This window comes from Megalops cyprinoides, chromosome 7, assembly GCF_013368585.1.
Source record: "Megalops cyprinoides isolate fMegCyp1 chromosome 7, fMegCyp1.pri, whole genome shotgun sequence".
NCBI lineage: Eukaryota > Metazoa > Chordata > Actinopteri > Elopiformes > Megalopidae > Megalops > Megalops cyprinoides.
The window spans coordinates 17,830,796-17,974,974 of NC_050589.1; the positions used below are offsets into that span (position 1 = coordinate 17,830,796).

General features: G+C 40.3%; 7 protein-coding genes across 17 annotated transcripts; 3 read left to right on the plus strand and 4 right to left on the minus strand.

Moving 5' to 3' along the window:
• Positions 1–8,887: 8,887 nt before the first annotated feature.
• zgc:113278 (uncharacterized protein LOC541528 homolog) lies at positions 8,888–18,115 on the minus strand. The gene is made up of 11 exons (XM_036533437.1): positions 17,811–18,115; positions 16,696–16,756; positions 16,355–16,473; positions 15,316–15,432; positions 15,142–15,200; positions 14,104–14,188; positions 13,168–13,238; positions 11,476–11,580; positions 10,864–11,007; positions 10,200–10,360; positions 8,888–9,846 (listed from the first exon to the last, which is right to left on the minus strand). The coding sequence occupies exons 1-11, from the start codon at positions 17,928–17,930 to the stop codon at positions 9,773–9,775; spliced, it is 1,116 nt and encodes a 371-aa protein (XP_036389330.1). The 5' UTR covers positions 17,931–18,115; the 3' UTR covers positions 8,888–9,772.
• A 109-nt stretch (positions 18,116–18,224) lies between these two features.
• Positions 18,225–40,037, plus strand: LOC118780216 (protein kinase C-binding protein 1-like). Of its 10 annotated transcripts, none has more exons than XM_036532612.1 (22): positions 18,225–18,270; positions 21,044–21,272; positions 27,928–27,998; positions 28,571–28,725; positions 29,348–29,566; positions 30,447–30,560; positions 31,699–31,761; positions 31,972–32,064; positions 32,198–32,285; positions 32,381–32,436; positions 32,611–32,688; positions 32,840–32,955; positions 33,181–33,659; positions 33,857–33,997; positions 34,156–34,308; positions 34,448–34,969; positions 35,235–35,702; positions 35,969–36,159; positions 36,275–36,355; positions 36,460–36,538; positions 36,674–36,913; positions 37,162–40,037. In XM_036532612.1, exons 2-22 carry the CDS (start codon positions 21,259–21,261, stop codon positions 37,332–37,334), a joined length of 3,594 nt encoding a protein of 1,197 aa, XP_036388505.1. In that variant the 5' UTR covers positions 18,225–18,270; positions 21,044–21,258; the 3' UTR covers positions 37,335–40,037. The 10 variants fall into 10 exon arrangements, with proteins under 10 accessions (XP_036388505.1, XP_036388510.1, XP_036388514.1 ...); XM_036532613.1 differs by lacking the exon at positions 18,225–18,270 and adding an exon at positions 18,377–18,482; XM_036532617.1 differs by lacking the exon at positions 31,699–31,761.
• A 1,469-nt stretch (positions 40,038–41,506) lies between these two features.
• LOC118780360 (death-inducer obliterator 1-like) lies at positions 41,507–65,770 on the plus strand. Its single transcript, XM_036532808.1, has 16 exons — positions 41,507–41,580; positions 48,718–48,815; positions 49,230–50,040; positions 50,206–50,530; positions 51,034–51,240; positions 51,769–51,976; positions 56,554–57,046; positions 57,355–57,514; positions 57,721–57,837; positions 57,954–58,061; positions 58,555–58,708; positions 58,838–59,321; positions 59,578–59,737; positions 59,882–59,971; positions 60,071–60,266; positions 62,366–65,770. Exons 2-16 carry the CDS (start codon positions 48,734–48,736, stop codon positions 65,596–65,598), a joined length of 6,828 nt encoding a protein of 2,275 aa, XP_036388701.1. The 5' UTR covers positions 41,507–41,580; positions 48,718–48,733; the 3' UTR covers positions 65,599–65,770.
• Positions 65,771–69,035: 3,265 nt separating this feature from the next.
• On the minus strand, positions 69,036–91,759 carry col9a3 (collagen, type IX, alpha 3). The gene is made up of 32 exons (XM_036533634.1): positions 91,570–91,759; positions 90,134–90,202; positions 88,672–88,707; positions 88,409–88,480; positions 87,847–87,900; positions 85,292–85,327; positions 84,953–84,976; positions 84,415–84,468; positions 83,699–83,752; positions 82,212–82,253; positions 81,683–81,739; positions 81,479–81,532; positions 81,104–81,157; positions 80,610–80,663; positions 80,100–80,153; positions 79,395–79,448; positions 79,143–79,196; positions 78,998–79,051; positions 78,841–78,894; positions 78,511–78,555; positions 77,216–77,269; positions 76,684–76,737; positions 75,499–75,552; positions 74,923–74,994; positions 73,090–73,125; positions 72,776–72,820; positions 72,219–72,251; positions 71,247–71,393; positions 71,002–71,056; positions 70,623–70,805; positions 69,703–69,780; positions 69,036–69,608 (listed from the first exon to the last, which is right to left on the minus strand). The coding sequence occupies exons 1-32, from the start codon at positions 91,633–91,635 to the stop codon at positions 69,424–69,426; spliced, it is 2,037 nt and encodes a 678-aa protein (XP_036389527.1). The 5' UTR covers positions 91,636–91,759; the 3' UTR covers positions 69,036–69,423.
• A 1,966-nt stretch (positions 91,760–93,725) lies between these two features.
• Positions 93,726–98,466, minus strand: ogfr (opioid growth factor receptor). The gene is made up of 7 exons (XM_036534056.1): positions 98,207–98,466; positions 96,299–96,367; positions 96,079–96,160; positions 95,901–95,979; positions 95,729–95,795; positions 95,493–95,641; positions 93,726–95,234 (listed from the first exon to the last, which is right to left on the minus strand). The coding sequence occupies exons 1-7, from the start codon at positions 98,432–98,434 to the stop codon at positions 94,094–94,096; spliced, it is 1,815 nt and encodes a 604-aa protein (XP_036389949.1). The 5' UTR covers positions 98,435–98,466; the 3' UTR covers positions 93,726–94,093.
• A 25,482-nt stretch (positions 98,467–123,948) lies between these two features.
• kcnk15 (potassium channel, subfamily K, member 15) lies at positions 123,949–125,730 on the plus strand. The gene is made up of 2 exons (XM_036534018.1): positions 123,949–124,295; positions 124,804–125,730. The coding sequence occupies exons 1-2, from the start codon at positions 124,013–124,015 to the stop codon at positions 125,721–125,723; spliced, it is 1,203 nt and encodes a 400-aa protein (XP_036389911.1). The 5' UTR covers positions 123,949–124,012; the 3' UTR covers positions 125,724–125,730.
• Positions 125,731–130,500: 4,770 nt separating this feature from the next.
• On the minus strand, positions 130,501–138,606 carry LOC118781191 (TLD domain-containing protein 2-like). 2 transcript variants are annotated; one of them, XM_036534114.1, is made up of 6 exons: positions 138,530–138,606; positions 135,398–135,544; positions 133,449–133,601; positions 132,154–132,249; positions 131,656–131,729; positions 130,501–131,320 (listed from the first exon to the last, which is right to left on the minus strand). In XM_036534114.1, exons 1-6 carry the CDS (start codon positions 138,575–138,577, stop codon positions 131,185–131,187), a joined length of 654 nt encoding a protein of 217 aa, XP_036390007.1. In that variant the 5' UTR covers positions 138,578–138,606; the 3' UTR covers positions 130,501–131,184. The 2 variants fall into 2 exon arrangements, with proteins under 2 accessions (XP_036390007.1, XP_036390005.1); XM_036534112.1 differs by having other exon boundaries at positions 135,320–135,544.
• Positions 138,607–144,179: the final 5,573 nt, after the last annotated feature.

Sequence of the window (144,179 nt, forward strand, 5' to 3'; positions counted from 1 at the left end):
TGACAACATTACCTTATAAGTCCCTCATTTAAGTTTGGGGAAAATTAAATATGCACTGCCTGTTGTCTTAAGCATGACATCATATGAAAGGTCCATATGGAAGTGTTTCCTGTGTCAATGTGGCAGTCATGTCAATGCTGAGTATCCTGGTGCTTGGGACACTACTGGCACCTGCCTTATTTCCAACAGGAGCAGTGGTAGATAGCACCAAACTGGTCTCCATGGTGATCTCAGGCACACCAGTGTAGGATTTCAACTGATCTAGGGAGGGATACAGTGCTAAAGAGGGAGGGAGGGGGAAGGGGAGAAGAGTGGTTGGACAGAAGATAACAGCACTTGGTAATCAGCCCTTGCAGCCCCTTGCCTGGGAGTATTATACCACAATTACCATATACATATACACATGTACACATATGATCAATAACAGGACAAAGACCTGCAGAAGACCAAAGACACTTATGTATAATAAAGGCAATATTTTTACATGTCCTCAACTAGATATTTAGCCTGCTGACAGCGCTGTGGAAGAGGTGAAAGCTGTGATGTTCATTGCTTCAGCAGTGTTGTGTGTCAGCAGGAGCTTAGCAACACATATCTCAACATGTCTTTACTGCTGTAGGACAAACAGCTCATTCTAATTATGCATTTGAAAATGTGCCCCATATTTTCAGTCATATTTTTAAACCCATCTCTGCACAACTAGTTGAGGGATTCCGGGACGCTTACGCCGTTTCATGGAAAGGTGCATTCTCTCACAAGAAATCTTGCAAAATAAGCCCGTTTTCTGTAGAAGCCTGCTTGTAATTAGCTGGATCACATTCAACCAACTGACATGTACTATAGGACATGTATGTGTCACTGACAAATTTGTTAATTGATCATTGATGCATTTTTTTTTTACAGACAAGGTATTTGCCACTACAGGCTGGTGACCATGAGTGATTTAAAATGAATCAATTTGCATTGATTCCACTTGATCAAAAGTCTACCAGAGCAGTATTGTTTACATTCCATGGAGATACGCCAGGGCCACAGTCCTCTGTTTGTTCCCCTTCCCCCACTACACACAATGCAAAGCAGCTCCTGACTGCCCACTCTTGATAAGTGTGAGTGCTTTTGTCTATCCCTTTGCTTGGAGACTAAGAAATAATCCCCTGCTCCACTGTATCTATGTAGCAGATAGCTCTACCTGCAGGAAAAAAAAACAACAGTCTCATCTGCCCACCCCACACCCTCTGGCCAAACCCCCTACCCCACCCCCACAATGCAATGGTGTTCACCAGAGATCTGTACACAAAACATTCTGCCTTACAGTGTCAGGTTACCAGGTGAGCAGTAATTGGTCTGAACAAGCAAATTCAATGACATTCTACAATGGATGACTCTCTTTTTTAAAGCAAGAGAGTTTTAACAGGAAATAATTATAGTGTTGTTGAGAAGATTATCAGTATTTCTTCCCTTCGCTATTAATTATTAATGTTGTTCTGTTTAGGACACAACAGTCAATGTAACAAGGCATTGAATGGAAGAGGTTCTATATCAGGTTACAAACAAATAAAATGTGTACACAGGATCAACATGGCTATCTCTGACAGTGATATGAAGTTAGAAGTACTGAAAATAAGCCATTTACCATAAGACCAATTCTTTGTTCACATGTATTATAGTAAAACAAACCAACTGTCCTCGAAAATAACAGAGGGAAGGGATCCACCTTATAAAATACAGGTGATTTAAAATATGGAAGCAATATATAAAACATGAAACATAATAGCTGAATCATAAATAGAAGAGACACAGAGAGATTGACAGTTGTGTGGATATTTAACTGATAGGTACAGCAACAGGAAATAGACCCACAGAGAAGGTAATAGTCAGATGAATAATTACGTAAGAAGTCACATCTGGTGACACACCCACTGAAATGGATGTGGAGACGTTCCAGGCTTTGGTGACAGGAGGAGGGGGATAGATGTGCTGTTTAACATTCAAAACAGGTAGAAGATCCAGGAACAGCCACCACAGGGAATGGAAAACTACTGCACACAGGTGAAATGAGCAGGGCTGATCAGAGGGGGGAGGGAGACGGAGAGAGAATGAGCAAGACAGCTGACTCCTCTCCCTCTGTGATCTCCAGCGTCACCCATCTTTCCCTGCCCATGCAGTGCATGGTCCAGAGGAGACACAAGTCACGGAGCTCTGAGACACTCTCCTGCTGCAGCGTGCATGGAGTCACCTCGGTGAAATTATTATGCAACCGTGGGCGATGCCGATTTTCTTCTTTCAAAGATGGCAAGGTCTGTCTGCATCCCCCCACTCAGCACATTTTGAGTGGCTCCTCTGAAACGATTCAAAGCTACTGTGAGAAAGTAAACAAATGTTTAGGGGGTTGCTTGCACTGTCAAACATCTTACAAACAAAAAAAGGTGGGCAGAGGTTAGAGCTGAAATGAGGAGAGAACAAGAGAACTGCACAATTATAGTACACCGGGCAACATGCATACGCCTTGTCTACCACTGTCATAAACGAATACATGTGACCTGCAGGTGGTGTGTGCTGTCTGCACAGCTGTGTGCTTGTGTGTGTGTGCGCGTGTGTGTGTGTGTGCAGGAGGACATGGCCTCCCTGTCAGCGCTGTCGGCAGCCACGGTGCACTGGACCCCAGCTGCACTGACAGACCTGCAGCCGGAGACATGTTTTCTCCATCAGCGACTGCACAGAGAATCTGAGGAAAGTTATTAGCAGCGATCATTTCAGCACCCCATCTGCATGTGTTATAATTAACCCACAGGGACGTCTGCCATTGGGCGTCCTGGAGGTCTTTGTCTGACAGAACACTCATTTTCCCCTCTGGAGAAAGACTTACAGCCAGATCTCAGGCAATGGAGAGGAAAGACTGCATTGCCCTGCCAAACCGGGCTCTTGTTAGAGCCAATATGGAGGTCGGTGTTGAGGGGAGGCAAATTGAAGATATGCAGTTATATTTTCCGCTCCTTTGAAATAGATATTTACATTCAAATACTAATTTAAATGGTTTTTTTTTTTTACAAAAATCAGGCTATATTCCTCTATTGTTCTAGAGAAAGAATAATGCCAGGACAGTCTCCTGCTCCAATACAGTGACACTAGGGTCTTTACTGTTAGTGAGTAATGACTGTAATGTTAGTCAGAGATTGCCATCTCTAAGGGACATCTTCAGCAGGCTTAGTCGCTGTGCATGACGTTGCAACCTAATACCTAACACCCTAATTAATCATTTCCAAGGTTACAGTCCACCAGCAAAATAAAATCCAGAATGGTTTGTTCAAAATAAAACCCATACAATACTGGTCATATATTCAGTTTCATTGTACATGAGGGGGCACATGGTTGTCACTAATATTTAACTTACATGCGATCATGTTTATATTTAAACTTTCATTTTTCAAGTAGGGCAGAGTGCTTTGGAACAAGGCTGAGATGGGTGACTAAGTTCTTAAACAGAACTGGAAGTCAGAGGAATGATTTTGTTTTGCTTGTTTGTGTAGCACTTCAAAAGACTGTGTCAAGGTATTGCGAATGCTCCAAAACAACCACTCTCCAGAGCAACCACTGTACCTGCTAATCACAGCACATAAAACTTACGCCTGCCAATTGAGAGCAATCCATCCCTGTTGACAATCTTTGGTGCTCTTCTTTATTTCTGTCTCATCCACCCACCCACCCACCCACACAGACACACACACACACACACACACACATACACACACACACACACACACTCATTGTCACTTAGATTTTCACCTGAGTGATCCCCAGTCTACCTCCCCAACCGATAGCAGTGGGTTTATGGTCAGCCCGTGCTGAACTTCATCCTCCCAGCCTTAATGATAAGGTGTTTGGGGGGGGGGGGTCACTGTGACACATGCACTGTACTCTGCAGTGAAAGACTCAGCACTTCCCTGGCGGTGCACTGGAGCAGGGCCCTCGGCTGGGGCTCACAGCGCAGGGTGGTGGGAAGGTCATGAGGGGAGAACAGGGAGAGGTGGGGTGGTGGGAGGGCTCTCTGCCTCCACTTCTCTCCAATCCTGTCAGGGAAAAAAAGTTCACCAGCACCTCACATGAATAGAAATGAGACAACTGCAAGACAGGAGAGAGACAGCATGAGAGAGAGAGAGAGAGAGAGAGAGAGAGAGAGAGGAGAGAGACGGAGAGGGAGAAACAGCGCATGTGTGGAAACAGATTTGGAAGGAGGAAAAAGACAGGGAGGCAGAGAACGCAATTATGCGAGAGGCTGAAATATCGGTGGTCAGGCACGGCGCTTGCGAGCTCACACGGCGATAAATCACAGGCAGGAGGGGACGCACTCGCGCTCTCTCTCTCTCGCTGGCGTGGCCTAGATTCACTGTGCTGGCATGCTCCCTACCCGCTTCCTAAATCCTGAGGAGCAGCCCGTCGGCTCACTGCCTGTCCGCGGGCAAGACACAGATCCACCACATGGTTCCTCCTGGAGGCTGAAATATTAATCAGCACTATCACCAGCAGGGGAGAGCGCTGGTGACCAGTCCACTGCCTCCCTGCATGCGCCGTTTCTATATGCAAGGGGTGCATCACACACACCCACCGTTTAGAGATCCTTGCAGCACACTGTCAGTGTGCACTAACATGCACTGCGTCCTTTTTCCACCATGTAACCTTGTATTCCCGATCATTCTTTGTGCATCCTCAGTTTTCTCTCAGAAAAGTTCTTGCCCCCTCTGTAATTGAAATATATCCTCTCTATTGAGACAGCAGAATGTGACAAGCAAAACTTCCACATGTGCACACACTAGGCCAAAAGGTTTGAATGTGGATGAATTTCTAGAATGCCGCCCAGAGGATGAACCATAACGCATGAAACAGCCAATGCTCCGTGGCGCCAGCAACGGTGATCATAACTTTGAAATTTGCTGCAGGACTTAATTAAAAATTCCCCCATTTGATTCCATTCACTGGCTCCCAGCCTGAGCGAGGGTGAAGCACAAGCATTCTGGGAGCTCGGTCAGTAGCATGAGTGCAATCTGAGCAGCTGCGGATGAATGAGGGGAGAGATGGAGACATACGAGGGGCGATGGGACCACTGCCCTCCGCAAAGATTGACTCCCAGCTCATACACGAAACCATGATATCCTGGTTCCACTAATTATTGGCTATTAGTCTGTGAGCATGAAATTACATGTCTTATTAAATACAGAATTCCAAATGAGCTACGTTAAATAAGAAAGTACTCCTTTTTTAATGAAGCTAATTTATATGGAAATTAAACATAATCTGCACAATTCAGTGACAGATTCATTCTCATTGGATGAAAGGGGGGGGGGAGGGAAATCTTTTTCTCAGATTTGTCTCCTGTGAACAGATTGAGACTGAAGGGTTGACGTTGTGTTTCGAAACAATGGTTTTCGACTGTAAAATGACACACGCCACGTCTCCATTTAAGAGAAGGGCTGCTGCGCAGTGGTAATCAGAGCTAAACTACAAAGAGTGACCAACAGGCAACAACAAAGGGCTTGAGTGGAGACCCACCGGGATTCCCCCTTGCAGGAGGAGTGGGTGTATAAGAGAAACACACTAGGTATGTTGTGTGTCAGGTGATATAGTTTTTTTTCAGCAAATCACTCCATGAGAGCTGTGGATTAATTAACAGCTTGAAGGCAGGGGAGAAAGGGAGAGAACAGGAGGGAAAGAGAAAAAGGGAGGGGGGGAGAAAAAAGGTAAAGGGCACTCTTGTCCTTCTGTTGGATTATATAACGCACCTAGTGGGCGGGCAAATCCAAAAACGGTGACTTTTTTCCAATGCAAGTTTTTTTACCAATTAATCATTTTGTCTAAAAATATTTTAAGACCCAATTGTTTCTTACTTGCCAGATGAACAGCTCGAGACCTTATATACACAGAGTGTGATTTCTAGTTTTTTATTTCTAGCCAATGGTTGCTCTTTTCTCTCCCTCCCTTTTTCTCTGGGCTGAGTGTTTCCACAGAAGAAAGCTCTTCCCAGGCATTACATATGTGTGGTGATTTATTAATGCAGTGGCTGCATGTGGCTGTCCTCTGCTAGGCTGTCAGTGTCTGTCTGGAGGGAAGTTCAAGGGCTCCTTCTAGTGGGCAACTTCTTTAAGGCACAGGCTCGATCTCACTGCACCCACACAATAAAAAAAGGGGGGTGGGGGTGCAAAGCCCAGCTGTGTTTCCATCACAACGACTGTTACCTACTTTTCCATCGATCAGATCAGTGCATTATCCTGTCTTATAACTCCAGCTAGAGCCAGTCTACTGCCTGTGTTTGCAGCTCTCTCAAAAAGGTCAGATCCTACTGTTTTCAGTATGAGCTCTACCCGGGCTGGTTTTCTGTGCTACAGTCCCTCTGAACACAATCACTGTACATCTTCACACAGTGCAGTGGTGACAGTTTTCTGGTTAGTCAATAAAGATTTTATTTGAACAAAAAAAAAAAAAAAAAGATGTGCATAAATACATACGCTCAAGAACACATCAGTGTCAATACCTTTTATAAAAACCAATACATCGGAACACCTATAGGCAAGCAACTGAAAAACACATCAGTGCATATAAAATATCACAGTGAAAAATAAATCTGATTAAGTTCAATGAATCTGCTGTAAAACTTGAACAGACTTTGGTGCATATTCTTTTAGTTTTTGTTGGGCAGAACTGTCAATTTGAAGGCATTCATCTGATGATTCCTCATAGAATGTCTTACCAAATTTGTGTCAAATTGACTGCAGATATACAGACAGATTTAGCATATTAAAATTTCAAGAGCAGCTCCAAAGATTTCATCATGACCAACTAATTGTGACAAAATAACAATGCTAAATAAAATGAACACCTCCATTTATTTTGTGCTATGTTGTATATTAAAAAGCTGTACTTCAAGTGAAAAAGGTGACTGTATACCTACTACATCGATGTTATCTTGGCCATCAGAAAAAGCTTCAATTGCATCTCATGACAGAAATAGGTTGGGTCCTGACTCCTGGTAGCTTCATCGGGATGCACCTCAAACTCAAACCATATGTGAGAAAATTTAAAAAAGGCAAACAAATAACCTGAATCCAGCTTTGCTGCTAGCCATGTAAAGTTTTACATTTTCCTCCTCATGAATTTGAGCGGGCGGACAGCATGCCACTCGCAGATCGAATTTCAGTCATGTGACTTTGCCACAGTTATTTAAGTCAAGCCGGATCTTGTGTTGCCTTTATAGATGTTTCTGGGATATAAAAGCTTTTTGTGTCTTTTGGACCCACACTTTCAGAGAAGTATGCTTTCACTTTTATCATATTTGTAAAAAAGAAAATCACTAATGAGGCTTCAAAATTATAAATATAATGAAGCTGAACTTTCTACAGTTTCAATTCTATAAAAATAGTTTTAAAAATCTGACAAGACTTTTCAGTAATGTCCCTATATTTATATAGATTTTTTTCACATCAGACAGTAACAGGCTAGAAACATGTCAAACACTCCTTCCCTCCTATGATACTACTACATGGAGTAAAACTATGCTGTGTTTAGCATTCTGAGCCCAGAGATCCCCATACAATAATACTTGCTGAGCCGCTGAAATTTCTCAGGAAATGTTCATGATGCTTCCATATTCTTTTCCCGCTGAGAAAACACATGGACTATTGCCAACCATCCAGACATAAGTCACTGCACTTCCGTATTCCCTGCAATTAAAAAGAGATACAACCACACGGCTAGACTCAAAGAGGAGCTCCACTGTGAAGCTAAGCCGAGCTCATTGGTTCTTTCAGAACAGAGCTACCAAAGCTAGGCTTAATCTGGGGAGCGGATCAGTAGCTCATTAATCACTCAATGAAAACACCTGCCGAGAGGGCTGAGGAGGAAATAAGGTTAGAGAAGTCTAAAGGTTAGGGACCTTCAGTTCATATCTGCAGATAGCAATATCAAAATCACTGGGAAGGAATAAGTCTCTTTCAAATCATTTGGCAAATGAAGCAGCACACCACGTCTCGCTCTCCGGATGTAGTATCCTGCTGAGACGCGGGGTGGGGGGTACAATGGTAAGGGGGAAAAAAGTGAAAAGAGAAATCACGATTGTATTTGCAGAACACACTGAACCTTGAAAAAAAAAAATACTTTGTTACAAGTTACGATATTATCATTTCACAATTCAACGAAAGAGAAGACAAACAAACAAACAAAAATCCCAAAACAAATCAAAACAGACTTGCAGACCAAACCAATTCCCTCGCGTAGCTCTCATGACGACGTAGAAGCAACACATACTGCCACCTATGGTAAGTTATGTACCGAAAACAGGGCTGTCCCCTTCCTAACATAAAGACACACACAAAGACAAACATGCACATATGCAGAGAGCCTTCCCATCGCCAGTCTGGGTGAACAGCGAGTTGGTTGGTACAATATTCTGTTTAAGGACACTTGAAGAATTGTGTTGTTTGGATCAAATGCATAAATCTGCTTTGCACTGCTGTTCATGTAGGAAGAGTATGCAAAGCACTGTAAAAAAAAAAAAGAAAAACAAAAACGGCAAATCCTCCACTGGACATAACAAGGCCACGAAATGCTTGTACTAAAGTTGACCAAAAGTCTCTTGAAGCAGATGCTCTTCGATTGAATTTATATCACGTTTTTTTCTGACGTTTGCTTCACAAATGTCAATTGCCAAGCTACTAATAACCTTCCAAATGACATAAAACAAAACATAACACAAACCCAGGAGGCACTCCACTACATTACCCTGTGCACCAAAAACTGGCCCACCATTCTTTCAGTCAGGACAACTGGTTTCTCAGCCTGTCCCATGAGCCCTGCTCTACCAAGCCTTGGCTGTATCTTTCCTACAGAAAATCAATTCTGCTAAGGTTTTTTGTGTCAAGGAAATTTACACAAGCCATGGTTAAAGTGAAACTAACAGGTAAACCTTCAGGCACACCGCCCTCTGTACACTGCATCAGATGCAACTGTCATGCGTCAATTAAATTAAAAACACCCACATTCCAGACCACCTAGCAGAGTCTGTAATTATGGTGCAATGTTATACCAACAACTTTTTTTCATGGAAACAAGTTTGATTTATTCCAATTTGTTGTTCCATTGATGCAAGGTGGAACTGTATCGGATGCAGCGTGCAGCAGGCTTCAGCCAAACGAAGGCTTTCATCAGACAGGTGCGAATTGTTTCCATGCTTTCAGCTTTCCATGTTTAAAAGATAAATGTTCAGTCCACACCGCCAAAAAGCAGAGAATCCCTTGCAAAGAGGAATTTGACTTAATCTGTCCAAAAAGAAAACTTCAAAATACAATTCAAATGTCAACTTGTAAGCGATACCTGCAACTGCACTTTCAGCACCTGGCTTTTACCACACAGTGTTTGGTAAAGAAGAAGAAACGCCTTCACAACTCTGTCACACAAGGTCACACAAACAATTGTCTCCCTTCATTGGCTGTTTACCACACCGAGTTCTACTGAGTTCTCCATCGTCACATGATCACTCAAGTGAATCAACCACCCCTCAAGCACAGAAACCATCAGTAAAAAATATCTTCGAGCAAAGCAAGCTTTGAGGGAAATGCAAACAAACCTTCCAAGAAATAAAATCACTTTTTTGTTTAACCCAAAAGATACAGATATGGTTTCTTTGTGTGGTTCTTTTCAGACTCAGAGGGAGGCAGTATCTTTTTTTTTGTTACGGTGGGACAAGATAGCATGCCATGAGGAGAGCTTGGTTTTCCCTCTGCTCTCTTTACGAGGCTTTTGGTTTTCTTGCACGAGGTGAAGTTCTGTCGTCCGATTTCATGACTCCATTGGCTGCACTTCCTGCAAACAAACGAAACAAAAAAAAGAGAAAACAGTTAAAATCCTTCGCATTCCACTGGGGATCTCTGACATTTCATTGGATATGAACACAGTGGGCTGTCACAGGTTCCGCCCACAGGGCACAAAGCAGCGGGGTGGAATCATGGTCAGGGTGCTGGACTCGTGATCTCAGAGACTCACGTTCAGTCACCAGAACTGATATAACAAAAGGGAAAAGGAAGTAAGAAGTATAGGTTCACTTGGACCTCATTATTTATACAAAATATTTGGCAATGCAAGCTGAATTGAAAACCAACAAACTTGTCTGTCTTGAGTATGCATGATGCAGTGTTGTCTAATGGTAAATATCTCACCTCTGCCTGACTCTTTTTTGGAGGGCTTGCTTTTTGGGCTGATGACTTTCTTTTTGGTGGCCTGGATCTGGCTGTGTTCTCTCCATTTCTTCAGTTGGAAATTGATGAACTTCCACATCATCCAAGCTTGCGTGAGACAGATGGCGGCCAGGCAGCTGATCCTGGATCAGGAGATGACAAACAAAATCTGACCCCAGGAAACCCTTCTTGTTTTGCAAAGGCATGATATGACCAAACTTAACATGCTGATTTTATAGTATCTGGCACTGGTGACTGGGCTGTGTTTGTGTGTCCAAGTGGGTTTAGACCAGTTGAAGGAAACCCTGATCCTCGACCGCCTGCTACCTCCAACAGCAGCTCTTCTGAGTTATCATCTAAACACCAGCTTCAATTAACTCACTTGAAATGGGATGACAATCACAATACACGATGGCAGCCACGCATGCATTTCAGCCTTTGCAGTACAGCAAAAAATCCAGGCACGATTACACCTGACACCACATCTTTGCTATTTGAGGTTCAAGGGGCATCAAAACAGTCATTAATTCCGCCGAAATAAAAAGAGAACAACGCTGAAGGTTACACAAATATCGTGTTTGGCTTGTTTGTGGAGAGGCGACCAACAAAAAGGTAGTCATGAGGTAAGAAAGGGTGCTGGCCTTGCCTGACAGTGAGGACGTTGAAGTTTCCGTCTGCAACGGAGAATCCCTGGTTTTCAGTGCGGGACAAGCCAAAGCCAAAGGTGAGGACGGAGAGGGTGAGGGTGAGGAGGCGGGCAATGACGAAGAGCAGCGCCCACAGCGTGAACCTGAGGGAGAGGATGATAGTGCTAAATATGGTGAATGATGTATAGAGAATGACAGCACTAAAAGTGCATTCATCTAGAACAAAGAAAAAAATTCTATCTGCATAAACAATGGTCTCAGCAGCGTGAACTTTACATCTCTATGTAGTAAATCCTTGTATTGCATATGTATCACTGTCACACATCGCCAGGCAATTTCATATGGTGCACAGGAAACTGATCTCAATGTGAAGTAAAAGACATCCAACAAAATTAGCGACAGAATAATCAGATAACAAATCTGTGAGAGATGACAAGGACCTGAACTTTGCAGATTTGTTGGTGCGCTACTTATCAGTTGGTTGAAATCCTTAAAAAAAGAGCTTCCTTCACAAGCATGCATGCTCTATTTCAACATACAGAAAAGGCCAAGGCACTACCGGCTTGGTGGCTCCCCATATTTGGTGAGTGGGTTGGTGGTGAGGAACATACCCTTTTTGCTTGTTCTCGTCGCTGAAGTAGAAGAGTCGTGAGGCATGGAACAGGAGCTCCACCAGGTAGTGTGGCACCAGCAGGACCAGGCCCAGACGGTGAAGACTGAGAAGAAATATGAAACATGGCGACAAGGGTTAAGCCATGGCCCAAGGTTTAGTAATAATAGATAAACATCGCAAGGGCAATTTAATTTCTGTGAAGGCAACACTATTTCATTTCAACTAAGGCCTGAACTTAAGCGGAAAGGCCTTGTTATTGAATGGCGTGTCAGGGCAACATCAAGGGTACTGGTTCCTAACCTGGTGTCCACAGTGACAATACAAGGGGCCCATGGCAACACTCCAAGCAATATCAGGGACGTACGTCTGTACACTCCATTTGTCTAAAGTGTAAGAGGCTCATATTTTTCAGTAGCCCAGATGTCATGCTTTAACTGCATCAGATATGAAAGACAGCAAAAGTAAAAAGCTGTTACATTATCACTTGATCTGAAACTAAGCCAGTGCGGCATTGTTTCCTGCGACGTGTTAATTTATACTCCCTGACAAACCGCACATGCTCACACGGGGCTGAATGTACTTTCTCAACCAACCCGTAATTATTTGTTGTAACATTACGTTGCATTAAATATTTCAATAGACATGTAATGTAAATTACACCTGCCTTGTCAAGTTAACTGCACCTTTTAATTTTTTCTTACTCAAAGGCACCTTGCAGCTATAAGTCTGTTACTTATACCACCAGCTACCAATTAGACTATTCCTAGCATTAGTTACCTGCAATACAATTTTAATAAAAATTAATAACAATGCACAAGTGTATTTCTATTTGAACAAACAAATATACTGACGAGTGTTTCATGGGAGTTATTCAAGAGTTAGTAAAGATTTATTTCAGACTGGAAAAGGGATTTAATTACCTTGAGCAATGCAAAAGGTGAAAGAAGGAAGGTACTTTGAGCTCTTCAAAATTAGTGGGAAAAATAATCTCAAGTGACAGCTATAATTTATCTCAACTGCAGTTGGTAGATTACTCAAACTACACATTTTATTTGAACCACTGGAATTGGAAAAAATTAAAAATACATTTTCATGCATTTCTGGGGAGGAAGGAGGTATCTGCTAAATGTTTTGAGGAAGAAGAGGATGATAGACTCCAAAATGTTGTGAATCATTGATCTGAGCCTTCCTACACAAACCCTGTCACTGGCCTAAACAGCAAGTGCGCAGGACCGTATACAGTGCTCCGCACTTCTAATGTGACTGCAGAACTGAAATCTTAAAGTGGCCTATTTGATCCCATTCTACTCATTATAAACTATTATAACAAAGCTCTATGGCCAGCAACCTCTGTAAAATGTTCCAAGCTATGATCCTAGTGCTTGTGTGTTAATTAAGGGGGCCTATTAATGTGAATTTCTCCCTCAATACTTCCCAAAGCCAAAGCCCTGCCCACTAAGTAAGGGGTGAAGGCTTTTCCCCACCCTCTCGGACTCCCCGGAGAGAACACATGTCAGTGCCAACCATGTCAGGAGAAGAATGACCACAGGCATGCTCCTCTGAACCAGAAACCCAGAGGAGTGAGGAAGAGCTTTAATTACCAAGTTTAATCTTGCAGCTAAAATGCCATTTCCCTTGTTTATTATGAGACAGTCAAACATTAGCTTGGACCAGGCAAACATCCACTTACTTTAAGATATAGGCACCAGCAATGTGGAAAATGTAAAGGCAAATATAGTACAGCTGACGAGGGATATCCTCCTAGGACAGAGAGAATATCACACATATTAAAATTATCTTCAGCAAACGGTCTCACGTTTCAGCATCAGTCTCAAAGGTAACAATCCATTTAAAGCAACAGAGCGAATTGGTGGCTGAATGCTTTACAAATAACTCAGATTCAGGTTGAGGTTAAAATTTGGATTAAGAATGGGTGTGGTGATAACTAATAGTTCAATCCTCATATGCTATGGCCTCCAAACTCAGTCTCAGAGATCTACCACCCAGGTTGCTTTCCACAGCACCCTGAATCACCCTTTTCTGGAGTAGTGGGGCCACCTGCTAATCACCTACAATTAACTGGTCACTCCTTCAAGACAACTAGGGTGACAGACATTTGAATGGGATTTAGGTGGTGTGATTAAAAGGCTCCATCTTGACAGGGTGATGCAGTCAAATGCCAAAATTGTTAAGCCTTTCTTACAGTTTGATAATTAGGTACATTTCGTTTTCATACCTTTTCATTTTATTTAGAACTGAAATAATGCCGACAAGTAGCCCATGTGCTATGTACAGACAAGCAGCACAATCCCTATTCAGAAAATATTTTAATCACAACACCTGAAAAACATCTAGACGTCAACAACATTTTATGTGCTCAACAGCTCTAACTTTCCAGAATCAGATGATTTGATGATGGAAACAAAACTGGATGGTAGAACTCCAGGAGCAAGGTGGGAGACCAAGGCTCTTGCCTGTAACAACATCACTGGAGAAGTCTGTAAATGGAGATGACCTTGGGATAACATAAAAATGCAATTACACTGAGGCTATCGTGACAGCCAGTGGTCACAGGTCAAGATGAATGGACACAAATTTACACCTGTCTCATCCTGTAACACTTTACCTTTCGCACTTTCTGAAAGTAAAGCTCGGGGAGGGCATGGAGCCAGTAGGCAATCTGGCAAATGTAGAAGAATTTCACCTGAAAACTGAAATGAATAGAAATAACACTTGATTATAGAATGTGATAAACATCAGATTTTGTTCTTTAGCACAGGGTTGAACAATTGATGGAAAACGCAAGTGACTTGGGATTTGGGAGTATGCAAATGACTGGATAATAGCTACACAACAAACTGACTGAACCATTCCTTTGTTAAAGACTTTCTCATTGCTGCACAAATATGTTATCAGCTCTTAAAATGCCTCACTTAGATTCTGTTTCTAGACCAAGGTAAGCAACCCTGGTACTAGAGTGCTGGAGACATTCCTCAATTTTGTTCCATCAATGCTCTTAATAATATAATTGGATTAATTATTCCGCTAAATTAATGCAGGTGAGTATGCACTCAAAGCACTGCACCATTCAGATAGAATCACCTACATTAATTTAACATAACATATCCAATTAGGTAATTAAGAGTTTAGACAGAATAAAAGCCAGAAACAGCTCTGTCATCAAGGTCAGCTAGACCTACTCTGAACTGTTTTACAAAAAGATACCACATAGAACCTAGCTCAGATGTGTGATTGATAATAATCCATAAATATCTGTTCTTAGGTTACAGTGGAAGGAGAAAGGACCAAATAAAAACTTTGCGTATGTCTGCGCAGAGGATGATGCTGCATTTCTATTAAGTATTTTAACACTAACTGACATACAACATGAAGTGTGACATCATAATGGCAAGGAGGAGTTTTAAACATTTCACTGTGTGGAGGGCGAAGGGGGCAGTCCCATTGGGCACGTTCATGGTTCATATCAAGTAATGGGGAGAGAATACTCACAGGGAATGCTCAAGCTCTGGAGTACTGAGGCATTCTGACCTTGACTACAAATTTTTTGTAACAAGGGTGCTGCAATCTTGTATGTTAATGACCAAAATGCAGTGCTTAACATAAGTTAAACTGAGCGGAAAAGTGGAAAAAAAACATATCTTACACCATGTGGTTATGAGGATAGCCCTCCCATAAGAATGTAGGATTTGTGGCAAATTCCTCCTGAAAAACACAAAATAATGAATTAGCCACAACACAGATTGGAACATCCGCCTTCACACAACATTCTTACTGTTGTCGTTGCTTGTCCACTGGTAATGCTGTACTCTGCTCTTACCCCCGTCAGAATGCTGCTGCCCCAGATGAAGGAGAATAAGTAGAAGGCAGCAAGCTGGCCGGATTCATTGAATTTGCTGTGCTTGGTTTTTGACAGATGCAGCCGTCGGTTGATTTTCTGAAAAAAGACCCATTAAGACGTGAATATTCAGGCCTTAGGAACACAACAAAACCATGACCCCACTATTGTGTGCTCATGAATCAACAGCAACACTCAAGACATTTCTGAACTCATGGTGTTAACAATGAACCTTGTGGATGCAAATTAAACAGACATTGCTACTGTGTTTAAAAAAGAAGTCATAAAAATGGGAAGTTCAACTGTACAGACAGAGCAGATTGCTATTTACATGAAAGTATATTTACAGACATGAATATTATTACTAACCATATTTTTCTCTGTATTAAAATACATCTTAATACAAATATGTATATCATATTTTGCATTGCTGTGGTGAATATACTGATTATTTAGTAAATATATTCACAAATTCAATATATTGAACTGCCTGCATATGAAATATACTTCTAAGTGATTCATATTCTTGATTTATTTAAATGTAATTTTCATTATTGATGATGTTCTCTTGTTAACCTAATGATCCCAAACACACAGACACAGGCATACATATGTGATTAAAGCTGTAAAACAACAAAGACAGCAGCAACAAAAATAATAAGATAACCTGTTTGAGCTGACAAACAGATAGAGATACTGTCAGTCTTTGAAATATCTTAACAGATTGGCAGCCAGTCAAAGGGGGGCAGGTCAGAGTATATAACGCATAGGCAGGCGGTCCCCACATACAGGCTGGGTGCAAGAATGTGGGCACGGGAGATCAAATTGGACTTGTGAAGCGGACGACAGAGAGAAGTCTGATAAGAGTGACACCCCCTCCTGCCTCAGTGCAACTCGTGACCTGTGGTGAGAGCCGAGATGACAGCAAGCGGATCAACGCACTGAAATATCATCCTGGTCGCCCTCAGAGAGCAGTGGGTCACAAAAAAACACCCATGTGGACACTTGGTAAACCACTTACATCAAGAATGTATTCTTGGATCAAGGCATGGAGTATAATGGCAATCAGCACATAGAAGAACACAGTTGCCATGTCTTTTGGTCCATATTGGTAGAAGTTTCCTGATTCAGGTCTGTCATCTGCATTGAACAGAAATTGAACAATTTATCCGAAAAGATTAACAAGTTATACATGACAATTGATACATGACAATTGATCCATTGCTATATTCGCCAAATTTAGAGGTCATTCACTTAAAATATGTGAAAGTATTATTTAACATACTTCCAGAAAGCACACATATTGTAGGGCCCAAAATACAATAATTGCACATGTATGTCAACACATAAATGTCAGCTTACCAAACGTGTATGTTACATTGTATTGGACTGTGATGAACATAATAGCAAACTTTGCTGTTACCTGTAAGACACAGAAAATACAAATGAACAGAAATAACCTGCGACTCCAGGCCTGCAATGGTTTTCATTTTACTGTATTTATGGCTGTATCACAAACGGACACTTGCTCCAACACTGAATTTTGACTGACCATTGTGACTGCTGTGAATCAGTTATCAGTTTTTGTGTGTTCATCCATGCACATGCATGTTTACTGACAATTATGCTACACAGAAGTCCAGTAGTGATTCAGATTGTGTACAATGAAATAATCCGATGATACCTTGATCAAAACCACGCTGTTTATCGTGATTCATGATGTCTTCCGTTTCCCGTTGTCCTCTACAGATAACTGCATATTCGTACTCATAGGTACCCCAAAGCTAGCGTAACACTCAGGCGTTATTAAAGACTTGAAATTAAGCTTGCAGTTCACCCGCTTCATTCGTGCCACAAATTTCTAGGATCTGTGCAAACACTCCATAAATTAGGATGAACACATCCATAAGTGTTTTCAGGGCAGTTTTACACGTTTTAACTGGTTACATTAACTATTTATTCCTTCAATATAATTTCAGGGGCTATATAACTTAGCTTAGTAGCAGTTTGCTATAAGACTTTCCCCTCTGTAGTCAAATGGCTTGTTTTAACACATCAACATATCACACTTGTTAGCTTGCTAGCTGTCTTCCAACGCTCTAAAAGGGTGTCAGCTAGGTACCTAGCCAGCAAAACAGTTAGCTGTAGCTACTCCCAAAAGTAACATTAGATAGACCACATTTGGCAAATCCGTTCCCTTACATATGTCAACAATAAATTTAAGCAACGTAAAATATAGGTTTCATTAAACCATCAACAGGCTAACTAATAAGCAAACTGTGAGATATCTGGCTACCTCCCGATTCTACCGTGCACAAAAGTGCTGCAAGGTATGCTGGCTACAGTTGCGAGTGTAGGGCCTCCTTCCTTGGCTGTGGATGTGATACATGAGAAGGGAGACACTAACGCCCAGCCCCCTTTGCGCTGTCACTGCGCGAAGTGTTTTGCATGTGGCGATAGCTGTTTTAATACTGTACCTCGAACATCAGTCCCAAGAGGATGATCATGGCCACGCACGAAACCATATCCGCGTGATTCTGGATCACGAACTCGTGGCTCAGTACCGGTGGGCTCTTGTTCTTCTTACGGAAACCCATGGCTGACACAGCTCTCTTGCACACTCACTCAATCACTCACAACTCCCGTTCGCACGTCCTCGTCTCACCTCCCTTTTCCCCCTCCACTTGCTGGTCAGAACGGTGTATTTTTTTGTCATGAATTCAAAGTAATGATATAAAATACACAAACATACACCACGCACGCAAGCCCCAAACCCGTCAGATGCACCCTCCCAGTTTCTACTCCAGCCTCATTCATGAACCGCCCACTTACGTATTTCATCCCGCCCAGTTGCCTGTTTAATTTCGCGAGTGACAACAATATGAGCTAATCAAGCGCAGGGAAACCGTCTGATCAACTGGAGCTAATACCAATCTGGTACGTTACAGGCGACGAGGTGATACCAGAACATCCTCGATTCAGTAGATAACATGAAATCACTCCAGCATTGGACTGTCTTATTACATTAAGTCTGAAATGCCTAGATCAGAGTCTATGGTTGTGCGGAAGTGTGCGACTGTCGACGTTAGCTTATCTTTACGTTGATTTAGCAAATGTTTCAAGGGGGAAATTGCATCCACTGTAGCCAGGTAACAATTAGCTATATTCCATTCAGCTAAATAAAATACAGCTAGCTAAGTAGCTAGTTATCTATCTGGTTCTCATGCCTACAAAACACTACGTATCTTGCTAGAAACCACGATTCCGCTAGCTTGCAGTTGCCTCTTGTAAACGACTGCATCGCCGCGATTTCACCAAGGAAGCTTTGTAATGATGGCTCCATTTGCTAACTTAGCTATCTTAACATTAGCCCATGCATGGTAGCCCAGCAACCTTATGAAAGTGGGACTGGTAGGAACTCATACCCCAGTCTAACTACTACTAGCTAGTTAGTTAGGCTTTGTTGCCGGGTTTTTACATCAGGTTGGTAGCCAGATGGCTTGCTGTGATTAAGTGATGACCGCGCGTATCATTGAGCGAGCGAGCCAATACACTCATACAGTAGCTAAGGTTAACATTCGTTGTAGTTAGCTCGACAGCCGTAGCTTACTGACAGTGCGAAGTATCTAATCAGCTAATGTTATTACCTCTGAGTGCAAACGGAATTAAATACCGAAAACTAGCTGAATAAAAAGACAGTCGCACCTCAGAAATGTTTTGGCGAGACTTGTGCATATGTTCATCTTATTATTTGCTTGCTAGGTACTCATTCAACTATCAGAACTGGCTGGACCAATCAGCCAAGTTAGTAGCTGGGTAGTTACCACTCAGAAAACGGCTAATTACGCTAGGTGTGTGAGAGGTGCAACACGCTTGTTTGACCAAGTATTGAACCAGCAGGAAAGAATACATCGCGTCGCCTGAGGGTTCCCTTCTTTTGATTCCAAATATCATTTATACCTATTAGCTCTCTCATAAAAGCTTTGAAACTTCTATCAGGTTAACGGCTGATAACTGACTTTAAGTGAGTTTCTTTGTGTGTGTGTGTGTGTTTAATAATTGCCACAAGACGGATTGTTCGTGTAATGCAGTCAAATATACAAAGTTATTCTTCCGTTTTCCTCTAGAGGTCAGGCTTACCTCGAAGATGCATAGAAATCCCTCAGTCTGAATTAAAAATCTAACCATAACTACAACTAAAACTAAATTCAGGCTAGTTTTTATTTATTGACGTGGTGAGTATAAACACGCAATGGCAGCATAAGTTATTATTAGCATTTTAAAGTGCTTTTAGAAGTTAAATTTATACCAGCCTCAACTCAAGCCACCTCTGGCTGAGATAAGTGTCACGGTGTTAACTCGATATTTTGAATAATTTAGGCTTTACATAAAGCACAGTACACAAAGGAACAGACTCTGACATTGTGTAAAAGCTGAATTTAAATCTGTCAAGGGGTAAGGAAATAAGAATACAGAATGCAAAACGACAAGCTTTGCTCCCTGAGTGCTGATTCCTCTTCATATGACATGTTAGACTTGCCTGATCTCCCATTGTCATTCAAACAGTTTGTGTCATCAACACGATATCAGCTAATGATCAAAGGAACAGGTTGAAAAAAGATGAATGTATTGCCTGTGCCCAGTGAAGTTAAACCTGTAGATGATTGTACAAGGTAGCAGTTGGAAGCACAGAAGCATGAGGCCTACAATAAATGTTAATGGTTCAGTGTAACTCAGCACACCCAGTAACAAATTACTGTTACAATATAAGCGTGTTCTGCTAAATAGGTGTAGTACTTTATACTTTGTGGATCAAAGATTAAATATACTTGAGGAAAAATGGTTTGTAGTTGCAAATGTGCTTTGAATGTTTTATTTTATGACAAAAACAGTATCAATGTTTAATGTCATCATCCATGAGAGGCAAGGCTGGGACATTATTTGAATAAAAGAAACTGAAATTTATACATGAAAATAAATGTGATTTTTGAATTTTTAATAATATGGCTATTTAATAATATAAACAATAAACCATGAAACTGAAACCATGTGGTTGTACACTCTCACTTAAATTTGACATTAATTTGATTTAAATAAAATCCAACTGATCTTCAAAATGCTTTATATTGATTAAAATTTGACATTTTTAATTATAGATTTACAAAAAGCTTTCTTGAATTAATACACACTTGTATCATGATTATACACAATATGTATTTGCATAGTGCATTTGGGTGTTTTAATTTTGTTACCTCTTTGTCTACAACATCTGAAACACTATTTGTAAAAGAATATTTATGTGTATTTGATATTTTAATATTTTTGTTTGAGAAACTAACAGTCTTTCGGTCTGATTTGCTGAAGCAAAATTGAAAGAGATTGCCCTGTCAGTCTAATTTGGATTATTTGTGTTTTGTCTTGCTTATTTATGTCTAAAAATTGCATGCCTTCTCTGCGGATGGCTGAAATTAAGGGAGGGATTTAGACAAAGGCCTCTCCAATATGGAGGCTACAGCAGGCCTGTTCTGTTCATGTTTTTTGTCCTTTATTTGTACAAAATATACCTAGAAACAACATGGGATAGCGAGAATATAATGATAGGGAACAGATTTTCAGAGTTCTGTTTTTTCTTTAGCCCACAGGAACATTTTAAATTGTTGTTTTGCGATTTGGGCCTAGCTCTGACTCTCCTTTTTTCTCTCACACTCAGAGCTGCTCCTGCCGGCGCTGAACAAAGATAATTACTCAGGAAATGTTTCAGCCAATCCGCCGCAGCCTTACATCCTGCCAGTGAAAAGAGGCCATTCAGTGTCTGCCTTCCATCAGACGGCCCGATCATCAAGCCTGAACTGCCAAGCCCTTTCTGTCTCAGGACTGAGACTGTCCTCCATGTTTTATAAGTATTGACATAACACTGTGTTAGCCATGCATCCACAGAGGTAAGCCTGATTTTACTTCCTTTTCCTTCCAGTACTGTTTATCTCCTGCAAAGATAGTCTGATTCTTGAGAAAAGGAGGCCTGAAGGTAACTCACACCACAGAACTGGAGTCTGGTAGAAGCAAAAGCAGGCTTTCTCCTGCTGCCTGTGATTTTGGTCACATGGGTGCTCAGCCAGTCTTCATACTGTTGTGCAGAGAAGACCATAGTAAAACCTTTGTAATTTTTTGGAAAACAAAACATAAATATATTGAACATTTTATCTCTCTGTTGCCTTGGCCTTTTCTGCTGGAAAAAGGGATCTCTTTGTAAGCAGGCTGCCTGCATCATTGTGTGCCTGTGTCACATGCCAGGTTAGAGAAAATGGAAGCTGGGGACCAGATGTAGCTGTTGTAGCACAGTGGGGGATCCCAGGGGAGGCTGATGGCAAACTGAACCGCACACATTTTTACATTTGGCGATAGAAAACGTAAAATCTCCTCAGCTGTCCTTTTTGTCTTTCCACCTTTTTCTTATTAGCAAACAAAAACATGGCTTCCTTGAAATCCTGGTTGTTGACATGACTTGGCAGACCTCATGGTCAGGTGTTAATTTTTTACTGTAACCAAGCTGAGTTTTATCTGTGTTTCAGATAGCCTTGTGTGGGTTGAAACTAACAGCATATTTACAAGTATTTTGTTTTTTTATAGTGAGGATTGAAGCTCTTAAGAAACAAGCATCTGACAATGGGGCCTAAGCTGACATCTTGCTGCTGTCTTGATTGTAACCATAAGAAAGAGCCTCTCCTTTCTTATTTCAGCTGCAGGCCTTGGTTGTTTGTGTGACAGACCCTATGGGGAAGCCAATACGTTTCTCCCATCAAGTGTCGTTTCCATATAGGGAAGCCATTGGCGTGGGTATTGCAGCTACGCATAGTTTACATCTGCAAATTATATGTCTAAAACATGACCCTTTTTGCTGCTTTGTTTCTTATCAGCAAACTGCAGCTCTAGGCTTTCACCCTATTTTTATCTTCACAGTCAAATACTATTTGTTACCACAGATGGTCTTGGTAGCTTTCACTTGAATGTCACATTTGCCATGCTTAGATGGCTTTTACCCACTGAATCTTATTCAGTTCAGCCCATGGTTTCAGCATGATTGCATTACAGAGATGGATCATATGTTATCAAAGAAAATATTTAACATATATTTAATTGTTGGTAATATTACTTGTGAGCAATATTGGTATGTTTTGAACTTCATATATAAATGAAATGTACACACAGATACTGTAATTATCTGAATTTTAGTGCAGATATTTATTTTTTGTGCCCTTTTGCAAATTTTTTGGCAGATAATATATTCAAAAATGCTGTGTTTTAAGCTTCACAGGTGAATGTTAGTAGCCTTTTTCACACTCCCAAAATTGTATTCTTGTAAAATAGATTTTTTTTTTCCCCAGAAAAATAGCAGAAAAGCTGATAATAATTTGATAACAAGGACCTCATTTTTGAAGTCTCTTGTTTCATGTAATTTTAATTGCTCTTGTGATAGGGAGCTGTTTTTGAGATCATCTGTTATAGGACTTGAGAAGTAAACACTGGGAGGGTCTGTTCTAAAACGGACTCTGGTGAATTTTGTGTATGGATGGTGGCAGATATTTTAAGCTAGACGGCAGAAGGCCTTTAGTACATTGCCACTTCAGCCATACATTTAATGTTGCTCAAAAGCACACTGAGAGAATAAGCTCTGTTTGGGTGAAATGGTACAGTTTAAATTGTGTAAAATCTCTGCATTGCAGCAAAAAAAATGTCTGAGAGAGAAGGTTGCAGTGAGCTGTGTGGCACAGCAGAGCTGCCCAATCAGACTGCTCAGTGCAACACTCAAACCAATCACAGGCACTGCTGAGGTTAAAGATTGACAATCGCTGTGGAACAGCAGGGAGAGCAAGGCCCTTCTGGAAAATTCTGCAACCATCTTTGTTTCATCCAGCCAAATTTAAAGGCCAGTTTGAAGAACTGACTTGTATATTCTGTGCATTAAGACAAGGTATGCTACTCTGTGTACATTTTTTGCATTGGAGAATGTGTTATTTGGTAAAAAGGAAATTATAATGGTAGTATCTTCATTTTTAATATCTAAGGTATGTGACAGATATAGGCAGGCACTGGTTTCCTCTGCATTTAGCCTCTGTCAGCTTCTGAAGAAGTCGATGTTGCTGAGGTTGGCAGTGTAGCATATATAATTGCAGGCGAGAGAGCCAATATGGCCCATGTGACTAAGTGTTTCTATTGTGAATTGTCATCTTCCACAGAAATGGCCCTCTTGGTCGATGTGGATGGGCTGCAGGTTTTTCGGAGGCTGCTGTTGATCTATCAACAAAGTAAAATCTAAGACAGGATGGAATCCCATTTGGATCAGATTAAAACAAATCTTGGTCTGTGACACACCTGAGGTTGCCCATGTGAAAAAGCCCATGCGTTCTTTCTTTCCATTTATACTTAAGTGTGTTAGTGGTGAAGGAAAAAAGCACATCCACATTTTACTGTAAATGAAAAAGCATTATTCATTTTTACTGCCAGAATAATGGCTGGTTTCCTGGTTGGAAAGCCTTTAGGGTACATATAACGTTAGGGTACCTTAGTGGGGGGGAGGTTGCAAGATTCCAATTCTGGTGGATTTTTCTCCCTCCCTTCCTTCCTCCAGGACAGCCCTGGTGGAAGGGTGTACTCAGAGAGACCGGGGTTGGGAATGGGGGTGTCGTGTTTACAGCGCTGTAATCTCCACAGTCCTGCTCTGTCTGTGTGGACGTGCCAGTGTGTGCGTCGTTTGAATGCTGCTCGCTCAGATGGCAGTCCCATGGTGGTGTTCTCCCCCCCCCCCGGGTCTCTCTGTGTGAGCTCTTCATAAAAGCGCATGTTCATTAATCTGGAATATTCTGAAATCTTAATTGTTTTTCTTTTTTTCCTGAGGAAATCTCTGCTCTGATGGCCTGGCACACTTCTCTGGAAAGAAAAAAGCATTTGTGTTTTTCCAGGAATGCTGTGAAGCGTCCCTGAAAATCATGTTTCATCTTATACTGTTTTTGAATTTCCAAGAACTGCCACGTATTTCCTTTCAAATAGGCCGACTGCCCTTTGCAGGTCCTGGCTGGGCGGGGAGACAGAGAACATTGTCATGACAGGAGCTGTAGAAAGAAATCATCTTTATTTTCCGTGGAAGCACAGTTGTTATTTAAGTGCAAATACGGTGATGTACATGGTTTTCTCATGCATGAAAAGTCAAGTCTTCTCATGCGTGAATATGCAGGTTTTGAAGGGATTTATTTTTTACAAAATAGCCTTGAACATGGTATTCTACGTTCATGGTATACATCATACAAACATCTCTTCAACGAATCAGGTTTCCTTTACTTTGATACTATACACTTGCTGTGTTTTATTGATGTGAGTAGTTCGTTTAACCTGCCAAAATGCTTTGTTTTCTCTGATTGTTGAAGGAATCCCATCTTTTTAGTATTTACTTGGTTCTCAGCTGTGAATTATTGTGAATGGTCATTAAAATTATCACCATTATTTGCTGCGCTGATCAGAAAATATACGTAAGATTTTATATCTTTCACATTCTTTAGTCATTTTATTATGATGTAACAACTAAGTTACTGATTTTCGTTCAGCTAGGACTTTGTGACTGTTAGCCTCAAGACAAGCAATCAATTCTTTTGCCAGTGAATTTATTGTGCCGTTGAGGAGGTGCTGTGTCTTCAGCTAATGTCAAAGAAGGTCTTTCATTTTTATTCAAAGGAAAGAAAATGGAGCTAGAAAAACAAAACAATATATCCAGTGATATTTTTTTGTTGAAATTGTTGTTGTGCTTATTTTCTCTTTTAGACATGCTGAAATTGAACATATGTTTCAAGGTGTTAAGTCAGGGTGAGTAGTACAGTGAAACCCACTTTCTCACCTGCTGCACAGAAATCTGATATTAAGTGGGATCTGGTTTTATCAGGCTTCCTTTATTATATAATGTCATAGCTGTAAGGGAGAAAAAATGTATTAGGGATGCTTATTCAGGCATTTTACAAGTAGAATTAATTACATTTTGAACATGTTTTATTGCTGGAAGAAAATTGAAGAGATGTTAGTTTGGCTATGCAGTTTATAATTTAAAACAGCAGAAGACACAACAAAACTAACAAGTGGGCAACCAAATACTTTTCCATTTTTGTAGCTGGGAAAAACACATAAACATTCAAGACTGAAGCAAATTGCTAAGCTCACAAATGCATTTTCAACGCTTTTGACTCCTCTCAGTGTGTGGAATTTAGGAAGCTGAAACTCTTACATTTACATTTATTCATTTGGCAGACAGTTTTATCCAAAGTGACTTACAAGTGAGGTACAGTACAACACAAATGAAAAATCATATGGAGTCAACAATATTAGAAGTACTGCATGACCAGGTTTCAGTGGTTAGCCAGGCAAGGTACAAACTAGCAGGTAAAGCTAACAAGTGCATTAAACCATTAGATTACATTTTTTAAATTTTTCTTTTATAGTTTAGTAGGAGACAGTTTGAGACATAAGAAGTTCCATTAGGGGGTGGTGTGCCAGGTGCTCAGGTGAGAGCGGAAAAGCTGTGACTTCAGTTGTTTCTTGAAGACAGAGAGGGGGTCTCTTAAATGTAAATTGCACATTTTATTTTGCTGAGCTACATTACACTGTTTTTGATACATTGACTTTTGATACTTGACCACAGGACAGCTGATGGAAACATAGCCAGCAATACAGCCAGCAGAAGAGTAGCCTGAGAAGTTTTGTAATGCTGGCAACAGTGTATCACTAGTTTGTGGTAGTTTTAATAGCTGACCCTACTTTAACCATCTTGAGAGGCCTTGAAACTGAAAGGTATCAGTAGGTGGTGACTTTATTGCAAAAGGGTGTGCATTGCTGACTGCTTTGAGTTGAGTGGACATGCAGGCATTTTCTGCAGAGTTTTGACTCATGAGCATGCTAATCAGTGTTTAGCTGACGATGTTCCTTCACAACACCGACCCACTGACTTTGTTCAGTGTTCCTCCAGCTAAGAAAATTCTACAGGCTTCTGGTTTGTATTTCAGAAAATAAAAGTGCAACTGATGTCTGTTATAGTTTCAGAATTTAGAGGGATCCACTGCTTTTCACCATGATTGTCTTTATATATGTGTAATTATTTTTATATGTGAATTCTTGCTTGTTACATGTTTCAAAAAAAGGAATTTCGATAACGGTAGATAACCCTTTACTTGATTTGTCACATGTATAGTATGTTCCTAGGTATGTTTTTGTAAGTTACATATAATGCATGGTGAAGTTTATAGTGTATGCAGTAAATAAATTTGATAACATGTGCCTTTGGTGGAGATGATGTTTGCTTTCAGTTTGTCATTTGCTATCCATGCAAATCTAACATTGAATTACACAGACCCAGACCTGTAGCAGTAGTACTTTTTTGTTTTGTTAATAATATCAGTGTATATTGGGTTTCCATACATAATCTATTTGCAATGGGATGAGAATCAGAAAGCAATAGGGAATGTTTACATTATTTTATAGCATTTCTTTAAAGAGGACATTTTCCACATAGCGATGTAGTCAAGCCTTTCATACATGGCTCCATTACAGCCTGACCATAATAAATGAGAGGTAAACAATCTATTTAAGTGCTTGTAGAACCAAGCCTTTTTTTTTGCTTGATTTCCATTTTTCTTTCAATGGTTCTTTGGTAGATTGCTGTATTTGTCCTGTAGTTAAATGTATTGTTTTGCTCTGAGGCTTCCCTTGAGAAAAATACATCATATCAGAGAGGTAATACATGAAGTTTCTGTCTGGAGTATATACAGAAATGAAACCAAGGGCGGTAATTTTGTAGTGGATTTATGGGTTATCTGGGAAATGCTGGTTTTAAACAAAGAAACTGTCTCTTCCTACTTCCTGTAACTTCCGATTTTGTTCACTTGGGTGAGAGAGTGTAGAGTACATTTGGCCTACTTCATCCTACCTGTCCTGTTAATGTCCTGTCAGACATTATGGTGTACACTGCGTATGTTTTTGTTCATATTACATGAACATGAATGAACCAAGTGGCCCTTTAAGTGTGGTGTTGTAGAAAATGAACAGTTTTTTTGTACCACTCCAGACCCTTAATGTTCAGTGGACGTGGATGTGCTCTCCATGCTTGGCCAGCTACGATCTTTGTGGCACTGAACTGTTGTCTTGAGTATAAAAAAAAAAAAAAAAAAAACATGTTGCTATGGGGATACTCTCTTGTGACATTTATTGGAGCATGAACACTCAAAACTCAAGCCGGTCAGACACTAATTAAGAGTAAACAAACAACAAAAAAAGGTTGATAACCACTGCGCATCTTCACTGAGAAAGCGCACCGAACTCAGTCAAGCTCGACACTACTCTGCCATTGGAGATGAGATGAATTGTCACAAATACACAAATACAAGCACATGGAGTGGTAGTGCAAGAGTGGAACAGAGATAAACAAAGTTGATCTCGGGTGACTCCGCCCCTCGGGACTCCCATACATAGGTGTTACCACAGGAGTGTATGGTGAAACAGATACATTTAATCAACAGAGTCTGAGGTGATACTTTTCTCTCTGTCTCCCTCCCTCTTTGGCAGTTTGGCGGAAGAAGAAATAAAGACGGAGTCGGATGTGGTAGAGGGGATGGACATTTCCACACGATCCAAAGGTATCTGAAAGCAGAGAGTCCAAAGGCTTGGGCTTAGAGAACAGACTGCTTTAGCTGAGGAGATCAAAACTATATTACACCCTGTGTGATTGGCAAACTGTGTAGTGATGTGAAGACCAATTTTTTGCATAGTGCAGTTGCATGATGTTCAGTGGGCACTTTGGGTGTATGTGTTGGTTATGAGTGATGTTGTGGAAAATGTAGCCTGAATTGCAGGCACTGAGTGCATGCCACTGTACTGCATGATGTGAAACCCACCTCAGAGCTTCCATGCACTACGCAAGTCAGTGGCATAATAGCATGTGACTGAGAGTTTGCTATTTCTGTACATTGTTGTGGAAGATGGCCTCTATAGAATCCCCATGTGGTTGCTGTGAACTTATCCAACCTCATCAAATTAAAAGCCAGTACGACAGGAAGTAATGTTCACTGCCGCTTTGGGGTGGTGTTACACAGCCTCTGTGTGGTTTCAGTACGCTGGTTTTGGTGGTTATGGAGGTAGTGCATGAGCTGTGGGTTGGGTTGGGGTGTTGTGTTTTGCATGCAGTGTGACCTTGTGTTCCTCTCTAAAGTTACAGATCCTGGATCAGCCGAAAGAGCAGCTCAAAAACGAAAGCTGCCCAGTCCCCCTCACTCCTCTAATGGGCACTCCCCTTCAGAAACCTCACCCAGTCCCATCAAAAAGAAAAAGAAACCAGGCTTACTTAACAGTAATAACAAGGAACAGGTGCGCCATTTGTCATTTACTCTTGCCTGTGTTTTAGTTAGACCTAAATATGCATGGTTTGCATGTGAATTTACTCACATTTGAAGGGCTGTTTATTTGAGATTGATTATTGCTGTTTATCTCAAAATGTTTTCAATAAAGTGTTGAGTGGGTTATGAATGTTATTATGATCCTAATGAAATGAGTGACCAGTCTCTATTTAATACAGTGCTATGAATACTGAATATGTTCTGTTTTGCATGTACAAGACTGGTTTACTCCTTACAGATCAGACATGTGAATGAATTAACTACCTTATATTTAAACCTAAGACTACATAGTGGGTAACTGTCTTGAAATGGTCACATGACAGTGTTTCTTCTGCAGTTGTATACATGTAACTGTTTATGAGCAATAGCGTACACCAAAGACAAACTGGCCAGTGGTCAATCTAGTGGAAATACAAATATGCCGCTATTGACACATACTAAATACAGGATTGACTTGGAATAGACCGCAGAACAGTTTGTACTTGGTGTCCGCAGTGCTTTATTCAGTGCTGTGTCCTGTTTGCTTGTTGTGCTGCACCCTTGTGATCTCCCGTATTTTGAAACCCGCCTTGTTTTTCTTGCCTGCATTTCAGTCAGAACTAAGACATGGTCCCTTTTACTATATGAAGCTGCCACTCACCACAGACCCTGTTGATGTTGTACCACAGGATGGACGGAATGACTTCTATTGCTGGGTGTGCCACCGCGAGGGCCAGGTCCTCTGCTGTGAGCTTTGCCCACGGGTGTACCACGCAAAGTGCCTGAAACTGGCAGCCGAGCCTGAGGGGGACTGGTTCTGTCCCGAGTGTGAGGTACTCTCTCACTTCTTCCAGGCTGGGGCGCCTGCCCAGCCGTGCTGGAGGCCACAGGGGCCAAGGCGCAGGAGCGCACAGTGCAGGCTGGCAACCCCCCCCCCATTAGGTTTGGGGACTGGTTTCACAGGCCTGCTGTCTCTTGGTCTGGAACACGCCAGACTGTTGGTGTTTGTTTGTGCATGCAGGCAGAGGGTCAGAGCTGACCTGTGAAACCACTCCGCACAGAGAGAGTGGCCGGGGCTTGCTTGTGTGCCGCCCGCTGCCTTATGTCAGCTGCACTCTTGCCCAGAGTTTCGTGAGTGGTTGTGTGACATAGTACACTTGCCGGTGTTTCGGTTGTAGTGCTGCTTAATGGGCACCTTAGTTTACTTGCTTAAAAATAATAGTCAGTAGCTTACAGACATCATTTAATGTATGTTTTATGAGCTGTGAAAGGAATTTTAAGATCTGTAGAAAAAGTTCAATATTTAGAAGTATAAGGGAGAGTGTTTGGTTGGACATAGCAAGAATATTGCAAGTCAGTGGCCCAAAAGCTTCATATGTCCAGCCAACAACTTCCTTTTTTATTGAAGGTGCTTTTTTTAAGCACATCTGCTGTATTAAGATTCAAACTTTTAAATTATTTTTGAACTTTAAATTACTGTAATGTAATTGTTCTTTTATATAATAACTGCTATGATTACATTGCATGTGTAATTATAGATTAATGCCATTTGGATAAACACATATAAATGGACCTGAAAAAGATGACCTCAATTTAACCTTTGAGTGCGTTAAAATAAAATGTGTTAATTTTTTCCCAATCCAGCTGATATCTAGTCATGGAAATATGTTTACAGGAAATGAAATGTAAAAGGTAAACTTTTTTGTTTTGCAGAAAATAACGGTCGCGGAGTGCATAGAAACTCAAAGCAAAGCAATGACGATGCTAACAATAGACCAGCTGTCTTATCTGCTTAAGTTTGCACTCCAGAAGATGAAACAGCCAGGGGTAAGTGTTCTGACTGAGCTCTCCAGCTCTCCTGCCTCCCATTGGTGTTCCCAGTCTGCCAAGGGCTATTCTGTCAGGCTGCAGCTTGAGGAATGATTACATATACTGTAAAATACCCTCTGGCATATTCCCAGCTTTCCCATCCATTTCCTTTTTATCTGGCCTTATTTATGTCCACACATAGCAGGATGGAAATGTGTATGCTGGCTTGAGAAGTGCTAGTCATAGTCAGCGTTCTCCATTTGGGCGCAAGCTTTTATCCATAGTTTTTTCACACTGTCCCATTGCTGACACCTCATTTGTACTAGCTCCATGTAGAAATGCACCACTAATACAATAATTGCTATGTGTCTGCTAGCCATGCAGATTCTAAATAATTTTTTTTTTGGTGGATCATTTCCCATTTGAAATTTCTGTTATGCATTCAGTTTTATTTTTATGGAGGCCAGATCAAAACTTTCAAAAACAACCTTTCTTCCAATCTAATGAATACTCCACTATGCTAATGGAATGTATTTGATGCGAAGCTAAGTACAGTTTAGGGCGTGCCTTAGGGAGTAGACCTTCCTGTTTGAGGTGGATGAGTCTCTTTAAAAGTGCTGGATTGGGGGGAGGTGCCACAGACTTTCATGTCTCTGATGATGAATGCTTTGGTTTTATAAATCTCTGGTTCTTGCTGGTGTGGGCTGGGCACGGCTGTCATTCACCTGTACCATGGTTCAGTGGTGAACCCCTTTGATTACCCAAAAGACATTTTTCTTTTTTCTGTTAATATGATGTCTTGGGGAGGGAGAGGAAAGAATATCCCCACTGCCTACCACCTTGGCCCCTGTGTCCAAGAGCAATTTTTTGACTTGAAGATCTGGAAAGATGGGCTGAATCAAAACTTCGACCCAACAGTTAGCCATATGACATATAGTTGTCACGTCCTGTTTGGGTACATTAGGGGGAAGGCCGCGCGAGGTGGTGTAGAATCAGTTGGCAACAGGTTTTGCGACCGCGTTACCTGCGGCAGGTGGGTGAGAGTTTTGGTGCTCGGTAGTTGTCACTGCCTCTGACTGTCACCTCTTGATTGTCCAGACAGCTGGGTCGAAACGCTCTTGTCTGGTGAGGAAAAGCTCTCCTTGCTCTCTTTCAGGACCAAGCTCGCTCGTCTCTCTCCCCCCACGCAGCCGCCCAGCAGAGAAAACCTATTAATTGGGTAAAAAAAACGACATATTTATGCTATATCCCTTAACATAACTGGAGTGCTGAAACATTGACACTGTCTGTCCGGAGCAGCAGAGTGCGCTGGTGATGAAGTGTGTGCGGAATTTTTTCAGAGGCAGTTGATTTAATCTGCATGGGTCTCTCTCTCTCTCTCTCTCTCTCTGTCTCTCTCTCTCTCTCTCTCTCTCTCTCTGTGAAACAGACTGAACCATTTCAGAAACCAGTATCTCTGGAACAACATCCAGATTATGCAGAATACATTTTCCATCCCATGGACCTCTGCACATTAGAAAAGGTATTGGGGAATATTCATGCAGCAGCATAATTTTCTTCCTTGCAAAGCTTGTTTATGCAGTGTCTGACTCCTCATAATATTAAAACAATGGTCTACATTTTATGTTTTTTCCTTTTTTCCAATTTGCTTGCAGAATATCAAAAAGAAAATGTATGGCTGTACAGAGGCCTTTTTGGCAGATATGAAATGGATCTTGCACAACTGTATCATATACAATGGAGGTAAGTCACAGCCACTGCATGTTCCAAAAGGATGTATTATATCATGGTCACAATTGAATATTTGACAGTAATTTTAAACAATGCTTTCATTCCAGGTAATCACAAGCTGACAGCAACTGCTAAAGTCATTGTAAAAATTTGTGAACATGAAGTGAGTACTACCAGCTGTGAGGCTGTCATAAGTGACTATTTGTGTATCCATCTTTAAAGCTCCAGACATAAATACTTTGCTAATACTACTTTTTGATATTCGGAAACATTCAAGCGATTTTTAACTGGTATGTGAGAAACTGGAATACCAATAATTGAGAATCTTTTCTTGCAGATGAACGAAATTGAAGTTTGTCCAGAGTGCTATCTGTCAGCTTGCCAGAAGAGGGAAAACTGGTTTTGTGAACCATGTGTAAGCAACCAATGACCGTTTTATCTTGCTAACCAGTTAAAGTACTATGGTTTAAGTTTCATGTAAATAAGCATTATGTATCTATGGGACGAGAAGATTGGTGATTATCTCTGTGATAATTTGCACTCGTGTCTTTGTTTGCTGAGTGTAGAGTCAACCTCATCCGCTTGTATGGGCGAAGCTCAAAGGGTTCCCATTCTGGCCTGCCAAAGCACTGCGAGACAAAGACGGACAAGTGGATGCCCGATTTTTTGGGCAGCATGACAGGTATGCCTGCTAGTCCACTGTGTTGTAGATGGCATTTTCTCAATTTTCAAAGTTTTGAAACCACATTAGTAATGGTAAAAGCACTGCGTTTCACTCAGTCAGTGATCTTTATCATCCATGTACACATACACCTGTGATAATGAGAACATATGTAGGATACTCTTCCCTGAATTTTTCATCATCTACTCATTAGGAGCATGATACATTCTCCTCCTTTTCTTTCAGGGCTTGGGTACCGATAAACAACTGCTACCTCATGTCTAAAGAGATTCCTTTTTCTGTGAAAAAGACTAAGAGCATCTTTAACAGTGCCATGCAAGAGATGGAAATCTATGTGGAAAACATTCGCAAGAAGTTTGGCGTTTTCAACTACGCCCCCTTCAGGACGCCCTACACTCCCAACAATCAGTTCCAGATGCTGCTGGACCCCTCCAATCCCAGTGCGGGCACCGTCAAGCCCGAAAGACAGGAGAAAATCAAGTTCAACTTCGACATGACTGCCTCTCCCAAAATGCTCCTGGGCAAGAGCATGCTGCCTGGGGGGACGAGCCGGAGGATCTCCCTGACTGAGATGCCCCGCTCCCCGATGAGCACCAACTCTTCCGTCCACACAGGCTCTGACATTGAGCAGGACATCTCTGAGAAAAGTATCAAGGCCCTTCCCAGCCACTACAGTGCCGGGGAGGAGTCCATGGACTGCACAGGTACCCCAGCCTTGTGGGATGAGTTACTCTCCAGCGCAAGGGCAAACTCCACTCAATGAAATGTAAAATACTCAAATTTCCAGATTTCAGGCTGATGGTGTATTAACACCTCAGGCACATTGCAGAACAGATGATGAGATAACAGCACAGAACAGCATAAATGTATTTACCAAGAATGCTCTTGCTCTTTGCCGTAGCCTCTCCTGCATCTGTGAAGATGGGGCACACTGGCAGTGCGACAGGCAGCCCCAAGACCTTCTCTCCGCAGGCCTCCACACCCATTGTCCCTAAGCAGGAGAGGACGTCCACCACTGGGAGCATCCTCAACCTCAACCTTGGTGAGCCTGCTCCGGCATGCCCCCGGCACACACACCACACACATAATGACATGTGACAGGTGCTGGGAGAACCCAGCCTGTTATATACAATTGAATCATTCTGCAGGAGAACCTGGTCTCTGATGCTGGATGGCATTCTGACTGTGGTTCTGTGTCAGATCGCAGCAAAGCAGAGATGGACCTGAATGAGCTCAGCGAGACAGTTCAGCAGCAGGCAGCCCCTGTGGTCCTGACCTCCCCGAAGAGACAGATCAGGAGCCGCTTCCAGCTCAACCTGGACAAAACCATTGAGAGCTGCAAGGCACAGCTGGGTATGCACAGCCCCTTTCACAGTCCTGATTGTTCTCTTACTCACTGAAAGTTTTAATACTCGAGTCCATAAGTATCCTTTAACTTCCGCTTCAGACTTCACAGTCAAATTGCATTGATAGTTTTTGTGTTCCTGAGCAGGTATCGATGAAATTTCTGAAGATGTGTACAAAGGTGTGGAACCCAGCGACTCGGAGGATTCGGAGAAGTCGGACTCCAGCGACAGTGAGTACATTAGCGAGGACGAACAAAAGCCGCGCAACGGCCAGAACGAGGCCGATGACAAGGACAAACCTGAGAGGGACTTGAAAAAGAAGCCCAGAGCACCCTCTCAAGGAGAAGATAAGGACAAAGGTGCAGAGGGTGTAGCGGTGGCGAAGGCCGAGAAAACGACCACGGAATCCCTGTCAAAAGATAAGCCGAGTGTCGACTCTGACAAAGAGCCCCCGGAAAAACCCAAAAGCTCTCAGCATCCAGCAAAGGAGAAGCCCAAACCGAAGGATGAGGGGAAGACCTCCTCTGTGGACTTGGACATGGACTCAGACTCTGAGCGGGAGCTGGTGATCGACCTTCGGGAAGAGTCGGGCTGGGAGCGCAAGAAGACCAAAAAGGAGCCAGCCACTGCCACCACACTCAAGGATCCCACTGTCACCAAGCTCGAAGGTGACTGTGCATTTCACTTCATGCAATGTCACCATGGTCTATGATTACATTTTTACATTATATTACTTTACATTCATTAGGCTCTTATCCAGAGCAACTTCCAGCACAAAAGTACAGAAGTGTATCTATTCAAATTCCATTCTATCACAATTTGCTGCTAAGGGCTTTATCATTTCACTTATTTATGAAATACTGCAATAAGAACCCAGTGTGAATATATTTACATGCTTGTTTATGTATCCTTCAAATCACCTTTTTTGCATAGGTAAAGCCCCTTCGTCCTCAAGTGCAGCAGGTCCACCTGCAAGCGAGGCGTCCTCATCAGCTCCAAGTGTCAAAGACCCTGCCCAGTCCTCCGTCACCATCCCCCTCAATGTGGTGTCCTTTGCTGCCACCACCACCTCCACTCTCCTGCCCACTGTAGCCACCAGCACGGCCTCCTCGGTGGCAGCCTCCTCGTCCTCCGTTAAAAAGCAGCGCCCCCTGCTGCCCAGGGAGACTGCCCCGGCGGTGCAGCGGGCGGTAGTGTGGAACCCCACCAACAAGTTCCAGACGTCCTCTCAGAAGTGGCACATGCAGAAGGTCCAGCGGCAGCAGCAGAGCCAGCAGCAGCCGACTGCGCAGACACAGCACAGCCCCCAGCAGCCGACTGCGCAGACGCAGCTGCAGTCCACATCATCTATGCAGCAGCCGTCCCCCAGCACACGGTATCAGACACGGCAGGCGGTGAAAGGTGATTTCCCCTCTTCTCTGCTGAAGCTGCCCCAGTCATGTCATATGGCATGTTGATAGTGAGCATGAGTCTCCCGTGTTCTTGCCTCAACAAACACTCTGTGCTATTATAGCACTGCCTTGCTATAATAGTTGGTGAAACGCTGGTCTGACGAGACTCCCCATTGCTAATATGTGACAACTGGTCCAACAGAAGTGTGATAAAGTGCTCGTGAAGGAAAGCATATGGTTGAATTAAACCCATTTCATCCTTGCCTCCATTTTCAGCTGTGCAACAGAAAGAGGTGCCGCAGAGCACATCCTCTACGGTCACCCTGGTGACTGGCACTCCAGCTGTGCCCATGATCTCTGCCCCGGGGACAGCTGGTGCCCCCTCCTCTTCCACCGTAACTGGCGACTTCCAGATCGCCACAGCCTCAGCGGATGTAGCAGCAGATATAGCAAAGTACACAAACAAGGTGTGAAACCTTTCTGAGTGACTACTATGTTGACTTCAGTCAAAGCTGTTTAGTGCGATTTTCATGGCTACATTGTAACATGGTTGTTGAGGAGTCTTTGTTGTTTGCCCTTCAGATTATGGATGCGATAAAAGGAACAATGACTGAGATATACAATGACCTCTCTAAAAGCACATCAGGAAACACAATAGCAGAGGTAGGTGCTGAGCAGATCCTTGCTTTTATGTAACGTTTATCCTTCTGCTGTTAACAGAGCTCATTCTACACAGTCTGAATTTCTTTGTTTATCCTTTAATGCAGATTCGACGTTTGAGAATAGAAATCGAAAAACTACAGTGGCTTCACCAGCAGGAGTTGTCTGAAATGAAGCACAACCTAGGTAAGGTTTTTTTGTACTCTTAAAGAAAGGGCATGTCAACAAAAGAGAACTAGATCTTATAGGGAAAAATGCAACCAGTCAGTGACACATGCATTTGTTTGTGTGTGTGTGTGTGTGTGTGTTTCTGTGTGTCAGAGCTCACCATGGCGGAAATGAGGCAGAGCTTGGAGCAGGAGAGGGAGCGTCTCATTGCTGAGGTAAAGAAGCAGATGGAGATGGAGAAGCAGCAGGCTGTTGACGAGACCAAGAAGAAGCAGTGGTGCGCCAACTGCAAGAAGGAGGCCATCTTCTACTGCTGCTGGAACACCAGCTACTGCGACTACCCCTGCCAGCAGGCCCACTGGCCCGAGCACATGAAGTCCTGCACACAGTCCGGTAAGAAACGCACTGGCATGATACTTTTAAATGTGCTGATGTTATGTGCAAACTCACAGCAGTCAGAAACCCCTACATACAAACACATACCCGGCCTATAGTCATGTGGTAACACTAATATGAGTCATCTTACATGACATGACAAACTTGTACCCCACTTGCAACACAACATCTCACAACTTAGTGTAGAATATCTCTGCAGTTACCTGTTACTTAGTGGCATGCTCATTTGTTTTCCATTTTTACAGCCACAGCTTCCCAACAAGAGACTGAGACAGAAGTGACTGCAGACACCGGAGGCAAGTCCTCTGGTCAATCCGCTAGCGGCCAGCCTTCCCCGACAGAGCCTGGAGCTGCCCTCGCAGACAAGGACGCTAACATGGAGAAAAGCAAGGATGGGGTTAATGTCAGCGTCTCCTAACTGCCATCTCGCGCATGTACAATACAGCCCCTGTTTCAGGGCAAGCTTGTGAAGCTACATTTCCTGTCTTGCCAATCTGGGAATGCAGACAGTTCCTTAATCTCAGTATTAAAGACAAGAAATCCTCCTCCCTTCCCAACACTACTTCACCCCTGCCCACGCCCCGCTCTCCTCAGTCTCATCACACAAGCATATCCAAAGGTTATGTGACAGGCAGTGAATAAGTGGACCAGTGGACAAGATTACTGAGCCTGTAGTTAAACGGAATAGTCTTACCCACTTACACACTGAGTACTTGGATGGATCTGTGCTCTAATTAGCAAGAGTCGTGTTGACACAGTGGCCCTCCGCTCTGTCAGTATGGGTTGGACTGTACGACTGTATGCAGGAGAGAGTGAGCGATTCTGTTCTTCATGACAGAGTCTGGGAGGAAGAAATGGTATATGATTGCATATGCAAAAAGGGTCTGAAGTTGCCTCCCATTTTTTTTTCTGGTAAAGGAATTCTGTTGACATTCATGAGTTTGTTTAACCCATTAAGGGGGAAAGTCTGTTTCAGCAGTAAGTGTTGCGCTTAAGCCCCAGTTACAACGCCAATGCGTCTTGTGATGTATTTGTCATTTTTTTGAGTGTCAGTTAATTTTGCAAGAAGACTTCCTGCTCTTGCTATGTTCGGTTTCTGCTGGTTTGTGTGTTCTGAGTTTGGTTTCTGTGTGATTCAATGTCTGAGTCACTTCCCATAGTACCAAGGGAAACTTCATCTTTACCATAGAACCATTGTGCGAGTGACTGCAGTCTGAATCCATCTCAAGCCAGTGCTTTTCTTCTTTCTGAGTGATTTTGTTCTACTCTCTGTAAACTGGGGACAATTGCAATTAAAATGGTTGGATATTGTAGTGTTGTTAGCAAGGAGAAATCCATTTTGTCATTGGATGCACATTTCTAACTTCATACTTGTGATGCTGATTTATGTATGAGTGCATTAAGCGTCTTTTGATTCTATAAGCATAAGAAGTGAGAGAGGCAAAAAGCAGCCTTCCATCAGACAATGCTGCACACCTTTTCTGTCAACAGTATTCAGAACCTGGCAGACAGAAGTCTAGGTAGGGTAGCCTTCTTTAGACTCAACATTTCATTTTCAGTTAATTTAATACGGGAAGGTGGCAGCGTAGCATAAGCCATTGCGGTTTTGATGTTCAGGTATGATGCAAGGGTGAGCATTATTGTTTTTAAATTACATTTTCTGTTCTAAGAAATGAATGAACAATGAATAGGAACTGTTCATTTAAAAAGAGGAATGAAATGGGTGGAATCAGTCATTCTTTATCAAACATAAGAACTTCCCAGAGCCGTGTTTCCAAGTGCTGGAGCCTGGGGTCATTTGGGTGCAGTGTAAAATAGAATGGAATGCCAGTAGAGCATGTGGCTCCAATACCTTGCCACAATCTCTCTCAGTAGGCTGCTAACTCCATTGTGTTGACTGTTACTGACCTACACTTTAATGTAAGGGTATGATCCTTTCTGCCAGAAAGGAAGAGGAGAGAAAGAAAAACAGCAGAGGTGGCTGGAACCTTCTTGTGAGCAAATTTGTCTCATGGCTTTTGTTGTTTACATAGTAAAAGTAAAGGTCTGGGGGTCTGGAAGAGCAGGTCCAACTAGAGCCTTACTCTCACGAATGTACTCAGTACCTTACTCTTGGTCTCCAGAGACTGGGATCTTTTAGGACACCAGGGAGGCCAAGCAGAATGTCTTGCTTTCACTCTAAGGCATTAATCAAACCCTGTGCCTCCTATGCTGCTTTTTAACATGCGGGTGTAGGGAGTTCTACCCTCAACATTGGCACAGTAGAAATCTTGAGGAACCAAGTTTTTTAACCATGTAATTGATGGCTGATACACACACCATTATCATGACAAATCAGAGACCAAGACTGTCAAGTCACTTGCGTACTGTATGGTAAATTGCGAAGATGACTTCTGAGGGTACATCTCCTGTTGACCCTGTCTCCCATCAGGTTTCAGAAAATGGCTGTGAATATGGTCTTAACTGCTCAGCAGCATTGGGACAACAAAAAGGGTTTCATCGCCATCTGCAGGTCAAATAATTTCCTACACTTGTTCTCTGAAGTGGTGACGTCAGCGCTACACTACATTAAAACAGATTTGTTTCGGTTTACATACCTTTGAAATGAACACTGTATATGTACTGCTTGCCATGGGGGGGAATTAAATGGCTGTGAAAACAAAATTATAACATATCTAATATTTTTTTATTATTTTAACCACAATATATGAGTTCTCCAAAAGATGACCTTTTTATCCACATGTAGCATTTTTGGCTCAGAATAGATTGCTGATCCCAATTTTGGGCACTCCATGCTGAATGTTCAGATACAGTATGGCCTTTCCCGCCATTAAATATTGAGTGTGAGTGAGTGAGTGAGTGGGTAATGGGGAGGAAGTGTGTGTGCTGGTGTTTGAGAGCAGAGAGAAATGTATAGAACCTATATTAATGTGAACTTAATGTTCTGCTCTGATCGTGAGGATGTGGAGACCACACTTGTACTTGTATATACATTCATGAGTTACACTACATTGTATAGCATAGCACCCTTTTATTGGGTGGGGATGTTTGTGGTACTCATTGCTTTTTTAAAAAATCTTTTGTAAATACTGTAAGGTGCTGTTTTTGGATCTCATTAAACATACCCTATATTTCATCTCCCATGGTCTTATTTTATTAATGTATTTTTGATTGTCTTTCTCATTGACATATTTTGAGTATTTTGTTCTGCCACACTTCATTTTTAAGTAAATCATGATTTTAAAGAGTCAGTGTAAGGCTTTTAAAATGGTTACATGCATACATTTAATGTACATCAAAAAGCACAATTCATGATAAAACATTTTCATTAGAGATGCAGAATTCTTTTGCAAAGGTTTCCAACTGGATTTTAGCAATGGGATTATTTTTTGAAAAAGGAAATGTATTGTTTATCCATTGCAAGTGTTAAGTAGATCAAAAAATAGGTGTTGAATATTTTAAGTATAATATTTGTATATGCAACATTTGTTACAATAATCCAACAAACACGAACCCCATCTATTCGTTGCTTGGACTTTGAATATGTGTATACTGTGTCCCTTTTAAAGAGGAGTGTCATGTGAAAGGAAAACTGTCTTTGTTTGCTCATTCCTTTTATATTTTTACTGTTCTTCCTGCAAGACTTGCTTGTACAGTTTGAACAGTATTAAAGGACATAGGATGAGTAATAAATAAAAATTATTTAAAACTCATAATATCCATATAGATGCACATGTGTATATACAGTACTACACACACACAGTTTAGTTCAGTTTAGTTCAATAAAAAAAATACATTCAGGACCCTCTGCACCCTCACAGACACATTCTTATTTTTATTTGTATTTCATTGATTTTATTTGAATATTTATTTCAAACTATCAACACCAGTTGAAACAGACTCGGTGTACCACTCTGCAGTTTTGCTGGACCTGGCTGTGCTCCTGAGGCTTGTGAACCACAGCTGGCCTCTCCTCAGTCGCTTCCACCCTTATGTGCTTCAGTACTCTTTGTGTGTAACACCATATTCTTGCAACTCAAATCTCCTTCAGGTCTGACCTTTTACAGTCTGTTTTACAGTCTGACACACTCTCTCTAAGAAATGATCACCTCATTTTAAAATGATTTGTTGAATGCATTCCATTGGTGAGCCAGACCCTGGATTCTTGGTAATTTATAATTATGCACATTATGAAATACTCTTAATAGAAACAATAGGTTATAAGATTTGTCAGCAGGCCACAGGCTTTACAAACATTCTACCAGTAATACTATGTCAATTATTAGATCTCAACGCCAGGGCATTGTTACCTGACACTAATGAAGTGCCTTACAGAAAATGTGCAGAGCTTCCTTTCTGCTTACCACCAAGAATGGAAATTCGAGAAATTAGATTTACATAGAGAAATACAATATTGAATATTGATTTCACAATGAAAAGAGCCATATTTGAAATTCAATCTAGAGGCTGGTAAGCAGGTACGTACACCTGGTTACGTATTTGTCCACAAAATGATGTTCAGCTCCACTCCTAACCTATGGGTGTCGCCATAGGTATTATCTTTGGTACAGTTTTTTTTACGAGGGAATTCTTCCAGACCAGAATCCAAACGGAAAACGGATAACTTGAAGGAAAGCATCTTGAGAGAGTAGAAAAGAAAAGATGTAAGTTATTTTCAGTTTTCACCGATGAGGAGAATTATCACAGTTTCCCAATAGCAGACACAAGTGCATTGAAGTCAGCGGATTATTGTTATGCTATCGTTAAAATAGTTATAACGATGCGTTCTTGAATGGTATTCCAAGAACTAATTGGCTGCTTAGCCAGCCAACTTGATGGCAATGAAACAGATTCGTACTCCCGGAAAGCATCGTGTAACGACCTGGCTATCAAGCTAATTATACGTCAACAAAGTGGCTGACTAGCAGCTAATTTTATAGTGTTGCTAAACGAAAATAACGTTGTGTTGTGTGGTCTGACTTGAAGTTATGGAACAATATTATAACGAAGTGCAGCGTACTTGTGTTTGCGTAGACATAACTATTTCAAACCTTGACTTGCATCGACTGACTTTGAAAACAAGGACAAGTTAGCAGTCAAGGTAGAGATAGCTGGTTTATGCGTAACGTTAAATGCAGTTCACAGCATGAAACGTCAACAGAATTTGATAAAGTTCGATAACTACCTAACTTGGTCTTTGTAACGCATTGCCTTTGCTAGCTAGTTACCTTGGTAGCAAACGTTACAATCTTGCCAGTTATGAATACAAGCATAGAGTGTTTTTAATTGGATCGGAAATTGGTTGAACGGCATCTTTCTGAATTCAGTAGCTGCTGTCTGAGCCACCACTTAACGTTGTTGTCGTGCAAGACGTACGGTACAATTGGGCGTTAGCTGTTAGACACCTAGATTACTTACAGCACTTAAAGGTGTTAGTTATGTTTGATATATTAGCAGATTGCTAACTGATATTTACGATGTTTCCTGCTAAAGTAGTATCGACTATACGATTTGCTATCTAGCCCCCTAACTACCTTTTTGCGAGTTTGCAACGAATTTTCAATTGAACGGTAAATTTATTGGGTCAATACCGTGTCGCTTCAGATTTCCTGAGTGAAAATGTCCCGAGTTATATGTCTGCTTGCATGAAAGATTAACGTTATGCAGATCTGTGTCAGTGTGCTATGATGCTGAGCGTGCATTTGAGTTTATTGTATTTTTATCGTCAAGTTTTTGAACTTACCATTGTAGAGCCGCTCCCACTGAAGGCTACTCTCGTTATTTGACAGGGGAGAGTTTCCAAGCATTTATCAACAGGCTTGAAACATAGGGAAGTACATCTGAGCACATACACATTCTAACACATTTGCAATGTATGTGTATGCGCGCCACTAAAACATATGGTTATGACAGTATGAACAACTCTGCATGCCAGGCATGCAAGGACACAAGTGAGCAAGGACGCATAACGAGTCCATAGTTTATGCAGCAGCAACATACCCGAATAGGTGCATTGTCTTGGCTTGTGATGGAACAAGAGTGACAGACATTTTATTTTTGCTTATTTTGATTGGACCAGAAAGCATTTAAACTATGTAGATATGGTAAGATAGCAGCTGGCAGTATTGCGGTTTTTTCATCTACAGATTTAAATGGTTAATTTATAGGGTTTTAACCATAGGTAATCATCAGTAGAGGACCACTGATATGAAACTAGGTTTTAAGACTACACATTTTTATAATAAAATGTGTCATTTCTCACACAACTTTAAATAAATTTGTTGAAGTAAGGTTACATGCAGAGAAAACAGCTCTACTTTTGTAGATCCAAAGCATGACTTAAATGCAAGACTCACACTCCCATTAATCTTCCACCTTTGACAATGTAACAATTTAAATATTACAATGTTTAGAACTGACAGTTCATTCTGTCACAGATATACAGTACATCTTGTAATGATACTGATAACATTTTCCTTGTTTTCTAAACATTTGAGCATCCCACCTAATAGGAACTGCTAATTTGAGATAGTTGTGGTATGATGTTCCATGCTTAACCATCCAATTCTGTCCAGTATAGTTTGCAAGAAAGAAAAAAAAAACAAAAAGGTCTAGTATGGATATAAGTCAAATATATTCATATTCTATGAATATGCAATAATAATGATTTGTCCAATATTAATTGCAAATGCAAAATTAAACATTGCCATTCTTATTCATAAATTTTGGTGCATCCACATTACTTGATTTTCAGCTGTAGCTTCTTGACAAACTGCCCTGCTTTGCCGTTCACCCTTTTGCCTTGATGCTGCAATAATGCTTGTAAATGCAATGTGATTGAACATGGAAAAAGCTTTGCATTGCATCCAAATGTCTTCTCTGATGTCATGTTTTTCCACACAGTCCCTCTTTCGTATTCAACAGTAGCAGTTACTGATACATTGGCACTCTCACATGCTGTCTTGAATACTCCTACAGTTACACTTGCTCTGCCTAGACTGTTTAAAAGCCAGTGTTGTGAACCATGGTTCAATGAGTGGTACCATTAAATTGCCTGGATTGTAAGTAAGATTGTAAGTAAAAAGAAACATGAGCCTGTATTTTGAGAACAAAAATGTTTGATGGGAAATATAAGCAGATATTATTTTTGTAACTGTCAATTATTTTATTGATAATTATTAATTATTTGATATGTTGTCCCAGCATTAAAAATAATAACAAATTGCTGGCTGCATGAACCGGGCCATTCCCTGCTTTCTAGCACAGCCTTTACTTTGCTTCTGTGACAGTGTGCTTTCTATGATGCATCACATAACATTGCACTCTTACCACATTACCTTTATTGCTTCCTGTTGTGTGGTCAAAAGTCAGCCAGGACCACTAGCTTAAGTAGCACTGTGGTGATGAACAAGAGAGGACGATTATGCACTTCTTCCCTCATGTTTTGTGTTAACTACACTGAAGTCTGGTATGCAGAGGGACACAGTCTTGAGGATGCATGTCAGGTATCATAGATTTTTACATTTAGGAAGATGACAAAAATATGAACAGCCTTACGGTCTATTAACCCGCGGTTCCCACCAAACATACCTTCCTTGGGCAAGTGGGCAAGTGTAACTTTCATTCTTCTTGTGAACATAGGCATTTTAGTCTTAGTTAGTTCCGGTCAGGCCCTTAATGAATATACTGTATGTATAGGTCTGCATTTTCAAAATGATTCATTTTGTGTGTTTTTCATAATTTTGTGTGTTAAAAATTCACTACATTGCTCAGTCATATTCGTTTTAAGATTTTGTTTGGTGTATTATGTAGGGGTGCACCGATATATCAGCCAAACATCGCCTTGTTGACTGCCATCGGCCTGTTGGCAAATAAGATGACATTTACCGATGGCAGTGGCCAATGTTTATCTGTTGTGTTGCATCAGTTTTGTGCAGGCTAAATATTGTGTTGGTTATTTGCGGTCTGACTCAGACAACGATAGCCTACTCAGCTGCAGATTTGGAGAAGATCCAGTAGGTGGTACTATAATTACCCTTATTCACATGGCAGCCATTTTGCTCATATGTCACGCTCGAGGTGGGATCAGGATAACTCTTCAGTCAGCATCTATGACAAAGTGGACGAAAGGTTTGACGTGTGTCTGTACCTACCTTTTGAAGAAATAAAACAAAACTGGTTTTAAGGTTATATCCACTAAGTTTAAAGAAAGACCTGGCACACTTAGCTAACTAGCTAGCTAAAACACTCACTACAGACTACCTAGGTAGCTAGCTAGCTAACTATAATGATAATTTGGTAGCTATCTAGCTAACAGTACTAAAGTTGTCAGAGTAAAATTAACTATTTGGTCAGAGACATGATGAGGTTTTATTAATTTGATAGCTAGCTAGCTCTTAGTAATATGACAGCTGAGCAAAGTGCGTGAGAGCCAAATTAGCAAGCAAGCTATCTAACTTTCTATGTTGTTTTTATGGTAGCTAGCTAGCTATATGTTTGTTTGCAAGGTGATATTTGTATTTGGCAGCAGAATGTGATAGTAACTAGCTAGTTATGTTTATTGTTTTGTTTGTATTGTAGCTAGCTAGCTAGATTTGTCTTTGTAAAGTGGTATTTGTATTTTTCAGCTGAATGTGCAAGTAGCTAGCTTGCTAATTTGGCTTTCACTCACTTTGCTAGCTATTAAACCAATACAGCTTCATCATATCTCTTATGAACAAATACTTAATTTTAACATTCATACTGCAAGCCAAGGTATTGACTTCTGATTTTAAATACCGTTTGCTAGCTAGCTAGCAACTTAACGTTAATTAGATAACTAGCTAGTTTCCCTGGCACAAAAGGGGGAATAAATAACAACAAAAACAAAATAAACAAACAAACATAAAACATCGGCATCGGCTATCGGCCGAATTGTTATTTTAAGCATTGGTATCGGTATTGGCCCAGAATTTTACAATCGGTGCATTCCTAGTATTAAGGAAAAGAAAGCTATAGAAAGATTTTCCTTAGGTGGTTTACATTTTATCATTACAGTGGAAGGTTTGCTTTCTTTACCACTGTCTCACATTGCCTACTGTTTTTACTTTCACCCTGGAAAGTGAGCAGTTTTCCCTTATATTACTGTCAAAGATTGGTGTTGCATTGTATGCACTGTTCTGGTTTTACACGGCAGGTATTTAAGAAACAATCATATTACAGTTATATCAGCCACAATGATTGCCATTATATAGTCAAGTTTTCTGTAACATCCTTTCCAGCGGTGCAGCTTACATTTAATGAGGTTAAATGTGTAATGTCTTAACAGGATTCAAGTGTTGAAATAAACAGATTAATCTATTACATTGATAATGAACTGTGTTTAGTATAGATAAACGATCACCACTTACAGCCACTCTGACTTGAATATAGTTCACTGTCATAGTAAAAACACCCTGTCCACTGTTACATTTGCATTATGGATCCTTTTCTCTAGAGTGATGTACATAGCTTACAGATTTTTTCCATGATATAGATTTATACAGTTGGATATTTGGAAGCCAATTTAGGTTGCCCAAGGATACAATAGCAGCGGCCCACCAGGGAACTGATCCAGCGACCTTAGGGTTACAAGCTAGCTCCTTAACCACTATGCCACGCTGCTGTACTAAAATAAGAATAAATTTTCCAGCCACACATGCTAATGATTAATTTTTGATGAGCTGCTTTATAATACTCTAAATGAATTACATTAGAACTCCCTCAGGAAATATTGCCCTACTTGTGACTTTTAACAGAAACAGTACTATGTTGGAAGTGTGATAAAGCTGCTTTTTTGAGTCTGTCAAAAAGTCTATAGGCGTGTTTGTGTTGTGTTTAATCAGACTTTATTGTTACATTAGTAATGGCCATGGGTTCGATTACAGTATGGTTTAGAGTATACAGTTTTGGAATTTATTGTTTGAGGATTGGATAATTAGCTATGATTGATAATATAGCTATGTTGCAAAATGCAATTTTAAGTAGAGTGTTTTGGCAGCATAACAGTATAACACAAGGAAAGCACCTGTTGCTGTCACAGTTCCCTGGTTGAAATCTCAATGAGCACTTTTGGGACAAGATTACAACCAGGGAACATGAACAGAATCCTAGCAACCTGCTGGGAGCTCTGAGCTACTGTAACCACATAGACTGTTTTGCTGATGTAATGACTCCAAATTGACTACCTCCTACCTCTCAGATTTATTGTAAATTACAAGTTTATTTTAAATGTTAAGTTATGTCTGTGGTGCATTATAAATGTAGCTTACAGGTGTTACAAGTGTTTATTTTTCCCCCATCTGTCAGGCAGCAAGTACTTTTTGAACACATTAAAATATATTGTTTCAAAATGACTGACACTAAACACGTGTACTGTGTAATGCTGCTATATGTGGGGATCATAAGACTCTTAATTAACTCTATTTGTTTCTAGGCCTTTCACTTCTATGATAAATATAAATTGTGTGATAAGTCCATTTAATTTAGATGACTATATGGGAAAATGGAAGCTCCTGAATATTTTGTCACTACAGTGAGAGAACTAAGATGCCACATTGTGATTTTGTAGTCTTGGGAAGAGTTGTCTTATTTTTTTTTATCTTTCTTTTGCTTCAGTCACTGTAGCTCTGTTCCCTTGATTTGCAGTGACCTGGTGATAGAAGGCTGTGTGCAGATTTATCCCCAGGGAAGAGAGAGATGCAAGCAGTCAGTCGACGATCCTCTCTGCTCTCCACTCTTACAGAGGAACGAACTAAGAAAAATGGAACTATAGTTTTATTGATTGTCAGTGTTAAGTTGGGTCATAACTTGTCAGGATTTTACTTTAGTTGTTACCCCCACATAAATAATGGTTTTATTAAATTCCAGCAGGCCGATCAAGTTACTGTTGAGAAATCTTGTGCTGCATATTTAAGATGGGGTCCTGTAAAATTCATTCATTTCTATCTAACAGACTGTTTTAAAAGACTGGATATATCCAGGGAAGACACTACTTGTTTAGTGTTGTCTACACCACTCCTGCTGTGTCAAATCCAGATCTGCATTCAGTCCACAGCTTCATCAAAACTGATAAATTAGGAGCTAATTGAAAAAACCTGCATATACTGTGTTCAAAGGAACAGGAGACTCTGGACTACAAGAGCTATGCAAGCGCACAGTCAGTCCTAGCAACTTTGACAGCTATAATTAGGTGAAAAAACCTTAAGTTAACAAATCATGATGGTGATGTTTCCTCCTTTCAGATAATGAGAACTGAGGAAATCAGTGTATATATATAGCTATTTAAAGTTACATATATATAGTATGTAGCTATTTAAAGCTATTTAACTTGGTCTGTCTCACTTTTAAGAAAACCTGTCATTATTATGACATAATGTTTGCATAATTACATAATCAAAGAATTGTAGTGCACAAACTTTACCTTAATTTTTGGTCACTTGACAAGATCAAGCTACAACAGTTATCATAAAGACTCATTTGATTGACTCTGCCTACCATCAAGTGTCACAACTCCACCCATGGCTCCTGCTGCCTGTTATCACCAGCTTCATTATGACACTGAAGCTGCAATGTGGAAATAGGAATGGTTGTAGTACTGCCTAACAGAACAGACAGCAGGGGAGCAAACAGAACCAAAATGTACATTACAGTTGTGACAGTGGAAAAGCTCAGATGTTTCTTGGTCTTTGTAGTCATAAACTGTCTCTGCTGATAAGAGAATACCTCAAAACGAGTTGAGTTCATCATTTCCCCCCTTTTAACTATAGATATTTTCTTTCAAGTAGTGACTTCTCACCTATGGTGGACCATACGAGCTCTGGACTTACTCCATCTCCAGGGTCAGGGCAAATTCAGGATCCCATGGATATTAGCGCTCAAGGTATGTTGAAAATTTTTAATGTATGACTGATCCACACAGTGGTGGTAGTGGCCATCTATCATGCCAGTTCCTCATCAGCATAATTCCTCATAAGGGTTATTATTACTGTAAACTTGTAAGGACAGTAGAATTCTATATTTTCATAAGATGAAACACAAATTCTAAAACACTTAGAGCTGTTAAATTGCATCACCAGTCCTACCTCACAAAAATGATGCTCTATTGCATTACCTCCTCTGTCTGCACCGTTATAGATTCTCTCACTTTCTTTCTTTTAGGATGTGCTTGTGGTTGTCTTGATCTTTTCAGCTTTACATAGTTCAGGAAATTTTAAGTGCCATGTCCGATTGTACATGCGGTTATGAAAGCTGTTAATCAGTACATTCATTACTGCATAATATCTGCATTTGACAGTTTCAACAGTCTGTGAAAAAGGGGAACATTGTAAAATTGATGCTGAAAAGTCAGAGGAGTCTGGAAAATATGTGAAGACGACCAGCAAGGAGTTCAAAAAGACTTGGGGATTCCGCAGGACCACCATTGTCCAAAGGCAGGTGTATGCAGATATAGACACACAGAACAACAGGAATGTGCATCGCAGTGCCCGGCAGGCTAAGTCCAGGGGCAAGCTGGAGGGGTACCTTTCAACTGCAAAACGTGGACAAGGGGGGAGGAGGAGCACCCCTGCCTTCCTGGAGAGCTCCAAACCCCCTTCCCAGATGCCAACAGACGCCGGCACTGCCTCAGAAGCCAGCTTTGACGGGTACATAGAGGCCAAGACCACAGAGGTATCTGCAGGTACTAGGTCACCCACAGAGACAAAGACTTGCAGGATGGAAATGACACGGAGTGGCAACGTCAGTGACGATGAAGACAGTGATGAGATAACCCTGAAGGAACTGCAGGAGCAGCTGAAAAAGAAGAAGAACCTTATGGAACAAAACAGAGAGGTCTGCTCTGTTGACAAGAAACATGAAGACAGGAGCCTTTGCAAACCCGCAGCGGTTGAGCTCGGTGACAGGCAGCCATCTGGAAGTCCAGTCACGGGAATAACTAAGAATTCAATGCGCACCCGTAGTCCCAGAACCAGAGTGGGTAGATATCCCTTTACAGACAGTAATGAGGAGGAAGGTACGGGTGAAGAAGAGTCTCGTGTTAAATCCGACAGTGATGGCTACGACCCCAATGCTCTTTATTGTGTTTGTCGGCAGAAGCACAACAATAGGTATGTGTCACTAGGATACTTTCCCTGGAGCTTGGGCCATAAAAAACAGTGCTGTTCTTGGTTTAACGTCTTCCTTATAACGCTTATTGTCTGTTTTTTGCCCCTGTATTTTTGGAGCTCTTTTGGTGTGTGTCCTCCACCTTCAAGTGTTTTGTCTGTGTGCAGGTTCATGATCTGCTGTGACCACTGTGATGAGTGGTTCCACGGGGATTGTGTGGGCGTCAGTGAGGCACGTGGCCGACTTCTGGAGAAGAACAGGGAGGAGTACATCTGTCCCAAATGCACCATGCAGAAGAGCTGCCCAGCAATCTCCAGTAGCTCTGAGGATGACAAACAGACCACTGCAGTAACTGAGGAAACCTCATTGCCAAGTCAGACAGTGCCCCCATCTGGTGTTGAGGAGACATCCAGTGAAGGGCAGATGATCAAGGGGAGAATTGAGAGAACCACTAATCCCTGTGGGAAAAATAAATTGAAAATATTCCAGCCGGTAGGTTTTGAGCTTTAGCAGTGGAACTAGTAGAGATGCATTTACTCATTGATGCACATAAATTGACCAAATTCAATTATCATATGTCTCTGATAAATTAACATTGATTGTCTCATACAGCCACAACATACTGATGTGTTTTATCTTTACAGAAACTAAGGTTTACATTTTTAACTTTCATGAATATTTCAAGAAGTCGAGTAGTATTGATCAGTTCAATTTTGGATATAAAGGATTTGGACATTTGGCTTAATTTGCTTGTTTAAATAGTTTCACTGCAAGATGATATAATGTGATGAATTGTTTCTAATTGACATGTATCCTAGTCCAGGTATTGATGCACAGTGAATCACTGCTGAGCAAAAGTTAATACCATTACTAATTTATGAACCTCATAATTCACCCACATTTAGACATCCTGTTTATAAGTGGTTATATGTGTGTTTCGTGTCAGAAAAATTATGACCATTACAAATACTGATTGACATTGGGTTTCTTTACAGGTATTGGAGGCTAGTTCGCTGTCCAAATGTATTGGGCCTGGCTGTGATAAAATTGCCTTACCAGACTCGGTTTACTGTGGTAACGACTGCATCCTCAAACATGCTTCAGCCACAATGAAGTTACTCACCAACATGAAGGAGCCAGTATCCAGAGAGAAACCTAGTATCCTAGCTTGGAAGAGACCTGTAGCAGAACCCACTGCCAAGGTAACAAATTTATTTTGTTGGACATGGCAAACTGTATCCAGTCCATACGGTTCTGAACGGCGGGATTTCTACAGGTTTTAGAAATGCCATCCAGCTGATTAACACCTACGTGAAGGGGTGATCCAAATTCCTAACCAATCTGTGACTCTAAGACCTGAGCTGAACTCAACACCAGAAGCTCCCTGCACATCTCAAAGACTCAGAGTGGATACTGTTCCAGAGTCTTAACTGTAAGGGATTTATTTTCATGTTTCAGTGTAACGTACTTAAAGCCCATAATTTTAGTTTGTGTGGCTCTTTTGACAGACTATGTCCCTGTGTGTAGTTAGTGAAAAATAACACAATTCAAGATTCAATGTGGTGCCAGTAGGAGTGCTGAATGAATTCTTTACATCGTGCTGGCCCTTCATCCCATGTGGTAAAGGTCTTGAAGCTGGAAGACAAAACTTATTTAGCCTATGGGTGAATAGAAACAAGTTCATTTTTACTGTGATGGTCTAATTTTAATTGGTATGCACCTGTCTGCAGCATCAGAAGAGGTATCTCCGAGAGAGGACGACAGGGAAGGAGTTGGCGGGGCCGTGCAGAAGGGTGGAGGAGGAAGAGTCTGACAGTGAGGGTGAAGTGGAGATGGAGCAGGAGCCAGATGCGCAGGCTTGGTCCAGCGACCATAATTACAATGCAGTAAAGCCAGAAAACTCTACAGCTATTCCATCATCTGTGTTTTATAAGTCGTGTATGTATCTCTTAGAGGTTTTCAACACAAAGATCCCTCTATTTCTTATGATTTTTTTCAAAGGCATCAAAACTTCATGTGTCTTTCACAGCCTTAAAATCCCTAGTCTTACTCATCTGAAAACAAAGATTCTCTTAAAAATGGAAATCGCTTTGGTGAACAGACTTAATATGGGATACTGGTTACATTAACAAATCACCTTCATAGTTCTGAGGTGTTTCATTATATGTTTTGTTCATGTTTTAAACAGCAGTGCAGATACTGGGACCGACAGCAGGTAAGAACGTAATGCTCTATTAGCTCAACTAAATTATGACTGTCCAGGTAAGTATTAAAGTTAGAAGACACCAAAGTCTAAATGTTCTTGGAAAAAGTAACATGAGCACCTCAATTGCAAATTAACTGTTGATAAAAATCACCCTCTGATGATTTAAGTACTGGATTAAGGTGTACGAATAATACACAAGAAAACACAGAGGATTGATTGTGTTTTCCCAGTTGAAAGTTGGTCTGTGCCCTATGTAGGTTTGAGTATAATATGAACTAGTTTGATTTTTCTCAGAAAGGATTGCAGTAACACACCACTATGTCATTGTAATGAAGCGGGGCCAATGGAAATAATTCATTAATGCAGCCATTTCTTGCTCCCCACATGAAACATTTACAAATCGGTCCTAGGTTACTCTTTATCATATAGTTTCTTATGATGAGCAGGTTGATGTTTGATGAAGTTGCAGCACATTGTTTAATCCCCTTAAAGGGGTTTCCAATGTCCTCTGTTGTTGCAACGTCCCATACATTTTGATGGCCCTCCTCAGCAGGTAGGTTGCAGTGTGTTTTTTAATCATGAGCACGTCTTTGATGAAAATTTTCAATTCACAAGCAAGTAACACTTGGAAACCTACAAGAGTTTCATATTACATAATGAAAATTATATTTAACTGCACATTGAAAAGACTCATGAAATATAGAAAATTTGTACCACAGATTTCTCATTGTTTGACATGAAATCAAACATCCATTGACTGCCAAAGTATTCCACGGCCACATCATTGTACTCCCATCGGCAACGGATACGCTGCAGTTCAGGAGAAGTGCATTGAGCTGGGCTTGGAGGGCTGACCAAGCTGTGTTGAATCACCAAAAATAGAGCTGCATCAAGGAAGTGATTTCGACATACACAAATGAATCTATGAGAGACTGATATGCAGTTTGGAACCCGCCAACTACTAACCTGGAGTGTAGGAAGATTCAGGATAGCACTGTAGAGTCTTACTGGACAGCAAAGTGAAGACGTGCTGAGAAGACTGAAGACTAGCAGAACCCGCAGGAACACCCTCAGGACTGATGAGAGAGGCAGACTTCTTGGGAGAATATACACGATTATGTCCATACGGCTTACGTAGCTGCAGTTCAGGCAAAGGTCTGAAGGGCAATCCATTTTAATAGTCACTCATTTAAACATTAAACATCAAGCTACGATAGAAGAATTTAATCCTCTAAGCCCTTGAGCAGGAGCCTATTGGAACCCTTCAAAAAGCAATGGAAAAAACAGTGTTGCAAGGATACTCATTCTAGTTAATAGGAGTGAAAGTGGCACTTTCCTACAAAGTTTGTTGGTGCCTGGATCAGTGCATTTGATTGTGCTGCCTGCTTGCACATCACAGTGGTGATGAATATAAAGCATCTTACAACATTTGCTTTAAAATGCTTGTCAGTAAGTGATTTTGCAACAAAGTACAAGAAATGAATTCAAAGAAAGTTAATTGCTCCTGCCTTTAGAGAGGTTTGATCATTTTATTCACAGCTATATGTCTTGAATCATACTTGGAGTCCTTTGCTTTGTGTTAACTGTAGCAGAACAGTAGGACATTGGGGAAAAAAGTTTTTAATTTACACGCATCAAATGAATTTAAATGATTTGCTTGAAGTATTTGTATAAATTAATTTTTCAAATTTACTTTGGACTATATTGAGCTACATTCATTCATGCTTCACTGTCACAATATAGATTTGCAGTATAAATATTTCTCCTTTAATTGTAGCAAGAAGTGGAAATTGAATTTGTGTTCAGAAGTTCACTTGCTGAAGGGGTTTCTTGTTTGGTTTTAGTATTTTGCTGGTGTCACTGAAACAAGAATAGTCTTGCTTTCAGACATGCCAAATCTGTAGCATATGGGCCTCTAGTGGTGAGAGGGAGAAGTTCATCCTTAAGGGAGTTGTGAATATGGTCTGCTGGCTGCCTTTTCCATGTACATCTTTTATATTCAAAGTTGTGGAAAAATACTATGCCAGTTTTACATTGTCAGTGTGTAGCAGTGTTCAAACAAAATGCATTAACATGCATATAGTATAGTGCCCTGGAGGGAAACTCCATTAAAACTCAATATCAATAGTGTAAGTGGTGCTCAGTTGGTAGGTCTTTCTATTTGCATGAAATTATTTCTCTTAATTATAGCTCATTTAAATTCACTACACAGTAGGCTTCACAAGTGAGAACGGAAGTAATCATTTTCCACAAAGGCCTACAAGAAATAAGGTGTCTCAGTTTGTGTTTCTGTAAATCCACAGTCCTGAAGATTTTAGAGATGTCTTGAACAAAAGCCTTTCAAACAGATTAACCTTATTGATCTATAAAACAGCCATCAAACAAGCTGCATCTGAATAAAATGAGAACTCGGATGTTAAAAATGACAGTGTCTTCAAGGTGAAATTACTCCGTGACTTTTCATGTAGGAAACCTGATTCTTTTCAGAATGAAAAAGATATGGAAAGTGGGTAGTAGATTTATGATTAGAGTAATGATTCAGGAGTGCAGTGACTACTGATTGTTTAGTGTTTGTTTATATTCAGAATGGCCCAGCCTGCAGGAATCTGGCTAAGGCCAGACCACGAGAAGCACTTTCTGTCAGTGAAAGGCTTGACCCTTCTCACATGACAAAAGAGCCTAGAGCAGGACTGTTTTCTTATCATTTAAGGCTGCAGTTAAAGACTGGGAGTAAAGACACTAGATGGTTTTTTCAAAGCATACCTGTGGGACTTGGGTCTTCTGTGAAACTGCAAGCTCATGCATGGGATGGTTAATGCTTTCATGTGTTGTCATAATAAACAGATTTCATGTCCCTCGTATGTTGCTTAAAATCCATTTGGATGTATTAAGGATTAAATGGATCACTTTCAATTAGGTCTTACGTATGGAAGTACTTCCAGATTAATGATACAGCTTTGTCATTATGAAACTTTGTCTGAAGTCTTTTCAGTTCTCTGAATAGACGATCACTTGTGGAGGTGCTTACCTTTGTGGAGGTAAGTCCACCTTTTCAGACTCACAGATAGCTATCATACCTCCTCCTGTTGCAACAGCACTGACATTCACTGAGTAAAGGGAATTGACAGTTCCTTCCAGCTATAACTGCTTCAAGTCATGCAGGGAGCCTTTTCAATGTGAATATGATGCTTTCGTACTGTCTGCTTTGTGGGCATTTCATTTGTAGATAAGTATTTTTTTTGTTTTCTTTGTAGTGATTTTTTAAAGTTTTCAGGACACGTTAGCTTTGCTCATTACTGCTAAATCATAGTGACTTTTTTCTACAGGCTAGAAACTAACATTAATTTCATTTCATCTTTCATAGCAGTACTTCCATCCATTTTTGTTTATAGTTACATCTGTTATGACATCTGACATATTGGCTACCACAGCATTTCCAAGTTTTCCTGGGAATATGGAAGTCCTGACCAATAACAGACCTATGCCTCTCAGTGGCTAATGGGCTAGAAGTTCCATGTAATGAAGGCTGAATACTCATGAGTATGATTTTCCACAACAGTGGAACTAAGATCATGGCCAGTGCTAATAATGCTCAGAGAAGTTGTTTCACCTCACTGGATGTGAGAGAAGTCAATAGGTAAATATGGGGTGCTGTGGGGCAAAGATAAAAATAAAATAATTTACAATAAACTGCCTGTTTCCTTTTAAATATGTAGCGTGTTTTGTATGGGCATTGATTCTGATTCTGTGGAATTATTGGCATAACATTTGATATGCTGATGTGTTCTGGGTTTGTAAAGCACTAATCTACCAATATTTTAACAAGTCACAAATATTGTTTGGGAGGTGGTATCTTGTGAAATTGTGTATGTTGTGTATGTCATCATGTGCAGTGCTCAGATGAAAGTGGAAAGGCTATTTTAAAATGCTGCTTGGGATTGAAGAACCACCATAATTCTGCCATTTCTATTCTAAAATTGTTTGCCTTTGTTTGAGAGCAATTTTCTTTAAATAATCTTAGGGAGAAACTGCTAGTGAATATGCAAAGATTCCCATAATGAGGGCAATGAAGTGCCAGTGAAGCATGAACACATACCTGGCGATTAAATGGATTGCAAGATATGAGTCATAATTTGATATTGCATTTAGCATATTGATGACTGCAAACTGTGTATTGTTTTTGTTGAAAAGTAGAAGCCGACAATGGTTTTAATGTGCTTTCAAAATAATGTGTATCATCTAGGGTACTTAACATGCTAAATGAGAAGTGTGTGTGATCCTCAGTTTTCCCCGTTATGTATTTAAATAGCTGGGAAGGAGAGAGAAGAAAGGGTTGGCAAAAAAGAACCTGGACCTTCACAGAAGCCATCTCGGGTTGTGTCTGCCTTACTCAAGGAAAGTGAGAAGCGATCAATCCCTGGAGGCATTCCCGCTAAGAAAAAGAAGCAAACGCCACCACCTTCAATCTACGGCAGAGATTCTAAGAAATCCAGTTTTCACCGTAGGAAGTGTACCTCTTCTAAATATTCAAGCCCAGCAACTGCCCCCCAGCGTTCCAGCCAGTCAACCTCCAGGCATTATGTTTCCGGGGCTCTGCGAGTGAGCAAGACCACTTATACTATCCCCAAGAGGCTGCCTCAGCAGGATTCTCCCCCAGCACCCTCCATCTCTGTCTCTTCCTCTTCAAGTAGAGAGCCAGTGTCTTTGGCTCCCACACCTACCTCCAGGGCCTCCCAACTACAGCCCAAAAGCCAAATCAGACATAATATTCGCCGGTCACTTACTGAGATCATGTTCAAAAGGTATGAGCATACATCATTTAACAGGCCGCTAAATGAATGTAACTGTGATTATGAATGCAGGCATGGCACTCACCTTTCCCTCTGAGACAAAGATTAAAATTAATAAGGGTGGTATAATTATAATTATCTGGAGCTTTAAATTTTTTTTTATTTTTCTTCATTCTGTTTATTTATAAGCACAGTTTAAGTTGCATTTTGGTGTGCAGAGGAGGCCGTATTATTTTCAAATGAAGGCAGACATTATGCTAGAAAGGAAGGAGTTAAAAGTTATTAGTGCATGGAAATTCATGATTTTGTGCCCTTTTTAGGGTGAGTGACAGTGATGGCCTACATATATCTGCAAGTGAAGTTGGAAAACTTGCCATCAGCATTGAGAGGGAGATGTACAACCTGTTCTTTGACACAGACAGCAAGTACAAGAACAAATACAGATCTATCATGTTCAGTTTGAAAGACCCTAAAAACAAGGTGAGGAGAGAAACCAGATGACCTTTACTTGCTGCTTTTGCTCTGCTGCTTTACAACATTTATCAGGTATCTCTGCTGCCAGTTTAGTTCTTTGTTATATCACATGAGTTTACTCATCAAAGTGACCCATCTTTTCACAATGTAGGTCATTGCTGAATTTGTACAAAGCAGTGATGCTGTTAAGGAGATCTTCTGGATGGTTGCAGGAACTTTTCTATAGGGTTATCATGGGTGAAGTCACCCCCTGCAAGCTTGTCAGATTGAGCCCAGAGGAGCTCCTGTCTACGGATATGTCAAAATGGAGACACAGGGAGGCCACTGAGGTAGGATTCACTACATACATATATACATATATATTTGTATATATGTTTGTTTGACATACTCACCTGTTTTACGCAACAAACGTCCATGGTGACTCCAAGGTTCAATGTTTTGGAAGGTTCTAGAACCCAGTCCCAATGCCCAGCCAGAGCATCAAAAACTGGACCTGATGCAGGAAGCCCCTCCTAATTTGGATGAAGAGGAATCTCCTCCCTTGAGTGGAGATGTATGTATTTCTGCCACCTCATCAGCTCACATGGGCTGTGTGCTTCTCTTGCTTTATTTCCCATACTACCCTCACATGTTACACGTCTTTCTGTCCGGACAATTGTAGCTGAATCTGGACGATCATCCCATTTCTGATCAATGATTGACAGACAGCAGTCTGTCTTTCCTGCAGACTTCCTTTCTCCTTAGTCTGGTGCTGCCATTCTACATGCACTGTATACTGCTCATTATTCCTAGCTTATAAATCAATAACTGTCAGTAGTGGTACATTTCATCATTACTCTGGATAAACCTTTTTTTACAATCTGGATAGAATATTTGTTTTAGCAAAATTAAATGTCTAGACCTTTAAATGTTCTCATACATTAATCTTTTTTCATTTGTCATAGTTGCTATTAGGCTCCAGACATTTCATATAAACTCTTGCCAATATAAGACGGTAAGAAATGAGTGTGTTGATTTGTGTGATGGACTGTGAATTTTTGTTTTAGGAACAAGAAGAGCTCAGTCCCACAGCTACCCCGGTTAAGCACAGCCAGCCTAGTGTAGTGAATTCTGTCCCTGAAATCTTTAGCAGAATGCTGAAGGACACGACTGCAGAGCATAGGACTCACCTCTTCCACCTCAACTGCAAGATCTGCACAGGTAAAATCATAGCAGAAACAATGAAAGGCTCACATACATATCCCCTGTCTGCGCTTGTCCATTTAGCTACATGTTTGGCTGTGTACCACGCACAGTGGTTATTAATGTGTTTTTGTATCACTGCACTAGGCCAGATGTCAGCAGATGAGGAGCCCATACCAAAGAAACTCAAACTCTCTGTGTCCTCGGCCACCAAAAGAACTGAATTGAAAGATAAGGAAGTGCCTTGCACTTCCAAGAGTGGAGAATCTTTGGGCGATGGAGTTTCTTGTCCTCCACTGGACAGCGAAATATCCATTATTGAATCCCCAGCCTCCCCAGATGACAGCAGCAGCACTGTGTCATTGTCCCAGTCCTTTACTCCAGTCACCATCCCTGAAGAGCCCACTGTCAGCATCACAGGCCGGGATCCACGCACAGCTAGCTACCGCCCTGCCATTGCTGTCACCTCAGCTGTCTGCAGTGTATCCACTAGCACTAAGTCTATGCCTGACATCAAGCCAGTTCTCCCTTTACCTCCACCTTCATCCCCTGCTATTCCTAAATCTATCCTGCGGAACCGTGCCTCTTCCCCACACATACGATTCTTTGGTACTTCCGGATCCTCCTGCAGGTGCTTTTACCCGTCTGATGGCCTCCAGTTGTATGATTTGCAATATATATTACATATAATATACAGTATAGCTTGTTACCATGTACACCATACAACAGAAGTGCTATGTTGTGCCTTAAGGACATTTCTATCATTGAGTGAACTTTCCCATTAAAGCAGAAGTAAAGAGGATACTTTTGGAGGCTTTGCAAGTATGCTTAAAAACAGTCAAATTAAACATTACTGGTCCTGAGATTTTCCCGTTTGTGTGTTTCAGCATGACGGACTCTCTGTCTTACTCCCCTCTGGATGGGGAATCAACTGTGTTCCTTTCAAAGCAAGAGATATTGTGGAAGGGCTTTATCAACATGCCAACAGTGGCCAAGTTTGTCACCAAGGCTTATCTGGTTTCCGGGTCCTTTGAGTACTTGAAAGAGGTTAGTCCTCTGTACTAAATCACTGTCGTAGACAGGCTATATTTCTCAAGTTTAAGGCAGAGATCAATACATGGCTGAAATCAAGAAGCTCATTCATAGATATTAGTAAAAGTAAATGTAATTAATCTAGTTCTTGCTGTTCAGGATTTGCCAGACACTATACAAATTGGTGGAAGGATCTCCCCCAACACAGCGTGGGACTATGTTGGTAAACTTAAGACATCACTCTCAAAGGTATGTTATGTCTCACAAACATAAACTTAACAGGTACATAGTGAATGACATGGCTGTTTAGGTGGAGTGGGTTCATGCAGCTGTTTCATTTTGTTCCAGGAGCTGTGCCTGATCCGTTTCCACCCAGCAACAGAGGAAGAGGAAGTGGCGTACATTTCCCTTTTCTCTTATTTTAACAGCAGGGGCCGCTTTGGTGTGGTGGCCAACAACAGTCATCACATCAAAGACCTCTATATCATCCCACTTGGTGCCAAAGATTCCATCCCCTCCAAACTCTTACCCTTTGAAGGGCCAGGTAAGCATCTCTAGGGAGGTTACCAGGTCTCTGTGTCTCGGGAGTTCATATCTAATTTAACCTCATGGTTCATCCAGAGTGTATAGTCACACAATATGTCTGTCTACTCCGTTAGGTTTTAAATTTATGCGCTCATTACAGTTTGAAAAATGGTAAGTACTATATTGTCCATTAATATATAAGACAAATAAGTGTTTTTGATTCAGTGAAGATTTATCTCTTAAAATGATAAAACTTGCTTCCAAGCTGACTGAAATTCCTTTGTCCTTTGACTAAATATCTTTTGGGGTAAGGTTTCGGAGTTTTTTTTTTTCCTGCTGAATGTATACTTATACAATGTATAATTGTTTAATGTATGATTTTGTACCACATTTCCTAAATAAAGAATTTTGTCCATATCAGGGTGGTGTCACTCTCAGGTTTCACAGGTTGTTCTCAAGATGTTGAAATATATGTGAAATAGGATGTGATGTGTATCCACCACATTTCACCAACATATTAATTATTTCCACTTTGTGGAGCCAGGACTTTTGGGTGGTAAACACAAGTGAGAGTTGTACAGCATTCCTCACCTTTTATAAATTGATGCATTTCGAGTACTGAAGTGTTCAGAAGTTCTCCAATACTGTTCTCTTTGCACAAATTCTGCTCCTGTCATCTCTTGTTTCATTTGACTGCTTTATAAACACTTTGAAAGCTAAGCACCCTGACCTAGGGGAAGACTCTCAGTTCATCCAAATCACTGCTCCACTCAATCAGGTTAAGCTGTGGACCAGAGGTCTAGCTGGAGGGGCATAGGTGTGAGTTGAAGGCAGACGCCACTGATGTGAAAATTAAACAGGATGACCCGAGCAGGGCAGGGCACAGGAGTTTGTGGCATGTTACAGTTTTCATCACAGGAGATACAGAAGGATCCCGTGAAGAGCCCAGGCTAGGTCCACCTCAAAAAAGCCTGGATGATGTATACTAGACACCAATATCAATTATCACACGAAACATCTACAAATATGGACCTGTGCCACCACAAAGCTCTCTTTTCAATGACTTATCAAATTCTACCATTCAGATGCACAATGTATATAACCAATGGTTTTAAGGTTCAAAATGTATTTTTTCAAAATGTATTAAAATCTCCACTGAGCAGTTTTACAATCATTTTCTGTGATGTGCAGCAAATATATAATGGCTGCATTGTAACATGGGTGTAACAGTTGCAAAGGGTGAAGTGCTGACTTCGTCTGCTATAGCCTTGTTGTAAAGAGTGAACATTTTTAGGTATTCTCAGGAATCATACAAAGTCAAATATCTTGCACCATGTGCTTTTTGGTTGAAGCAATCTTTAATTGTCCTACAACCTATAGTTACCTTTGCAGGAAAAAAATGTTTAGTGAGAATTGATGGAGTTTGCTTATGCAGGTTTGTGTATGCCTAGGAAGGACTGAACTGGAACTTTTGTCTCGTTATTAATTATTTTATTGTCTCATCTGTGTGATTAAATATGAGGTAGATTGTTTGATTTTGAGATTTGACAGGGGCTGGGGTCTTGTTAAGGTCACAAGACCAGATGTGCAGTTTTTGACACACTTCCACATTGCATATCATTCCAGACCTCTGGTTGATCATAGGGGAAAAATAAACTTTTGTTTGTTTTCAGCCATAAAGCATTATTTGGCCAGAACCCATGTTGCAAATTATTTATTGTAATTGTATATTTCAGCCATATTAGAATGCTATGTTATTATAGACTGGATATATAACTGGATTATACTCATCTATGTATTAAAATCATTCATTTAAACATTTTAATTAACCATTAAAACAAAATTACATGTACCATGGCACTTACAAAATGGTAAATGACAAACAGTAAATATCTGGTTTTCATAAATGTTTCCTTTAAGGAGCTTGTAATGTGAATGGGGTTGTTACACTGTCAAAACTGTAAAATCTGCTTCAGGATTACATCTGATTACTTGAATGTTGCTCCATGAGGAGAAAGTTCCCGTTTTAATTAGAAAATATCCAGAACATTTAGTGAGTGAATTAGATTCTTCCTCAAATGTTGAAGCTATTTAAAATATTCTGTTTTTTCTTTGAAGGGTTGGAGCAAACACGTCGTAATCTTCTTCTGGGACTGGTTATTTCCCAGAAACAGAAGTGCCCTAAAACCTGCCAAGAGGGTGAAAAAAAGCATTCCAAGATTCATATTCAAGAGACTGTTGACGATAATGTTCCAAGTCCACTTGTTCTTTCCGGCAACTACTTAAAACAGGACAAAGATCAGCTCAACAATCCAGAGAGGCCTATTAGCATAACCTCTCCTGGTTCCCCACCCTCCATTGAGTCCTACTCAAGCTCCCTCCCAAAACCATCAGTTCTGTCTCTGTTACCCTCTGTCAAAGCCTCTACCCCTGTCACCACTAACTCAGGCAGGGATTCTCCATCCTGCATATCTACCATTGCTCCTCCTCCTACTCCACTCGAGACCATCCTGAAAACACTGTTTGGTAAGAGGAAACCTGACCCTGATGCCTCTTTTTCCCTCTCGGACAAAAGCTTGCCTGAGAGGGCGGTGCTGCCTACCCCACTGCTTGATCCAATAGTCCAACAGTTTGGTCAGATTTCCAATGTAGAAGTGATAGAGGAAGAGGAAGATGACAGGCCATATGACCCTGAGGAGGAATATTGCCCACGTGTCAGCTATGAGATGGAGACACCTTTACACATGGCAAAAGCATCTGAAGATGGGAAATCAGCCAAGAATGATTTTTATGATGATGTAGCCTATGACCCAGAGGATGAAACTATCTTTGAAGAAGTGAAAGGTGGCATTAATAGCATCCCAGGCCTGACAAAGGCAAAAACTTTACCCGAATTAGAGAATTCTCTTGTAAGTGACTCCTCAAACTTAGCTGAACAACAGAAGATGCTGGAGGAACTGGACAAGCAGATCGAGGAGCAGGAACGGCAGTTGGCGGAGCAAGAGGAGGCGCTTCGTCAACAGAGAGCAGCTGTAGGGGTGTCTTTGGCCCACTTCTCTGTGTCTGATGCGTTAATGTCCCCACCCTCAAAATCTTTACTAGCAAATAGTCAGTTGCTACTACCAGGCAAAATGGAAGAAGAACTGGTGGAGGAAACTCCACCCACTCAAGTATTTAATCAGAAAAGGGACCCAAGGCAGAGCAGGGATCCCCGACAGGCAGCTGCTAAGAAGCTAACATATGACTCACTGGAAAAAGAGGAGATTGTTTCAGGGGGTTCTGTGGAGGATACATCATTACACCTAAAGAACTCGCAGTCAGACACATCACAACCACCAGTGGTATCACAGAAAGAGCCAGACCGTTTTCTGCATACCATAAGCTCAGACGTATCCATTCCTCTGCCTGGGGAAAAAACAGACCCTGAAATGGAGGGTGATACCCTACAGAGGAGTGCTCCTGCACATACAGTTAAAAACAACAAAAAAACCATAGAGGCTGAAATTGAAAGTAACCCTTACACCAGTTGGCCTAATTCTGCAAACATGTTGAAAGGTAAAGAGATATCAAGTCTTGAGTCAAGCTATTCTGAACAGTCTCGTGAACATTCTCTGTCTAATCCAGTCCAGACACCATATTACAGCATACCAAGAAATGATACACCTCCACTGTCGTTTGAGGACCCTGGAATCTGCTACGATACAACATTTACCAATACATCTATGGCCAGTAGTCAGGCACCTGTCAAGCCACCCATTGTGAGCTCTGAGCGTATACTGTCTCGGTTTCCTTTACAGGCTCCAATTGAGTCTCCCCCATTGCAGCGATCTCCACTCTTGCAGCATGAACCTGACCAGATTCAGTACAGAGATCCATCCCAGTTTAAGCCCCTAGGTCCCTGCCCACCTCTCCATAACCAGTCAAGAGGTGGCCATCAGCAATTTGATGACCCCCAAGAACATCCACACCCAGCAATGATGGTACCAAGAGGTCCACATCCATGTCAACCTGTGGGTCAAATGGGTCCTCTTAATTGTGATATGCCCATGAGTTCACTGCCACTCCAGAATACTGGACAGAGAGGGCCACCTCCAGGACAGTTTGTAGATCGTGATAGTCCACCTCTTGATGGACAAAATGATTCACATCAGCAAAGCGTCAAGGCATACCCTGCTTCATATAATTATTTTGGACCTAGAACTTCCCCTCCACATTTTATTGGACCTCACTCCAGACAGTGTAGTAATAGAGACGCTTCACCCACTCAGTTTCATGGTTCAAGAGAGAACCTCCCACCCTACACATCCAGGGATCCCAATGAACAAGAATATAACATAGGTTCTTATCAACAGCACATGGAGCAAAACCAAGGGCAGACTGTACCACACATGTATAGAGAAGATCCGATCCCTGTACATGCACACTACAGGGGTCGAGTCCACCATTTTGAAGGGCAGAGAGGTCAGGGCAGTGAAATCGGAGAACAATGCTTCACCCCACCAGGCCACTTTGGAGGTCCAAGAGCATCTTTTTACCATTATAACAGTCAGAGATTTCCTTTACCTCACCACAGAGGTTTTCTTGGAAATCAGAGATGCCCTTATTCATCCAAGTTCCAAGGACAGAGAGGGCCTCCACCCTTGCAGTTTGGAGGGCCTGGAGATTATCAGCCAAGCCAGTTCCTGGGAAATGTAGAACAGCCACAATTCCATTTTGATGGTATGCGTCATAAGTCAGTTGGAAGACCACTGCGCCGTTCTGGTCCTTTACTTCCCACTCCCCCTGAGGGTCCCATTCAAGTGCCGAATTGTATAGGACACAGCCCTGACCCACGCCGGGAAGACTACTGGCAGCACTGTCAAAGTATGAGGAGAAGAGGCGGCACCAGAGATGATTCTGAACCACACAACGATGGAACCAGGGCGAGCATGTTTGAGGGATGCCACCATGACAGGGTTAACAGTAAAAGTTCTTTCCATTTGACTGAGGAGAGGCAGAGGGCATTGTCTGAGGACAAGAGGATAGAGTGGGATGACAGACACATCAGGATGTCTGACAGGAATCTGAGCACACTGTGGAGTAGGGAGCGAGAGCATGACAGAGGCTTAGGAAGGGAGAGAGTCCATAGCAGGGGAAGAGAAGCGGAAAGGCATAGTCATGGAGATGGTGGTGAGAGGGACAGGAACCATGAAAGAGACAGAGGTCGAAACAGAGACTGGGACAGGAGAGACTTTGACAGAGACAGAGTGAGGAACAGCGACCAGGAACATAACAGGAGCAGGAGGCGTGATCGGTCAAGGAGCAGAGATCATGAGCGAAGGGAAGAGAATAAGAGCAAAGAAAAGGGATAAGAATTCAAATCTGAAACTACCAACCAGAGTGAGAAACCAGGCATCTGAAGCAGACATCTGAAATAAACCCACATGATTCTGATTCTTTAATGAAAATGTCCAGGGGTTAAAAACACAAAATATGTGGTAGACTAGTTTGTATAACTAATTTATCATATATCTACGATCACAATCAGGCACTGATACAATTGGTTTTCTTTGAATGGAAAAACTGATAAAAATGTTTAATGGTAAAAGTTTACCATGTTTTGTTGCTGTCTTTAACTGCTGTCAGATTGAGTGATGAATGATTTTGAAGAAATTTGATTTGTCAGAGATTTGTGAGATCCTGTGATAACACTGAAAATTCATAGCTATAGAACTGTTGTAGAATTTTTGAATATGTAATTACTTCTTACTTCTGTGTGGCATAGATCACTCAATTGTACAACTGATTACATGGATTTTTTTTCTTTTGAAGAAATTGTAATATGATTGTAACAATGTATATATGTTGCCATTTTTATATTTTTCTAAGCAGAAAAAAGCAGCCGTACATCTTTCACTGATATGTTTTCAGTAGAAACAGAACAGTTACCTCAGGGGTATAATATTTTGTATTTGATGCCTGTGATTTTATGTGGAATTTATCTTGAGTTTTGGATGGATAGGTACTTAGAAGTTCTTCAGTTTTTGAATCTACTCATGATTTGTTTATATAAACCAATTAAACTTTCAGTTAATCCAATAACAACTTCTCAGTTGTAACTGAATGTGGTTTGAAGTTTCTCTGATATTAAACGAAAATTCTCTTGAATGAATGAATGAATGAATGCCACACAGTTTAGGGTATACTTGTTTTTGTCTTCTGAAATTTTGAACACTAATACAATAAAGTATATAGTCTTTTGGTCAAACCTGTTGGAATTAACCTTTTATCAGTCCTGGGGAGATTTCTTTTATGTAATAATAGTGGCATCTGTTTTATCTTTTAAATATTCCATATGAACAGCTGTCATTCCACTTAGCATATTGCTTGATGCACAGTTAATTTGACCTGTTGTTCACCTTTTGTTTTATCAAATTATGCTTTGATTCAATTAGTTTCATCACTAATATCTGAAGTAGTAAATAGCTTCTCTTCTTAACATTTATCAGGAATCAGTTAGGCATATGGATTTGGTGAAGTCAGCCATGAATGATAACAATGCTTTTAATTTTAAGCTCATAGAAATTAAAATGCATATGTGGTATATATGCAAACAACCATTTTAAGATATTATTATGTATGTTAGAGATAAGCAAATTATTTTATGATTGATACACACAACTGGACACAGGATGTCAGTGTGTATGGTCTATGCCTTATACCAGAAAGTAATCACTTTCATGATTTGAAGTATTATAACACATAACATATAACACACATATAACATATAACACACATAACACATAATACAATTATCATTGTAATCTGCATTTCTCTCCATTCCGCCCTTCCGTCTCCATCAGTTTCCCCTTGGATCTGTCTTGCATCTCCATACAGCCTATAATAGGTTGTATAAGGGCCCGCTACAGGTCCTCACCCCCTCTCCAATGAGCCATGGGCTCCGCCCCTGGCAAAGCCGTCCAGTTTTCAGTTTCTCCTGTTTGATATGAGTATCAAGTTATGATTATACATGGTTGGTTGTCTGAGAGGATCAGGCTGGCTCCATGAAATTGTCTCCAACTATATCCATTTTGACATCTCTGAATGCTAATCAGTCAACTTTATTTTCAAGATGAATCCCCTGTGAATTGATACATGTGCTGAGTGCCCATTAGCATATTAGCAGTTATTTTAGCTTTGTGGAAAAAAATCCTTTGGAAAGGGTCAAGTGACACCAACACCATAAAAATCATTGAGTAGACCTTTTTGAAAAGAAGGAAATTGCTAATACTCATCTTTTGAGCACCCTAGTGTTGCTGAAAATATTTAGTGCTTTGCCAGATTACGTTGGAACACTTACATACATAATATACAAATATGCACAAGATTTTAATGTCTTGGAAGTGTTTAATATTTTGTTCATGTGCAAATGATACTTACAAAAGGATGTTGTCCATTGGGAAACCTGGTACTTATTAAATATGAAGTCAGATGAGGAGTTTTCTGTTATTTTATCTTGTTTTGTTTTTGTATGTGCACCACCAGAGACCATTGAATCTGTCTCCATTGTCCCCTGGGCATAAGAGACGTAATTTTTGTATATGCAAAAAGAGATCAGGGACTTGAATAAAGTTTTTTTTTAGTTTGAAGAAGTGTTTTGCAGAAAATCATCCAGAGGTGGCACTGTTTCTCCATGATAGTGTTAGAAGTGAAACCCTTTTCTCAATATAAGTATAGCTATTATATAACATGGGTTTGTACACAATGGTAAACATACTTTGTGATTATGTTGCATTTTCACACAAGACATTAATTTAAGTTATTAAAATTTAAATTTAAATGAGGAGTGCTGGATTCATGGGGCGCTGGTGCCACATGGGAGCATATCACACTGAAAGTTTATTAAAAAGTTGCACATAGTCAAGAGTGCAAATTGTACATTTAGTTATTATGTAAGAAAAAATTTTGTTTAGGCAATAACATTGCAACATGAGCACCCTGTGGTATTTCATATATCAGTGAGATTTGTAATTTCCATCTTGTACAGTACTTGCAATAAAAAATGATTTCGTTTTCACTGTCTGATTTACATTTATTGAAATATTGGTTTGTAAATCCAGTTTGTGGACTTGTACTGATGTTTAGAAAAGATAAATGTTTTACTGAAAAGTGGCTTTATTCATTGTTTTGTACAACATGGTGCTATAGCGTAGTAATGTATATACAACAGTCACCCACATATAATAAATAGTATTTAAAATCATGTATATTTTATAGTCACAGCACCAGTACATAGTGGATGTGGAGATCCTGGTAAAAATGATAAAGCTCACAAAACACTAATGATGTCTTCTCAACTCAGTTTCTGAAATATCCACAAACACTTTTTTGTGTTTTTATTTCATCAAACATTTGAAGGGGAGATGTTTTGGTTTTAATTAAACAAGTCAAGAAAAAAATGAAGGAAAAACACTTTGTTCATTAGGAAAGTAAAAAAAAAACTAAAAACTTGCTTAAAAATTCTAAACTATCATGTTTTGGGGAAAAGGGTCTTGTTTCTGTAACATACTTCGAAACTATACAAAATATTTAAACACATTTTTGTATTTTCTTGTCATACACAAAGCTCCTTCACAGAGGTTAAGCTCTTTCTGTCATAGCTTTTATTCTGTAAGCTTGTCTTGTGAGGTAAACTTCTCAGGTCAAAGCACAGAGGACCTTCACACATGCAGCTCTATGTTGCAGCCCCAGAGTTACTGCAAGAAAGATAATCACAGTTATAGTTTGAGGAGCTTCTGCAGGGGTCACATGGAAAGCAGGGGTTCATGGGAAAAAAAGAGCACATCTTTTTTTACATATTTAAAAAAATGTCTACAAGCACCTTTCCAGTAAAGTTATTCTTGTTTTTAATTCTTTTTTTTTTTTTTGATGGTGTGAAGCGATGCTGGTGTTGGTTCGCTCTGGATTATTAATGACATATTTTCTCTTCTGTCCACTTCCTTGATGGAGTCTTGGTTTTAAGTCTCTACCTTCCCCCACTGTCTTTTTGTTCTCAAATATTCAGTCAGGTCACTTCCTTGGCTGTTTCCACCCTCTTGTCTTCGTTATTGTTCCTGTTTGGTTTCAAATATATTCAAAGAAAATTCTGTGACTTTTTTCCTCTTCTCTCCTGAAGGGGACAAGGGGGAGCGCAGGGTTTAATGGTTCTTGGGATTGGAGGATTTCCCGGCAACCGACGCTCCCTGGCAGGCTGATGTGTCACAGATTCCAGGGGTTCCCTGGTGCCCGGTGCTGCCTGTCCGGCCTGGTTCGCCAGGCTCACCTGGATCTCCAGGGGCACCATCACGCCCGTGTTTGATGATTCCGAGTACTCCAGGGAGACCTGCAACACAGTATGCAGAGAGTAGGCGTGAGCACTGTGGACTCAGGAGGGTCTGTTTTATTTAGACAAAGATTATGTTGATGCTCTGGCATACCTTGGTGGCCTTGGTCTCCTGTAGGACCTACAATTGCCTTACCAACAGGTCCTTTGTCACCTGGTTCACCAACATCACCTGGAAGTGGAACCATGCAATTAATCATCAGGTACTGTGGCTGAATGTTAGCTTGAGGTAAAACAAAGTATATAAATGGGAAAAATGATCCATCTTCCATGTTCTGAAACTGAAAAGACATTCATGGAAAAAAATCTAAGATTTTTGGACAGTGTTGACTGACAGTGTGGACTTTGTAAGACAGGAAGCACCTTGAAGAAAATGAACCTTAAAGAGTGACATAGAAATTCAGAGGATCTTACACTGTTATTGTATGTGAAATATTCTGTATGGAACATGGTAGTGATCATGTTGTTCCCAAAGACTGATTAATAACTTACCTATTTAAGCCCACACAGTGTGTGCCACAACAGAATGAAATGAGAATTAACAGAAGTAAGTACATTTAAACACCTTGGCTATAGACATAATGGTGCCTATCATATTTTTTGCCAGTGTTGATCATTTCTCTGGTTTGAATGTTTATGGAGAAAAATGGTATTATTTCACAGGTCTCTCCCTGTTTCCTTTCAAGTAGTTTGTTCAATTGCTGGTTCCATTTTTTATGGCATGTTTAAGATTACAATATAATCTAAAAATGACCAACATGGTAGAATACTGAGTATGCAAAGAGGCAATATAGGCCAAATGTTGATGCCTTTCAGACCAGAGTTGCCTTTTTGTCCCTTCATACTGGAGCCAAGAATAAAGACAGGTATCCCCAATTTGGAGCTCATCAGCTGCCACAGCAATGTACATGTATCGATAAATCTTTGTGTGCTCATACTATGAAAACTGCAAAGTCCCTGTCCTAAATATTGCGGTTATTCATGGACCTACTTTGCCAGTTCAGCTGGTCTTACCTCTGGGACCAGGGTCACCCAGGTCTCCTGGCAGCCCTCTGTAACCTGGGGGCCCACGGGCGCCTGGGTGCCCTATTGAGCCAGCAGCACCAGGTGGCCCTGGGGGCCCAGCAGGCCCAGGGCGACCCACCATGCCTGGGGCCAAGGGTCTCCTCAAGTTGGCAGCCAGTTGTGCAATTTGATCTGAGAGAGGAAGACAACAGTTTCAGGATATTCTTTCAGGATATTCTCTTGTCATATTCTTTTGCATTATAATACATCTAAGGAAGTTTTACAGTTCTGCTAAATTCTCACCACTGAGAGGATGCAGCACTTTTACATTGAGGTTAACAGTCATTTCATTGCCCATTATGTTTTATATAAAACATTAAAATCATACCATCAATCATTCCTCCACACAACTCTCTGATGTGCTGTTCACTTGCCAATTTACCCTGAAGAAGACAGGAAAAAAATTACTATAATAAATAAAATAAAAAATAAAATCTATACATGTCTGAGAATTGGATTTACAGAAGCAAAGTTAAAACAGCAATGCTTTATTCCATGTAAATGGATAGCATCATGCTTCATTAGACAGGACTGATAGTAATTGGTAGTATACATGTCCAAGGAGGTACTCACAGGAACGCCATTCTTGCCAGCAATGCCAGGTAGGCCCTGCTCGCCTTGGAAACCCATGAGTCCAGGCTTTCCAGGTGCCCCTCTGGCCCCGATCTCTCCCTGGGGTCCAGCCACTCCCTTCGGTCCCAGTTCACCCCTGCTCCCAGGCTGCATGCGAACACAGACACCAATCACAAACAGAAGTGAGCCCACACACACAGCATGCACACGCACACTCTGTTGAGCTAATTAAGCTGGATGATGAACAGTAATTTGGATTAGTCTCCAGAAACAATTGCTCATGTGACAGCATGTCTTGTGAGTGGATTGGAAAAAAAACAGCCGAACAGAAAACGAATAACAACTCTTGTGTTTATTTGTTCATGCCACACAATGGTAGATTGCGCAGAGATGTTTATTGGTTTTCTTTTATCCCCACGGAGAATTGTGTGAACAGAAGAGCACAATAGCGTCTACAGAAAGCAGAGTGCCACAACGAGGCACATCAGAGCGCTTGCAGTAATTACATTAATAGTGCAGTGAGTGCTTTGCAGTCATACTGTATTACCGCTCTCCCTTTGGGACTCTGAAAGCAGGTTAATAAACCTGAAGCAGAAATCCTTTAAAGTAATTAATCCAGTTAAACCTGGAATGTGCCCTGGAATCTCACATAATTAGTTCATGAGCTGCTGTTTGGGGCTTTTTGTGTGGAGGAGAAAGTGCTGTGAAAAGCAAATAAGAATCTCTGTATTCTTCCTTTTATTTTACATTCCAAGTACTTGATTTGCATATATTGATGAGCAGAAAGGCAATGGCCAATGGTGGCTCTGTTCCCAACACAGGCCTTTTAATTAATCAGGCAGCAAACTTAAATCAAACAAATGAATCTTAGACATACCACCTATACTGGCACCAAGTGTGAAAATCTTATTAACCAAATGCCATTGTACTGAATTCATCATTAATGGAGGCAAACTATCACATGTGACTCACCTCGCCTTTTTGTCCAACAGGACCGAATGGGCCCTAAAAACAAACACAATGAATATAGATAAAGTTCCCAACTATGCAAAAACGCACGAGAAATTATGACAACATGATTAAATTCACTGACAATGTAAAACATTCATACAAAGACGAATAGTAGGGATTGATAATGACAGAAATCCCATGATATATATATATCCCAAGATATATACAAACAATACATATATAAAAGGACACACATGAATATATAGGATAACAATGTAATTTCAAGTTCAGAATGTTATTACAATATGCTAAATTTATAGACTGAAACAACAAAAATTTGAAACAAAAAAACTCATTGTAGCTACTAAAATACATCTGGTGATGGCTCTTTATTTTCCCTTCATTTGCAGCATTTGCAATTCATTTGTCAGTTCCTTTTGGACTGCCAGATATAGACACTAAACATAATACATGTGGTCTTTGCCTTTAACGTTTCATAACAACTACTGCCTGAATTGAAACCCGCACAAACAATGACACACTTTGGATCATATAAACAGATGGGCACTCAAACATACCGGCTCTCCATTCTCTCCTGGCAGACCATCACTACCAGCAACACCCTACGTAGAAAATAAAGGGCATGATTACAGTGTTATGATGGACACATCAAAGACATAAAGAAGAAAGGAACACCGATTTCCCTCACTGGTGCTCTCCATTCCATAGCCGCAGCCCTCTCACCCATAATGATACTGCATTACAATGCTGAGAGGATTTGCTGCTCTCTCTCTCATGTAAATATTCAAATAAATATTCTTGTATCTTTGGCATTGGACTCTAAAGATGTTGAATCTGAAACAGGGGTCAGAGAATGTGCTTTTATCCTCACCATGTCTCCTTTGGGGCCGGATGCTCCAACTGGACCCTGAGAGCAAAAGAGAGAGAGAGAGGGAGAAAGAGAGAGAGAGAGAGAGAGAGAGAGGGAGAGAGAATAAATAGTGAGTGAGAGCCAGTCAGTAGGCAGTGACTTCCTTGCTGGCTCAGTGGATGGTAGGTCGTGTGAGCTGCATAAGGCAGGCTTTGTTCGGCCGCCACTCTGAACAGGAGGTAGCTGTGCTGTGAGCTCTTTGGGAAAACACAGCTTGGGTAGAGGGGGAACCACCCATTCCCACAAACAGGGGATACCTTACCCCTGTGACAAAGAGAGCACTCAAAGACGGTGGTCTCCACTGGAGGCCTCAGATGTGCTGTGTATCATCTTTCACACTAAGATGTGCTGTGTATGATCTTTATCACACTCAGATGTGCTGTGTATGATCTTTACCACACTAAGATGTGGTGTGTATGATCTTTAACACACTCAGATGTGCTGTGTATCATCTTTCACACTAAGATGTGCTGTGTATGATCTTTATCACACTCAGATGTGCTGTGTATGATCTTTACCACACTAAGATGTGCTGTGTATGAACTTTATCACACTCAGATGTGCTGTGTATGATCTTTACCACACTAAGATGTGGTGTATATGACCTTTAACACATTCAGATGTGCTCTGCATTATCTTTATCACACCCTGAAATGTGCTGTCTATGACCTTTAAAACAATTGTAGATGGGCTGTGTAGGATTTTTAACTATAATTTGAAATATGCTGTATATAATTTTTCCACCATCTAAAATGTGCGGAAGATGACTTTTATCACAATCTGAGATATATTGATTATGATTTATTCAGCATTTTTTTATTTAGAGTTTCATTTAGAGAATATATTTATTTATTTACTATATTGTTCAGTATTCATTTAAGGAATAAACCTCTTGACAATATGAGGAATCTTACATGTTGTTCTGGAATACTAAGATATCTTTGGAAAAGCCTCAGACTCATTTATTGTGTTACTTTTATTTATTTATTGAGATGCTTTTGTGCAGTTAGTCAGAGAGAGGTGTCACAGACCTTCTTTTCTGCTAGTGCTGGACTCATTAGCTGAGGTTAACATTAGGTCAGCCAAATCTTGTCCCAATATGACTCTGCAACCCCCTGTCAATGTTTACAAGCTTCCCCTGGCAGCAACAGCTGTGTTACTCGTGTACCCTCAGGATTCCCTGCTTTGTGTTGGATCAACACAAAGCACAAACATGGCTATGATTGGCACAGGCCGTTGGGTTCAACACAAGCGGAAACTGTACTCTGATTCATGATATGGTTATGGAACTGAAGTTGCCAAATCAAAACAAGCCAGCTTGGCTGGAGTAAGCTTTGCTTGGTCACAACATCTTTACTGGTTGCTTTGGTTGCAACACCCAGGTCTCTAAGGACCAAGAAACACCATGTAAACTCAGCCTAATAGGATAATCACGTTGGCAGTGGTCACAGATAGTCAGGTCAGTGTGAATTACATGCTGGAAAAAGAATCTAATCACCTTATTTATTAGCTTGTGGACTATGACTGTGACTATGATTCCACATTCAGTCTACATCAAATACAGATCAGATAAATTGCTCATGTAAATGAAGATACTTTCTGCCATTGACAAAAATTTCAGTAATCTCCACCAACATTTTTGTCACTCAACATGGAACAGCTTGTAAACATTAGAAGAGGTTACCAATGCTATAGTGATTGCTAGCACTCTCCTTGGTGCATTTCTGTGCAAATGAGTGTAATGTGATGGGGTTGGGGGAATTGTGTACATTTTTTCACTTGTGTCCCACTCACCCTATCGCCAAACCCTCCACGGATTCCTGTTGGGCCGGGAAGGCCTGGGTCCCCCAAGGCACCTTTTGGGCCCTGCCAAACGCAAAATACACTCATCTCGTTTCCCTTTAACTTTTCTAATTTCCCTTTAACCAATGCATACAACACAACACACACATTTGAAGATTTTCTGTACCACTAAAAACCTGGGATATAATCCAAAAACCGCCGGACAATATGGGTGAATCCAGGTGACTTTAAACAATGGACAAATGCAATAAATTTTCACATCAGAACAAATACTTGCAAACCCTCAAGAACTTACTTGTGAGGAAACATTACTTCATTCTTTTAATATAATTAAAGACACTACCTAATGGTGGAAAATGAAACAGGAACCATATTTCATGAGCTTCAAAAATCAAAAATGGCATTCATCTGATCACACCTTGACATTGATATAGAGAGGGAGTTCTGTAGTTGAGGGATATACAGTTTCCAATGCAGTGACACTGAAATGTATATTCACTAATGCACAAACTGTGTCCTAGGAGCTGGAGGTGTGATAAAGAACTGGTATTTAGACACACAACTGACCTGGAAGCCCTTGACACCTTGAGCCCCAGTGTCTCCTACTGGTCCAATGCTTCCCTGTGAAAAGGAAAGCAGAGTGTCAGCATTACAGAAAAGCTGTCTAGGATGCCCTCTGTCCCCTGACCATATGTAGTCTCTCCGTGTCATCTGACCCAAGCAAATTCATCCCCCATTACAGAAGCAGCCCACCAGCAACTGTAGATACAGTATATAGTACCTACTGATGAACAGTAGATTTGTACCCCTTTATTCTCGGTACAGTGGAATTTGTGTGTATTATGTATGAGGTATGGGCTCACAGCGATCAGGCAAGATTTAATGAAATTTATTCTACGGTGACCTGCTTCCAGAACCCTATTCTGGCTCCTATACCAAGTTTTTCGAGGGGGCTCTGATCTGAAACTGAGGACAATGGCCTCTCTGTCCACCCCACATTCCTCCCAACACAACCACTGCATCAGACAGCCACTGTGACAATGGCGTCCTGTAAGCCACAGCAATATGGTGGATCAGACCCTTCTAGCTCTACTTGACATATATTAAACAGTCAATACAGATATTGGATCCTTAATTTGTTAGGGATGTTCTACATTGCAAATGCCTTTGTGCAGAGGAGTGGGAGGTGTAATTATGGATGTTTTCACATAACAGGGTACCCATATTCATGTGAAGTGTCAAAACTTTTTCCCTTCAAGGAATCATGAAGATTCAGTAAAGTAAAGAAATAGGATGAAGGGAGTTTGCCACTTGCAGATACGATATATTTCACTTAAGAAAATAATTTTCTTGGGCTCATAGGAGATGGCAGACTCCAGGAATGGCATCAGATTTCTTCTTGTTTTCCAACAGCATCCGCAGTCACATATATTGAATGGCCTTTCCAAGAACCTTTATTTAACATGCTATTTTTACTTTATTTAATGTTTTTATTTATTCCTTAACTTACCTTACAATGAACATCCCTTTAAGAGTTATGTCAATTCTTCTGAGACATCAGGAAACAGGAGTACCCAATTTTGATTCCATGTGCCATTTGCAGGATATACACTGGATATGACTACAGTTATTATAAGGTTGAGTCTAAGGAATTCTAACAGTCAAGTAATGAACACCCCTTAACCTGTATGTGAATGGCAAAGGAGATGGTACTGAAGAGGATACTAACTCAGCACTTGAACAAGTACTTACTGCTATTCCTCTGGGTCCTGCCTCCCCTCTCTCTCCTGGAATACCAATTTCACCCTGTGGGAGGAGTTAAAAAAGCAACCGAGATCAGCTAATGACCAATAGCAGTCAGGTAACAGTGTTATGTAGCTGTAGCATGTAGTACATGTAGTTGTAGTTGTAGCAGGCAGAGGCTAATCAAGCCACTTTGAAACTGTGCACTGTGTATGCCAGGTACACCACAAAATAAATTAATATTGAGTATGACTCAATCACAATTAAGCATTGCCAAATTCATAAGTGAAATAGCACAACTTTCGGTTTTGCCACATTAGTTTGGCACTTATCTAAGACATGAGACAACAAATAAATTGCTTAAAATATTATTTGGACCGAGTAGATCAGTCTGTACATGGTGGTGTTTATAGTATCACATGTGTCTTGTGTCTAAACCAGTGTGTCTCTTGGTCTGAATGCACCACCCATCCCGGCACCTTGCGCCAATGGAAACTAGAGCCCAATCCCAAGTTGCCACAAAAGCCCATGAGATACATACAGGAATACCTGGCTCTCCAGAGGGACCTGCTTCTCCCATCTCTCCTTGATCACCCTGGGGAGAGAGACAATGACTCATAGAATCACAGAATTGAAACAGTATCACTGCATCCAGGAAAGGAAAGCTGTCTGGCCACAGGAAGTGTCCAGAGGTAAAAGGTTCCCAACCCTGCTGTTCTTTCTGTGTAGTGCTACAGTACATCACTGTACTTTTACTATTTGAGTGCTAAAATATGAAAATGTACGTTTTTGTTTTTGATTTCATTTTATAGATTGCATTGTTTCAAAAATCTTTCCTATCTCAAGAGAGGATTTACAAGTAACTGCCACAATAATGGAAACACCAGCATACAGTGTTTTAAAAGGTGTCTGGCCACCATGAGCTGAAAAAACAGCTTCAATGCACTTTGGCGTAGATTCTACATGTGTCTGGACCTCTGAGGAAGTCCATCATTTGGTGTGTTGTTGATGGTGGTGGGAAACTGGGTTGGGTTGAGAGCTGGTGACTGTGATGGCCATGGCATATGATGTACATAATTTCATGGCCCTAAGATCATTCAGTGGCCATTCATGCCCTGTGAATAGGAGGATTTTCAACCTGGAAGACACCATTCCCATCAGGATAGAAATGCTTCACCACAGGATGAGTTTGATTGCTGAGAATAGCTTTGTGGTCAGCATTTTTTGGGGTTGAGTGGACTTAGAACATGCCAGATTTTTGAACCAATGCATGGGTATCATGGTCAAGGAGTATGTGCCTTCATCCACTGTTACCCCTAGCTGATGATACCTTTCCCTCAGACTTCTAAGCCAACATCACCTTAGCCACTTTTCCTTGTGAGACATCATAAAGGTGAGCAGTGTTCATCACTGAAGCCCCTGTCAAATGTGCCAACAATCACCCCTCTCTCTAAGTCACTGAGATCTCTTCTTCTAGACATGATAGCCAAAATAATGGACAACTGGGCCAGTCCAATATTTTTATATGTCACCCTAAGCATGAAGAGATGTTAATTTCTTAATTAAATCAGGATCTACACCTGTGTGGAAGCATCTGCTTTCAATATACGTATCCCTTATTCACTCAGGTGTTTCCTTTTTTCAGTTACCTGTGTTAATTCCTAGCACTTGATTCTTAAAGGATCGCACCCACTTTTTTATAATGAGACCTTGTAGATGGCCTTTATCATTACTGACAATATAACTTTGTTGTCTGTTGTTACATATACATTATTAATTAAAAATAATAAAAATCATTAACATACTTAAAAGACTAGAAGCTGGAACAGTACTCACAATCATTCCTTTAGCTCCTTTGCTGCCAGCCTTTCCTTGCAAACCCTGTAAAATTAAAATAAACAGAACATGATTTTGGACTGTGTCTGATGTAAGTATATGAGGATATATGTAGAAAAATATGAAATGAAATCATTAGAACAGGCACGGAGACATTGGTGATACATTCTCCAAAAGTTTTGTGAACGTGCCCTTATTGGGGATGTTGGGGATGTTACATGGGAGGACTATCATAGCTTTGAACCCAAAGGTACACCCCTATGCTTTGAACATACAGCCTGCTTTGCCAAAAAACATGTGTTGTGAATACAAATGCTGTGAGACACTCACAGGAAGTCCATTAGGACCCTTCTCCCCAGGTACCCCAGGACGACCAGCATCACCCTGCCAATAGCAAGAAAAACTGTCAATATTACATCAGCAATTTTTGCTGTGGACAACAGTACCACATTTTCAGAGGCAAAAGCACAGGGGACCTGTCACTTACTTTCTCCCCATCTAAGCCTGGTGTGCCATCTTTCCCATCCCTGCCAGGTATGCCCTGCAGAAAAACAGAGAAGACACTTCATTGTGTGCCTCACAGGTACCAAGTTAAAAATTGGGCCACAGTTCACATTCCCACAGGCACTCACAGGCTCCCCTTTGGGTCCGGGTCCCCCAGGAGCCCCTTTGGGACCGATCTTGCCCTATAAAGGAAAAACGTTTATAAGTTAGGATCCATCCAACGAAAATGGTATCATTGAAAGTAGTGTGTAAAAAAATCTAATTCAACCAGGCCGTGATGTGAGTTCTACTGAACCACTGACCTGGATACACTGTAGTGAGTGCTAGTTTAATAACATATGCACTTGTATGTAAAGAGAAATTCTTCTTTTTTCACTCACAATCTCCCCCTTTGGCCCATTGAATCCCTGTGGTCCTTTTTCTCCAGCGTCACCCTGGAATTATCAGAGGTTACACACATATCTTTTTATTGTTGGGAGCCATGTAACCCTAACCATACTGCAATCCTGATTTGGCTTATAGACCTTATATTATTTATGGTTTACATATGTACACACTTAAATGCATATATAGGCTCATTGAAATTGTAGTAGTAGTAATTTTTAATTCAGTTCATTACAAGAAGTTTGATGTGTTTATGTCAATAGTTATTTGATTATCTTTATTTTTAAAGATATAAGTGTGAGGTAGGCAATATTTTCCTGAAAAACCTGAGTATGTAAATAAATGCTGTAATCTATGTAATTGCTACTCATACAGTTTAATGCACATTGTTTTAACATTATGTGCCAAAAACAAATGATGGAAACATCATGACTTTTAGCTGCATTTCACTGCACTGTACATTGTACCTTGGAAAGTGACAAATGAAACTTTGAACTTGAAACTTTGAACTATAATGAATGATGTGTTGGTTAAGTCATGATATGAGATTTGAAATGACAATGAAAAATGGCAAATGGGATAGACTGTTACTATAAATACCAGATGAGGTTTCGCGCTCAATAGACATAAGAATTCAACTCTTCAGTTATTCTCCATCAGTGTCTGTGTGTGTGTCTCCTGACACCTTGTCATTCACTCACTGTTTTCCCAATGACACCAGCAATGCCAGGCTTGCCACGGAACCCAGGTAAACCCTGGATGAAGAAGGTGAGAGAGAGAAGGGATGAACAAAACAAACACACGTTCATACCATCCCACTTTCCTAACTGTATGTTGTCAGCAAAAGTAGCGGCAAATCTTTTACAGGCCGTACTCATTTGTAGATTACTAGAGTGACTAAACACTACTTACATCAAGTTCAGCTGCAAGTAGTGTACCACTGCAAAGGATGCTAAGTATTGGATAAAATATTGATTGGTGGATTAAGTGATTGATTCCATGCTGGATTAATTTCTCTGTGCAAACAGCTGTGTTAACATGTGAAGAATATTACAATTTTTTTTGGTTTATATTTTATTTTATGGTTTATTTATGGTTCATTTATAGTTGTAAAATCTGAGACAGCCCTTAGAGTTCTCCACAACGGAGATGGAAATGACTGTGTGCTCACTCTCCTTGTGGTATGACAGATGGCTAAGTCTGATACTCACTCTGTCTCCCACTGCACCCATTGGACCCTGCAGTCCCCTCAAACCTCGAGGGCCCTGCAAAGCAACCACATCACCGTCTGTTAAATACTGGATCAGACACCTCATAGATGCTTGGTCACAACAAAAAGGTAAGATCAAGTAGCTGGATCTCGGTTGGCTCACAGGCAATGTATAGAGACTGCCAGACACACCAGCCTTTGATTTAGTCTTTGATTAATTGTATACTAGAAATTATTACAATCTTCACCTCTGCGAGTGCTATATGCCATAATCATGACAGCTTCCTGATAGTCAGGGCAGCAATAGTACATTTTTAGAGTCATTCAGTTCCATGTGTGCGGTCAGTGTGTAGCTTTATCTGTCTAGACTACAGAGATACATCCCTGAGCAAAGTAAATGGCACTCAGTAGTCTACAGGAGCCTTCAGTGCTTTGCATGTCTGCAATCAATTTCATTTCAACAGTGCTGCAGTGTATGTTGTTTGAAATACCCACCTGGAGGCCGACAGTGCCGGGAATGCCAGGTGGTCCAGGTGGCCCAGGGTCACCCTGTAAGAAGACAAAGGGAGAATAAAGCATGTGTTCTGACACTCAGAGCATGGCAGAGGCTCTCCCTCGCTAAACACAGACTCCGGTCTCACTGGAAGACCTCACCCGTTCCAACTGATCCAGCGATCATATCTCAACAACAGTGTTGCATTGTCTCCTTATTCTCACTGTCCAGGATGTGAGACACTAAAATAGAGCCGTGAATGACAGCTCCCATGAACGGTGCTCTGGTAGAGGTAGCGGTTATGATGACACTGTCACACCATCTGCCCAGGGAAAGCTTTAACGTGTTTAGAGGCAATCTGAGCTGTTTACTCTCACCTTCTCTCCATCTTTCCCAGGTTCTCCCTTGTCCCCTTTGTGGCCAGTGTGACCCTGAGATAAAGACAGGAACATTGTGAGTCTTCCACAACATGAATGCTTCAGATGGGATATAAACACACGATGGTATTTAAGACATGCAAAACCTGATAAGTGCATAGCAATTGGAGCAGAGCACTTAAAAGTGATGAAAAGCCCCATCACCTTGAATCCTGGCATTCCAGGAGCGCCAGGAGGACCTGGAGGACAGATGGCAGGACACTGTTGGGTGACAGAAGAGAGCAGAAAATATCAAGCACAACACAGAGCCAGGGGCAAAACCAGATATACAAAATCACATTTTGTATATCTGTATATCAGCAAGACTTCACATGGTTGTTATAAGAAGCAGTGTATCCTTGTGTTAAGAGGTGGACATCAAGGTAGATAGAGGACAGTTATGTTTATGCATGGTTTGCGTTTCCTCAAAAACATTTTTTTGTGTACAAAACCCTTTTGTTGGTTTTGTAGCACTGTTTCTGTAGCACTACTTTGTCTATTTAAAGTTATTAAAAATTCCCTTGACAGTTATTGATTGCAACTCAACAAGCCCCGAGGACAAGATCCATCATAGTGACCGAGCCTCTCTTCAAAGATGCTGCTCTTTGAAAGTTCTTGGCTGGGAAAAAAAACCTCCTGAAATCATTAATATGGACTCCCGTTATTGTAAACTGGTGGAATCGGGGGAACCTACCACGACATCTCCACTGCCATCTGGGAAGACTCCAGGTAGACCCTTAGAAAAACAGGAAAGGTGTAAACACAATGAGCATGCATGGTCTCCGATTCACACCGCTGTTACACTGCAGACAGCTGTGTGCTGCTTTGTATTTCCGGCCAAATCAGGGACAAAATTGCTTGACAAGCGAAAATTCATTTCAACATCATGAAGTTTGTAATGCCTTCTTTAAGAGCCAATATTAATGAGTGCTTTATTTTGTTTTCCATGTATTATGTATGTATATGTTGTGTTTCTGCCCCCAAAAAATTTAAACCAACCTTTCAGCACATATTTAAAAATATCGCCTGCACATGTCACATGTCTGCTACCTGATAAATAATGATAATAACAGCCATAGTAATGTTATTGATAACATTGCCAACTCTGTTGCTTTTAGCCCTGAACTCAATTGCCTTTCCACTATCGCTGGAGAGTGCTCTGGCTGCTGTGCTTCATCCAGGTGGTTGCTGCACACTGGGAGCACTTGAGTCATCCCTGCCATTATGATAAAGTACACTGTGATTCCTGAAAGGGACAACAGCTACTACATGAATGCAATGAATCATCATTAAAATAATGCTACTACAGTTATTTCTACTGATATTGTTGCTGTTGCTTCTGCTACACCTACCAATAAAGCTATAATTCCATAATTGTAGAACTGTAAAGGTGCAACTGTGAGACTGAATTGATAGTTGAGCAGGTACCTCTGTCAGTTAAAAAGGTGTAATGCAAAAAAAAAAAAAAAAATTTCAAATTTCAAAGCCATTCAATTGTTCAAGTCTTTTTTTCTAAATTCTAACAAAGAAAAATATCTTACATTAGTTTCACTCGCTTTTCTTCACTTGACATTATTTGCCTGACTGACTTATTGAGAGAGATATTTACTTCTTTGAACAACAGCAGTGCCCCACTTGGTTATCAATTCTGCAAGCTTGTGGTTACAAACCTAGTTCCTTCATCATTACACCTAACTTCCAGTTACTTCAACATAAATGCAAAAACAGTACTCTAAAGGATTCTGACCTCTTCTACAATAACATAAGAGCCGGTACATTCTGGCTACTGGGCCTTTTTGCACATTTTATTAGCGAAGCCTGTTTTATTCACACCAAAATTAATTAAATGTAATCACTGAGGAATATATCATGAACCTGATGTGGTTTGTATGACACTCTTCAGCTGCTTTCACCTATTGCTGTGGTTATACTCCATTTCCACTGGGTGGCAGCAGCTCAGTGAAATAATTAATGTGAAGAACTGTGAAGAATGTGAAGAAGTGGCATTTCATTCCAAAATTCACATACAAACAGCTTCACAGGATTGAAGAACCAAGTCTTGTCAACTTCCTTTTTAGACATATCAAGGAGTTGATTCTGAGGTAAGTCACATCTTTAGCAAATGTCTAAACATTCACAGACATGTCTTAAGCCAGGACTGCAGACAACTTCAGTACTTACTGGGGGTCCATCAGGCCCTGGGGGGCCAGGAAGTCCTGGAGGACCCTCCAGACCCTGAAAGGAAAAGAAATTGATGTAAAAATATAATTGTAGAATAACACACTCACTTCACATGAGTAAAGTGCTGCTCCAGGCTGCATCACTAAAACCTCTATATGAACGCTCTGTGTCTGATTTCTTGTAATAACAAATGAACTGTGCAATTTATGTATTAGAATAGTTTTGATGTCATTTTGTTTTACTGTATACACTGATACAATATCTAACACTATCTGTAATTTATGCTGTCCTAACACATAAAGGAGCCCGTCTGTCACATAACCCATTAATAACTGTAATTAACAATGAAAAAGATGTTTATGATCTTAAACATTTCATAACGCCCTCCCCATACACTCCACTGTCTGGAGAACAAAAATAAAACGCAATCAAAGCAGATTCCTTCTTCTTGAATGTTTCATCACACCTCTGATTAAAGGTTTAGATGAACTCGTGGATGACTGATCGCTCGAATTGCATCTCATCAGTGTGATCCTTTTGAACATTCACTTTTAACCCCTCTTCAGCTCAATCCACACAGCTGGGAAAATCTTAGGAAGACAAGGTCACCTGTAGTCGTTATTATCAACCAGCACCTGCAACTCTAATTTACATTTTTCTTGTTTGCAGGCTGAAATTAAAAAAAAAAATCTTTGCCCAGTGCTTGTGTCACTCACCACTGGCCCTTGTGGCCCTAATCCTCCTTGCAGCCCATTGGCTCCCGGTGGCCCCTAGAGAGAACAAAGATGAAGTGTGCACACACACACATGCAGGCATGCACACACACAGAGTTAACACAAATCCCTTTATTTTAACACACACTGACAGGATATATGAGTTGTTATATTGCATACAATATCCTACTCAAATGAACATAATAGAATAGAACACTTTAAGGTCCATTAAATATTTCACACAAAGGTTCCTTCAGCTCATTGACTTGCAAGAAAAGACATAAACATCATGAAATACTACAAATACAGGCACATACAACAAACAATATGAATTACATATTACAATTACAATTACATTACATCCTGATGACCAGGAACATAACATCGACATGAAAAAATAGTATAACACCAATATCCTGGCACATCTTGGCCTCATTCCTTTATTTGGAATTGAGATAGCAGATGGAGATTTTTATCCTTCCTTGTGGTGATATAAAATTGTGCATTTGAAGAAAAACTGCAGATGTTACTCTTTACTTACTGGAGCTCCTGGTCTCCCCCTGCCCTAAGGAAGACAGTGGAAGGCATATTAAGACATCATCAAAAATACACAATACTTGATGCATGGTTACTCTGTGTGGCTCAGTTTATCAGTTGTGATTTTGTAGTGGTATAACTGTACATTAATTGTTCTGATATGTGCAGATCAAAACCTGTCAGAGTAATTTTTGTCCATGACTGTATGTACATGGAAGTGAAAGCAGAAGTCCAGGTAGTTTTTTTGTGCTGGTGCAGTATTTATTTGATCATATGTGCAGCGATAGCACATCTGAGTGAAAATGTAAGACACATGAAGGCAATTAGGAGGTATAATACTTACAGGAGGTCCCCCTGGGCCAGGTGGTCCAGCTTCCCCCTGGAAAAACCACAAAGCAAAGCATTTCCCAGTGTGATCTCACTGAAATGAAGAACACTCCCTTTATCTCATACATATGAACATCTTAAGCTAAAACTGGAGCAGGAGTTTAAACCTATCAAGAGACTACTGTATCTGACAATTCTGTAAGAAAAACAGATGCTCAGTTACTCAGCTAATGCAATGTGACAACATTGTAAGCTTGCTGCCATTTTACTTATGTGCTTTTATGTAACAGCAACGTAGATGTAACATTGCATGTTAGAACTGTAAAGGTGGCAAATGGCAAAGCTGATGTGAGAGAAGTTTCGGTCAACTAAAATGTTTCCTTTGTTGCACACTGCTGTGATGACCTGGCATGACCCATGAGAGGCACACCAGAATGGAAGGGCAGCATTACTCCCCCTGCTTCAGCTGTGTTTGCAGGGTTTGTGTGTAAACAGGGACCAGCAATACAGTTTAGCATAACAGTGCCACAGAATGCCCAGTTAATCTCCTCCTGCATAAACTGAAGAGATGTAAACTTGGAGATGTACAGCAAACAATTTCCACCTTCAGTTTGTTAGGAGGATATGTGCTGAAGATTGTTCATTCTTTTTTACTTAACTATGGGTTCACTTATTGTTTGGAAAACCTTTCTTTTTCTCTCTTTGGTTTTAACCCTCTTTAAAGCATAAACAGAGATTTAAAAATGGCTGAAAAACCATTTTACAAATGAAATAATGGTTAGGATATCTACATAGTATATTTTTATGAAAATTTATTAATACATTTTCTTTTGAAGAAAACACTTGCTAATAGGCACATTTTCTTCAGAGTACAAAGATGTAAAGCAAATGAGTTAAAGTGGCTGCTGCTGCATTCTAAAAGTAACTTCACCACATCAAAATATAATACTGTTCTAACACTTTAATCCTTACTATGGTAGGTAACCATATTGAGAAGCCCTGTATTTGCTTTAGTGACTAAGAATGTGTTATCTGAAATCATTTTTTGGATTTATAACCTTCATGAAACCCCAAAATGCATTGCTCCACCTCTCTGTAAAGTAGAGAACTATATATTCTGATTGACATGCATGTCACACTTTACAGCAGGCAGCAAAATGTAGTCTTATACTGCACTGCAGCCCTGCTCAGTTGTTTCAGAAACAGGACAAATACATTCAGTGGCCTTTCAACCTCATACCATTAGTGTCCGGCTGCCCCCTAGCACATATTATGAGCCAATCACTTTATGGAACATTTCATTTACAGAGTAATCATAAGGTCAGGTAGCCACCCATTTCTTGATGAATTTGACCCACAATTTTATATCGGAACACGGAGGAATAATCATTGAAACAGCAATCATCTAGGCCTAATGCTGAGTAGGCATTCTACATATAGTTAGACTCAATAAAGCATTACCCCACCAATTAATGAAAAATGCATGCATTGCAAAGAACAAGCAGTTTGTTTGTTCTGCTAGACCAAGCCTATAATCAATGCTACATGGTTCAGTCCATGTTTAGATCACTGACCTGTACATAGACTCACGTTTGTCCTTAACTGTACCGTAACTGTCAGATACTTTTAGAACATTCACATATTTATGCTGGAACATGTACTGATACTCTTGAATTTTCTAAGAACATGTATACCCTGACTATAGACTGCAGTACATGAGAGCAACATAAGTGAACTGTACACTTAGAGGAGCTATTTATTTCAGTAACATTAAACCAATTGGCATTTAATGTAGTGCAAATGTTTGTATGTTTACACCAACTGTTTGACTATCATTGTAATGTAACAGAGATGCTTACAGATTTTAAGACAGTGTATATTGTACAGCATTCATAGAACACAGCTAAGACTTTTTCTTCAGATGATCCAGTAACACTCTACATAGCCTGACGTGTTAACATGCCACCCTATCACAATACCTCAATAGTCTCATCATTATAAAAGTTCATCTACATCAAAGCTGGGTCAAAATGTTTCAGTTCTCCTCAGGGGTGCACTGAGAAAATGTGCACATTCCACAGAGGATTAAGACATCTGCAGCCACTGCTAACTAAATCCAATTTAAGGGGTCCAATCCCTAATTAAGAGCATTCCCACCAAGAATTGGCACCTATGCAACAAATCCAGACCGACAATCAGGCACGAACAGCACTGTGGCCTGTGAACTTAGAGTCTCCTAATCTCCTCCAATATTTGTCACAGCTGCTGAAAGTTCACAAACTGCTTTCTGCTTTAATGGGACCTTACTTTGGGAGTCACACTTCAAAGTCTTCGCACCATAGTGCAAAAAACAATAACACATAAACGCAAACCAAGCAGTTTATGTGCATTTATCAGTATAATGTGTGTGTATGTGTGTGTGAAAGGCAGCATTAAATACATCCTTTTCTGATGTAATCACAGTGTTTCAATAAATACAAACAGATATATTTGTGTCCACATTTGACACAGTGGTGTGGGTACAATGGTTGTTGAAAAGGCAGGTTTTTGAAAGGATTGTTTGACACTCACTCTTTCTCCTGGTGGCCCATCCTTCCCTGCTGGGCCATCCGGACCAGTCAGACCCTTGAGAAAATAAACATGAAGGTTGTGAAGTCTCCTGCAGCGGTCATGCCACAGCAATGGTGGCAAAGGTGGTGCAAAAGGGCATACCTACCGCTGGATCCATCACTAGGTTTTAATTCAGTTACAGACAAATGTTGATTGATTCCAGGGGTCAGTACCCTTTAAATCTACATTTATGATTTCAGGAAAATAGCAACATATATATTCTTGCAATATGTATAATTTAGTCCATATGAAAGGGTGCTTGTTTGATTGTTTCTTTTTCTAAGCCTGGGTTTTCCCTGAAGGAAGTACATGGGAATTTTTCCATGAGTTTGGACATGGGGTAACAACAGCACAATTCACACAACAGGAGCAAACATGTATGCTTGTGTTCAAATAGCCTTTCACCCATTGGTCATTGAGTTTGATGGAACGCTACACTGTGAGACCCCACATGTGCCTTAAAGCTTCAGTAAAGACTGGGTATCTATTTAGAAAAACAAAAATGCAGTAGCTAATTACTTACATCCACTCCAGGCAGACCAGGTAATCCTGGGCTTCCTGCTGTTCCAGGCTCCCCTGCTTTTCCTTTAGGTCCCTAGAACAGAATAAAAGCAGTAAATTGCATGCAAAGACAACTGAAATTCAAATTAATTGGCTTTTGAATTAATTGGATAGTGTGGATCAATGGCTAACATTGCTTTTTCACAAACATCCTGTAAATTCAAGCATTTGCACATTGTAAGATAACAGCAGTATGATTATCCAAAAATCAGTGAAAATACTCACAGGTTTGCCAGGAATTCCAGGTGGACCCGGTTTACCCTGTGAATCAAAAAGAGGTTTATATCTGATTGTATTTTCTTGTACAGTGACACTGTACTTACTAAAACATAATATTAAATGGCTCAAAAAAACTGTGATATATATTATGATCCAGTGCCAAATGACGGGCCCAAAAACATATAGTTCAGTGGCATCCACAGAAATACAGACATACTTCCATCTCGATCCTCTGTTTAGATCAGCAAGCAAATAATTGGGAAAAGAAATTTGAGCTATTGCAAAAAACCTCACACAGATAAAGGTTTGGTTGGCTCATATCTTAAATGCTTGTGTATCAAATACAGGAAATCTCATTAAAATACTACTCATGTCAAGGTAGGCAATGGGTAAAAACAAACAAAACTGACTGGGATCCCCTCCTGAGTGACCACATGTTTGAAACCACTAGTCATCAAAGAGGATTCAAGGGGGGGGGGGGGGGGGGGTTGATGGGGTCAGTAATTTTGGATTGGGCAAACTGTATGAATGAGCCTACTGTAAGCACAGGCAGTCAAGCTATGGTGAAAGAGAACTCAGTGAAACTGAATTATATAAAATGGTCGGTCATTTTGAAAATGTGCATATGTTAAAGAAAATCTGTTTTTTATAATTGACCAGATGTGTTTGCTCTTGTAGATATCCTTTGAAATCTACAGTCATTGGGGCATGATTGTCTGGACGTAACTTCCTGCTTAAAGAGGAAAGAGATGAGAATAATGTTTGGGTAAGATTTTTTTTTGTTTATCAGCTTGTCTTTGCATTTGACTTTGATTGGTCCTGCCACTCCTTGTGACGCATCTTGGCCAATCAAAGGCAAAAGCATTTGAGAAGTCTTCAGTGTAAAAGAAAAAAAAAAACTTGCCCATTATGATGTAGTGAGATCTGGGGGAGGAGTCAAGTGAATAAAATTGGATCACCAAGGTGTGCTCTCTCCAAAACTAATGTGTGGAATACAGGTTAATTTCTCTGGGACAGAAAATAACTACAGACTTGATTGGATTAATAGCTGGATAATGCCTATTTATTACCTTTTTTGAAACATGTTCACTGAATTAAGGTTGTTTTTTATTTTTCTGTAATCCAGACTTGGATATGGATTATTAATCAAATACAGACATTCCTTTTTTTGCTGTTTACTTGTATGCTTCACTGTTATCATAACCATACAATTTTACCATTCTGCTAAAAATAATAAAACGTGTGTCAACTATTTACAGTAAGTCCTGTTTTGTAAATACTGCAATACAAGATATAGGAAAGTAATATATAACATTTCTGCATGACTGCAGGGGAAAAATGCAATATAACCTGCGGTTAAAATGTAAGATTGATGTAAAAACGGGCCTAATCTTTATCATCACCATGATCATCCTAGGCCAGTTTTGCATTTCCTCTTCAATATCCATGAAACTATGCCGTAACTCACATCAATGCCATCCTTCCCTGGGGGTCCCGAAGGTCCTGGCAGGCCAGGTGGTCCTCGAGGGCCGGCTCTCTGTCAAACATAAATACCATAAATCACAAAGTAACACTTATTTAAAAGAAATACGTATGTAAGTATATAATTGCTCACTTTCACTTTTGAACCTGCCATGGTAGTATATTTATAAAATCGTTAGCTGTACAAGCCCAGCGCAATATCTGTGTAATTGAATCCCTCTAAATCATTGCATTTTCCTGTGATATGATGACTGAATATAATCAATAAATCTAACTGAATATCCATTCACAGTTTCAGAAAGTTATGGATAGCCGTGTAGCTGTTAATAACAATAATCGTATTGTTGTATAAAAAATAAATACGGTGTTCAAAAATGGTGTTCCCTCGAACTATTACGCGTCAACATGGATAGCAGAAAACGTCTTAAGAAAACCCATGACCGTTACGTTTTTTTCCTTTTGATGAAATAACGCACTATTAAAATAAATAAACAAAGTAAAACAAGTGGGAAACAAGTTAAAACTATACGCTGATAGTGAGACAGTGGATGAAACAGTGATATATCTTGTGCACACTGACACCACAATGGCCGAAATTACGCATTGGGAATAACTGGCAAAACCGGGCAGGTGAATAGTTAGGAGGCGAATTAAACGAAATAGCATATGTATTGTTTTATTTTACAGAGCCATTTCTTTTGAACAAAGCCCGTGTCCTATGTGGAGGAACGGGCTCCTATGATCCTTACGGCTTCTCAGGAGCGCGGCTGAGGGAACAAAGGTGTCATTGTGCAGAGGCCACTGATCCCTTGAGAAGCAGACTGCATTCCTCAGTTGGAGGGCAAACATAACCCTCACTTCATAAAGCTATTTCAGGAAATTTAAAAAATCATAAAAGATAGTAAGATTTCCAAGCAATTTCACGCCACAAAAGAGCTGTTGTACAAATCACCATTAGAAGTACGTCGAACACCGTGCTCTTTCAAAAGCTTTGTAGTGTTTTGTATATCGTGGAAAACTAATTCAGATTGTCCATACTAAACTGAATTAAATGATCGATGAAGTATGTTACCTAATTCATGACCCCAGTTTATGCACGAGTTTGCATTCTGGTGATTACCCAAACAATATTTACGCTCCATATTATCCAAGAATCAAACGTTACTGCAACGCGTTCAACTTTAAAAGTACAATGATGATATGTCTTTATTAAAACTAGTTGGCACTTAAATGCATACAGTGAGATCAACCAAGGTCCCACCAACCGGAACCAACAACAAATTATTTAAGGAATTAAATAGCCATTATCTTTCCAATGCCAGTAACATTCCAATCTCAACACTTCGCTTAAAGTGTCCAATAATACTACACGTTTCCTTTTTTACCCAGTTGTAGGTTATGATAATGGTCACCAAGCCTTACCTGGGCTAGAGATGATGTCAAAAGCTGGCAGAGGAAGAGTAGTCCAAGAGCTGAGAACGTAGCCATGGCTTGCGCTCCTCTCTCGGCTCCGATTTTCAGTTAAATCGGCTACCCCGTACCCGTTCCTTCTCGCTCACGCTCCCCCCGGCTTGTGATGGACAGTTCCTTCACCTTGCAGCGCAGAGCTGCCGACTGCCTTCACTTTGAATCCAGATAAACCCGAGTCTCCAGCTGGAGGGGCTGAGCTCAGATGCACACTGTCGAAAGGGGGGTGGGGGTCTAGGCAGAGGAGAGGAGAGCGAGGCGGAGGGGGACGACTGCGGGCACCAGAGTGGGTTGCACTTAGGGCTCTTGAACCCTGTGGTACTCGCCAGTCTGAGGACTTGCGACGTTGAAATTCGACACTCGAAAGTAGTCGAGCGTATACGACCTCCTAGTCGTACTACGTAAACCTCTACCGTTTCCTCTTACCGATACATTCCGGACAAGGGGTACATCAGGCTACTGCGTACTAAAAGCAACTCAAAGAAGTCATGTTTGATTTATATATAATGTACTACAAGTTTCAGTCTAGGATTGAAGGAAAGTCATCATTTGGTCAATTTCACGGACGAATGCAATAAATGCTTTAACATTTAAACGTCATCATTCGCACAAGGTATCTTTCAGTTCATTAGCTGATTTGTACCTGTGTTGTTAAAACATAACCAGTATGTAATCGTACATTGCTGTTAATAGGTTATCTTCAAGTTATTTTTAATTATCATAGATCCCATGCCCCAAAACACGGCCTCAGTAAACATACCAATGACCTGGAAATATTTCCTTAGAATTAAGATGACTCATATTGCAATGCTCTCACAATCTTCATTGTTTAACATTTAACAGAAGAACGATAGAGGAATGCAGTACAATTGTACTGGTGCAAACTGAAAGTTTAAACTCTATCCTTTCATCCTAGTGGCTGTTTACTGTTAACTCAAAAAGGGGTTAATGAACTGTACAGTTAAGAAAGTAAAAATTAAATGCATCAATTGAACATGGGTTTTAACATATGTATGTCTTCTTCCTGAGACTTAAATTTGGAGAAATTAAAGGGAATTAACATCTAGCTAAAATATATTTCATAAAAAACACATGCTATCGGTTACCAGCTGAAAATGACTCATGTAGAAAATTAAAGTTATAAGTTCAATAAATCAAAAATGAGCACTCGCACACCCAACAAATAAATATAGATACATTTCAGTGATTAAATAAATGGTTCCTTGGTTTAATACATTTTATACTACACCACTACATTTTTTTAGTACAATCATGCAGTCTAATTTTTGGCCATAGTCTGAAATTTACACAGCTAGTTGCCAAATTTGTGCAACATTCCTAGAAGAAATGGATACAGTCATGTTTTGTTTTATAGTGCCTTTCAGTGACAAAGTGTTGTGTAGTGCTTTAGTTCTGAACACAGGGACACAGGAGTACATTTTTGGTGTCTATTTTCTTACACCACTTTCATTTTTATTTCAGTGCAAATGAACCGCATTCAAAACATCTTATAGATGAAAGCTTCAATTGCTCATAAGTTAAGGAATTTAAAAAATATTCTCAAAAGCACAAACAATAACATATTTTTCAGTAGGAGTTCATGGGTATGAAACAGGTGAGACTAAAACCTTAAAAAATGCTAATTGTCCTGAACCTGTTGTTGTTTTGAACCATTAACAAGTGTCCTGATTTAAATAAGGATAATCCATAGAATTATCTTTGTAGGTTTAATGTAGGCTTAGTTTACACATTAGTAATGACAAAAAGATCTGTGTAAAGTTACCACCAATATCCAGCCCAAAACAAAATTACCTAAAATTAACCAAAATGGTTTGTTACAATTAAAATGATTTAACACAATCATTCTACTACATAAGATACAATCACATAAAGAGGAAATGAGCTGCAGATGAGTGATCCTTATTTAAATCAATTTAAGTCATTGTTAAGCACACAAAAACAATTAACAACAGGTTTAAAGGCATATTTTGCTTTCCATATTTCAAGCTCACAAGGCTCCACTGCCATTTTTGTATTACATAAAATATGTACAGTCTAGATCATGTGCAAAATGATACTGATGTCTTTTATATTTCCTCAACAAATGCCCCTCATTAACACAGTTGCTCTTACAATTCACCTTAACTTGTATATAACAAAATAGAACACTGTCTGAGGATTGACCACAGGGATATGATCAACTGTCCAGAAGTGCAATGATCTTTACAGAAGATAAAAAAGAAATCAACAAAATAACTTCACATACCCTAACCAAAGAGATAAACCATATTGTTTCATGACTGGAACGACACAAACAATGTGGAAGGAAGGGTTTTAGGAAATGTTGCGTTATTTGAGAAGGACCAGGATGTTACTTTCAATAAGGCCTAGAATAAAACAGTCTTTCGTTTATACTTTCCCAGTGTCTTAGTTCAATCTACAGTAATTCATACAAGGCCCCTCCCATACAGGCGGACACTCAAGACTGATCCATATCAGTTTCTATACTGGTGGCTGGTTCGATGTCCATTTGCTCCTCAGTATTCATTCCATTTGTTCTGGTGCTTGCAGATGTATCTAGATCTTCAAGGGTCACTGTAGCATTGCTTGGCTTCAACATGTTTGGACCATTGCCTGCATCTTTGCCTTTCATATCATTTGTTTCTGACATTTCCTTGTTTTCAGCTGTTGTAGCTGGGTCACAGAAGTCAGTTCTGGGCTGTTTTTCAGCTCGCCCTTCCCCAGTAGGAGGCGAAACGCTGCCTTCCCCTGTGTTTGTGTGACTCCCTGCACTCAAAGGGCTGCTGCGCTGCTCAGACTCACGGTTATCTGGGCTGCTGTCTGTGGGGCCCTCCATGGTCTGGTCCTGGCCATTGGAGAATTCCTCAGTCGTCACTTCTTCCCGTTTCTTCTTTGCTGGTTTCTCAGAGGCAGCCGTTCCTCCATCTGCTTGTTTGGCATTGGCTGAACTTGGTTGGCACTGGGCATTCTCTTCTGTTTGACTATCCTCTTTGAGTCGTTCATCATTTTTCGTTTCGTCTTTTACATGGCTTGAATCACTGGCTCCGGAGTGCTCCGTGTCCCCGTTGCCCATGACTTTGGGATCCACCGAGGACACCTCAGGCAGCGGCTCAGGGTCAACCGATGACCCCTGGACTGACCTCTGTAAGTCTGCACGAGTTTCATCCTCCGTCAGCCGCTGGGTCTCTGTACTGTTGTCAGTGGGCTTTTCCTCCTTCAGGGCACTTCCCGCCTCGCCGTCTTTCACTTTGCTCTTCACTCGCCCTTCCTCTGAGGCTCCACTCTCTCCATTTCCCGATGCTTCCTGCTTCTTCTCAGATTTCTTCCTGAGACGTTTCTGGATCTTTCTAGGACACCATACAAACTTATCTTTTGGCTCGTAGTTCTGAAAGGCAAACTTGATCAGTTTCCTTCGCTCTCTCTTGTCTCGAACAGCAAACAGGAAGTAGTCCAGCACACTCCTCTTCACACTGCTCAGGTTCTTCCGGACTAGCGTCTCCTCCAAGAAGAAGCGCACCAACGGGGCCTGGTAATGCTCGAATCCAAGCTCCCCTAGGCTCTTCAGGATACGGGTGATGCGTAGATTATTGTGCATATTTCTGCCAATAACAAAAAGACAAAATGATAAGTACATGGTTAAAAGGCCAAATATGCATCAAAATGCTTGACTTGGAAGATTTCTCCATCTCTGCCACTGCAAACTTAATAACATTATAGCTGCAATCTTTATAATGACTCCTTGACTATACTGAGCCTTCAGCATACCAGCATCAGGATAGCATATCACTCTTTCTTATCACCTCTTAAAACTGTATTTCCTGTGACGGAATGGAAGACACCTTATTTGCTGAACAGACCTTTCAAGGTTGGCAAATCTCTCCCTCCAGTTTTCTGCACGCTTGACCTCCCCTGTGTCTTTGTTGAGCAGCTGTATACCATAGAAGCCCAACATGAGCTCATAGGACTCTACCAGCCTCCGCTTTGCCTCTTCACTCTCACGAAATGCCTGCAGACAGAATGGAGAAACAGCAGATTGGTATGAGCGTATGACATAATCACATTCTTCCTTCGGAAGTTTTAGCAAGCCACTGACCTGGATTTCCTTCTTCGTCAGCTCACTGGCCATGTAGTTCACTCCTGGTTCTCGCAGAGGAAACAGCCTACGAACATTTTAGTTGTAATTAAATTTCAAATGTACAGTCGCATCAGACTACACTGGACAGCATGTTGTTAACTCACTGAAATGAATGAAAATGTGTTCTCACCACTGAATGTAGGAATGGACTCTTTCCAATCTTTTATAGTCTGTCTTCCATTCTTTATGAAATGCCTCTATTGAGACCTCTGGAAAGGAAAATTAGAGGGTTCCATGCCATTTTCATCAAGTTCATCAAGTAACAATGTACTTATAACTTGTTCCGTACAGTTTATTAAGTGACATACCATCAGGGGAAGACGTAATTTCATTCAGGTAAAATTTTAAATTAGTCATTCTTTCCTCTGGGCATTCTTCTTCATTGATATTCTGAGAAGCAGTACATACAAAAAAGCATTAAGAATGGCCAGAAAGTGTCTCCATTATTCTGCATTCCCATAACAGAGTGATTACAACAAGTGATCAGTGATTTTACTTTGCTCCTCAATATTAAGCAGTCTGACTTACTGGATATCCATGCCTGTAGTTTTGCATGTCCCTTGCAGCACGCAGGTTTCTTGAAGATGGATTTGACCACTAAAAAGGGGGGAAAAAATCAATCAATCGACCTTCAAAATCTACAACAGAAAATGTAATGAGAATTTTTTTATGTGGTGTTAACCAAACAGACTGTAAAAATGTGCAAACATCCACACTAATATACACATGACCAAGAGTGTTTTGTACAGCACTTTTGTACAGAATGATTTTTTTTTCAAGAATTTAAAAAGACTGTAGGAACCCTGCAACCCCGCTAGGGAGGTCTTGCACCCTCCCCCACTGCCTGGTATCCCCAGTTTCAATATTTGTACATTTGAATGAGGTTTGGGGAGTAACGACGAAATGTGACCAACAACAAGTTCTGTTGAGCTACTCATTCCACACATTCTACTACCAGGCTGTTACATTTCTCCTAACCACGGGACACCCCTCTCATCAACTGTGACAGCATTCATAGCCCAGTAAACCCAACCTCACCATTCAGCTGTGAATTACACCAAACCAGCCAATGACAAGAACATACAGTAACTGCATTTTGCAGTCCATTGCTGAATTCGATCATCATTTCAACCACAGGGTCCACAGATCAAACACTTAAAACTGAATTGACACACTGAAGATACCAAATGACTCCCATCTTATACTAAAATAGCGCCTACATTTAAAATGTATTTGTTTACAGGTTTGTATAACATTAGATATTTGAATGAAGGTTTCTTAGGCTAACCTCAGCTTACGGCCTACAGCTACTCATAAATCATTTATATATTTCCCATGGTATCATTTCTACAACTACTCAGTCGGGATGCTGAAACGCAGTAATATCAATAACTGGCTATCTCCATAAAGAAATTTGTGGCTAGGTAGCTAGACTGATACATTGCTATAAACTATGCAGTTAGCGCGCACTCATTTGTAACTTAGATCATTTTTACACGCCATCATTTGTAGCGCATTTTAGCAAGCATATGATTGCAATTCCTATCTTAATGTTTAAGTAGCCAACTACACTTAATACAGGATTACAAGGGAACAGTGGCATTTTAATTAAGGGAGCATTTTAAATAAGGGAGCATTTCAGGTCTCGTCATTCTAGTAAGTCCTCCAGCAATGACACGTATGACTGCAAGGCGCAACATCAGCTAGCCATATACTGTTGACTTGTGATGATGGCGATGTTGCAAACGAAAGCAGAAGCGGGATGCAGTTATGCGCTATAGCCGGTAACATTTCTAATGAATGTGGTACCTCTAACTTGCTGCCCATCGTGACACTGTATTAGCTAGCTGGTGAAGTATAATGTAAAACACCCACCAAACTCCAAAAAAAAAAAAAAATGGGGAAACGTGAGATGGAAAAAGCCCTGAAACTAGTAGCAACGTAGCAGACGAATAGCTACATTACTACTAGCTTCCATGAACTACATTCATTTCATTGAAAAGAATACTTCCGGTGAAATGCATCTGGGCTGCAAGGGTGAGAATCTGACCGAAACCTTAGCTAGCCGGCTAGGTAGCTAGCTAACGTTAGCCAAAATGGTAGACTAGCGAGCTTACTTGCTAAAATATGTAGCAAACATGATAGAGGCCATGGCTGGAACGCAAAAATCAAATATTTCATGTATAATTTTAAAAACAAAACCACAAGGCTATAAAGCATCCACCTTTCCAGCTAGCAAGCCAACTATTTAGCAACCGCTACCTACCAATCCACCACCAGGCAAACAATGATTCTGCATCCTTCAATGCTTCATCTTGAAACTGCACTTCAGTTTCAGCAACATCCATCAACTCGTAAAACATTCCTAGCTGTACACATGCAAAATTAATATTACATGTAAAATATATATATATAAAACAGTACAACAAAACATACAAAGCCCCAGGATTTCTGAGTTTTGTCCTGGCTTGAACGCCGCGTTATGCTTTCCCCCAAGTCGTCTCCATCGCTTTCCGTGTCCCAAGTCGAATCATACTCGCAGACTAAATCGTCCTCCATAACCGAACAATCAATCTTGATGCAAGAGCAGAGCAGTCTAAATATGAAATAAATTAACTTTGGAACCAGCCTTGGCAAGTTTTGCAACGGAAGAAGAACAACCATCCGGCCTTTCGAGAACAGTACCCGAAAGTTCCATCGCCTCAATGGCACGGGTTGAACAGAAGCAAATGTGTCTGGGGGGCCTAATCAACCAGTCGGCTAGCTTGACTATCTACTTATGTCACAAGTTTCGGTTGCGCAAGTCAAAAATGGTCATATTTGTCAAAATGAATGATTGACGTAAAAGGAGGTTCAATATATCTTTGACATCTGTGAGTGTTTTCTTGCTTCATACGCAATTAATAGACAATATTATTACAATAATATTTTGTTGTGTCTAAGTCTTATTTTCTCTGGGCCCTTTAGAGAATAACAAGAAGCTCATATTCCGGCTTTGGGATACTTTTTACATTTAATATTTTTTCTCCTCGCACAGTTGGTTTTGAATAGTACTGAAGACTGCTCACATTTGTTATGCCTGAATATTGTTGTTCCAGAGAAAATTTTCATTTTCCAAATAAACAACTTGGCTTTATTTAAGTGCTATCAAGTTGGGTAGGTTTAGGGAGGGGTACGTTTCTGTTGTGGCAGGGAGAAGGGTGTTTCTTACCTGGGAAAAAAAAGGGTATAACTATTCCATGAAATGAACTTACATTTTCCCCATAAATGTCTATACAGTATGTATATATGTATGTGCTAATCAAACCCTGGAGAAAAGTTATTTAGAGGTGCCAGCCATGCAAAATAATTGTGGGACCGTGCCCTAAACTGCTGCCTTCATCACTGCATTACGCACTGTCCCTAAGTATACAAGTTCTAAAATTGGTTGAGCCATCTTATGAGGTGTTCTCTAATCTTGAGTGTGAGCTAAGTCTATTTTACCTGCACTGGTCCTTATGTGGAATGTACACACATGTATTCCTCATGACAGGATTCTGCATCGCTGCAGTCAGCATGTAACTAAACTAGGAATTGCGCCCAAGGAGAACCCAACAAATTTGGTACTATGCAGCAGGGGAGGGTGACGTTACCTAAAGTATATCTTTTTTACCTCCTCATTTTCCTGGATGAGTACATTCTCAGCTCTCCATCAATCTGACAAACCGATTTATAAAATCATCACACAGGACTGCTGTAAGACCCAGCCTGGACTTTTTGTACTGGACTGCCCTCAGTGTTAGCCCATTTGTCTTTCTATAAATCAATGTTCTTAAACTACTTTTTCAATTTGTTAAAACCTCCTCTCCTGCGATGGTTAATGTTACAATCGGTCTCCTGCTTTCCAGCCTCCCTGTGCTGTTCTAATATGAGCTTTGACTAAAGAACCTTATCCTCAGCTTGCTCCTGGCTTACAGCTGTGAAGTCTGTATGTCTGGTAACAGTGAGCTAATTTTATGTGTGGTGATCTTTCTTCTGTGATAAGAACACAAACATTTATTTTCCTGTGACGCTAAGAAAAAGTGTTAGACTATGGCTGTCTTTGCAGCCCCAGCTGTCCCTGGCAAAGAGGCCTGGTTTCAAGCAGAGACAGCCTTAGACTGGCTTTGTGTCAATCAAGAGAGTAGTCAGGGTATGGATGCAAACTGCCCTGCACCCATGGATGATAGGGAACCAAGCCAGCTTCATCCAGCACCACTTAAACTCCACAATGCGCAGTGCCCCTCACAACAATGAAGGAACCCCAGAGCCTTCCACTAACTTTCAGATGCATGTGCATGTGCATCTTCAAATCAGCCTGCTCATTTGAGGCTAAAAGGACAGCCCTATTCCTCTCTATTCTACTGCCTCCATCCATTTTAGAGGTTTCCTGTCAGTTATTTCGATTTGACCTGAGTAAATCAGTGGGATGTAATTCAGGGCACAGCCTCTCACCAGCCAATTTTTTTAGGGGAACAAGATAGTAACTTCTGAGGTCTTGTGCTCCTCCTTCACATGATCTGTAAACTGGCCTCAATGCTATTAAGTGCCTCTGCTTCTTCTAGCTGAGCTGAGTCTGAAACTGCTGTCCTTCAACACAGCCTTTCTGCTAGCTGTAGCGTTTATGATGCGTGTCACTGAACTTCAGCTGTTCTCCTCCCATGATTTATGGTCAAATGTTCGAGATTGGTTTTTCTCTGCCCAAATCAGGCCTTTCCACCAAAGGTTCTATCTTGTTCCTTTGTATCTAAACCCTTAATTTTATGGGCCTTCCATCCAACTCCTCATGAATCCCCAGAGGACACAAGACTGCGTGAATTATGCCATGTTTTGGAGACAGTGGCAGTGCCTTGACGTTGTTCATAGTTCCCTGTAGGTTACTTGTTTTCTTAGCAGCTGTTTTCTCAAATTGTTTTTTTAGCTGGTGGAGTTTTGGTTTCCTATTGCAGTTCATTCAGGGTTATTGAGATCCTCAGCTGTGTTGGTCTTTAGTATTCCATTACTCATGTGCCTGAATGTCCTTTGCAACAGAGTTTTTGCAGCTCTGGATATTTGTAGCAATTTTCTGCAGGTATTTAAGTGTATGTGTCTCCTCTGTATTTTGATTCAGTGGCATGTAATGACACCTCCTTGTAGCTTATATGTCTAGTTTTCTCCATTACTGTGCCCCTCTTGACTAATTTGCCAGACTACTGACCCAGTTTCCTGTTGTGATGACTATAGTGAAATAATGTAGAATGAATGGTTCTGTGCAGAATCTTGGTTCCATGAGCAATTTTTAACACCCCACAGTATGTAGTAATTTGGGAGATGTGTAGTGTGCTTTGGCCTCTGCAATGTAGAGGTCTGGTAAGTGCAATTTAGAAGCCATTTCTTTATATCTTTTTGGTACATTATGCCTTTATGACTGGCAATACCTAAACTGAGGTAACTGACATTGAATAGAGCTCCAAGTGATTTACAGAAGATTCAAAATTGACTTCATGTCTATGAATAATATCTCAGAGCTGTAGAGTACATAATGAGAGGAGAACAGGGATCACAATGAGAGTAATATTTGAAAGTTAATTTAGTCTAATCTTGAATTCAAATCAAGGAGAAAAAATGAGTCAGATAAAAACAAATAGGATGACATCAAACAGCTCTGTGCCTTCCCTTAATTTGTTTGAGCACCCAGGAATAAAAAATGGAAGTAACAGGAAGTGGCAACAGATGCAGTGGCTTTTCCCCTCTTCAAATGAAGGCCATATTGTAATGGCACTACAAAATTATTGCTGCTAAATCCATTGCATTTACATATGTTTCAAGGAAACATATGTTGATAAATGTCATATTGATTTTACAAATTCTTGTAGTACATTTTATAGGAAACACTATTTCTTATTTGGGAGGAAATCCAACAGTGCACCACAGGACAGCTTTCTGCGACATTAAAAACCTGGAGGCCCTTTGTTGTTAGCTAATGGAAACATTCTAGGAATATTTTAAGACATTTGGGAATGTGCACAGTTGTATCAATGATATTCAGCATGGGTTTTGAAAGGATACAGAGAAAAATAAAAGATACTTGACTTGCAAAAAGTGTCAGACTTGACAGTATATAACAATGCAAAGATTCTATATCAGTTGAAAATGTCAATGCTACAGCTAATTTTTGGCAAAGAGCTTATTTTCTGCTTTTGTTTCCCCAGGTCTGAAACTGCACATTGTTAAACAAAATTCAAAATAATGTAACAGTACATCTATCATCCAGACATACATTCTTTGAGTTGGAGATGCTTTACTGTATATGGTATAAAATAAAGCAAGTAGATGTGTTGATCTTAGCAAGGTGAAAATTTAGGACACAAACAGAGGGGTGATAAATCTGGTCATCTAAGCATAGTATTTACACAAATGTCCTCACAATCAGTTTCACTTACCAAACCTGAGGAAGTTGCTGTTAACTATATCCCTTAGTCAGAACTGTGCCATGAGGATCTCCCACATCTACATGGTGTGGCAGCAGCTTGGAGCCTGGCCAGCGAGAGAGTTACTCATTTTAGCAAGGTACCCTTGTCTCACCCAGGGTCATCACTGCTGAGTATAAATGTAATGTATCTGTGGAGAAATCATTAAAGACACTCAACACCGCAGGAAGATAGGTCCATCTAACTTCAGATTAAGCCATTTATTTGAAATTTTCTCAATGTGCTGCACACCGATGAAGTCAAAATTAGAGTTTCTGACAAGCAGTTCTTCTACGCTTACTATTCATGCCATGCTGCCAGGATGCAGGATGAGATGAGACCCCTGTATCCAGATCACTGTTAGCCCAGTTATGTAAATAGTTTGGTAACAATTTTGGGTGTACCAAGATAGAAATAACTCACCAGTCTTACAGCTCTCTTGTCTGCTTATGTGCTATACCCCAGTTAGTGCAAAGAATTTAGCATTTGGTGAGACATTTTCCTTATGTGGAGCATGACAGAAGACTCAGTTGAAATTTTGAATCTGTCTAGATCTGTAAATGTCGTTAAAGTCACTGCAATCCATTTATGTAACATGTGTACCACATGGTTTTTGCTAAGTACGCTGTGTACTCACTTTATATTTTTGTAATTTAAAAATTTAGGCTGCATTTAAATCTGGGTTCCATCTTGCACAGAGACCACAAGTCCCAGATCCCTGCTCTAGAGTGTTCCTATTAGGCAGAGAAGCTCTACTGACAAACATATCTGCATGGGAGACATCCACTCCACTTGGGGCCAGCATTGAGCCAGCCAGCCAAAACTACTTCCTGACGATTTGAGTGGAATTGATGACTCTATGTGTTCATTTTAACGGTGAATATTAAATTAACTATATAAACCTTTATACAGACATGTATTTCATATCAAGCAATTCAGCAAATGAATTTCTCACCACCATTCTTGTTCAGAGTGCTGATATAAATTGAGCAGCATTTCATATGGCAATTTTACATTGGGATTAAAGAACTTCCTGTACTTTAAAAAGTTTGGAAAATACAAGTAATTTAGCCTCATGGCTAATTCAGACGTAAGAATGAGTTGATTTCTAAAAAGCTGAAGTGGTCATGTTGACATGGATTGACAACAATTTTTCAGGAACTATAAATTTCAAATGCCATTTATGCATAGAATTCCCTCAGTCTTAAGAACAGACCAATTATATGTGAGAAAAGAAAAGTAACTTAAGACAGAAGAAATCACTCTTAACATCACATTCTTTGCAGCATTTTATTTGGTGAACACAAAACAATGGTGCATTACTTAGAATGGTTGAGAACTTACTGACATTGATGGCACCAATGTGAGAAAATCACAGAAAAGCTGAACAAATAAAGCACATTTATTTGTTTGGAAAAGGCAGGCAAGAAAAATACCAGGCATTTTTCTTAACTGCTAAATCATGACATTAAAATGTAAAAAATGATCACATGCTTTTTGAAAAAGGAATAAAATAATTGTATCTGTAACTGACAAGTAATGTATTTATTCATTTCAAAAAAATGAATAAATATTAAAAAATATTCTCTGCAGATGTAGAGATGCTGAAAGTATGCCTCTCTTTTGTTATTCTCTCAGTGCCTTTTATTTCATAAAAACACTTTATGTTCAATGAATATTTCCTCAGAAATATGAAAACAGAAATGCAGGGATACATGTATATGATAGAACTGTGAAATATATTATTTTTCTGCTAACAACTGATATAGAATGCATTTGTTTCTGGATTTGTGCTGATGCGTGTGTGTGTGTGTGTGTGTGTGTGTGTGTGTGTGTGTGTGTGTGTGTGTGTGTGCACGCGCATGTGTGTAACAAGCACTTGAAAGAATACAGGGGTACAGACATTGCTAGAAGTATTCATGGACCGTGTTGTTGTGACCTAGCAACATGGCTTGCTAAATGAGTGTCGGGAAGAATATGGATAAAGATAATCAAAGAATGGAGAGGTAATTACATGCAGCATTGAAGAGCTGTTGTTAATTGGTGTTCTCCCTCCCTCTGATTTCCCTGTGGCTCTGGAAATAGAAAGGTGAGATGCGAAGGCAGAGGACATCCATCAGAGGAGAGAAGCGTTTCTCTGAATGCTCCCAGGAACCACCTGTGAAGACCCCTGGGGATATCTGTTTGATCTGAGATGTCAGACCCTCAGCTTTATTTGTAGTGTTCCAGCACAGCTGGTGTCAAAAGCCACAGTTTATCAATTTCAAAAGGATAACAAGGATGATATCCCCTTGTTGCACAGGATTTTTAATAGAGACATCATTAGTTGCAGGTTCCACCCTTTTCTACAAACTGAAGTGAAATTTAGCAGTCCTTTCCTGTTTACACAAGCGAAAGGTCCTTAAAGGTCAGGCATGCCACAGAAACTTGAAGTTACTTGAAATAGCTGAGTGAGTGTGACGTCACACAAAGGGGGTGTATAAATGGCAATAATCACCCTTTCTTAGTTCCTTATTATTATCAGGTCCATCTATGTAATAGTTATTAGCTATGGGTGTCTATAAACCTAAAAAGCTTTAAAACATAAGGAAGTATGAGTTTTTATTTACGAAAACAGATAATGTCATGTTTATGTACCAAAAATAGTACCTATTGTTGAGATCACAAGAATTGTTTTAGTTAAATAATGTGATGGAATGCAGCTGTGCCAATGTAGAGCAGGTTATTGAGCAGATAGCAAGGAAGCAATGTATTGTATTCCAGTTTTGTTAATTGACTACAGTCAAAAATGGTTGAAATGGTGTAAATAAACAACCTCGTATCTAGATTCAGTTCTTGTTTGATTGTACTGTTTTATTGTCTAGTTCTAAATGCTGCATACAGGTTGGCTGCATGGAGATACAACAAAGTCTCTGATCTTTAGGAGGAACACATCATTTTGTGAATCTCTGCAGGAGTGTGGCTGCATTTCTGCTCTGCCCCCTCCTTCTTTCCTTGGAGAAGCTGTGCAGGGCTAGTTTCTGTTTCAAATGCATGTATATAAATACATCTTTACGTAAATTAATAGCTTTGTGTCATTTGAACTTTGTATTTTATTGGCTATGGGAAAATACATTGAAATTTACAGTAAAATATCCAGAATTCAAGTATTTTGTATTTTGTAAGTACTTAAAAATACAGCCTCAACTTGCAACATCTGTTCACACTTCTATTTCTCCACTCCACAAATTGGAGCTTCTAGAAGTTTACAAAGGAAGACGATGTGACTCTCTTTAAATTTGAAAATGCTCTACATTTTGAAAATGCTGTAAAATTCATAAATTCAATATAATTTGAATAGGTGTGCTTTGAGTCAGTGCCAGGACATGGACAGTGATCCTGCTGGTAGGACAGCTGTGAGAGGCTCACCCTGGGGCAAGTGTACTGCGGTGTGGGGTGCAGTTTTTGTTACTTCTCAGTAGGCTAGAACCAGAGTTTTGTATTTTATCTGAGCCATGACAAGTAGCCAGCATAGAGAGATGAGGAAAGGTGTGAAATGACAGTACTTTAGTTGGTCATAAATCAGTCAAGCAGCTGCATTCTGAATCAACTGGAGAGGTCTGTTGACATTTGGGGCAAGGCCAGCCACAAGACAGTTACAGTAGTCATGTCTGGAGCATACCAAGAGTTGTGCCTAGTTTTTTTGTAAGAAATGGATGGATTTTTGGATGTTAGAGAGCAAGAGTCTGCAGCTCACTGTCACTGCTGCTATGTTGTCAGTGAATTACAGGCTAGTACCCAGCACCACCCAAAGATTCATGGAGCTCTAGGATGATGACACAGTCATTTTATTGAGGGAGAAGGAGAAGTCACCGCTGTCATTTCACTGTGAAGCAGGGTCTTTCCTCCCTATCCTTCCTCAATGGACTCCCACAGATGGACTCCACTGTCTTTGCATGAGTGAGTTGTCATATGGTGAGGTTAGGTAGCCGAGGATGCTGCTCTAAACTGGTGCCTGGAGGAGCACAGCTAAAACACCAGGGCAACCTGAGTAGTATTTGGACAGCAGTAATCAGGAGGAGACAATGGACCACAACCGGATAATTAACACAGGTTTCAGAAACTGTCAACCAAGTCTAAACACAACACTTCTTAAATATACACATGATTAAAATGTATGAGAATAAACTACAGAATCTAAAAAAGAGGATCACAGAGAACCTTGGAATTTGAATCTTCACATAATGATCAACTGTGCAAACATGACATCATAGATGTTATTATCAAAGCAGCAGGGGACCTGAAAGAATGCTGAGAGTTTAGCTATAGAAAAATCAAGGAATGCAAGGATGAAAATTAAAGAAGATGGACAAGAGGATCCTGGGGCAATGGTTAAAAGGTACTAACAGATAACATCTTTTCAACAAGAACTTCTGATAGTTCTTTGCAGGAAAGCTTTGCCCTTGGTTGCTGAGTTTGAATATCTTTAAGCAAAAACAGAGAGCTCATAGTTTAGATTATAGGCTGGGAGGCTTTACAATTGAAGTTAAAGAATTATTTCCTAAACGGATGCACCAAAATGTACTCATTAATGTAGAAGAACAGACAATAAAATACAAATAAAATTGTTATTGATGAACAGTTTATTAATTTCCAACTTTTAAGAGACTTGCAAGTAACACCTCTGCTTTTTGGTGAGGCTGAAACCCTATTTTACTCTGTTCTTGCCTCACTGACTTTGACCCCTTGTTACCATTAATGGTATCTTTGTATGATTGCAGAACTGCTTGGATACCTATTAAATAGCTCACGTGAATAAAAACTTGCCTAACCTGAGCTCTTCTTTAGACTACCACACAGCTTTATGGGATACATGACAACCTAAATGCTCCATTCTCAAAATTTAGCTAATTTCTGGAATATCCATCATCCAAATGTAATGAAATTTACTCAGCAACATATATCTCAAAGAAAAGAGGAGTAGTCATTATATTATCAATGCACTATTGCGTTAAATTTAATGGTATATTAAAAGATAATTAGACAATGGTTAAAATCTGAATCTATCCCAAAAGCAGGTCTCTATGAACCAAATAATGATTCACTCAGTATTTTTCCACTCCACGTCCATGACTCAACAATAGATATTGATGATGACTTCAATACAGTTCTGAATACTAAGCTATGCAGTCATACTCACATGTTAATTCCACATAATCATTTGTAATCTCACAACAATATACACACAATAATGGACTTGGTGACATTTGGTGCATGCATAATCTACCCAATACAGCCAATAAAGAGTATCCATATTTTTCACTGAGCCATAAATCTTAATCTTAATCTTAACACAAGTAGAATATGCATCAGAGTTGCAAACGTGAAGCATAAGACTGTATGTTCCACTGGGTGGCTGTGGTTAAAAAATGTGGTTTGTCAGAAGACAAACATCCCACAAAAAGGAAGAAAACTTTGATGACCCAGAGTGGTAGAACATATTCTCATCCTACCTGTTTTCAATGGCTTGTGTTCACCTAAAGATGGCTATCGATACCTGACAAGAACATAAATAAATGTGAATGGTAAATGAACAAAAACTATTAACCTGACAACACTACAACCTAAACATCTCAGAAGCTAATGTTTTCTCATTAATCTGTAGCAACACCAATGCATCACATAAAAATTGATAGACAGTAAGTACCCATCCTCCTACCAACACAAATGCTTAGTTTTTTCTTTGAGTGACTTACCCTTTGTAAGTAATGCAATAAAAATGTTCAGTGTTTCAGTTGCTCAACTATATCCACAATTAGACTAATTTTTTCAAGACACGATTCTGCTCTGTAAACCTACATTTATTTGGTCCAGGTATTAGCCATTTCTACCATTTATCAAAAAATAATCAACTATTAAGCTTCCAGGACATACAGCAACATATATAACCTCCCAGCTCATCAATACCTACATTACTTCAACTTAGAGACTTCCTATAACAACAATGATGAGAACCTCCTCCCACTGCAAGTACCCACTCTCCAGAATACAGAGTTCTTTCCTCTCAGGACAATACTACCTCAGTTACATTGGAAAAATGGGGAAAAAGACTATCAAGCTACTTTGACACTTAATCTTGGAAACCACCCTTCAGTATCTTTTTCTACATGTCATAATATCAAAATTCATATTCTGTAATAGAGTACAAAAGTTAACTGAGTTCAAATTACTAATGATAGATTACTAACAATCAGATTTTCAGAAACAGACAAATGTACATGCTGCACTGGCTCACCCATTGACAGCTTTCTCTCTATGCCATGTGGAAGAGGCTCCATGCATAACACTCCTGTCAAAAATCTGTCGCAAACTCAAAGTCAGGTCCTAGGCTTTGCCATCCCACTCACTTCTTCACTCTGCCTTCTAGGGGACTGCCATCACTCTGTCATCTCACAAATATATATTAATTAGTTAGGCCATATGTTTTATTATTCAATCACTATTTCTATTAAAACCATTTATCAGGATGTGGTTTGTATTTTCTACCTACAAACTGTAATTTATATTCAAACTTATATTCAAACGCTTTACATTTGGTAAGAAAAAAAAAACAATGTCTGTACATGCTCACCCTTGTTCATACACCAAGCGGAGCCCTGGAAGGAGCAGTCCTCCTGGAGAGGAAGTGACATAGAGAGAGAATGATTTATGAAAGTATTTTGCACAGATTGACAGTAGGAGGCATTGTTTTTGTTCATCCCACACTCTGATGACTTGAAGTCCTAAATATGACAATCCTCCTGATCTAACCGAACTGTAATTCAAAATGCTCCACTGCAACCTCTCTCGTAGTACAGACCACTGTTACCATGGAGCTAACTCACACACAGCATAGATCATGAATTATACTCGGCGCACTGCTTCAAATGTTTTTCTATCCTCTCTCAAGTTACGGCAATGCTGTGGTGGTTGTTCTTTAAATAAAATGTTCTGATGTTGAAGATATAGTTTTAGACAAGGAGAAATTTATATAGATACTTTTATAACAAGGACATCAGACCGTCACTCTCATATTTCTGCCTAGTACTTTCACAGAACATAGGCTTACTGTGTAACAGTCTTCATTTTGAAATGATAGACAGCCACATAACAGAAAGTACAGTATATTTAATATTTTGGACTGTAATTAAAAGCTCTGTATTGTTAGCTACAAGCGGTGAAAAGTTTGCAGTTGCATTCCCAAGGTCCAGCTAAATGCTTTTATCTATATGTCTAATGACTTGTCCTCATCTCTCACATGTAAACCATTAGCAGACATAAATAGCGTTTTCTCTCCTCAGAAGGAGTGCTATCTTCAGTGCCCCCAACTCTGGGCTGCTATTTTAGTCTTAGTTACTGTGGAAACTGGAGGCATGCGCCTGCATCCTACATTTACAGATGATCTGACAACCACAGCTGGTCCACTTTGATTCATTCATCTTGGTGCTTGTTAGAAACCACATTTAACTCCTCAGCATGTGAGAGACCCCTCTCTTCAGAGTTCCAATACATTTCAGACATGGATAGGACTAAAAAAAGACAAAGGCTGGTTATTCTTGGCTTAGGTGACATCATATGCTGATCTGAAATGTTTATTTTTTCCACATGAACATTTTCTGAAAGGATTTTCACCTATTCATTTAGCAGTTCACTGGACAGTTAGTCTTTATTTCCAACAATAACCCTTTCTTTTGGTTCAGCTCCTTTCTTGCTAAGTGTTGAGGGTTCATTGATAGCTAATGAAAAAGGATTGCTCCCCCAGTGTTAATTAATGTGACATTCAGGTACACTGAATACTGAATGCCAGCATTCTGAAAGGTTGTTAGGTTTTCAATGAAAACTCACAATAGCACCCCCTATTGAAAGAGATGCATAATACATTCACACTGTGTGGCAGGGACACAGACTTTTACAGTTATAATAATAGTTCATGGTCTACATTATCAGCCATGTGGGAAGCCTTTTCTGAATTATTTACAGCTTTAAATGTAACTGTATTCATTTGACAGAGCTTTGTATTTCACTGTGTCTGTCTTTCAACTTCAAGATCTACACCTGGGGTTATTTGGGGAGCAGGCTATTACAACCTAATATACCACTTCCAGTGACACAAATCTGCTGTGTTGGAAGTGGGAGATTTTGTGGACGCATGTACATCCTACAGCTTGGAATCACAATCATATAATTTGTCATGACTTGGAGAGCACCACCTTATCCCTCATCATGGTAACCCATCCCCAGCTTGAATGACACAATTGAACTGTTTCCCATGACAAGATTTGTGAAAAGGCAGTCACTCCATGCCACAGCTTTATTTTATTTAGTGGCTTCACTTGACTTTCGAGCTCTGCTCATCTGTATTTCATCTGGCTATCCTTCAAGCATGTTTATACTCCAGGGTCCCTTCATTGTGAATACCCAAGACAACTGTCTTCTAAATCCCTGATGAAGAGCAGGGACTGGAAACAAGACAAGAGGAGCCGGTGGAAAATAAGGAAGGCTTTTAGCGCAGTTGTTACCTGTCAGGGAAGATGTACCAATTGAACTGGACAATCTTTGCTGCCAGGTCACTGGTGATGGCTCCATGTCCCGTGCACATTGCCAAAGCCCTGAGATTACAGAACAGTAAACAGCACGCTCACCAAGCTGTTATTCATAGAGAATATCTGCAGAGCCCATCGGCAGCACACAACCCCCCTGACATTATATAATAGGCTGCAGTATAAGGGATCCATAAAGGAGGATTCCTGCATGTTACTGCCACAGCTTTTAACTGAGAGGAAAATGGTATGTATTTGTGCTCCATCTCACATACCACATAAATACACACACACACACACACACACACACACACACACACACACACACACACACACACACACACACACACACACACTTCACACACACATACATGAAATACTGTGTGTAGTTAAAAACAGAGAGGTTGTTTTTCAACTCTGTGCATTGCTTGAGTACAACCTCAGAATGATACGAGATGTCAGGTGTTAAATGGATGCCAAAAACATTAATATTTCACCGCTTTCCAAAATAAGAAAGGGAATGAAGTCCTCTCTCTATGGCTTAGTGGGCCTAAATGAGGACAGTACATGAAGAGAATCTTTCTAGGCTTGACAGTGCTTAAGACATAGCCAAGAGCTGTTCTTTGATTGCAGGGCAGTGGGGGTGCCAGCACAGAGCAGTAATGAAGGAGAACATGAGAGCTATTTTTCTTGGGGTTGGGGGTGGTGTGGCAGCCCAGGACCTGTTTCACACCCACCAGGACACTTCAAGGAAAATCGTCACAGAGGCTTTGTGCTTCAACAGCTCTCCCCTGCACACCAGATGAATCAAAAGATTGAGTTTCTTTGCAGGGGCGTGCTGTTGAAGCCAGTCCCCGATCTTTTTGGTTACACTACTAATCAAGTGCAAATGGGACATAGAGGCCCTTCACTGTAGCCTGTTCATGCTATGGCTCACAGTTATTTTAGAGCATGAGCATCAAGTTGGAGAACAATGGTAGGAGAAAATGTTCTCGAATAGCATCACTCTGACATTATCGCTCTTTAGAGGAATTGCTCAAAACTTTTAAATTGTTGCAACCAACTTTACATCCTCCCTAGGGTGAAAAGATGTTTCTGCTCCTTTCTTGATATTAGGAGAGCAAGTTGAAGCAGGCTGAAAATCTACTGATTTGTGTCTTCTTCTGAGGGCCTTCCTCAAGATGGAGCAATGGTAATCATATTGTCATGACAACATGACTAGGCAAGACAAAAGCAATGTTGGGAGCTGACCGGTCATTGACCATATCTATTAAAGATGATGTTGCAATATCACACAGTGGCAAGAAAGGTAATATGTGACATAATGATCAAGAAAAATCAAGGATATGAAAAGCTTAAAAATACTGCCAAGACATTGATCTCAGTTCTTTTATTAGGTGAAAATTGCTGCAGTCAATTTATCCTTATTCAATGTTCGAAAATTGAAAGAAAAAAAAAAAGAAAAACTAGAGAATGCCAAATAAGAAAAACACCAAAAAAGATGACATTTTACAATCTGTAAAAAATGAATGGATGGCTCTATCTCTTCAGAGCTTGATTGATATTTACATTAAATATACAGTATGTGAATTTATTCCATAAATATTCATAGTTTCCTAGGCAACAGGCATGGCCAGAGTAACATCAGATCTACCTTCTGAAGGGAAATCTAAGAGAGGGAGAGAAATCAACCTAATAAACAACAATTTTTTTCATTAGTCAACATCTTTATATATATGAAATAATTTAATGTCTGCTGGTGAAGCTAATTATGGGGTGAAGCTAATTTAACTCTGTGATTGTTGGATATAGTTTACAGCCATTTTCACATTGCAAACTGATCACTATTTTTTCAGCTCTCAAAAGATAAAATATAACAACTCACAATACTTAAATGAGCTATCTCTTTCATTTACTGAGGGATAAAATACTTTACATTTGGTCTACATGTGCTCTTATGGCTTATATAATGTAATATATAATATATTCTCTTTTTGGGGTTTGGCATTTTAAATTCTTCACACAGAAATAATCTGTTTTACTACACTCTTAGGAAGGAGAAAAAACAGAGAGTTCTCAATTTTAAAATTCATTTCTCAACTCAGAAAATTGGGTTGGATGTTGCTGTCATGATCCAGATCCAGATCATTTCAATTAGGCAGTTTCCATTCAAGTTTTCAATCCCATCGACAGTGAGCTCTAGCTACCGGGAAACTTACAAATCGAATGCATTTCCCCCTCTCTTCCCCAACACTTCCATGGAAATATGCATATGCATATGCATGGATTGTAGCATGTGTGGAGATTTGTTTTCATCTGTGCCCTGCAGAGAATTCTTCAGTCTCCCAATAAAGTCTGAACATGCAGTAAATAAATAAGGAAATGAATACATTAATAAATTGCTTGTTGCACAACTGCTGATGTGATTGCAAGGGAATTCAAACAAATTCAACAATCCCTTGAAATGAACAGTATAATTTCACAAACAACACAGCAAGCTGCATGTATAATAAATTTGAGGAATCTGTAAATGGAAGTGCTACACTTGTGTGATTATACACAACACTGTTCCAATATGGTCAGCATAGATGCCTTGAAGTCTGATTCAGATTCTATCAAACATCCAGCCACACCATGCAATGTAAGGGAGATTTATGGACTGAAGTATCAATAAAATACAGATGAGCAGTGATAAGTAGCAGGACTAGATTTTTTTAGAGCATAAGCTTACAACTGTCATCTTTTCTGAAATGATATGACCACGGCTGGGATCGAGACAATGTGGCCCTTGAAGGGCTCTGTGTGCCATGTCCAGGGCTCTTATCTTGAGCTCTACAGTACAGAGCAGAGACTAATCTGAGGTAAATCAGAACAGACACTCTGAGGGCAATGATGTAATGCTGGACCCTGGGGACCTGGATTGGATCGATCTCACAGTGTACCTGTCATAGGCTTAAAGTCACCGTCACCGAGTTCTCTGTGCAACAACAATAATAATAAGGCACATATTATTCATGTGTGTTCTTGGAACCATGCAAATTTGATGAGACCCTTATTATTGGAAAAACAAGATGCTTTGTTCACATGCCAGTGATCCTTTGTTGTGAAAATGTGAAAGCCAAACAGAGTTCTTGCCATTGCTCTCTGCTTACCATGTGCTGTGAACAGCATAACAAAGTGATTCTCACTGGTGTCAAAGTGACGATGTTGGCAATGAGATCCCTTTTTTAGCCCCAAAGTGAACATTTCATGCAGTGTATGAGGACCTTTTGGAGTTAAGTGGACTGGAGGTAGGTGAAAAACAGCAGGTGGTGATTTGCATCGACTGGCCAGTGAAAAGGCTTGAAGACCTCCCATTGAACCCAAACAACTGAATATGGTGAGGAGCATGGTTCTGACCGCAGGTACTTTTCGTGCGCAGACCTGACTCACTCACCGACTTGCTTGCTTCACCCAGAGAACAGTGTTCTTAAAGGGGAATGTAGGACCTGCAGGTATTCTGTGATTCAGCACTGGCAGGACAAATAAGGTCATCTCCAACGCTCAAGTCATGTGATCAAGGTGAGAGGATACCTTCTTCTGGTGAGGGGGTGTCTTGGGTGTGCGAACAGACGTGATTGTAGTGAGCCAGACCAAAATGATGGCTTCAGAGTGATGACCATAAACTAAAACAATCTATGTGTTCAACGCTCACTGTTTTGGACATCAAATCGACTGTGCTGTCCAATGTGCGGTGTTACAATGCAAAGGTGAAAAGGAGCACAAGAAGCAAGTCTGCTTTGGCCCCGTTTCATCTCATCAGTGACCTCGACTCTCAGGCCCCCGCTTGGTGGCCAGTGCCTCCCCTCTTGAAGAAGAGAGACGTCTCCGTGGATGAAAGGGAGGGCAGTACAGGGCCATGCTAATGTGCAGCAGTGAACAATTATCCTGCTGCAGGGACACAGAGGGCTCTGATTAATGTGAGCATGGCCAGTCCTGCATCGCTCGTTCAGACGCCACTGTTCACAGCCAGGCCCCTGCACTGCTTCTGCGGCCTGCCGCGATTCGCCGCTATTTATAAACCCTGCTCCTCTAACTGTCATGTGATCGCCAGCATGTTTAGCTTGAAACGGTTTTCTTTTTGTTGTCTTTGTATGACTTACTAGGTAGAATTTCTGAGACCATAACAGTGTGTGTCAGATGGAAGGAAGGTACTCACTTCAGTACTGCTCTGAAAGAGTTTGGATATTTGCACTTATTAACGTGCCTGGGTAAACAGACCAGGTATTATGTTTTCACACAACCTGCCCACTACCCTGAAAGTTCACAGAATGCCATGTTTGGCATGTAGTAATCACAGAGATCACTTTGAGTTGAGGAATGATATATAAAGTAATAAAACAGTAATTGAACTGCAGCCTCCATTGACTTTAATGACACATGCCTGTCGTTTTGCTGTCGTGATTCCGCATGTTCCCGAATTCTGAGCATCTGAGAGCCATCAAACTTTTCATAAAAAGTCTATAGTTGCCATTTCCTTTCACATAAAAATGGAGACACTAAAATGACATTCCGTACATAATCACCAGAGGCACCAATTTGCTTTGAAATACATTTTGAATGAGCAACATCATGTGAAAATTACCAGAGCTAAAGTGTCGGGATTAAGTTGGAGAGGGAAGCAGATGAGGCGTATTAAATTAAAGGGAAGGGAACCGGGGCTGCTCCACTGCCTGCCATGAATATGGATGCGCAGATTTTGTGCCATAGAGTGCCGAGGGGACCAGCTTCAGCTCCTGTTCCTGCTCCAGCCCTTCTCTCTGTGCTGAAAACGAAGAATATCAGCTTTGAGTGACTCAGCGGCATGTCTTGCTTCACTGTGGTATGTCCCCCCAGTCCCCTAGTCACTTGTGGTGCCCCCAGCCCCCAATTCCCACCCCCCACCCCTAGCCTTCTGCCCTGGCCCACACCCTCCCCCTCTCCCCCTCCCAGACCCGTTCACAGTTTGCAAGTGTGGTGCGCAGCCCTGCTCTCCATCGCAACATAGTAATTACGAGAGGTGACTCAGAAGAGACATCTGCAGCAGCAGCTTGCTCTCAAGATGTTTTTCTCCTTTTTACTCCATAATGCTCTTATGAAGTTAGACATTCTAAGGGGCTTACTTTTCTAAGCTCTTCCACAGTGTGAAATTTGCATTACTTTTCAGAGTTGGCCGTTCAGCTTTGCCCTGTTGAGAGAGAGACGCCTCACAGCACTATTGCTTATTTTCATCACTATTCTGCTTTCTTACCTTTAAGAAATGTGATGTATAGAAATTCACTGGATCAACCACATTTTTAACTTAAAAAAATGTATTTCATAAAAGGTAACATATTGCCATAATTAAAATGTACACCACACTTGACATTCCAGAACTTCCCTGAAAGGTTCAATGATGTTTAGATCGTGTTGAAAAGGTCATGGAAGGTGTTTGACTTCATCCTGGTGTTCATGAAACCACTCCTGAATCTGTTTTGCATTGTGTATGGGGACATTATCATCTTGGATTATGGAAACATCTTGAGGAAACTATGTTTGCACCATAAAGTGTACCTGGGCACTTAAAATGGCCAGATTAAGTGAGTCCCACTCACTTAATCTGATGGCTGCCAATACCATAACAGATCCACCACCATATTTAACAGCTGGGAACAGGCAATATGGGATGAAGACTTCCTTTGGAGAGAGGACACTGCGCTAGTAAAGACTGGATCTGACTATATGAGCTGCAAAGAGGCTTAGTCTTCAATACCACCAGTCACTGCATGAAACACCAATTAATGCTCAATTCTACCAAAAGGGGCTTCTCTATTTACATAGATATGGTTATGTTTTCTGGCATCATTTAACCACTGTTAAAACAGACCCTGATTTCAGTCATTCTTCACAGTTGTGACAGTAACCAGTAGTTAAACAGCATGGAACCTGTAGTCTTATGCTAACTGAATGGGGAAGAAGTTCCCTTGCTCTTGTGCATAGAAATGCCTTTTTTACATTAGCATTAAAATCTATGTTTAATACCCTTCTCTAAGGGAACGTCTTATTTCTGCCTCTCTGTCTGCGTCAAAGGTGTGTCTGAGGATTACTTGAGGATGCAGAAAGATTATCTTCTTCACAGGGGCAAATCGACTGGTAATGTGTTCTAGATATTCACACAAATTTGGAAGCATTTATATTCTCCACAGATGGCTGAGGAATGTGAAATTTCCATGCCCTCAATGAGCAAAGCAAATTCTGAGGTATAGTGGGCTTGTTCCTTTGTTCAACATGATATGTGCCATCATGTGTTTTGTAGTCATGTCACACAAAAGTTTGATTGATGGATGGATATGCTGGTGACATCATGAAAATATACTACTGTGGGTGGAGCTAGTGGAATGTGGTATTTTACAGATATGTGATGTGATTCAATGCTGGTGGTGCTGTCTCACCAGGCCACTTTGATTGATATATGCCATGTGATCTCTTCTACCTGTTGCTACCAGTTGAGCTAGGGGCAGAGATTCATTGTAAAACAGTGCTACTGTACCCTTGAGATATGATAGGTACTATTTTAATTCATTTAGCCTATTAATAATAATTCAACCCCCAAGGGGAGAAATGTAATGAGTTTTTAACATCTCTCCAGATACAATATTGTGCCAGGATTAACAGTACTGTGTTCTTATTGGCAGAAGCATTGACAGCAGCACCCAGCAGCTCTGCCATTCTGGCAGTCTTAGCTTGCAGCTGGATTCCTGGGTGGGGTTGAATTCCTTGTTTACTTACTGTTCCCAGTAAGTAAACACCTGAGGGGAACAAATGAACAATATTCTTAGCCTGCTTACTTGGTCATTTTAAGCCTGCTACAAAATGTCTACCCCCTCATCAATCTGACCTTGCTACAGTATGTCTAGTCTGTCCTTCGACACAGCTATGATAAATCTACCCTCTGACTCTGCTAGAGTAAGTCTACTCTTACATATTTTCCTGAAACTTTACTGTATAACCCTGCTAGAGTAAGTCTGCCCTCTAACCTTGCTGTACTAAGTCTGCCCTCTGACCCTGTCACAGTAATTTTAATCTGCCTTCTGACTATATCGCTATAAAACTTAAATATGTAACTTGAATGATAAACTTAAATAAACACTGACAAGCAACTTTATTACTTTTACAAAATTTTATTTTATTTACATTTTCAGCCTGATGTATTGGAACACTTTGAATGAAAACTGCAAAGGATGTCCTTATCTTATCTCAGGCTGACAAATCAATCAGCTCCTTACCATTAACTGCAGAGCCAGAATAGAAATATTTCTTTATATCTTGGTGGGTTTTGAGTGACAGAATTCAGATGACAGACTGATTGCTTTTCCATTTCTTTTGTATTTCATTCCTTGATGCAAAGAAAAAAAAAACTAAGCCAGCTTCTAAACAATCTTGTGTATGACTGTGTTTTCACACAACTCGCATGTCCAGAAAATAGTCATAGAGACACAGATAAGCTTTAAGTGCCCAGTGGGCTGAGATTTCTCTGTCTTTGATCAGGTCTGGAGGAAAAGATTGCACCAAAGAACCCGTCAAGATGATTCATGCTCTCATTCCTGAAGCTTTGTTAGTGCTTTAATATCAATATTTATATGAGAAAAATAAATTCAAACAACTCTGGTCTCTGCTATCTTCTCAATGAACTTTACCGCTTCATCTATAGGTAAAATGTGTCAGACAGATGAGTCCGCTGATCTGAAGTGCTTTCCATCCTCTGCTAAACAAGATGTGCTTTTTGCTGAGTATTTCTTTATGATTGAAAATTAAATCTTAAATGGTTGTGCTTTCTTTCTAAATAGTTAACAGTTAAACAGAGAACTCAGCATGTAAACAGTGTTCTGTATTATATTTATAGAATAGCTGCATGACCAGTTTGGTTGCACTGAAGCCTGTGGCTTCAGGTTTTTTGATGGAACATTTGCAGCCAATAACACTTTGATCTCTGATCTCTCCTGACAGATGAAATCACGTTCTTGTTATGTCAGTGTTGCATCTTTCCTACTATCAACAAAGAAAAGAAATTGATGGAAGCCTGTTAGCTCTGCAGGTTCCTCTTATCATCTGAGATATAATTGATTTTGCCTGTGCTGGATGAATCACAATAGGTACTTAAGTGCGGTATATTAGTTATTTAGCAACGAACATAAAAGGCCTTAAAGAGAATTACACAAAATGAAAGCAGTAAAAGAGGAAAATGGAAAAACAAGCTATCCTGTCTGGTCAGTCTGAATCACGGCAGGTGCCTTAGTACAAGTGATGTCTTAATGTCTTTATTCTTTCCTTTTTTACATGAGTGTACTGGTAAAACTAGCACTGAAAACCAAATTAACTGAAATGTGAACCATTTCAAAGAAGGAAATTATACTGGAACAACAGTGAGTTTGATTAATGGAAATTAAATCATTGTTCTAAGATTATCAGCCTCCCTGAGCCACCAGCTCGAGACTTCTGACAGTTACCCATGTCACCATGGCAACTGCATTCACCTGTAGGGTTTCTCCACACTATCCTGGACATTTCTGGATTCCAGTTCTGCTTATGCACACACTCGCCCCATTGCTGCTAAACACAGCCAGGATGGCACTGAGAAGCCGCAAAGGCTGTCACAAGGAGGATCAAATGTAGGGTTATCTGAAGAAAAGCACGCTTAATTAAATCTGATAAACCATCTGCTCACCTTTTACGACTAACTCACAATAACTGGAACCAAGGAACCATTCATGTTTGTGCAAATATACACTTGTGGACACATGCCATAACACACACAGAATGATCTTTCGAAACCACAATAAGGCCCATCAATACTATTAAGTGGGCACACAACTATGTACACTCTGTGGTACTTAGAAAAAAGGCAATCAACAATAACTTAAGTATATTTGGAAGCTGTGGGATGTCATAGCTCATATTCACACACTAAAGATTTGTTCATGGGCCACGTTCAACATTAAAGATTTGAAAACAGATCATTGTTTGTTATTTCATGTATTATATATTTTATATATATATATATATATATATATATATATGTATATATTAAATATATAATACTATATATTTAATTATTATGTAATTGCAATGGGTAATCTGTAATCTTAGCCCATACAATGCACTTAATCTCTTTTTCTAGAGTTTGACTATCCAGTAGCTGTGCTCTAAGACTTCTACCATTGTAACTCTTCTATTAAAATTCTACTATTAATTCTGTATTCAGTGTGAGCTTGCAACTCAGTAATTGCAAAGATGCTGTTAGCACAGAGCAAACATATACAGTATACTGTATGTACATTTTAAAATGAAATTCTCCAAGTGTCTTTTGATTGAAGCCAACCCAAGACATACAGTACCCCTAATGGGAAAATGAATTGGGATAGCAGCTATTGAGCAAGATAGATAATTCTAATTTCACCCTGTGGATGCCCTAGCTCAGTGATTCTCAAACTTTTTTGTCACAAGGCACACCATTTATGAAAACAAGTATTTCCAAAGCACACCTTTACATATAATTATAGCTATGTAAATCATCATAAATAAGACTAATTCCAAGGCACACTTGGCCAGCTCCCAAGGCACACCAGTTTGTGACGGCACACAGTTTGAGAACCACTGCCCTAGCTAAATTACTACTCAGCTAGATACCGTGTTACAAAATCAGTGACCTAATTTAATTTGAGGTTAGTGTAATCATTATCAAGCTAATGTGAGTCAAATTGATTGAATGTGAGCAAATTCCATTTTGAGAGGGTCAGCTCACTAGTTATTTCATTGAGGAAATAGCTAAGTCATTACCCAGATTATTTATTTGCTAATGTGCTAAATCACTAGGTAGCTAAATATGTATGTCACTTGGTTATGTAGTATGTAATTGACACTTTTAACATGGTGAATTAAACTGTATTTGTCATGCAAACAACTACTTTGTTGTTTGAAACTACATTTCAGAGATGCTGACGACAAATACTGCGGGAAAAAATTATTTGGAGCTGCACTTTGGTATCCAAAGATCTGTAGCTTATCATCAGTATTTATGGTGAGATTCCTGCATGATGGACTCGGACTCATGATGAAGTCTGTGAGTGAAAACTCTCAAGTTAAAGTGTCACAAAACAAACTGTGACAGATTAATACATCTTTTATTTTAATGTCAAATATCTCATCTGAATCATAACCCTTCAGAACAGATAAATGTATGTTAGCACATACACTGCTTTATACTTACTGTGACATTACAACCTTTACAAGCTCAACAATATCACACACAATACGTTAAATTGTTAAATTACAGGTTAACCATGTAGGCCACGTTTCCATATTCTGTGTTTAATGTGCTACAAACCATGCACTAAAACAAAAGTATATAATTAACCATCTCTTGACCTATTAGGCCATAGTTGTTGACAAATCATCACAGTTGTAATACTGAGTAATACTACTCATTATTACTGTTACCTTCCTTTTTATACATTACTAACATTAGCAACGCTAATTTGAACACATCATGCCGTGTACCACTTCACCTCATTCTCTTCAGCTGGCAGGGTGAAAAAACACAGGGCCAAGGTACACAAATGAATTTAGGAAACACTGGATGGGTCTACATATGAACAGTGCTTGTCTACTTTGTGTGAGGAAATGTTGTTTAGTGCAACCTGACTTCGATTTGATATGAATATGTAATTTTAATTACAGACCCATTCCTGGAAAACGTTCTTCTGACTTGCAGAAAATGGGTGCTTTGCACATGTGAGCAACTTTGTGTTTTTTTTCAAGTGACAGTAGTTTCGTATATATTTGTAATTTACCCACTTGCATTATAAAACTGATTACGCCCATGTCCAAAACTGAGTAAATCCAATTACCAGCACTGGCTGCTTTTATCCAGGAAAGCCCTACATTGGACACATTTGTAAATTTAACAGGAACAGTGTTTAAGATTACTGTTCGTAAAGTCATTAAATGGGAAGTGGGTGGATGTATTTTTCTTCCAGACTCACGTCTCATTGATCACTCCGATACAAAGTGTGCTTCGTAAAGGTCAACCCTGCCAGCCACAACCCATCAGATAGAATAATACAGTATCAAAGTGTACTGTGAATACCTCTCGCACGCACGCTTCAAGAGGCAAGGTAATCAAGGTGGTTGAACAAGAAAAGCCACCTGTTTCCACAACGCTCTCCTCCTCCCTCTCTCTCCCACGGATTAATTTGTAACTTCGCTGTACTTATAGGAGACATAAACCTTCCCCCTGAAAAGGCCGGCTCAAGAGGCGCGAAATTCGCGAGGGTAAAGATAAACATTACTTCGAGCGCACAGGTGTGCATTTGTTTCCTACCTAGATTACATTGGAAGAATAAATTCATATAACCATGTAATTTTAAGAGGATTTAAGGACACAATTGCTGCGTGGAGGTGGTAAACGAGGGAGTGTAGGGGGCGACTTGAGGATGGTGATTCTTAATCATTTTTATTTGTAAAGAGCCAGAAGCTGCATTAAGGTTTCAAAATGAATTTCGTTGTGCTCTGTTCCATAGAGATAAGAAGAATGTTATTGATGAAACGCACACATGAAGAATGGTGCCCGCAAGTATCCTTACCAGTCTCAGCGCTGGTTTAAGCAAAACAGTCATTTTTGGAGTGCTTCGTGATCCTACATTTTAACGTAGTTCTGTTCATTTATATGCTGTGTATTTAGGCCCCTGTAAATCCTATCTATCAAATATGGAAATGGTCCTTGGTTGGTGATCAGATAAAACAAATCAAAATGATGCACATACACGTTATTCAGTGATTGTATCCTAGTGCGACCTTTTAAAATCACGGGAAAGATCTGGCGCTCACATGAATTTAAAGTCGCCCACAATATGCTACGCAAGGAAGCGCGGTTAATGTGTGACCACATGACCGCTCTCACTCAATATTGACAAAGTGCAGAATCTCGCGAATGAAAACATTCAGCACCACGGCCAGCGTCTCGACCCGGTGCGCATTAGCGCAAAACCTTGGATGCGCATTGGATCTTTAACATTAGCAAATTTTCGCGCTATTTTAGTTTTCGCTACATCTGTCATATAATGCGAATCATACTATTTTGTCTATACACAGCCTATTAAGGTCATTTTCACAGAACGTAGAATTAAAAGGTGAATCTGCGGTTGCTATGAAAAGTACAGGGTAGCAACGTAAGTAAGGATGACACATTAGGAGAGCTCATCGTTCCAAAGCAGATTACTTATGAAGTTATGAACAGAATATGTTGTAACGTGTAAATGTTCTTATTTTTTATCATCTATGAGAGGGTTATTTTGTAATTTCTACTGATTTAATGCGCTTTCCCATAACACTGCAAGTGCGCCAACCTCAGTACGCTGTAATACCTTACCTGGATCTGCAAGCAGGACTACGGTCAGCGGATTTCACATCACCGTGGCAGTAGTTCATGAAATACAATTAGATACACCGATCTCAGTCCAGGGAGTGTTTACTTTGTATCGTTCTCAAAAACAACAGAGCTCTACGTGATGACTCCTTGCGTGAGAGTCTGTACTAGAAGACGAATCTACGTCTGGCAACTGCCCGTGATGAGATATAATCTTGCGGCCCATGTGAGTCATCTGCATTATTATGTGTCCGTAATCAATTTATCCAAACCGGTTCCCTACAGTCATGACGGATAACTTTCCTGTGTGAAGAAAACGACAATAGAAAACGTCAGCGCATCCGAGCAAATTTAAATCAATTCTAAGACGCAACATCAGCAATAATAATAAAATAAATTTTGGAGAGTATTGCACAAGTGCATAAAAGCAAGATTTTCAAATGAACTGGGAAATGTCTTGAAAATGGAGCCTGCTATTTCCAGCCTCTAGAGAACGCAGTGAGGACGGGCAAACTGACTGGAGATTTTGTGAAAACACAGTAACCTGTTGTAACACTGATATTTTTGAAATATGGATCAAGTGCAGCCTCAGTTGTGGATCTTTTAAATATATAAATCTTATGCAACAGCCTGGACACATCGGCTGGCTACAAAGACAACATGACTGTATTATCTTCGTGCACCTTAAGTTTTCTCCGTCTCTCGTGTAATCATGTAGGGCGGTAATGCGGTGAATTGCGCCACCTGTTTCGGTTCAACTAATCTCCATTCGCATTCGAGTTCGTCGAGTGCGAAGATGAAGAAGCAGAACGTTCGGACCCTCTCTCTGATCCTCTGTATGTTTTCCTACCTGCTTGTGGGGGCAGCGGTCTTCGATGCTCTGGAATCCGAATCCGAGAGCTCCAGGAAGAGAATCTTGGAGCAGAAACGCAACGAAATGAAGAAGAAATACCGCTTCTCAGAGGACGACTACCGAGAGATCGAGCGCGTGGTTTTGCAAGCGGAGCCTCATCGTGCTGGGAGGCAATGGAAATTCGCAGGGTCGTTTTACTTTGCCATAACTGTCATCACAACCATAGGCAAGTTTTCTTTTATTACTTTGTGTTTTATGAGATAAAGTGCCAACAGAGATAGCCTGCTGAAAATATGTGACAGTTCGCAGCACCCTGAAGTGTATTATTTAAACAAAGATTAAGAGACTGACTGTTGCGGTACCTCATTATGAAATAATTCGTTGCAGAAGTATCGTTGACAATATACAAACTATATATTTACAGTATGAAAACAATATAGTTTTGTATTCTTCTGATAGAACAGTCTGCTACCATACGACTACGACTGTCACTTTGAATAATGTGATTCAGAGTACAGTCTACTATTACACAGGATGTATTCAAAGTGCACTGTATGATTAACACATTTTCCTCAGTTTGAAAAAGGAAAAACAAATATAGTTTTCAGTTTTAGCAGAAACCATTCACCACCATACATTAAAAACAAGTGTAGTCCCAAGGGAAACTGCTATCTTGACCCCTGTAAGTGACTATTGGCACTCAATGTGAAATTTCATTGGATGTGGCTCCACAGGTTACGGGCATGCAGCTCCCGGCACGGACGCTGGAAAGGTATTCTGCATGTTCTACGCAGTGCTGGGCATTCCACTGACGCTGGTGATGTTCCAGAGCTTGGGCGAGAGGATGAACACTTTTGTGCGCTACCTGCTGAGGGCAGTCAAGGAGTGCCTCGGCATGCGGAGGACGGAGGTCTCCATGGAGAACATGGTCCTGGTGGGCTTCCTGTCCTGCATCGGCACCCTGTGCATCGGGGCGGCCGCCTTCTCCCACTTTGAGGGCTGGACCTTCTTCCACGCCTACTACTACTGCTTCATCACCCTCACCACCATCGGCTTCGGGGACTTTGTGGCGCTGCAGAAGAAGGAGGACCTGCAGGAGAAGACGCCCTACGTGGCCTTCAGCTTCATGTACATCCTGGTGGGGCTGACGGTGATCGGGGCCTTCCTCAACCTGGTGGTGCTCCGCTTCCTCACCATGAACTCGGAGGACGAGCGGCGGGACGCCGAGGAGCGGGCCTCGCTGAAGAGGGAGAGGGACATGATCGCCCTGAGCATGGGCGAGGACGGCTGCAGCAGGAGCACCCTCTTCCTGCCCATGGAGGAGGGCACCAGCCGCACCAACCTCATCCCGTCCCCGGCGGAGGAGCAGGAGGCGCCCCAGGGGACACGGCCCCCAGGGCCCCAGTCTCGCATCGGATCTTTCTGCTCCTGCATGTGCTACCGGCTGGGCACCTGTGACAGCCCTGCTCCTTCCCACCATGAGCACCTGGGCTGCCACACCAACTCTGTATACTACAACTCCATCTCCTACAGGATCGAGGGTGGATCCTCCAGCACCAGGGACAATACAGTCCTGTCCTCCCCGGGCAGCACCCTCTCCCCTGGACACTCCAGTTTCAGGGAGTTCCTGCGCACACGAAGGAAATCTGTGTAGCCCCTCCATGGCCTCTGAGTGAATATCGTGTGCTGTTTTTACACAGCAGAGACAAGGCATGAGCTGTATAGACAACAGACATTTTCAGAACTGGAATTTATAGATCCAGTGATTTAGCTAATTGTACAACAGATAATTTGGTGAACACAAACCATAACAATATTTTTATATTTATAAAAATTGTAACTGGCACGAATATTGCATTATTATTATTATTATTATTATCATCTCCTAAGTAATTAACTGTGAACCATGTTGATATCCCATTTGGCCCTAGATAATATTGGAGGTATTAAGCTGGTTGTAACATTAGAAACTGGGATAGCAACTAGGTTCATCTACATGGATCCTAGACATTTTAATAATCATAACTGTCATAATAATACAAACAAATTAATGAATGATTATGAGGTTATGTATAGATTATTATTATTATGTGCATGGAGACATGAAGCATAGATTATCTGTTGTGTACGGAGCATGAGAGTGAAAGTGGATATACAGTGCAATGAAAGCATTGATATTGTGGATTTGTAAAATGCACAATAGTCAACTGAGCAAGTTTTGTGTTTTTTAATTCAGTGAGGGTGTAGTATGCATAATATTCTTTACTGTTACCGTGTTTTTTTACTATAGATTGGTGAAACCACTTACAATGAGGGCAGTAAGGGGAGTGTTTCTCAGGCTGAATAAAAACTACATCAGCATTTAGCAGACATCTTTTACAGGGCATCATAATACTTTTATGAAGAGATATTCTGAGAAAGTAGCAGAAAAGGCTTTAAATAAATCATAAAAAGTGTAATTAATAAATGATCCTATTCCATGTTAGTTCATTTGGTGTATGCATTCTATTTATATAGGACCCCTCATGTTCATGTGCAGAAATAATTCACATTAGTATGTATATTATTTAAAATGCACAGATGTATGTGCTGTGAAGTAGACTAAGTCATATTTTTTTCATGAAACCGATTTACCGTGCATCTCATTTCTTGCAACTAAGAAAATGTCTACATGCCGCTTTGAAGACAACAAAATCCTTCATACATGCAAAAGATAGCTTATATCTTGTCCAGGTGATCTTGCTCAAACAGGCAACCTATGATAGCCCTTTTTCAGTATTTCAAATGTATATATCAGGTTCCAGACAGATGCTTGCAGCAACATGCCTGGTTTTTCTGGTCCACTCTCTTCTCTGTGATGGCTGGATAAAGTTTAAAATATTTTAGCAGAGATCCTGAACAGATTTTATCTTTCAATGCATATCAATTATATGTGTCTAATTTGAGTCTTACACTCTGAGTGACAGGCAAATAATGACTCTCACTGGTCACAGTGGGAATAACTGCCTGTTTGGTCCAGGAATCAGTGTTCACCAATGACAGCCTGTGTAACAGTCACCTTAGTATTCTGTGCTTTGAAAAAAAAACTGAAGCAGGGAAAAATTGCCCTAACTCTTCTGTTGCTATAGTGAGGAATCAGGCAGAGATTTTTCAAATGCTGTCTTGCATATACTGGGAGCATCAGTGATGAATATGTGCAGGGTAAAGATGGATTTAATAGTGCCTTTGGAATTCAGGGGTAAGCTCCGAGTTTTACTTGATTTACTTGTGGTTGTGCATTTATTGCACTGCATCTCATGTAATGGGAGAGTAGCTTTCTTTTTTTTTTGCTTATACAGAAAAAAAATATAACGGGCAACCACAGTTCACTCAGCCCACATTGAACTCTACTCAACTCATGTCTGTTTCAGTACAGACTGTAAAACAATGCAAGTGTAAGAAATATGGCATTAAAGTATCAATATTAAAAAAAAGTTTATTGAAAAGGCAATGCTTGCTTTATATGCCCTGCATGTTTTGAGGGGAGTAATGTAGTTTGCACAGACACTGTTGTTTTTTGAAAAGATGTTTGCCCACATTTCCCTCCATGTTGATGTTATACCTACGTGTTTGCTTCTTTAAAACAAAATTTTGTTCAAATTTAACTCAATTGTACTCAGCAGGTTTACAACCTGTCATATTGAGTTATATATTAAGGGGCATTCCTTTCTCCTTAAGTCTCACCCTTTACTATACTTGTGATTAAATTAATGCAACTGTATTTAAAATTAGGATTGTATACCTGATTGTGTTACTATGCCACCCCAATAAATTATTACAAACAACCAAATTTCACATTTTTAAAAAGATCTGTGTGTATTTTATAACTGTGGATTGTCATGCTGTACTGAATGATTGAATACTTACAAAGCTGTCAAGAATGTTCATGATGCCATTTATTTTAACATGTTTTAACGCGTTATTTTAATGAGTTTATCCCACAGCTGAAACTGGCAACATACTGTATATAAGTGGAAGCATTCTTATACAATTACAGTACAGTACAAATTCATTTAATCTACACTTATTTCCCACTGTTATATCCACATATGACATGATTATGTTTTTTTCAGAGATATGAAGGCCAGTTTAGATTAAATTGTTTCTGAGATAGACTTTGCCGTACCTTTGTTTTACATAAGAGAGGTAATCGGTAACAGGGAGAGACGTTAGCACAGCCTGCTTCAGGGCTAAAGCAGGGGCGTGTTTTCTGAAGAATGACCAATGCAGTGGTATATTCACAGGCCAAAACTGCATGGTTGAGCCATTGTGGCACTCATTGATCTGCTTTAAACAGTTACCAATACTATCCAAGGATAGTCAAGCCCTCTTAATGATTCTAAAACCCTGCTGCGGTCTGAATGTCTAACAGCCCTTGTCGTTTCCCTTTTGTATCCTTTAATATGGAAACACAATGCAGCCAAGCCACAGGGAATCGATGGACTGCACTCTACTCTCCAACTACAAACGAGTACGACTACAAACGACTACAAACAAACATACTTTTTACAAAGATGAGTAGCACATTACATAAAGTGGGCAGTTAATTTACATAATCACATTGCAATGACTGTGGAACTCTTGTTTAACTACTATGTATATCCATCTAAACTTTTCACAATTGTGCACTTTCAAAAATGTAATAATTTTCAGTGTATTCAAACTGAAGATTACAGTTTTGTCTATCTTTGTATAGATTTGTCTTGAACAACATGAATTTGTTGTCTCAGGGATAGTAAAGACAAAAATTCTCAACACAGGCAAAAAGATTTACAACAAATAATCAAATGTCACAGTTTTTCAAATGTCACTGTCAGAGTCACAGTTCGAACCAGTTTGACTAGGTTGTAACCAAATTAAAATGGTTTAGACCTTTGGGCCCTTACTGTAATACACTTCGATACTATTACCTTGTTTCTGATTTCTGAACTGTGTAGAAGGAGCAGCAAAGATTCAATGTACTTAACAAAGTGCCTGACTTCTTATTGACTTCTCATTGTGTCTAATAAGATGCTTCGTACATGGTGTCAATTGCAAACAAATTGTATTGATTTCCCCTGCCCACAGAGAGAACACAGATGCAGTTCAATGTAGACTATATTAGAAGCCAATCTCATCAAGAAACTCCAATTGTAATTCGGTCCTAAGGGAGGCTCAGCACGACCCTAATTGCACAAACCAGTTATTCACAAATTTGACTCAAAAGGTCCTGAGCAGACCTGCAGATTGCATGTATTATATAATCACACTTAGTCCTCGTTTGACACAGGATAGATTGGACATTTGGGCTATATGCCATACGTAGGGCTGAAACAAATATTTATTTCCATACACAGAAGAAACAATCCCATTACCGGTAAATTCTTATGCATTATCAGAAATCGTTCAGTCTTTTTTTTCCTAAAACAAATTAGTAGTCCTAAAATTCAGGATAACTACCTCTGAAACACTTTCTCCCCGCCATCTGCTGTTTAATCACACTCTTACTTTACATACAAATAGTGAACTGATTAGGCAGTAAAATTTTAGATGGCGATTTTCTATAACTCGCCATCTGTTCTGGCCTTATAAAACACACGAAGGAACTTACATTAATCAGTTTGAATATCAAACGTTCCCCTGTGATGTCACCTGACTGCGCTCAATAATATGTTCACTCTTAACTGCACATAATGCGGTTGCCGAAACCTGTTCCCTTGGCAACGTTTCTCTTTCCAAGTTCCGTGATTAATGGTAGTGGAGAGAGCGTGAGGGGAAACGGGTTAAATACCCAATCTGTGAAGCATTTACATAAAAAACTTAATACCTACAACTGTCACATTCCTTGCAAATAGCATATTTCACTCGGTCTGGTCCAGCTGATTGACCATGGATTCAGAACACCTTACGATGTATTCTTTGCACCGTGGAGCGCAAATAGTCACACAGAACACACAAAGCAAAGCTTGCATCTCGATCTTGCATAATTCAACCCCCCCCCCCATCACCAACACATCCCATTACTGGAGAGAGACAACGCTGACGCATGTGGTCCTTGGGTTTCTGTGACCACGGCGACCTCTAGTGGCGCTTTATTCGACACAGTTTACAGTCTTACTCCATGTCAATTGCTGTACACCGTGGCACACGATTCAAAAATATTTTCAGGGAAAATCTGGGGAAATTACTGAGTATAATCTAAATACATTAAACTTTCTGTTGTTTTCCACAGGGTAAATAGCCAGAGGGTCAATGAAACATCCTTAGAACCCAAGGATAAGGAATAAGCTATTGCTGTACATAAAAAGAGAAAAAGCATCAAAAACAGTTTCCATTTTCTCAGTTACATTTATCATGAAAGAGCATCCAATGCCTTCAATCTAATATGACTTATTTTTCATATTGTTGGGAGAGTCGTGGTTTTAGTATAATATGGGGAAGAAATACAGACCTTATAGACTCTGGCTGTCATCCCCTGGCCTGGACTCCCGAACGAACGTACTGACAAAGCTTTCGCGGCGGTGAAGCTCGGAACGAGAGAGGGGAAATTGTTTTCATAAAGTGCTTTTTCAACGCCAGGGGGCAGCATTGCCCTTAACACCTGTGTATACGGGCTACTTCGTTTCCACACGTTGCCAGTTGGGACAATAATACTAATGCTGCCTTGTGCCAGTATACTGTACCAATCCTGTGTCCTGCATGGCAACGTTTTTGCATGTTTCATCTCTAAAGGCAGTTCTTGTTCAGATGAATGTCACGCTCCATGTTTTCTCACACAACTTTCAGATAGATGTGAGCAACAAGTCCCCTTCTCAGAATGATGCTTTACTTATGATTAATCGCAGGCAAAATCACTGTCACATAATCTGTGGTTTCATCACTGATTGTTTTCTGAATTGTTTTTTTCACATCACTTTTTTGTTCCCCACTTCTTTGTTTAAAATGAATATTCATGAGGATGTATAGTTCCTAGAGGACAACGCAGTAATGAACTGGTCAGGAATAGTATTCACTTTTTATGAGCATTACATCAAACTGCTCAGCAAGAGGGATGCACAACTGTCAGAATGATCCACAATGTCTTTGGAGTCTATGGTTCAAGAGAGAGCCCACACCTCTAGATCATTTATGAGGAAGTCTTCGTCAGTGGACAAAATGTCATTGTCAAAAGTCTCACACCTTTGGCTCCGGCCGTGGTGCAGGTCCTCATCCACCCACAGTCCAAAGTGACCCCTAGGGACAAATGTAAGGGATTGCTGAAAGCATTACTGTCATTTAGCAGACATTCTTATCCAGAGTGTGTTACATGTTATCCATTTATATTTTATATAATAATCTGGGTTAAGCACCTTGCCCATGGGTCGTGCCCCAGCAGGGAATCAAACCAGCATCCTTTCAGTTACAAGCCCTGCTCTTTACCACCATGCTACACTGTTCCCTAGTCACAAAGCAGATAATCTATAGTCTTCTTGTACTACAACACATAATGACACATACAGAAGACTTGTCTGTTCTTTGGCAGAGTGATCAAGTAATTCTCTTGTTTCCATTTGAAAAATGAGACTCACCTTCCCCCACCAAATACTAGAGACTCCATGCTCCCTTTAACAAAATATGAATTGCCACGAGTCCATCGGTAAACCTAAGGAACGTATGCAATTTAAATACAACCTACTACAACACAATCAGTCTAATACATGCTATCCCAGAATGGCTTCAAATGCGTCTTCAACCTATACCAAAAAGAATTACAGCATTCGTGCATGGATTTTGCTCCTTAAACAAAGTTTTGTATGTTTTGAATCACATAGAGCTGCGTTAATTCCTAAGTGGTCTAGATCAGGTTTGTCCATAATCAATCTATTTTAGGTTAGTCTGAGACTGAGCAAAAGGTCCATATTGATAGAAACATTTTCAGACATTAAACGATTAAAAAGTAAAAGCAGGAGACGAGCTTTACACTTTGTCATGTTTGTTCTCTGTTCAGCACCTAATTTCTAATGCAATGTGCTTATTGTGTCAAAATTTCATTAGCCTCTATTAGTAATGAAGAGTAAAATAATTACCTTAAGATGAGGTGAAAACGAAAACAGAAAGGTCTGTCCAGTTCCATAATATGAAAGACTAACTTTAAGAGGGGCTGAGCAAAAAGCACCAAACACCTAAAGTAGGAAAGAAAGAGGAATCACCAGTCAATCTCAAACAACGTGAGCATTCTGTTGATCGATGAACATGTACAGTAGGAAGAGAAAACTAATCTAAACCTGGTAAGTTACACTATGGTAATGTGAACTACTTTCTTTGTTGCTTAGCCCCTTATAGGGCTCTGCGATATGACGGTACATATCATGTGACGACTGAAAACCGTCTATCGTTTCATATCATGCTCTCTCGTTTATTTCGCTGTGTCGCACATCACACACTTAACGGCAACATTTGTCGTCATTTGAACGACGCTTTGCGTTCTTCCACACGGCACGGATGCAGGCGGGAAATTTGCAGGAGTGCGCATGTGCAGAATGGATCGGGCGGCAGGCACAGACCGGGTAATGATAGCCAACACAGACAAACATGGAGGGGAGTGAACGTGACACAGAACTATAGTTGACAAGTGTTTTATATTTACCTCTTTATATTTTATACATTAATATATGTTTTGTTACATGCTTAACACTTTCGCACGTAACTTATTTTTATGCTGTGTGTCACTTTACATGGTTCGTTATGTTTTCATTAGCGTTATTAAGCTTCTCATAGTTTTTAGTTAGCATTTGATATTTTTTGGGGGTTAAATCGCTGTTTCCCAAAAGCTAAAATTAGCTAGAATTTTTCCAATCTAGTGTTTTAATCGCACCGGTTTTAGCATACGCGCTAAACGGCTAATCAATGGTGAAAATTTGCACAAAGGTTCTACATAAAAGGAGAAAAATAATCAAATAAGAGTAAGTACCTTTATTTGTCGAGTATGCAATTCAAAATGTAATAAGAAATACTTTCCACGTGGTCATTTTATATAAACTATTCATTGAATTTACGGAAAATGTGGTGATATGTATCGTTATCGGAATATGAAATGACCTATATCGGGATATGAGATTTTGGTCATATCACACAGCCCTAGCCCCATACATCTCATCAGTCAACCAATAACCTGGCAGCTGACCCCCCCCTAAGTTAATAGTTTTATTTTGGACCTTTGGTACAAATTGCAATCTGTAGTCTAAAGTGACACAATAAATGACAATATACTCCAGACATTGTATAAAGTAACATAAATCATGTCAATTAAGCGAGAATTTTAACATTGACACATTAGTTACCCTGTCAGCTCCACCCTCTATACTGCAATTGTTCTTCTTACCTGCCCACAAGTGTCCTTGATGACTGTGAGCGTGCAGCAGTCCAGCCCGAGTGTCCCCTTGTACAGCGTCCTTAAGCTTGTCCCATGCCTCAGCGCACTGTACGCCAACGTCCATGTGCATTGAACCAGTCTGGGAGGTAGGTACTTCGAGATCTACAGCAGTGGAACAGTGAACCTACTCATGTGCAGGCAATAATTCTTATATGTCAGAATTACAAATTACAAGTCTGTATATGCTTCTTACAGGCACACAAAACTGCCATGTTTATCTCGCACCCAAAGAGCATTGGCTGTACTAAAAGATAGGTGGTCTGTTGTAAAAGCATAATATAAACGTTCAAATAAATGTACTGATTTAATCTCATAAAAAGGAATATGTAAATGATATTTTTATTTTGGCCAAGACATATTTTGGCCTTACCTTTAAGACACTCTCCCCTTTTAATCCTGGCCTAGGTTTGGGTGTTGCTGTTTGGTCCCAAATTTTAGGCATTCTGGCAGAATGCCTGAAGAGAACTAACAAACCATGTCTAAACAGAGAAGGGAGCCTATCTTCTCATTTGTTTGTTCTTCAGTAAATAATTCAATACTGACTACATATTCATGCACTTTAAATAGTTCACAGTGACTTCATTTATCTTTTCAACAGGCTTTGTTTTCTTTGTTTTTCTACTTATGGGACTTTGTTTTGAGTTTTTGGAAACATGTTAGATTGTTGTAATATCTTTTTTTGTGGACACCACGTATAGCTGTCCTGCTTAAGGACCAGCAGATCAGGTAGGATTAGGAGATTTTCTTTTTTCTCCTGTGGATTGATTAGGATTTGTTTGCACTATTGATGGACTCTACTTACTGGACTCCTCCATATTGAATGTGGTTTGTTTGGTTTTTTTTTTGGAGACTTTGGTACCCCTCTCTCATTTATATATTAGCAATTGCTCTCACCATACCTCTATTGCTTTCTTTCACTTGCTGCCCCCCAAACCCCCCATTTTACTTCTGGCAATTAGTTCATGTGACAAAACTGTTTCCCAGTAACACATAAACAGGGTTCCATTAATTTGCACAACATAACTGGATATCCATCTTCCTATTTTTTCTCAAGAGGCCCAGTTTTCAAGTTTATATGCAAAGGCATACATGAAGTATGTGAAATGCAAGTGCATGTGGGTGGAACTGGCACACAATTCCAATATTTAACATTACAGGCCAATTTTCATGGCCTAAAGGTAAAGTCTAGCATGGTATAGCAAGACAAAAGGCTCACAATCTGAAGAACACTATGTGAAAATAACTGGCAAGGGCCTTTATCTGTTAATGCTAAAAGAAATGGAACAATGAAAAGGATGTGCATATGGAAAAAGCTTGTTATGTGAATATTCCTAACACTAAAAGGATTGTGGTGCTAGGAATGATCTTAATTATTCTATTAATTGAGTATTGGTCTCTGATTGAGGATTGAGGCTCTGATTGGTCATCTGTGTTAACCTAATGCCCACCACGTTTTAAGCCCTTTGGGTGGCAAGCACCTGTGGGTAGGACCAGTGGATAATTGCAAATTTTCAACAGGGAGATTGGTTACTTGTCATGGAACTTAATGCATTCAAATCTGATTTGATCAAGATCCCTTTGAGACTCTGCACCAAGTGCAGAACTGAGGCATGCACCGTACACATGCTACAGGTCCCAAGCAACAACACTTACCACTTAGGTAGTCTGCTAGCAGATTTAAAAAAAGTAATATTTTCTTTAACTACCTAAATGACATTTTAAAAACTCTTGCATGAAATGCATCATACAGTGATAGGTTAGCGCATCAGACCCTTCCAACCTTGTCATTCTCTGTCTGCAGAGAGGTCTTGCGCTCATACCTGGTGAATCTGATTGATCCGTAAGATACTGCTGGCATCGCTCAGCATGGGCTCAATGGAGTCCTCAGAGCTGCTTACGTGCTGTAACAGTTCGCTGGCTGGGTTGAGGGCACCACTGTTTCTCCTCTGGGTGAAAACACTGTCTGTCTCGATAATCTCAAGATCCTCCTGGTCCTCATCGTCAGTTGGTCCCGGGGGGACGGAAACCCCTCTGACACGGTTAACCTGAGAGACCAGTGGATGACATGTGAGGCTAAGGTGAAGTGGTTCCATGGCCTTTTGTTTAATCTCTGTGTCACCCTGCAAGAACAGGTTGTATCTCAGGCCCCTCATACCATAGAAACAAGTGGCACGAGTCGACCTTATGAGCCACTTTACTCAGCCAGGGCCCCTTAAGGTGAGGTGGGACATCCAGGAAACCATCCTCTATATCAGGACATTGATTTCCTTTTTTATCTTAAGCAATTAACCTGTTACACTGTGGTGCATGCCCACTGCAACACACCTAATTTCACTCTCTCCTCAGTATTATTGATTTTTCCTCTCTGGACAAAGCCTACAGGCTTTCTCTGTCTGATGCACATAACAGGAAGTGTGACAGATTTAGAACTTGCCACTAATGTCCTTTATTTGCCTGTAAAACAGTGTTGTTGGGGAGCTGTTAATGGATTTGTATTTTTATGGCACGGTCGTAAAGAACACACATTTATCACCCCACTGTGGAGTTATTCCCATGGTGAGACTTCCTTAGCCTTTCCATGGGCCTGCTGTGGATAACGCGTTTACAGCTTGGGGATATTTATGTGCATCTCTACATTTCTGTATGGATTAAGAACACCGCAACTAAGAAATACTTAACTAGGAAACAGACTGTTTGTGGACTTTGTCATCCATTCAGAGTGTGAGTAATGTGTAATGTCTGTTGGTCAATGTGGTGGTTTTATAAGTATGTCTTGGGCTGGTGAGGTGGCTGAGGTGCTACACTCTTCCCTCTTGATTGCCTCATAATATGCAAATGTAAACCCTATAACAGTAGCTGTGGCCTGTGGGGACCTTGAGACTGCTTGTGCTCAAATCAGCCACTGACAAGATGTGCCTTCACATGCTTTATGGCGCCAGCAGTTTGGCTTGTTCAGATGCACAATATGTGTTTCTTGGCAGCCATCTCAGGCACAGGTAGCAAATGCTGACTGTAATGTTTACCCTATTGCTATGCGTAATATCACTGCTTGTCATGAATAAAGAAGTGCCTTCCTGTTGGTACAAGTGACATCAAAGACAAACAGCCAATCGAAACTGTTTCACCATGGTTATGTTCTGACCGGTTCATTTCTGAGTAAACTGAAAACGCACACATGCTCTTATCTCAGTGATAGAGAAATGTAGTGGGAAAAGGCCTTTACTGATGAAAAAGTAAACAACATAAACGCACTATTTGGAGACAATGTTTTTGCGTGAGTGAAACAGGAGCAGTGTCTTTTGTAGGGAATGAAAGCGACGATCTCATTTACATAATCGCTCCATGAATAGAACAGATAATGCCGCTGTTATCAGCTTGATCTGTCACCTCTTCATTTGGCAATATAGCAGTTGGCTTTTTATTGCTGAAAGCCCAGAGTGGTGATATATCTTCATATCTGATGCTGGGTCCTGAGAGCTCGTCACTCCTTTATGAATTTATTTAATTAAACACGATACAATCTTTCAGGACCAGCCGTGATCCCTGCGAGGCACACACTCTGGCCCAGATTCAGTCTATCCACAATGCGCTGTGCTGTTAACTCTGTGCTACAGATTTGAGTATGTGTTGTCCTTTGATTCTTACAAAGCACCATGATTTTGGTGATTGTTGAATCAACAAAACAAGTACTGTAGAAAAAAAAAGCCTTTAATTCTTTTAAATACAAACCACATTGTAATTAGATTAAATTTTGGCAGCAGTCCAGCTTTTAAAACCTTTTCCCCTTATATTCTAATTTCGAAGCGATTTCTTCCTAAGTGTCCGTACCTAGAAAGTTCCACTGTCTTTCCTTTAGGGGTTCATGTGCATTGTTGAACATCACTGCTCAGAAATTCCATACAACAATCATACACACATGAATTTTCTTCTCTATTGGCTCAATGATGTGCTTTATTGCTTAGGAGGTTTGCTGTCTCATGAACCCATTTTAAATGGGGTAAATACTTAAGGGTGTTTTTTTTAAAGGTGCACTACAAGATCAAAATTTGACTTTGCCTTTTCTCTTGACTTACTCTCTCTTATTATTTCTTCCTTCTCTCCTTTTAATAGTCACCCTTGGTGCCACATTTTATATTTCATCTTGTCATTCTCTAAAGAATAAATAAAAATCAAATGCAAAATTATATCTGTTTCAGTATGATTTGAAGCTGTGCTTATCACAAGTAAGACCTAATATGAAAGCAATAAAAACCTATAAAAAACCTTTCAAAAGCAGAAGTAATGTACTGATTAGTGTTATAGTGCTGCAGTGGAAGGATTGTTTGCATGATGGAAAATTATATGACCATGTGATATTGCAGGTACATGGTGAGCCATTGTGTACATATACACATTGACAGTTATTAGTAAACACAGAGACCTTTATTTCCTCCTCCCCAGAATAGCACAGATGGGCCTACTACTGATAACGAATTGAAAAAGGGTCAAGTTGTACAAAATTACTTTAGACTATTAATTTTATTGTATTATATTAGTATTGATCACATCATGTTTTAATGACTAATGACCATATGCTGTATAGTAGTTTCAACTGCTAACAAGAAAACAGATATCTTTTCAATATGACTTTTTCATAACCTAACAGCTGGTGTTTTTACACTTTCTTTTATTTGTCTAAAATGATTGATATATAAACATAGGCATGCATTTTATGCTGAATGTTACTAACGTACAGAAATGAGTCAGTAAAATAGTTATTTAATCTCTGCGGCATATGCTTTATTTGAACTAAGCGGCTTTACCATTTAGAATGATTTGTCAGACCATTTCAAGCTAATTCATGTGAGTAATGATCCCAATAACATCACAGTTAAGAGAACTTACCAGACTAAATGGATGGTTTTCATCCTTGTACAGGATACAGTAATCAGATTTGTTTGATTTGTAGGTCATTACATTTCCCATAATACCTTCATTTTTTGATTAACAAGGTGTAAAAATAGGCCGATACTGTACACAAAGATACTCACCAGGAAGTGGAAACGCAAGGCTTTCAGCTTTTTCATTTTAGTGGTCATGGAAAAGATTTAGAATGTGTCCACTCGCACACCTGTCCTGACTGATGTTACTGCCCTACTACCTGAAGTCCTAGCCTCTGTGGACACACCCACTGGTCTACCACCTCGTTGTAGCTCCGCCCTGTCTTATATGTTTTGAGCTTTGCTGAAGTCACAAGAATGGCAGGCCAAGCTCAGTGTATAGGATAATTATTAATGTAGTGTCCATGTGCACTGTTGATCCTGCTAACTGGAGACAAATGGCCTGCCTTGAAGGTGCGGCAATGCACTGATTTTCGATTATAAATCTCACTGTGGGTGAGGTGAGCTGCAGTATATATCAGCCATATCTTGTGGTTCACTGTATGATCAAGCTTTATTAACACAGAGCTGCTGTTGGCAGTGGCCCCTATGGTATAAATCCCCTCCCCCTTTAAAGCTAAAGTGAGCTCGGGCATTGTCAGTAATGTATAGGCTGCCTAAATGAGGTGCCATTCAGTTCCGGAACGAGAGGAGAAATACAACCAAGAATTCAACACTCGTGATACCAAGAGCGCACATGAGTCATTGCGGAGGGTAAGTGGTGCAAGCAGGGATTTAGACAAAATATTTCCCAATATTTCATAGCGCTGTACCAGACAAGAGTTTAAGAATCCTTTTGATTTATTGGACATTCAGACCGAAGAATTGGTCCAGTGGGTTTGCGGTTAGTGCTTGCCTTGACACCGGAGGGCTGTGGGTTCATTCGCCAGGCGAGTTGTTCCAAGGACTTAAAAAATGGTAGCCATTGCCTCTCTGGTGGCCAGTTTGCATTTGACAAGAAAAGGAGATATGGGTGTAGGAATGGATGGGCATCCTGTTCATTTGTATGTCACGCTGCCTCCCCACAGAAGTATGGATGATCTCTGATTCTGTGAACTGTGCAGGATTCAGACAGGGCTACAAATCCCCTTGTCCAAATGGGAAATGATGTGGGAATTGTGTGAGGCACCCCAAAGCCTTTGGAGAGGATAATTAGGTCGAAAATTCAGTCTAACTGCAGTGTGCTTTGTGCTTTGAGAAATGAATCTAAGCAGGTAGTATGACAAATGCTGGAACACCAAAAAAGTTGTTTCCTTATATACAAATTTGCACTTAAATTTACTATTATTTACTATCATATATTCAGACGAATTGTTGAAATGCATTTTGGTTCGACTAAAAAGAGGCCTAAATCTGAGATGTTCTTTTGAGTAGATTTATATTTCTCTCATAGTTGGGATGTTGCATTCTAATCTGTACAACAAAATATGGACTGATCGCTGTCATTATTTCCACAGGACCTCTGGAAGAACGAATGAATGAATAGGAGGAAGCAACAAACACGACTGACACACCGGGCACGGGTAAGCACAGATCTGGTCAAAATAAAATGATGAAGCTGCTTAATTTATGTAGGATCAACATCTGCCAAATGCATCCGTGCCAACCCGCTCTTCAGAGGAGGAGGGAAGCTCAAGTATCACGAGTTGTGAGCAAAATCTGACGCATCAGTGAAATAATTTGTTAAGCAGAGTGCCGATAGGCTGCTGAAGTGAGGGCTGCTTCAGCTTCTCAACACTCCAGTTGTTTATGCCTCTCAGAACATTTCCCTCTAATTAAACTTACGCTGGAGAGGAGATGCATGTTTATCCTCTTATTTTTTAAAAAGAAGCATTATAGCTCTTTAATTGAATTACTTCCAGCTAGCAAACAGCTGCCATCTTGGTCCTCATGTTAAAGTGTTGATTTTGGAGCAGTTTAATGGTGCCGTTTCACTTTCTCGTCTTGGCAAGATGGGGAGGCACGATGGTATTCTGTAGGGGATGGAAAAGCTGTCACAGCCCTTTCACTGGTTCAGAAACAATTTTATGGATTCCCCTGCGGACTCATTCTGCTGTTGTTCTAGTCTCTATGCTATTCTTCAGGACATACAGTACACAGTATGCCACAGTATATATGCAGTGCTTCTGTGTTAAACCTGAAACACATGCAATTTAAGGTTTGCGTGTGTGCTGTGGTGTGTTTGTATATATTTTAACGTTTTAGGTCAACTAAGAATCAATCTCAATGTCATGTTCCTGCTGATATGTAGGAGCTGAGGGAACCCTTCATTGGGTTTTGTTGTAAATGCACTCTAGTATCATTTAAAGCCATTACTATTTGTTGGGAAAAATCTATATGACCCTCTTTTCAAAGACACAGACATGCAGTGGGATTTCAGAGATGCAGTAAGATAGTTTCAATAGTTCAGCCCCTTTTCCTCAAATAATGTTACTTCAGGCCATTAGCTAAATCCCACTGAGACAGATTGAATGTCATGGTCATAAATTATTTTAACGCAGTATCTCAAAATAGATGCATGCATGTAAGGTTGGGTAGTAATTGAAGATTACACTTTGATTAAGTTCATACTCAGCTCGATTGTGTCTTTGATCATAATCACAAAGATGCACTTCCTTCACATAAAAGAAATTTACAGACTTGCCAGCTTTTAAAAATAAATTGTTGTTTTGATGTTTTAAATTGCTTTCTTTTTGTAGAACTATGTTTAGTGTGTTGGAAGATCACGCTCGCTACAAAATCTGTTAAAAACAGCTCATTGTCAGTTTCTTAATTAGCGATTAAATGTCTTCCAGTTGGATGACTAAGTGTGAAGGTAATGAGATAATTGGGATAACCGGTGTATAATTGTTGATGCCTTCAAGTGCAGGTGTGCTGGGATTTGTCACAGGGATGGTTACTCAAAGGTTGGTCTCTACATTATGGATCTTAGCAGTCAACATTTCCCCCTGCATTTTAAAATTAATTCTATTTGTACCATTCTTAACTGATGGATATGTGACAAGTGCCAGTCTGTAAAAAAAAAAAAAAAAAAAAAAAACACCCGTAGGTGTCATTTTGTCAAAAGGTAAATATAGAAGATGCTTCAAATTCACGCTGTTTACTTGTGGACAGTTTATCAAGTTATTTTCCATGCTTGCTCGTATGAAGAATGTATCTGGTATATTGTCCAGTGATTTAATATTCTGTCCACTTATGATGATGACATATTTCATGACATATTTTGATGCTGACGATTTTTACTTGTTGAAAGTATAGAAAAAACAACCCTTTACATGTAATTGTATGACTTTTTTCAATATAGCATTATATCTTAGGTTAGATTTACTCTGAAATAATTATTTTTCAGATTTTTCCTATTACCAATACATTTGCATATGCCTGTGCGCGACACCAGAGATCACACACATAATATGATGCCTTTCTATAACAAAACAGATGCTAAGACTGAGGCCTCTCTGGTTTCCCTGCATTAGAAATAAGAGGCAACTCCCAGTTGTCTCTTCCTATTATCGAGGGCTGTGCTCTCTGTCTAATAATAAGAGAATTGTAGTGGCAGTGCCATTGCTGCTCAATGGCAGCCGCTGTATGAATGTTTATGTTGCACGGTTTTCCCTCTAGCCACTGTCAACAAACAATTTTGTGATATCAAGGAGTGTGCTTCTTTCTCCCTCTCTCTCACTCGCTGTGTGTGTATGTGCTGCTCGTGTATGTGTATGTCTTTCCTCCATCTCAGTACAGTACTTATGTATGTGTATGAAGACATACATCACTAAAAGGCCTCCACTGAATTGCAATTTTTGCTTGCCAGTTGTAAAAGGTCCCTTTCATTTGCTCAGTATTAAGTCTTGGCGGATAGTTATATGTAATAGGGACTGTGATGTTCAAGTAATTGAGTCTGATGGTTGTGTTTGCGGGCATGGAGTGTCTCAGGATGTAACATAGGCCCATACTGAGCATCAGGCAGTCAGCTGTTGCAAGCTTTGTCCTGTAGATGGCGATGGTGCTCTTCCCTACATGCATGTGGTAGTGCTCTCCACATCTTGATAGCTGAGGTTATAAAACTACTGGGGAAAAAACAAATTGTTTCAGGCGAGGATGTGGTCAGGAGGTACGGTGGCTTATTTATAGGCTCAAGTTTATATCTCTGCAGTAACGTCAGATGTGTCAAAGTCCTCTTCTGGTTCATAACATAAAGTCTGAGAAATGTCGACTTGCTAAATTTCGTGTGGGCTTACTCCATTTTAAATCTGAAGGAGTTGCTATCATTATCATATCTGTAATAGAGCTTGGACTCCAAGGCTGACACCCAGAGGACACACTCAAACCAAAAATCTTTTCGAGTTTAGAATTGTGTTTTGAAGAGTAATTGCTGCATTGAGACTCAGCTTTGAATGGGCGGGTATTGCTCTGTGTGATTATCCACAAAGCCAAATTGTAGAAATCGGGGACCTGAATTTCTTCATTCAGGCAATCCGAAATTGCACACCACTACTGTGATGTCAACCTGCCGATCTTCTGTATCCTAAAACGACAACAACACAGCCTTTTTAATTCTGTTGAGGCATTTGTGAGTATCGTTTAGGATTGTGGAAGGTAAGGTGGGGCATTGTGAATCCATAACTGATCGCATTGTGATGACCACCAATGCTGTCGGAAGTAAGGTTGAAGATAAATTGGTTAAAAGAATCCCATAATGGGAAGAATCAGGTGGTGAGGTGACGGGCCATAAGCCTGCAGACTCGCCAGTGCGCCAGATGCAGTTCTTCAGCCATCCTGCTCTAAACTCACCCACAGTCTCTGCATCATAGTCATTGCAAAGACAGTTAGAACACAGGAGCTGTATGCGGGTCAGGTGGAGAAATACGAGCTCTTTTTTCACAGGTAAAAATCAAGCCGTGGTCTAAGCATAGGTAGGTTATGCACTGGGTTTTTTTTTAAAAAATGAAAGCAACATTGTGATGATTAGATTTGTTGCTGTTTTTGAGGAACGGAGAGCTATTTTCTACTGCTGTGCAAGTGTGTATGGCTAAATTTCGGGACTTGTATTTTGACACAATTTACATTATTTACATTACCTGGACGATCTGTGTCACTGAATGCAGTGTTGGAATACATTTACTGACTGACACAAATCCAAAGACTTTTAATGTTTTATTTGGTAGATGGCAAACTATGTTGAGGCTTTCTTATTGGTGCCACATTTTTTTTTAATGATATGTACTGCACTTGATAAGCACATTGTACATGTAAAGAGGACCTTTGCAATTCCCACAAAAGCACTCATTGTAGTAATTTACAAAATCTGGTTTGGAATGGGTTTAAGGATTTGGGAAAGATTTTGCTTTGAAAATTTCTATAAAAATGAAATGTACAGAATACTGTTATATATATATATATATAACATATATTCTCACAAAGAGTTGACTCTGGTAACCTTGTTGTTACTGTATGTCCAATACCTGGATTCTGTGGTTCAGGAAAGAAAAACAAGTGTATAAAAACAATGTCTTGTTGTAGTTGGACAAAATGGAACCTTTCATTTACCAGGTATGTGAAAAAGATGGTGGTAGTTTTTCTGACTGATTATCTCCAACCATAGGACCACAGTATAGATCTTTTGGCCTGTCATTTCCCCAGAAGACAGAACTTGAGCTGAACTTGCTGCTGGGAGCTGGCCTGAGACAGACAGGTGATGATCTTGCATGCTTTTGAATGCTTCAGATCTTGCCTTTTGCCTCTTGTTCATAGGCCAGTGACA

Coding starts and splice junctions, on each gene's coding strand:
- zgc:113278 (XM_036533437.1), bottom strand. CDS start 17,930: ATGGGTTTCCGTAAGAAGAACAAGAGCCCACCGGTACTGAGCCACGAG. Junction 15,201..15,315: donor GCAGCAGCATTCTGACGGGG/GTAAGAGCAGAG, acceptor TGTGTTTTTCAG/GAGGAATTTGCCACAAATCC. Junction 9,847..10,199: donor CAAAAAAGAGTCAGGCAGAG/GTGAGATATTTA, acceptor GTTTGTTTGCAG/GAAGTGCAGCCAATGGAGTC.
- LOC118780216 (XM_036532611.1), top strand. CDS start 25,163: ATGTTTCAAGGTGTTAAGTCAGG. Junction 32,286..32,380: donor CTGTATCATATACAATGGAG/GTAAGTCACAGC, acceptor CTTTCATTCCAG/GTAATCACAAGCTGACAGCA. Junction 32,437..32,610: donor TAAAAATTTGTGAACATGAA/GTGAGTACTACC, acceptor CTTTTCTTGCAG/ATGAACGAAATTGAAGTTTG.
- LOC118780360 (XM_036532808.1), top strand. CDS start 48,734: ATGGTGGACCATACGAGCTCTGGACTTACTCCATCTCCAGGGTCAGGG. Junction 51,977..56,553: donor ATCTGTGTTTTATAAGTCGT/GTATGTATCTCT, acceptor GTATTTAAATAG/CTGGGAAGGAGAGAGAAGAA. Junction 57,838..57,953: donor GACACAGGGAGGCCACTGAG/GTAGGATTCACT, acceptor ATGTTTTGGAAG/GTTCTAGAACCCAGTCCCAA.
- col9a3 (XM_036533634.1), bottom strand. CDS start 91,635: ATGGCTACGTTCTCAGCTCTTGGACTACTCTTCCTCTGCCAGCTTTTG. Junction 82,254..83,698: donor CAGGGCCTGATGGACCCCCA/GTAAGTACTGAA, acceptor TGTTTTTCTAAG/GGTCTACCTGGAGTCTTCCC. Junction 77,270..78,510: donor AAGGAGCTAAAGGAATGATT/GTGAGTACTGTT, acceptor CTCTCTCCCCAG/GGTGATCAAGGAGAGATGGG.
- ogfr (XM_036534056.1), bottom strand. CDS start 98,434: ATGGTTGTTCTTCTTCCGTTGCAAAACTTGCCAAGGCTGGTTCCAAAG. Junction 95,980..96,078: donor AATTACGTCTTCCCCTGATG/GTATGTCACTTA, acceptor TTTCCTTTCCAG/AGGTCTCAATAGAGGCATTT. Junction 95,235..95,492: donor AGATTTGCCAACCTTGAAAG/GTCTGTTCAGCA, acceptor TGTTATTGGCAG/AAATATGCACAATAATCTAC.
- kcnk15 (XM_036534018.1), top strand. CDS start 124,013: ATGAAGAAGCAGAACGTTCGGACCCTCTCTCTGATCCTCTGTATGTTT. Junction 124,296..124,803: donor AACTGTCATCACAACCATAG/GCAAGTTTTCTT, acceptor GTGGCTCCACAG/GTTACGGGCATGCAGCTCCC.
- LOC118781191 (XM_036534112.1), bottom strand. CDS start 138,577: ATGACCACTAAAATGAAAAAGCTGAAAGCCTTGCGTTTCCACTTCCTG. Junction 132,250..133,448: donor TCAAGGACACTTGTGGGCAG/GTAAGAAGAACA, acceptor TTCCTACTTTAG/GTGTTTGGTGCTTTTTGCTC. Junction 131,321..131,655: donor CTAGTATTTGGTGGGGGAAG/GTGAGTCTCATT, acceptor ATTTGTCCCTAG/GGGTCACTTTGGACTGTGGG.